At 39.8% G+C, this 121,896-nt stretch overlaps 6 protein-coding genes and 1 long non-coding RNA gene across 10 annotated transcripts; 2 read left to right on the top strand and 5 right to left on the bottom strand.

Annotated features, from left to right (window-relative positions):
• Nucleotides 1-2,975: 2,975 nt before the first annotated feature.
• On the bottom strand, nt 2,976-32,558 carry ppp2r5cb (protein phosphatase 2, regulatory subunit B', gamma b). 3 transcript variants are annotated; one of them, XM_040017442.1, is made up of 16 exons: nt 32,432-32,458; nt 31,858-31,917; nt 27,862-28,027; nt 15,484-15,683; nt 12,421-12,531; nt 12,237-12,329; nt 11,524-11,654; nt 11,347-11,406; nt 9,833-9,941; nt 9,298-9,351; nt 8,724-8,894; nt 8,488-8,615; nt 8,272-8,373; nt 7,915-7,987; nt 7,434-7,550; nt 2,976-5,986 (listed from the first exon to the last, which is right to left on the bottom strand). In XM_040017442.1, exons 1-16 carry the CDS (start codon nt 32,456-32,458, stop codon nt 5,852-5,854), a joined length of 1,737 nt encoding a protein of 578 aa, XP_039873376.1. In that variant the 3' UTR covers nt 2,976-5,851. The 3 variants fall into 3 exon arrangements, with proteins under 3 accessions (XP_039873376.1, XP_039873377.1, XP_039873378.1); XM_040017443.1 differs by having other exon boundaries at nt 5,852-5,986; nt 27,862-28,024; nt 32,432-32,558; XM_040017444.1 differs by lacking the exons at nt 27,862-28,027; nt 31,858-31,917; nt 32,432-32,458 and adding an exon at nt 20,103-20,678 and having other exon boundaries at nt 5,852-5,986.
• Nucleotides 32,559-34,984: 2,426 nt separating this feature from the next.
• Nucleotides 34,985-42,089, bottom strand: hsp90aa1.2 (heat shock protein 90, alpha (cytosolic), class A member 1, tandem duplicate 2). The gene is made up of 11 exons (XM_040017428.1): nt 41,918-42,089; nt 40,732-40,881; nt 40,201-40,567; nt 39,977-40,110; nt 37,307-37,624; nt 37,006-37,171; nt 36,702-36,892; nt 36,331-36,478; nt 35,952-36,220; nt 35,527-35,860; nt 34,985-35,428 (listed from the first exon to the last, which is right to left on the bottom strand). The coding sequence occupies exons 2-11, from the start codon at nt 40,879-40,881 to the stop codon at nt 35,316-35,318; spliced, it is 2,190 nt and encodes a 729-aa protein (XP_039873362.1). The 5' UTR covers nt 41,918-42,089; the 3' UTR covers nt 34,985-35,315.
• A 577-nt stretch (nt 42,090-42,666) lies between these two features.
• On the bottom strand, nt 42,667-47,120 carry hsp90aa1.1 (heat shock protein 90, alpha (cytosolic), class A member 1, tandem duplicate 1). Of its 2 annotated transcripts, XM_040017430.1 has the most exons (12): nt 47,006-47,120; nt 46,810-46,912; nt 45,720-45,869; nt 45,236-45,602; nt 45,014-45,147; nt 44,590-44,895; nt 44,328-44,493; nt 44,012-44,202; nt 43,748-43,895; nt 43,386-43,654; nt 42,937-43,270; nt 42,667-42,837 (listed from the first exon to the last, which is right to left on the bottom strand). In XM_040017430.1, exons 3-12 carry the CDS (start codon nt 45,867-45,869, stop codon nt 42,728-42,730), a joined length of 2,175 nt encoding a protein of 724 aa, XP_039873364.1. In that variant the 5' UTR covers nt 46,810-46,912; nt 47,006-47,120; the 3' UTR covers nt 42,667-42,727. The 2 variants fall into 2 exon arrangements, with proteins under 2 accessions (XP_039873364.1, XP_039873363.1); XM_040017429.1 differs by lacking the exon at nt 47,006-47,120 and having other exon boundaries at nt 46,810-46,999.
• Nucleotides 47,121-49,116: 1,996 nt separating this feature from the next.
• wdr20b (WD repeat domain 20b) lies at nt 49,117-57,942 on the top strand. Its single transcript, XM_040017441.1, has 4 exons — nt 49,117-49,414; nt 52,029-52,211; nt 54,345-55,751; nt 56,097-57,942. The coding sequence occupies exons 1-4, from the start codon at nt 49,166-49,168 to the stop codon at nt 56,151-56,153; spliced, it is 1,896 nt and encodes a 631-aa protein (XP_039873375.1). The 5' UTR covers nt 49,117-49,165; the 3' UTR covers nt 56,154-57,942.
• Nucleotides 57,943-62,032: 4,090 nt separating this feature from the next.
• mgat2 (alpha-1,6-mannosyl-glycoprotein 2-beta-N-acetylglucosaminyltransferase) lies at nt 62,033-66,701 on the bottom strand. Its single transcript, XM_040017460.1, has 2 exons — nt 66,517-66,701; nt 62,033-64,126 (listed from the first exon to the last, which is right to left on the bottom strand). Exon 2 carries the CDS (start codon nt 63,872-63,874, stop codon nt 62,462-62,464), a length of 1,413 nt encoding a protein of 470 aa, XP_039873394.1. The 5' UTR covers nt 63,875-64,126; nt 66,517-66,701; the 3' UTR covers nt 62,033-62,461.
• A 2,327-nt stretch (nt 66,702-69,028) lies between these two features.
• rps29 (ribosomal protein S29) lies at nt 69,029-70,077 on the top strand. The gene is made up of 3 exons (XM_040017490.1): nt 69,029-69,161; nt 69,627-69,726; nt 69,971-70,077. The coding sequence occupies exons 1-3, from the start codon at nt 69,100-69,102 to the stop codon at nt 69,977-69,979; spliced, it is 171 nt and encodes a 56-aa protein (XP_039873424.1). The 5' UTR covers nt 69,029-69,099; the 3' UTR covers nt 69,980-70,077.
• A 26,270-nt stretch (nt 70,078-96,347) lies between these two features.
• LOC120724952 lies at nt 96,348-114,085 on the bottom strand. The gene is made up of 3 exons (XR_005694023.1): nt 113,562-114,085; nt 109,655-109,659; nt 96,348-96,360 (listed from the first exon to the last, which is right to left on the bottom strand). It is a non-coding gene; the product is annotated as an uncharacterized LOC120724952 (long non-coding RNA).
• Nucleotides 114,086-121,896: the final 7,811 nt, after the last annotated feature.

Here is a 121,896-nt window from a genome sequence, read left to right as displayed (position 1 = left end):
CAAAACCGCAAAGGATTCTGGGAAAGAGTGGCAAGCGGTACTAGCTCACGCAGGCTTTCACATGAAAACAGTCACATGGCGTTAAAAAGAAACAAAAAATGGCAAGAAGCTGTTGTATTATTAACTGCAATAGCCGGTCGCATGACAGCCACGGGAAGCCGACGGGTAAAGAGATCGGTTGTTATCGGATTACGTCGTGGAAGAGAAATTGTTTAAGCCACGTTTCCGAAGTAACAGAGCCGACGGATGGCCTGGATTGCTGCAATTTGAAGACCAAATATATCGTTTCAGAACACTGCAGCTCACATGTTAGTCTGCTCCAAGCATTTCCACAAAGGCAAGTCTTCTGTTGTAGTTATTACCTAATTTATCGTAACATAATTGTTGATGTAGGTTACAAATATTGATTTGAATTCGTTGCGTTATGCTGCTTTGTTCACTGTGGCTTTTCGGGCTAATGTTTGCCAATTTTTTTGATGTGTTTTATAGAAAAACCAGCCTACAAAATGCTGGAATGCGATCCAGACTGGGGCCCCTCTACCAACCTGGGTCAGACCGAGTGTAAAGCTGCTACCACAGCGAGATTTGATCGGTTGAGAGAGAGAGAGCGAGATCAAAACAGCCACGAAAAGTCTGCATATATGTGTCCAAGTGTTGTATTGAAGCAAGCAAGTGATGAATAACTGTTTTCCAGTATGTTGTGTTTTTTTTTTCATTGTTGATTTGTTTTTCACCGAAGCAGCTAATAAAGCACAATGGAATACAATTTTGCCTCTTTCTTGTAAGATTCTATAATAGAATGAAACAATATTGCCATTTATAAATAAAGAAAAATTGAATGAATTACAAAACACTCTTTTTTTTTTTTTTCCTATTAGATCTGAAAATGTTGTGTAATACTACAACCTGAAACAACAAATAGATTGCGTTGGCCTGTACAGGAGAAAAAGAAAAAATGTAACAACAGCCGTGAAATGGAATAGTCCAAATCACCAAAGTAAACTGGACCTGGGCTTGTTGCAGGGATCTAAAGTTACTAAACATTTTGTGAGTGTTGCACTCACACTTCACTCAGGATCATATAATAATAAATATGTGCGTGATGAAAGTTGGGCAGCACGCTAACGTCCTTACTCCACTCTGTATGCTCCTTTGATTATTTTTTTTTCCCTCGTACTTTTTTTTTTTTTTTTTTGGGCTTTTCGTCAAGTCTGTCTTTGTACGGACCTGCCGTGTTCTCCGTCGTTTTGTACATAACTGTTTTTGGTACAAATAAAATGAAAGTAGGGATTAAAACCGCAGAATTAATGATTACTGGTGCTGGAAATGCTAGTGTTTGATGCAGTGTCTTGATGTTGTTGCCACATGTACCCACAATGCAATGCGCGATCTCATAGGTGAAACTTGAGTGACCTCAGACAAGCCAATTTAGAGAGCGTTCGGGCAATTGTGAATGGCTGATGGAAGCACCTAGCAACTCTCGAAGACAAGAGGAGAAAAAGAAAGCAGTGTCCTTCAGATGATACCTGAATGAATATCACTGCTTCTGATTTGAAAAGAGGATATGATCACATTTTAGGCTGGAACTGGTTGGTAAAAGTACCATAAAAAAAGGATGAAAACGCAAGACAGATTACTCTTATTGTAATCCAGCGTAAAATTATGAAACCAAACTGACTGGATTATATACTTTTTCAGAATGATAAATAATTAACGGGACGCCAACAACAAATGAGATTCTATTTTGAAAATGAGCTTTTAATGTTAAAAATAAAGGGCTGAAAACATCAAAGGTGGCAAGCTGATGTGCATTTCATTTCTGTAATACTTTGCGCACCCCTCTTATTTCTTAGTTCTGAAATGCCAAATCATCTTTTAATTTGGAGGTAGAAAAGGTCTGCAGAGATGCATGAAGTCTGCATCTTAAAAGTGTGAGAAATGAGTGCACTGAAAGCAAGTGAAGCACCACATCAATTCACGATTAAGCTTCTTGACAAGACAATCTGCGTGTTGAGGTTCAAATATTGAATACTTTTTTTCTCCAGCAGGTGGCAGCAAAACACTATTTCTTTAGTAACTTGTGGATGCATCAGGGTATTTTTTTCAGGATTGGGGATCTGGGGTTCCTCTTTTAGTGTTTTTCATTATTTTTAATCACTCATTAATAAAGAAGATGAGTTACATTAAGACGTGTTAAAAATGTGTGTGTTACAACCTGTCATTGCTAATGTGTAAATATACTGGATGGGCAGTGTTTGGAGACTTTTTAGGCCATGTAATCTAAGCTCCCACAGTTTGGCTTATTTGGTTTTCTGACTTCAAATTCAAAGCTAATTTGTTCTTGTCCAACTTAAAAAAATTACTAAACTTTACTAAACTGAAATACATCAATTTGAACACACTCGAGCTGGTTGTCTTAGTTTTACTATAAACACTAAACACACTGCATCAAATTAAGTTCCACAATTAACCCCGACGCAAACCAAAGATTGGCTGTACATTTAAAAGAAATTACTGGCAGCTAGAGTTTGGAAGATTGATCTAAATATCAATAGTATTGGTACCACTGCTGATAGATCCAAAGAATCAACACTATCTTTTAAGTTCAGTATGTAGCCCACTGAATTGTGTTAAATAAACTTCAGGCTAAATGATCTTCTAAATCACAGAGATGCCATTTGCTCTCCAGCTTACGAGTTTTCTGCTATAGGGTGATGCTTCTGGGTTCCCCCGTAAGGTTTCCTAATGATCTATGAAGCCCACGTCATTTTTTGGACACCACTCAGACAGAATCTTTGTTATTTTAGCTTGTGGAGTGTTAGATATTTACAGAGCAATCAAAAGATGAAGCAGATGAACAGAGCAGATGATCATCTGGATCAAAAAGTTACAAAATGTCAACACTATTTAGTCCAAGCATGAACTTGTGACCATCAGGAGCACTGCAAGGAAAAAAGATGACACACACACACTACTGTTTTTTCTTAGGATGAAAATATAAAACTCACATGTTCTCTTTATTTGCTGTATATAGATAGATGTACACCACTGGAGATTTGGATAAAAGCACACACGAAAAGCTCATGTATGTAGGGTCAACACATCTGGAGGTGAAAAAAAAAAAATGGAAAAGATGTCAAAATTACAAAGATAAAAAACTATCCAAATTCTATATGGTTTCTAACTGTAAATAGTTACATGTGTTGAACTCTGTCCCACATACCAACTGTCTGCAGTTGCTAATAACCTCTGTAATCTGTACACGGGATATTTTGTACAAAATATGAAATCTACCATTTAATAATAGTTATAACACAAAAGTACATTGTATGTACAATATTAGACAAAGCCATTTAGTATCAGACGCATACTAAAGGACACTTGCAAATATAACTCTTTTCAAAGAAACAAAAACAAAGCTTATGTCAAATGAAGAGAGCTCCAAAGAAGCCAATATTAAAGCCATCTGAAGAAGAACAGCAGTCACCAATGGGAGCCAGCACTGCGCTTCAGCCGGGATGGAATCGCTTTCCTTTTTGTCGGGTTTCGGTGAAAGCCTTGAATGACTGTTGTTCTTCAAGACAAACATGGAGAGAACTGAACAGTGTGGTTGCAGTACTATTTACAAATTTGCACATTCAGTTGAAAACACTGACAGAGAGGTTCTGCGAGCAAAGGAAGAATAAAACCACAACAAAACAAAACAAATTTTAAAAAAAAGAACTTGCAAGCATCCAGAAGCAAACACGTGCTCAAATAACGAGCCCTACAGGTTTTGTTTCGTGTTGTGTTTTTAAACTGAAGAGGGCGTGCACCGTGTGGGCACGTAGGTGGAGGGCGGGACAAGAGAGGATCAGACTATGGGACAAATCAGAAAAAGTGAAACGGAAATAGAGGGGCCACAGGATGGAAGAAGAAAAGTTGGGATGGGAGGTGATTTTCCTCTCCTGTATAGGCTAGCTCTTAACAACAGGCACTATGGGGAGGGGACTCAAACACTCAAACAAGCGCACACACACAGACACACACACACACACACACACACACACACACACCAAGACAGACAGCATCACGGATTTCAAATGTTTACTAGTTTGTTTTAGTTTCAGTTGTGTTGTGAGTGTCTTTCAAGTGTTATCAGGAAGTGCTTCTTTGCTGAAGTGGTTTGGGGCAACCACGCCATCTCTGCTCTTTAGCCTTGAACTCAAAAAAAACAAAACGGATCCAACTACGTAGCTTCAACAAGGCAGAAGTCCAACAATGGACCTGAATACGTTTTTTATGGAAACTACTGTTATAACCTTTGAAATCATCTGACATTTTATGTCATGCTGCTACTCTGTTCTCAGTTGAGTAAATACCCTCTCCGACTACAAAAGGCACTGTGAAAAGAAAGGCTTATGTTTGACCTCTTCAAACCAAACATACCTCCTCTACGGAGCAATCTATTCTCTACCAATTGTTGTACAAATAAAAGGATCTTGCTTGAAAAGATTTGAAAAACAAAAAAGACAAAGTTCATTATCGGCACGGTTTCTGCCCCTGTTTAACTTCTCTCAACACACAGTAACATCGTGTTAATCCCAAACAACCTAGTACATCTCTTTAACCTCTCATAAGCCTTAAATGAATGATAGTGACTTGTACTGAATGCTAATAACCATGTTAAACACACAATGGCTGGACGTAAATAGGAAACTAAAAATAAATCGACACAATCCGCTCTCATGTAACCGGGCAGCCAAACATGCTTGGGCCGCGGACTCATCGCTGTGACTGATAAAAAAAATGCTCTGAACATGTGGTAAACTTTAAGCCATAGACGCTTGGGAAGCCGTGCTAACTGACTGCCTTCAAAATTAAAAGATCTTTTTTTCTTAAAAACAGGAACTAAATGAGAAAGTTGGCACCGAACTAGGTTTCTACACGGGAATAATGATGTGCAGAAGAAAAACCTGGAACCTCAGTCAGGTTGGCCGTGTTTGATGAACAGCACTGAGTTAAAAGGGTTTTTTTTTTCCCCCCAATCCTTGACACACACCCCTGCTGAATTCAGGAGTGGCCCGGTCCTGATGAATGGAGTGAATGAATGAATCCTAAAATAATAGCAAGCAACAGAACAGTTCTTCAGATAGGACGTGATTTTTTAAAAATCTTAGAAGAGCTCCTAATATAGCATGAAGGGAAAATATAATATAAACAGCCATCTAGTTTAAATTTTATGAGAAAAAACAGCCAATATTAAATATACAGAAAGAACTGACACAGTCTCACCCCACTGTAGATGGCCTCCATTGAGGTTACAGTTTGGGGGCTCTTATTATTTGTACAAGCACCTGACATCGATAAAGAAGAGACGAGAAGAAGACTGCTCATACACACACACACACACACACACACCAGAACAGAACACCTGAGAAAAATGACCAGAAGGGGGCAGCACAGCACCCCAAAACACAAGTTGAGCGGACAGGGGGAGGGGAAAAAAAAAAAAAAAAAAAAAGAACAGAAGAAAAGGAGATTATGACAATTTCTTATTTGAAGTTCAGTATACGAGGGGTTGCTGTGGTCATGCAGGACATCCCAGCACCGCAAGCAAGAACCAGGTGAAGGGGTGGGGATCAGTAAGGACCGAGCACCGCTTGTCTCGCAAAGCCGGACCTGGCTTAGATGTGTGGCTTTAGACATTTTCTGTGTCAGGTGGAGCTGGGATCGTTCATTTCTGTGTTGCACTGGGCTGGACTGAGATACCACAGTTCTGTTTTGTTTTGGGGGTTTTTGTGCTGGCCCTCCGTGGGTTTGTGATTCCACTGTGGATGCTGCTGGTTTATGGTAGGTCTGGGATGGTCTCTTAATGGCCATCGTGTGGCGTCAACATTTCCTCTGCTCTTCGGTGCAACTCCAAAGCTGTGACTGTGGAGATGTCTTTGGGGAGCTCAGATTTCCTCCGCATCAACGGGCGTTCTCTGCGCTGGTCTTTTTGGATCTAGACACAGACACAAAGAGGGATCAGTAAAATCAGAACTAATGCATTTACAGCCCCACTTCATGAACCTAAGCTTCTGCACAGAGGCCCGTTTTACAGGCCGAACAAGATTTTAATTCCTGAAATTTGCTTTCCTTTCAAACCTTTTTCTCACTTACATGACAAAACTGATAAGCTATACAATTCAAAACTGTATAATAAAGAAAAATGTGATAGTGCAGCATGGACAAGTCTCTGGCAATATTGTCCTTTAACACTCTTTGTTCATCCCATCTCTGTTGTTTGGGTTTGGAAGGCAGACAGGATGCTCAAGTGATTTATGTAATCTGTCTCCGTTTCAGCAGCTGGAATAACCATCTTTGCTCAGGAATTACTTGTGGGGCCAAACAGCTGAGTCATAAACCAAGTTCATTTGTGATTCTGAAGAAATGTTTTTTTAACCAACAACCTGCAAATTCACTGTATGTGTGCATTTTATGACCACTGTTTCAAAACAATACAAATGTGAAGATGCTGTCTGCAACAGTCCTACACCCACATACTTTACACAAACAGGAGTGTGCAGACAGCTTAGAGGTTCTGTGCTGCTCGGTCGACAGCATTCTTCATTTTAGCATTTGACAGATATTAACAAAAAAAACAAAGTGATGACAGGACGCATTAGGAGCTGCATCGATCGCGCAGAATTGGAACATCCGCATTCGTCTTTGTGCTTCTGAAAAGCTGCTGGTGGCAGCGGCAGTTGCACAGTAACCACTACAAAGTCCCCTGATAGTGCTGCTGTTTTCACACGCGCCACACAGATATTTATGGGCCTGAACGTGGTTTTTATTTACAGCACAGCTATCGCTAAAACAGTACAGACACACCAAACTGGACGATTTAGGCAAAGTGACTGGCACACGGCATGAGAAAAATGTCGCTAAGCCTGAGCTGCACCGTTCACAATTTTAAATGTCCTAAAATTGCTTTTGTATTTATGTCAACTAATGAGAGAGGCTCCCCAGCATCCTGCAAAATGAGCTGTGATTAGTGGAATTCATTTGCAGTATTATTATTAGCTTTTTTCACTTCACACATTTTCTTCATTATTAACATTTCTTGTAGTTTTCTGCTGCTTTGAAGCAAAATGAAAGAAAAAAAACAACGGACTGCTGGACTGTGGCTGTGTGGTTCCACTTAACATAACCACATTTATTTGTTTTCAAACAAAAATAAACCTCCATTCCTGGCGCCAAAGTCAGTATCAATAAATAAAAGTGTCCAGATTTCTGCTTTTTATGACCACGTATCTGATTTCATTAAGACTTACTTGACTGCTCTAACATCTGAAATGTAAACAGGTCTCATATTAACGCGATATTCATCAAAGCTTGTGCACATCTCAGTGAGAATGTGTGGTACCCCTCAGATATAGGCATGCATATTAAATGTTACACACACTGACCTGTGTGGCTTCCTCAACTACTGCTTTCTTTAGCATGTTGACATCGTCTAGCAGTGGCCCATCTGTCTCCATGTCCATCGGACTCCCTGATCCTATTGAGTCCACATACACGACAAACTGCAGCACAGGAAGAGAAAGAAAAGTTAACCACAAAGAATCGCATCATCCAATATACAGGTTTGTGAGAGGTGCTAGCTTTAAGCAGAACTTTTCTCAATGACTTTAATCCTCAGCTTTTGGACATACATTTCCCCACAATCCATCCTGTAACTTTCCATCTGTTGCTTCCACACATACACAAAAGAAAAGAAAAACTAGAAACTCTTTTTCCTTTTTTCTCAGTTGGAGTGTTTGTCAAAACACCAACTGATGTTCATCACCAAAACATCAAACCCTGCTTGATTCGCACTGAGATACCCTGCAAACCACTGAGAGGGTTGCAGCACTGTGAGAATTGCTAGGTTACTATTTATTTGCTCACCTGTGGGTTTGCCTTTGCTAGATTCTCAATCTTCACCCATGCTTCTTCTCTCTCTTTCCATTTGGCTTTCTCTCTGACACACACAAACACACACAGAGTCCTAAGAGACTTCTTCAAAACAGAGAAGATTTGCTGAAAGATAAACTCATGTTAAAAAAAAAAAAAAAAAAAAGTTATATACCCAAACTCTTTCAAGTTAAGAGATTGTGGTTTTAGTTTGTATCTACTTAGTCATCTTTTCCACTTCCAATGATGTTTAAACAATGTTTTCCATGACGTTTCTAACACTGTAATGAGAACAAGGAAACTGTAGCTTGCGCTGTATAAATGGGTGTGATGTCTCCCTGCATTACTTACTTGCTTTTTTCTGCCCTGAACTGCTGGGTGCAGTCATCAAACAGTTTCTGGTTCATCTCCATAAAGAGCTTCAGAGCATTGTAAATCAACCCATGAATCGTCCTGCAGACACAAAAAGGTTACCACAGGTCACTTGCTTTGCTTACGTACTATCCTCATACACTTCATCATAAAGATAAACAGATAAATGGAGGGGGTGGGTGGGGGGAGCCTCACTTGTTCCAGTGGGTTTTGGAATTGCGGTAAAGGGCCGGGAACATGATGGGGAGGATCTTGGCAGCGTTGTCGCTGATCAGGCTCATGATATACTCATTATTCCAGTAGTACAGCGCTCGCTCTGCTACCTGACAACACAGTTTTTCACAGGGTCACGTGCGTACACGGACAAACAGAATGCACACTGTACGATTAACTAAAACACGCATCAAAATAAACAGGGATGTGGTTCAGACCTGAAAGTGCGGGCTTGACACACATTTGGCCAGCTGTCTGAAGAGGGGTTCCATGACTTTGACGAACTCCGAAGGCTCAATGACATCCAGTATCTCCTCCAGTTCGTTGAGGAACATAACTTCTTTTGGACTGTGGGTCTTTGGCCAATACTTTAACAATGCCATTACCGTCTACGCACACAGACACACAGGCAGGATACCAGGCTTATTAAAGAGGAAGCAGGAATGTTTGGACAGCTGATTTTGGTCAGCTATTAATCTGCTGATGGTGGATTACATGAGCTTACATTACAAAAACTATCAGTAGAAGCAGAAACAGTAGTCAACATATTCATAAAGTAGTTTTGTTGATCTCAGGGCCTTAATGCAAGCACACAAAATCCAAAACACCTTCCAGCAGGTTTGTGAGGACTTGTGAGCGTGTTTATGTTTGCTCCGACCTTACCCACCATAAAACAAAGAGAGAATACTGTCTTGAGGAGTTTGAATGACGTATGTCTGAAAAGAGCTTGAAGGTCAATCGATAATAAAAAAAAAATGCCAAAAAATCAATATCAAAATAAATAAATCTTACCGGTTCTGTAAGGGTGCTATCCTTCTCTAAGAACTGTACCACACAGTAGGCCAGCTGGGAAATAAAAGGGAAAAACAGGAAACGGCATTTGTTTTCATTTTGACAAAATCAGAAGTATCATAAATATTATTGGGAGAGAGATTGCACTCAAACTAAAGAATCTACATAATAAAGTAACATCAAAGATGGCGGCTGTCCTAAATGTTCTAATCAGGCAAAAAAATGTTGCTGCATTGGCACATGAGCACAGATGTCAGTTTTTGCATGGGTACGCTATTTTTAAACATTAGTTAGGGGTAAAAGGACCAGATTGTTAAGTTGAAATGTGCATTTTTATCCGGTGAACATTGAGAGTTAAAGTTGTGACTAACTCCACATTTTTTATCATTGGATACATGCTTCACTGACAAAATAACTGCTTTGAGGCATTACCTGCATGTCTGCCAAGTGAAAAGACTTTGCTCAAGACATACTTTTGTTACAGCGTTTTGCTTATAGCAGAGGAAGGCAGAACAAGGCATAAGAAAATTCCTACCTGTGGGTGATACACACTAAGGGACTTGACTTTGTGCAAAGGCAGGAGGACTTTCAGCAGGAATATCTTGTGCTCTTCTTTCAAAGGTAATGCAAATCCATTGATTATGCTGTGAGAAAGATCGTTATTAGAGAAGAAATTACTCCAGTTTACAATAATTCTGCATCTAAATATTAATAAAAGTCTTGAGCCACCACTAATGCTCTTATACATTTCTTCCAAGGAGTCAGCCTGTCATTTTTGAAATGGTCTTGAACAATAGTTCTGCAGGATTTCTGAAGCTCTTTCAAAGACTTTCTTTGGACACTGTTCTTTCACTCATTTTCAGTCCTTGTACTTGAACATTATCAGAGAAATTTTTTTTCAGCACAGACCTACGAACACAAAATAATCTCTCAACTCATGGGATGAACCAGTAATATGTCCATACATAGCAACTTTGCAAATACCATGTGGCCTTTCAGGTGACCCATTATCTGTTTACTGAAGCCTCATTAGAAATGTTCTAATGAAAATGACAAATCACACAAGGACTGGACTGAAATCAGTGGCAACAAGTCTTATGGAGTGATGGCACCGAAATCTGTATCCTCCACAATACAACTCCATCTGGAAAGCATCTGATTGCCAACAGCTTCATTTTTCAATTGCATCCAGAGAAGTGCTTTGAATGTCCTTCAAGAAGCCCGGAGAACTATTTCTGAAGACTACTCGAAGAAATCACAAGAAAGCGCAGGCTGTGTTGAAGGATAAAGGTGGCGTTACTAAATATTGACTCTCAAACTTACTAAAACTGTGCAAACTCACTTTTTGCCTCATATACTCCATTTCCATTTAAATTTGCAAATGGTATAAATCACTGCACCCTTTAGCCATTATCCTAGCAAACTACAAAGAAAAAAGAGGTAGCTCAACACTTTTGCACATACTGTTTGTGTGTGTACGTACACACATATATACACACATATACATATACACACACAGGGGTGTACATAAGTGGTCCGCAGGTGCACTCTCGCTATCAAAATAAAAGACGCGCACCAGATCAGAAGTTGCAATGCACGTTTGCGTGCATAAGATTTTCTGGAGGAAGACAGACATTTGTTTAGAACTCTTAAAGATGTCGAAGAAGCAAGCTCCTTTAAGCAATTACTTTGGTGTTCCTTCACCTCCAAAGAAATGTCAGAGGGAGTCCGCAAAAGAAGCGCATATTCTCGGAGAAGTGGTTGGAGGAGGTGAGTTGGCTTCAAACAAATGATGAACGCACAGAGATGTGGTGCAGAATATGCCATGAAAATCCCACTCTAGTGGACCAAAACAGTGCCTTTAATATGTATGCAAACGCATGTTGAAACTTCTTATCTGGTGCGCATCTTTTATTTTGATAGCAAATGCGCACCTGCGGACCACTTGTGTACGTGTATACACACACACACACACACAAAAAACAAACCTATATTTTGAGCCCTATACTGTGAACAGCAGCTGCTTTAACAAATCTAAAAGTATCTTACCTGCCTAGTATTTCCAGTAGTTCTGCAATTCCATTATGATGCTCAGTCTCATAAATGAACCTGAAAAAGGGCAAACACACACAAGTTAGCAATAATGTTCCTTTAAAAAAAAAACAAAAAAACAAACCATAAACAAAACAAGCACCATTAATGTAGCTATGGAAGACACACACTCACCTATAAAATATGTTATTAATCTGTTTTCTAATGTATGCTCGAAGGCCCAGGAACTTCCCATAGATGCGATGGAGAGTGGTCTTTAAAAAATCTCTTTCTCTGGGGTCTTCACTGTCAAAAAGTTCTAAGAGCTGAAGAAACACACACACACACAAAAAGAAGGTTACTGGGACAATAAAATTAAACGTAACCGAGTACTACATACAATACTCTTAAGTGGGCATGTTACGGTTTTTATTCTTTTGTCACATTGATACTATTACAGAAATGCAGAAATGCATGCTCATACTAAACATGGCTAAAGCTTCAAACAATGATTTCAGTGTATGCGCAACTACCGGTAATCTGAAAAAGCCAAAACTTCAGGCCTTAGGCTGCTTTAGTCACTGAACTTCAGACAAACATTGGCCTCAAATGATGTGTAGGAGAGCAGATATCCTCAATATGTTCTTTCCAGGCATCTGTGCGCACAGTCAAAGCTGTACACGCAGATGCCTCACCCACATGCATAAAGGCAGAGGAGCTAAAACAGCTTGTTTTAGACAGTGCACGAACAGAGGCTGGACCAAGCACTGGTATACGATAAACAAGGATTATTTTGAACTATCAATCATGCAAAGCTTGTCTAGTTAAGAATAAAAATATCAAGGTGGAAATGAGCATCATAGCTCCTCTTTACAGAGAAAGAAGCTGTGCTCTAGCAACATGCTCACCTGCAATACAAACCTCTGGTCAATATACTTTTTGGCTATGTTTGGTTGAAAGTCCGGTGACTCTAAGAACCGCAGGAAGAACTCGTAGACGAGCTGTGGAAGAGGGGCAAAGACTTTAAAACAACAGAAATAGGTGAACAGGCTCTTTCTGACTAAACCATGTATGTGGGTGTGATGCATGTACCTGTAGATGCGGCCATGCAGCTTCTAGAGTGGGTTCATCTTCCTCTGGGTCAAACTCTGCACCCGTGGGGTTGGATGACGGCGGCAATGCCCTAAACATATTCACAGCAAACTGGGAAACAAAAACAGAGGACAGACAGTCGGACATGCCAGATAAATATAAACTTGAAAAAGACGTTTCCCCAACAGAAATCCAAACCGCTCAAGGAAGCGGTGGCCTCTGCCCTTTTTATTTGCATAAAAACACAATACTTAAAACATCACCATTTCTTTGTTTACGTAGGCTGCCAGTAACCTGTAGTAACAAATAGATCAAATCCATTGGACCATGTACTGTCCAAACTGCCTTTAAAAGACAAGTAAAATATTTCTATCAGCATAAACGTGTTTAAATGTCGCAAAATCCACTTTTTGCCATTTTTTAAAAATTGTCTGGATCCACAAATTATGAGTCGACTACATCCTCTCCTTCCTTTTCCTTCTTGAGCACTTCGAGGTTAAAACCAACTGAGACGTCAAAACCTGATAAGCACCGCCCCCGGCTGTGAAGGAGACCCGCCTTATTAAATTCAGTACGAGCAGCTGCTGTGGCTAATGTTACCTTTAGGTTTGAGTGTACTCCTACGAGCCACAGTTATGTCAAAATTGGAATGCTGTAATGTAATGAAAATCAGATATTATGAAAAGCAATAAACAAGAACAGAGTGTAGGTTACTGTGTTTCATGTTGCTTTTTAATCAGCCTTTAGATTTGTTTGCTTCTCTCTGTTCTCTGAGCTCGTATCTTCCTCTTTTTAATATTTCATACATTTAACTACGATGAATCTGTGTATCTGTGGACTGACTGTGCTGTGAAATGTATCCATTTTTCATGCTACATCCACAGCACATATTAGGTATACTAGGCAAAACAAGGCAGTGAGCGTTGATTTGGGGATTGGTGTATATTAGTTTCTTCAGATTAAGAGCAGTGCTGTGAAACTGATTCATCACCAAAAATGTGCAATATGGATAAGTTAATATCTGCAAAATACAGCAGACTCTGTAAGGGGCAAAGACGTTAAAATGTTGTGGAAAGAAAGACCAGTGAAGTATTTTGAGATTACATTTTAAATACACATTGTGCAAACATATCAGACTTAAACTGTTTTTTAACAAGTTCAGTGTAATATATCAACTTTGAGGTATTGTTTGTATTAAAGAATTAATAAAAAGGTGGTAGGTGACTGGATATCAACAGTCTCTTGCGCTAATTGTCCATACTGGCCTATTTCTGTGACTGTACAGACCCCAGACTGTGAAGAATCTATTTTGCCTCTGAGACGGCGCATTCAGAACTCCTTTGGGATTCCAGTCGATCAGAGGTCAAAACACTCTCATTCACCATCAGGTAATTATTCCAAGCAGAAATCACTCCTTACTTTCAACAAATAGATCAGGACAACGAAACAACTGTTACAGTGCCATGTAGTGCAAATAATGCCCGTTTAAATAATGATGCTTGAACACTGAGATGTCAAAAATGCTCTGAAATACAGAAACCTTACGGAAGTAAATAATGTGCAAAGTTTTAGCATCAGAATACACTTTATTACCATAAAGGAAAATGTCGTGTCACTCTTTACTTACTTTGATCATAAAAGCCATCAGTGGACTTCAAAGAGCCCTTGTCTTTAAGGGGGTACGGGGACAGGCGCTGCCAGGAGTAAGAGTATATTTTTATGCTGATTTGACAGCTCAGTTGCATTTTCTGCCGCATTGATCAAATAAAGCCCAGGCAAAGGAGGACGGGGGGAAATTTGCACCTTGATCATCTGCAGTTTACCATGTGGCATTGAGGCCGGCCTTTGATTAACATCAAAGGCTTTTTAATTTGGCTTGGGAAAGCAAATCTGGCACCAGGAACACATTGAGACCACGACCTAAGAGGAACACCTCTCCAATCTACAGCAGGAGCTCCAACACAGCTGCACTGGCAACACCCTGATTAAACGAGCAGTTTTCAGACCTACACCATTGAGGGGTACAAACAATTTAGGGTGTGCAATACACGAACAATCTTTAGACAAATTCAAACAAGAGACATGCTGAAGAAAACAAACAGATCACCTGGTTGCATACGAATTATTTAAATGATCTTAAAAGATTTGTGGCAAAAAAAAAAAAAAAAAAAACTACCAAAATAAAAACTAAAATGGGTCAAGTGAAAACCACAAAATGTTCGTTCCATGCTGCGAAAACGAAACTGAAGAAAACAAATCAGCTTCATCACAAACATGAAAAAAAGAAAGAAAAGGGAATCTACCGGGTGAGATGGCTCTCCGAGGCCATGTGGCTTCCACTGAGCCTTTTTTCACAATTACAACTTACACAATTTTACAGTAAGAGAAGTGACACGTGACATCTCGCTAACACGAAATAAAGCAATTATAAAGGAACAATGCAGAGTTTGTGTAAGTGAATATTTTAAGACCTAAACTACTAAAACATTCCCCAAACCATATCACACATTGCATATTCTATGGGATAAAAAGCTTTATGAGAAATATCATCAGCTATAGAACCACAGCACTAGTACATCACAGGACATTACAGATTTTAATGTTCTATTCTAAATCATTTAAAGCTTTCATTCATGGAAACACTGGTGGCAGAGTTTCCTCACACTTAAACCTGACTTGGGTGGGAGTCCCATGTATCTTGGCAACATATTTTGCATTTTATTTTAATTTTTTCCTCCGTCTCAGACAATGATGTGACCTATTTACAACTGGAAAATTCCCTTACTCTTATTTTGAAAGTTAAGTTGACACAAGATGTAGCCTTTCGAGACAGAAAGTCCACACATACTTTTGCAATATGAGTAACCAAATCGCTTTTTATGCAAGGCTTTACTTTTTTCCAGGAGTTGAGTGATACAAAGTACAAAGATGGCTAACTAAGTTTAGTTAATTATGTTCACTTATACTCTCTACTTATTAAACATTTGCCAGGTCAAAATAAAATAATAAAATAAAAACAACTGGTCCAAGCTTCTCATTTCCACTGTTTACTGTAATACTGACCATGTGAACCACTTCTGGGTAGATCGGTTCGGTGATGACGTTCCTGTTGTGGGTGATGTACTCCACCATCTCGCTCAGCGCGGCTCGTTTCACCTCCTTCCATTTCAGGTCACTCAGTGGGTCTGAGACAAAATCGAAGAGAACGCAGCACTGACGCAACTTCTGGATAAACAGCTTCTCCTGCTCTGCAGGGGGAACATCTGTGAAACACAGAGAGAAGAAAGGCTGGAATTAAATTCAAATTCTCTTCACAAAGCAAAATGTCAATGATTTTTAACATTAGACAGAGCAGCAATGATACTGACAGGCTGACTTACTTTTAGATGTTTTGCTAAGCAATCTCTTCATTTTACAACCATATTTTATTTTGCTGTGATCCATCACAAAGGACTTATAATGTTATAGACTGCACGGCATGTCTCTGAATAACTTTAGGTTTACTGAGCTGTGCTTGTTTGAGACAGAACGATTGCAGCTTTTGTGTGTGCGTTTTCATTTCTTTGATAGTTCAGGAAATGCTGGATTTCCTACTGAAAACTCTTTAATAAAAACACCAGATACACATATTTTGTGCTTCTCCAGAGGAAAGAACATTTCGACTTGCTGGCTTTATTCTGGGCACGACTGCATTGTTTCTACAGGCTTCACTGGAACTGTGAATTTGTGCACAGCAGCTCAGCTGTTTGCTTGGAGATAAGCATTTTGGTTGATAAAGCAGAATATATCCGGGTGGCACGTCACATGATAGATAATGAAGTTACCAGTGCCCCATGCATCAACTGTGCACAGCAGCTCTCTCTGTGCTGCCAGTGTACCCGGTGATGAAAGCCTGCTGACAGCCAAATAACAAATCACAGCTGCTTAAAGCAATAACCAATCACAGAGTAGAGCAGCCCTGCAGCTGACGTATCCGTGCGCCAACTGTTGTGAAATCCTTTTGGTAAAAAATGAAAACTGTTCATCCAAATGATTTCAAACTCAACTTTGCACAGACATACACACGTTCCTCTAGTTATTAAAGCAAAAAGCAACCCAATTCAACTTAGTGAGGTAATGACTGCTATGTTATCACCACATCAATGATGCAAAAGATCTAAATCACCCTCTGGGAATGTGGGGCCACACCTACCTGTGTATCATTATTAGCTTGCAATTAAAAAAAATTACATGCTTTTGCAGCCAATGAATTTTGCACAATGAGCTAACCTCCAATCAGTGTCAGTTTAAATGATTTATAACCACTTGACAGCTTCCTCAAAGATATGAACGATTAGAGAAAAGTATGAAGACATTTTTTGTCTGCAATTAAGTAATTAAGTGACAATAACAAAGCTTCGAAACAGAATTATTATATATTAAAATAGATCAGAATTTCAATCAACTTTCTGGACTGCTCAGAGGGAACCTGAACAGAGCTTGAAGGGTTTGCACACTCCATACATCATAAGGTGTGCAACAGTGCAAGGTATGAAAGTACGGACGTTTTTATAAACAAGACCTACTCTAAATCTACAGGTAACCATTTTAGCAATTTTAGAAATAGCTATAATGTGTGCTCTCTCCCTTTATCAGCACTCAGGAAGAAGAGCTCTGAATAAAGTGCAACTTACTTTCACCTTTTTTTGACAAAAGTAGAAAGGACGCCATTACTACAAGCAGCCTATATAGCACCAAATAACCCCAGCATTATGCACTCTACTGTGATGGGGCCTTCACTAGGACACAGCTATTTCCCTTTTCTTTACAATGATCAAAACTGTCAGTAGCAGCCTGTAATAAATGACACGAGTCACAGAAAGGAAGCTTCTCCTCTGAATTAGCCTGAGCTGATCCGATTCCCAAGCTCCAGAAAATACCATGAAACCAAGAGAAGTGGATTTGTGCTCATTCATTTTCATCCAACACGGGGATTAGTGTCTTAAAACAGAATGTCACCTTATAAAACCTACCTATGGGGCAGCATTAATCTCTTCATCACAGTCTGTGATTCTTGAGTCTTTCTCTTCACCCCATTAACAATCTGCATGTGTACCCTACATCACCATGGTGACTGCAGGCAGAGACAGGACTTTGGACCAGGGGGTGACCACTGCTAATCAGAGACGCATGTCTGCTGCTTCTACACTGGAATCAAGAGACCGCTGAATTGCTGATCACATCAGCTATGGCTGAAGAAAGTGTCAGCCAAAGGCATCATGCAAAACATGAATCATGGAGTAAAGTAAGTCAGTCAGCACTCCCTGCTACACTCAGTAATCTTACAGATACAAACGTCCAGTGGCTTTCTTGAACACTTTGGAATAAAGAGTTAAAACAGCACGGTAATCTGTAATTCTATATCTACAGTATTTTCTGTGCAGACCCTGCTTTGCATAAGTTGATACCAGACAAAATGTTAACAGCTGGCACCAATAAAATAGGTCAATTCTAAAAGATTCAGTAATGGAGGCAATGCTCACAGACTAGAACCTCAAATTGCGACTGACAGCACACCTCCACATTAGTCACAGAGGAAACGTTAGCATTTAAAACAGCATGAAACAAAGCTGTCTGAGGGCTACCTGTAAATCCTATAAGTTCTTTTAGGTAGACTACCCTTTTGAATCAATAATGTATTTGCTTTATAATTCCCCAATACTGTTACAGTGTCAAAGCTTTGTGGTGAAGCTTCCTTACTTTACTGTTGCTTCCTTTCTTATCTAATAGCTCTTTGTTGGCTCTTGTTTTACGTTTGTCTGTTTTTATACAAATAGTTATACATGCCATAAGATATTTTGAAAAAACTGGAAGATTTTTGAATTTATATTTAGAAGACTAACTGCCATATTCAAACTACTATCCGCAAACAGGATCCAATTGAGCACAGTAAAAGGTCAAACATCAGCCAAGCTCTTGAGCTTTTGCCACAACATCCGTGAAGAACGCTAAAGGTGATCCATTTTGTATTTCTGGAGCAAGTTTACATAAGAGTGTCTTCCTTTCCAGTGAGGTGCACTAACTGTGAAAGTAAGACTCACGACCACTTTTTGTGTTCATGACTAATATTCAGCTTGCTTCTGCTTAAGTGCGTACAGTGTGTTTAAAAATATATATGTATATTAAGCCTTGTTTGGACAGTGAGCACAAATACTTGTCAAAATGATGAACAATCCCCTCTAAATGCATGCAAGTTAATAAAAATATTTATAAGTGTTAAGTTAATATAGTAGCATCTGTTTTACTAGGAAGTCTCAAAACTTTTACCCTTAACTCTTTAACGCTTGAAATCCTACAAGGAGTAACCCTTTAAGGTCTTTTCTGAATTGAGCTGCTTATAGAACAAAATGACTGGGTGTGCAGATTCGTGAGGGTGGTCTCTGCTTATTCAGCTACCCTTTGAAAAACCCAGAAACTATCATAATGGTCATCAAACAACATCTTTACTGATAAACACCGAGGTGTCAAAACTTGTCATTAAGGGTAGAGGGGAGGTGGTCAAATGTGGTGTTTATAGCGAAAAGAGTAAGATGAATACAGAAAAACGGTTGCTGAGTTATTTGAGGCCTAGTACACCTGCATCAAGTTTTGTTCCTATTACTGTTACAGGCCAACTCATGAGCACCTCGACTCATCAGCCTCTGAGTGCTGAGAGGTCTACCAGCTCCTGTTACACAACAGCACTAGGGTTTCTGAACAGACCTAAAATATTAAGAGACCTGCTGTGCAACTGCAGACTTCACACACGAGCGTCTCTGCATGGATCAGTGAATAACCTTTACTCATCTAAAAGCTCCAGCATGCATACAGGAAACCAGCCACGAACACAAATTGCTTCTAAGCACAACTCTTGACTCAGACATTTTGTACTACAGCAATATGAAAATAACTGATTAATAAAGTGTCCCTAATGGCAAATGTGGTGCGCTTACCATCTGTCCCTTCAGACACAGGATATCCGAAGGAGGGACCGGTGGCTTTCTGCCATAACTTGCTGTAATTATCACTATGCATATAAATGTCACGAGACCATGTTAACAGCCACATAAGCAACACCATGATACTGACATCACTGTGACAGCAGCAAGCATATGAAATAATTGGCTGCATGTTAAACACACACTGCCACTTCATCTAGAGACAGCTTCCAGCTTCCTTAAGTTTGTCTGAATCCACGTCAACTCAAAAAGAACACTGGAGCTACAACAACATCAAACAACCTTTCCACTTATGTTAGTCACATTGCAACAATACAATACAGACATATACAAACTAACAACAAGCTTTGACCTCACTTCCTATGACATCAATAGTGTTGATGGGGGAGGGGAGACTCAAAACTACCAATCTTACACCCCCCCACCCCCTCTCTAAACTAAAGCTAAGCTTTGCAATGTCTTGGCAGAACCCTTCCTTGCTGACATACAAACACAATCACCTCCTTTCTCTTTCAAAAACCCTCGTGCAAACAACACTAAAAAAAACTCTTAAACTCGCCTCCACAAAAGTAATGATGCATATAATATCAAGTTTTTTTTTCTTTTTTTTTTTTTTTTTTAAATCACCAGCTGTGGCTGCTTAACACTCAAGCCCACCTCCTCTTTAAACAGACCAGTACACAGCAGCAGATTTCCTATTCTCACCTCTAAAATGCATGAGGGCCACAGGCTGGAAAGGCCCATTGGCGCTCGGTCCATCCAGAACCATCCCGCCGGCAGCTCTAGTACATGCCAACATCAGTGAGCTGAGGCAGGAAACAGGAGAGAAGAGGGTAGCCCAGGCTAAGGCGAGGAGCCAGCCTCCATTTTAGCACGAACACTGAGCAGAAAATGAAGCTCCCCTGCTGCTGGAGGGAACCAGCTAGTTAGTGATGTCATCCCACACAGAAGCAACCTGGTTGGTTAGCTGCAATCACATGGGCGGGCTGTCAGAATAAATAAACATGAGGAAAGAGACTGGCTGCTGGAGTGGGGAGAAAAGGGGTGGGCCAGTTACTGTGATTGGGCCAAAAGAACCTACATCTGTCAAGGAGTTTTTAAAGCACAAACAACTCGCCTGAATTCCATTTAACCGGTTCTGAAATAACCACAAATGGAATAATAATACCATGGAATACAAATAACTGTACAACATGTAGGTTGCTTGTAAGAAGCAGAGGACAAAGGAAACAATTTATTTCTCTTTTAGTCTTTAACTCCCAACAACACCCACACGGAAAAGAAATAAGAAAAACTTATAAAAGACTTGCATCAGCTTTAGCTTGCTTCATATAGTGAATCATATAACGCTTATATGATATACTGATGAAAGTGACCACTTTCTCATTACTTTCATATATTGTTTTAGGAAGTATCCAAAACATGCAAGTTTCATTTATATAATTTTTCAAGGGATCTTATATCCGTTTTCACTCTTATATGCTTTTCATACAAGTTTCACACAAGACAGATACAAACTTTAGAAGATTTATATATATCTTTTCCATATTGGCAAACCTAAATAAAACAAAATACAACAAGGTGTTCAATGCTTAATGTCACCTTACACTGGTCATCAACTAGTGGACCTTTTTTTAATGTCTGCTGCCATTTCCAGCATGCGTGCCAACTTTGTGCGTGTGTGTCTGTGTTTGCATGACAGATGGCTCTTCGGCAGCACAGCCTGAGCCCAGGTGTATGTGACAAGAGAAACAGGAAGGCAGGAAGTCTCAATGTGAGCAACACAGGATGTGCATATGCAGAAAGCCACATTTTGAATCAGCAGCACTGGGGAACAAAAGCCTGCACTGTAAACCTTTGCGGGCACATTGGTGACACAGACAATTAAAAGCAACAAATCCATACTCCCAGTCACTGGCGTAGCACTCCCAAATATAGTAACCACTGCACCCTTAGAATACAATAGGGCTCTGTAAAACTCTGCACACAGACAAACACAATCTGAACATACACCGACATATTTTTTTTTTGTGCATGCCGTATGTGTCATCATACTGAAAGTACAGTAAGCACCTACAGACAAGGTGTCGAAACAGTGATTCAGCTAAAGTCATAAGCATTCCTATGCACGAAGAATAACCACGCAAATACAGTGCAGATGGGTGTGAATTAAACAGATTTGGACTACAGTGACATATAATCTAATAATTTTTGCTGCATAAGAAAGCCACCGAGGAGAAAAGACTGTACAAAAAGACTTTGCTTACCCCATTAGAATGAACATTTCATAACCGTAGCTGTGTGACAACCCACAAACATTTCTATTAAAATGTGTGTATGGCATACTAGCCTTCGCAATCACTTCTCTTCTGTGAAGGACAAAAAACGACATCATTTTTTGCACTATGATTGCTGTCATTTCAGTGATTGGCAGCGTTAGCTAAGATTACATAGCAACTTACCGAGCAACTACATCAAGGCAACAGGGTTGTTTTTTCTATGCAGTTTCTGCATAATATGCAAAGAAGGAAGACATTGATATACTCTTGACTGCTTAAAAGTAATTAGGGGAATCATTATTTGTGGATAATATTGTCCAGCAGATGTAACTCTATACAGAGGTTTGGTTAAGCTCGGGGCGATCGTGGCTCAAGAGTTGGGAGTTCGCCTTGTAATCGGAAGGTTGGACAGTCTTGGTCGTTGTGTCCTTGGGCGAGACACTTCACCCGTTGCCTACTGGTGGTGGTCAGAGGGCCCGGTGGTGCCAGTGTCGGGAGCCTCGCCTCTGTCAGTGCGCCCCAGGGTGGCTGTGGCTACATGTAGCTTGCCATCACCAGTGTGTGAATGTGTGTGTGAATGGGTGGATGACTGGATATGTAAAGCGCTTTGGGGTCCTTAGGGACTAGTAAAGCGCTATACAAATAGAGGCCATTTACCATTTAAGCTCAAAAAAGAAAAATAGAATACGCAAAACTGTTTTGGAAGTTTCACACTTTCAAAAAAAAACAAAAAACAAACACTGTTTTAGGCTAATGTAATGTTTGTGCAAAATGCATTTTGTGTGGTATTTCATAAAGCACATAATGGTGTCACGGTTCCTCCCTGTGGGTTTGCACTTCTCCGCTGGAGGTGCAGGAGGTGTGGTGTGGTTCGAGTCCGGCTGCTGTTTGTTCTTGCACGCTTCTTGTATTGCCACTGTTGCTCCTGCTACACAACCTTGAGCTTGTATACGTGTTTGTCTGCAGGTTAGAGGATGTAAAAAGTCTTACACTAAAGTCAACTGTACAAAATGGGAACAACTACACCCCTAATGGATGTAATACTTAACATCTAGTTTAGTTGGTCCTAATATATACGATAATGGAGCACTTCATCAGCAGGAACTAATCTGGGCATATAAAGGGCTCTTTCTTGCCATTTTGTACCTTAGGCATAGTGCATCCATGACCATGAGAAGAAAATACTGGATTACTCATTACAAATGCTACTTTGGCACGTGCATTCACCAAACTCGAGCTTTCTGCTGTGTCTGTGCTATTTTTTAAATGCGAAGAAACTTGTGAGATTGCTATAACACAAGCATGGTTTCAGAGCTTTTTCTAAACGTATCATTGATATCAGGAGCACTGCCTAAAATACACAACGAAGTGGTTCATTCACAGGTCTGCTGATCTTCAATGTCATGGTCCTCTGTAAACGCTTAAGGCTCAGATCTATTTGGAGAAACAGACTGATCGACGCAGCTGAGGACACAGGCTCTTTCAACAGCGGCTGAACTTAGGCAGCTTCCAATGATAGAGACATCTTTATCAAGATCCAACCTATTTTTTCTTCTTCTCGTAACGCAAAGATGAATCACAAAGCGATGATACATGCTGATCTGTATTAGTCACATTAGAAGCAGATATATTAAGAAACAAAGCCCAGATTTGTTCATTGTGCCACTAAAAATGTTGCACAAGTGGAAAACACCTGTGGCTGATGACTGCAAGATAAACACGCTTGGAGATCGCATTTAATGTTGCAGCTTAAACCTGGTAACTTGAGGAATGTGTTATTATAATATGTACAACAGTTTAAAAGCTTAAAACGTTTTTCAAAGTTCAAAAACAAGTTTTAGACCTGCAGATATAGTAAACATGTGTGTGAATTAATCAAATACCATTTTCAATATTTACTATTCTTCCAAACAAAAGACCACCAATTCAGATACAGTGTCATGTTTTTTAGTAGGATCCTGTCTTTTCTGAATGTTGCTGATGCATAAATGAAATATTCACTGCTTAAATACAGCAATGTGTCTGATTCTCTGACATCTACAAAACCCTTCTAGAAGCAATGCTGAAAAGTCCAATCATGCAAAACCAGTTGCACAGCTTGAGCAGTTTTAACACCATGATCACTGCCAGTGACGTTTTTTTGTATTTTTATTCATATGAAATGTCTGACCCGGGAAGTTTCTGTCATGAGGTGTAGGAGCCTTTTTCTGCTTCCACAATTATTCAAAGTTAAAGACGTTTCTCTGACATGACGTGACAAGTAGTGATTTAACGTTAAGATTACTTCCTGGAAGCTTTAGAATGTAATTAAAAGACAACCACAGTAAAAGCAACATTTCGATTCATAAAAATGACTGACGTACACTTTAGTAGTTTGACTTAGACCTGTGTTTTCTGCTAACAGTCAGTGACACCTACTAAACAACTAGAATAGAATAGAATAGAATAGAATTCAACTTTATTGTCATTGCACATGCACAGGTACAGGGCAATGAAATGCAGTTTGCATCCATCCAGAAGTGCTTTAGTGATATAGATATATTACAATATATATTAGCAATAATATAGATATGTTAGTATATTACAGAAATGGGTCTATTATGGTATGTTATAATGTACACGGTATGAAGTATGTTGTGAATATTCTATAACTATAAGTATGTACAGGCTGTAGTGAGTACAAGCTATGTACAGGCTATGAACAGGATATAAATATGAAAAACTATACAGAATATGAAATAAATAACTTTACAGAATCTGAGATATACAGCTATACTGTATTACAGGTAGCAATAGCAGAACTAAACACACAACTTATTTAGTTTTAACATCTTCACGTTTGCTGTCATTATCCTGTCTCCCTAGTGCTAGGCTGAAAAAAATGCCTAACAAAAAAAAAAAAAAAAAAAAAAAAAACGTAACTGCTGACCATATAACTTCTGTCATCTTTACTGTTTATCCCTCAAAATGAAGATGACTGTACACTGAAGAAGTCAAACATAACTAGCTGTTGGCACACAGTGTGACACCAAAAAAAAAAAAAAATAGGCTCCAACCCTCTGAAGCATGAACCTCTGAAAGTCCCCTGTGATATGTCGCACCAACATGTCAGCAGCAGATTTCTTATATTCTGTGAACTGTCAGAAGCACTGCAGCTTATTAGACTTGGGACAGCCCACTGTCTCCAGCTGTCCCTGCTCCGTGCTTCGTCATTTGCGTCCATTGTGTCTTTGACTAGTGCTGAAGCCCGTGTACCATTCTCACCGATAAGATTCATTTCAGACAATTAATAATTTACAATGAACTACGCTCATTCAACAGGAGAAACACAACAACGGGAGAAACATATAACAATTTGTGAAGCATAAACTAAATCCAAACTACTTTGAATACTAGTAGCTACATGTTTATAAAAGAGCAGAAATGTCCCAACTTAACCTGTGACAATAAAAATAATATTTTATATCCTGTACCACCAGAATCTGCCGTGACATAGGCATTTAGCCTCGTCACTATCTGTAACATTTTACTCTACACAATTTCTCTCTCATCCAACTGTTTACTCAGTAAAACATCTCAGAGTTAGCACGAACTACTGTTCACAGACTAATAAACATTCTCGGTCATTATGATTTCATTATGTTGTTTTTGTAAGGCTTTTCCTGGTGTCCTTCTGTTGAAGTGTTTTATTTTCCTTATGTTTTCTTTTTTACATTGTGTACAATGTTTGCATATCTGCGGTCTGCCGACTGTTAGTTATATCCATTAAAGTGCCCCTTAAAACAGTTTCACATTATAAAGGAACATGGGAAAGTTTTGCATTGCCATTAAGCATAGTCTCATTAAAAAGGTAAGGACTGTAAATTTCATACACTATGTTAACTGTACCCTCAATTTAAAAAAAAAAAAAAAAAAATCAGATTAAAAAGTATTATCTGTTTTTAAACTTTGGTTACAAGTAGATATACTTATGTCCTTCAACATCGCCTCTCATATTTGACACTCTAGCCACAAGGTGGCACCAAACCCTGTGAGACCAAGGCTCCATGAAGGAGAGCTCCTGCTTTAAAAGAGAACCCATACAGAGGGAGCAACTGTTGTTGTTCTGTGCTTTTTGGCACATGTATATAACACTTGCAATGAGACAAAGAAAGAGGAATTAATCTCCTGTTTACTTGCCTCAGTCAGACAGATCTCCAGCTAAACATAATGCCAAACACAAAAAAACAAGTTTGGATTTGTGTATTTTGTCTTATAAAATCTACACACACAAAAAAACGGCAGCTCACCACATCGGGTTTCAACAGAAACCAAACTATCGTCCAAACAAATGCAAAAATTTGAACCATACAGTCAAAGAAAGCACACACGAATCTGGAAGTTCATGGGAAAGGCCTGCTTCTGGTCAGGGTTTTTAAGTCTCGCCTCAACTTTGCAGCTCTGCGGGACAGGCTCACGGACATGTGTTTCCATCAGGAGGTGGTGAACATGCCTGGAATGAAAACAGGCCAAGCGAGGAGCCTGTTTGGACAGGACTAAGTGATAACATCTACTTGGCCACTGTGGGATAATGTTTTGCAGAATGTTATCAAAGCTCTCATTGGGGTGTGGGAAGTGAGCAGGCTGTATCAGAAATGAAGTTAAGCCTATTGGTTTCCTCACACGTTACAAAGGTAACAGCTAGCTAAGATAAAGACACAATCATTTTTTTTATGGCAGAGCATAAAGACACAATGAACAATAAATGGCCTGTTATCATGTTGCCACCTTAGGAAATCCAACTTTGCTCTACATGCCAAGGTTTCCATAGACAGAAATAACATTCGTAAATTCTCCCTGAAGAACGCTGCCTTTGCTCTACTGTGAGCTTACAAGCCTCCCACCGATGACGAAAAACAAAAACAAAAGCGCTCTTTTCTGCACACACGGCATCAGTGCCAGAACGTCCACAACATTGAGTGTTCAATGTTTGCTAGACAGACACGGCACAGAAAAATATCTTTCACTAAATACAGAAACTTTTGAGCAAGTAACCCAACGAGACTGCATTCACCACCATTCGGGGTTACATCAGTTCCATAAACTTTACACTGCTGTTGCATCAACTGTAAATAATCTAACAATCCAGGAAATATCTGTCCTTGAAAGGAGATGGATAATTCTCCCTACCCACTCTGAAAGTGTCGGGCACATTTCCAATGTCCCAACTTTGTTTCACTTACTAAACAGAATAGTCATCTGGGGACCACTAAAATACACTTTTCCTACGAGATTCTTATTTTTCCTGAGTCTGAACATTTAGAAAGAAACAGAAACAGTATAACCAATTCCTGTTGTGCCATTGCCACTATCAGTTATAAAATTGTTTTTGAAGTTTAATTACATGATTATTTAACAGCCAACAATGTCAATATAACTGTCTGTAAAGCATACCACTATGTTAGGTAACTATAATTAAAGTACTGAGAAATTATGCGTGCAGTCATCCATGTATACACAGGACAATGCTGACAATATGCATTTATTGTGTCGCAGCAGTGTTTGCTCATTGCTCTTGGATCTGGCACTGAACTTGGACACTAAATATCCATATACATCTGTAAAGTTCACGAGGAAAGACAGGAGGAGGAATAGTAGTAGCTGGCAGACATGTCTTATCTGCTCACTGGCAACATTCGGAAACACAAGGGCCGTGGAATTAAAGCTTTATCTCTGGATTATCACTAAATATAGATGCTTGGGTTAAATCCAGAGCAAAATCCATGCCATGCATGTCCTCTGTTTGTTTCCACATATTGCATAATGTCATGTTCAGCCTGGTATTAAAATGGGGGTGATGCAGCAAGGGATGCTCATGGGAACTTCTGTGGGGAAGGAGTGACTAAATAATTGAGTACGTGCTTGTTAGTACATATTTCTGTGAGGTGTGCACTTATCTAGATCTGCATTTGAGACATTTCTTACATATTAAACATACACAGGCAGACCAGGTGGTTTTCTCCACCTGCCAAATTTGGTTGATTTGATTTTTGAATTCTGTGCAAAACCCTGAAGCGTGAAAACATTACCTCAACTCCGTTCTCTATGAATATATAACAAATGCAAATTCTCACAAATCGAGCGCACTCTGTAGTTCATTATGTGATTACATAAAATGGATTTCAGACTGTCGCACAGGTGAATACCTTTAAAAGCAGGAAGTTTCTGCAGTTCCCTGTTGTTGCTCAAGCTGAAGCGAGAGGAGCTCTGCCTCTTGTCCTTTTTGACAGGTGTCTGGGAACCTGGCTGCTTCCCCTTTAGTAGCTGAGTTGTTGGAGGAACACTATTGCTAGCCTTCCTGTTAGAGCTCTGCTGAAACAAGAGAAAACACACATTAGTTACATGGACATAAGAGCAAAGACACACTAAAAAAAAAAAAAGATGCAGGTATAAAATATGGGCGAATGAACCTCTGTAGAAATCTAATAAAAATGTGTGCATGCAGCCACCAGCCAAGGAGCACAACTGGTACTTTTAATTATATACACTGAGTTGCCATCCACTTGACAAAATGCTCATTAAAAAAACAAAACCGTTTACCAAATGTACAATTACACTTACTCTAATGTACAATTACTCTTTACAATAGTGCATCATCCTGATGTGGGATCACCTGAAAGCAGCAAGTTCAACTGATCCAGCCTTCCTACTAGGATCCATTTATCAGTGTGGACCTGATGACACTGAGCTTAATTCACCTGATGCAGCTGTGGAGTCTGAGTCACAAGAGATTTATCAAATTCGCTTAAGACCCAGACAAAGTTGGCCACAGTCTGAGCCACACTACAAGACAGACAATCAGTCTGTGCCACTAGAAAGCTGTTGTGTGAAGTGGAAAATGCCACTGTGCTGACCTCTGCTATGAACTCGATTACATATTAATGTACTGGAAAGATCTGAATTAACTCATGTAAGTATATTAGGCCAAAGTAGAAACATCTGTCATCTATGGTTCTTCTCATTTAATGCTTCAAATTTTCATTTGTCAGTTATGGTTGCTGACAACAAGCCAAATGAAAGCTACATATATATTACATAACAGCCTTTACAGTTATGCATTTCTGGTTGACAGAGCATATGGGAAAAAAGGAAGGGTGGGGGCGGTGACAACAGCTTGCAGCCCAGCGATTTTAATTTGACACAGGTTGGTGCACTAGCTGATCTAATACATGGCTGCTGACACACAAGTCTAATGCTGGCAGAGCCTGAAACTCTCAGCTTGGAAAAAAAAAAAAAAAAATTTTATATATATATATAAAAAAAAAAAATTTCGGTAGGTCTGCAAGGATGACTAATATATTTAATTGTTAGCCAGCTGTTATTAAAGGACAGGTTTTAAAATAGAACAGATAAGGCCTTTATTGTAATTGTAAATGTACAACGCAAATGTGGAAAATAATAGGGACTATATTAAACTGGTAACTACATAAAGCTCTGAAATAGATATAAAGCTTAATGAAATTATCTGCTAACTGACAAGTGTGGATTTTATAACTCAATAAACTGGACTGTGTATATAACACAAGGCAATAAAATAATGTGTTTCCCACAGATTTAGCTCGTACAGTCATGGCCTAAAGTTTTCATTTCATGTTTTTATAATATGGTAAAAACATAATCATAGGCATTTGATAAGCTTCAAAACCTTTTGTTGTCAGTGTGACATGCTGGATGGGGCCAAGTCCAGGAGCTCATAAAAATGAATCTGATCTCTTGGCACAATAACTCTGAACCAGTGTGAATGACTACTGTAAAAACTCAAGTTGCATATTGTATACAATACAAAATTTGTGTAACTGACCATGACCATAATCTGTGTGTATGTGTGCCTTTGTGGTTTATATGCAAATCAGACAGGGGGGGGGGGGGGGGGGGGGTCTCTTGAAAGGATGAAAAGAAAAATATGTAAATGTTAAAATGAGTCAAGTGTACTTGGGCAGACTTCAAAAGACCTTGCCACCTAAGCTCAGTCCATCTGTGGTGACACCGGAATACAGCCTGGTTGAGAACATTGTAATCTGTGCAAGAGCAGGACTACCTTTTGCTTTCTAGGCAGCACAAACAGCTGCCAGCTCTCATTCCACACGCGACATAACTGCATTCAAATGCTTGCCTTCCTTTAAAAAAATTTTAAAAGCCTCTAGTTGTTTGAGGAATGAAGGAAGTCAGATCTTCCTTATCTTCCTTTTCTCTGCTCAGTGTGGGTAGCTCCTCCCCACAAACACACAATAAAACAGCAGAAAAGAAAATGTAGTCAGATCATAAATGACAACTGAACAAAGTAATGACTCTCACACTGAGCTTGAAGTGAACTTTTGCACATATAGGGAAACATTAAACATTGTTTAAACTATACTATCTTCCTGGTGCCACAGAATTTCCTCATATTTTATTTTATTTTTTACAAGCAGCGTATGACTGTGCAGCACAACAAAGCAATGATTCACATGAGATGCCAGTAATGCAGATGGACAAACTCAATGTTGAACAATTTTGTTATGAGAGCCAAAGATAAATTTTCTCAGATGCGTCCTAATCCAGATGTAAGCAAAAAGGTTTTATAGCAAGTCACAACACATCACTCCTCAAAGGAATTTTATTACTGAACATCATAGATCAATGCATTAGCAGCAAGTGGTTTATGAATAGCAATAGCTATCCTACTTAAGAACAATCACGAGGCAGCAGTTTCATGAATGTTGAATAAAATTTGTGTTTTGAAGTAAAGCTCTCTGCTTAAAGCCGCTGTATGACAGGTCAACCATGTAATTATGGGTGAAATATTGATGAACTCAGACATGCCCTAAACTGGTGTTAACGACACATTTAGCAACAGGGTATCAACATCAAAAAGAGAGCAGCTTGAGTCACATGAAGTCACTCACCGGTCCACTAAAGATCCAAGGCTATGCGGCTATGAGATTATGATTTTAAAGTTCAGTCATTATCATCTTCCCATTTTACTAGTTTTATTAGTACAGGGAGGTCAAATGTAAGGCCCAGGGACCAGAATGAGCACGGCAAAGACTCCAATCCTGCACGCCAGACAGCTTTAGAAAATATGAAGGAGTTCATAGATTCCTATTGATTAATCACTCCCTACTCCCATTCATACTCCTACAAAGCCATTAAGTAAGAGATAAACAATTAAATGACAGAAAGTTCATGTTTTTCCAATATTACAGTAAGTCCACAGTTGTGATGGACTGAGATTTTCAAATTGAGATGGCCAACACAAGTAGTCCATACTCCCATATTTCACTATGGTGTTCATGTGACTCACATCCATCATTAGTTAGCTCGCTACAGCAAATTTGGTCACAAAGAAGAATTTTCCCCTGATGAGTTCAAAGAATCATGAGACCTAAAACAGAATAAGCTTTTCTTGTTCCACTCCACAGGAGGCTTCCTGTCCTTTTGCATGAGTACTTGCTGTCAAGTGAAAAATATACAATTTCTGCACAAGTACATAACATAGGCATCATGGTTTGTGGAGGCCTTTGTGATACATTTAAGTATTCTGAATCGGCACTTCAGGAGCAAAATTATAAATTGTAATCTGCAAAACACTGAATTGATAACAAGACAATAAACTAGATATACACAATAAAACTTGAGCTTTATCGTGTCCCTCTTCATTTTTTTTTAAATTGAAAAAATAAGTTCAGCATGTACGTTCATTTGTATTGCAACCACAATCACTAATACTGGAGACAACTAATCATGCAGTAATAATCCAATTATAATGTAATACTCCTCTTGCAAAGCTGGCGTCACTAAATTCCATTTAATTTTAAATGACTTGGAGGTAATTACATCAAGTTGAAAAGGTTATCCCAACCCTTGCGGTCTCTGTTTGATCTGTGATGAGTCTAGGGTGTGTTGGTTTTTTTAACTGCTTGTTTATCTTTTAATATATCATTTACAAGTTTCTATTTCCTCTATCTAATCTAATGTTATATATCGCTCTGTGTTTAGGGTCTTTGGTAATGTATATGCTCATTCTATTTGAGTTGTTCTCTTGGGCAGGGGACTATCACAAACGAGATCTGACATCTCAAAAGTCCCAATTTGAGGGTTAAATACATTTTAAATAAAAATAAAGTTATGTGTTCTTAGAGTGGTTTTCCTTGTTAGAATACCTCATGTTCTGAATTCTCCTGTCCTCCACTCTTCCCCACTTTGCCAGACTTGGGAGACTCCTGCAAAAACATTTTCAATCAAAAGATTAAAAACTTGATTTAATTAAATGAAGTTTATATTGGTTGACAACATCAGGTGAATGCAATTGGTGAATGCCGCCTTGCACAAATCCAAGCTAAATATAGCACGCCTGCCCACCCAGTCTCGCACTCCTGTTTAACCACACTGTAAAGTCTGCTGTTAGCTAGCTCACGTTACACGACCCGAGGTTTCAGCTTCTAAAAGTCCTTAAATTTACACCAAAATAACACACACGTGCAATGTAAGTATCACTTTAAGATAAGGGTGCTCTATTTACATAACACTGCACAACGTGCCAAGTGCTAACATGACGGCAGGATAGGGTTAGCAGGTAATGATTTCAGGCTGGCTAACGTTTGTGTGATGGGACACTGCGCTGGTAGCGAAATGTCGTATTATACACCCGGCACATTATCAATAAATTCAATGAAATGTAACTCGTGCAAAGTTTGTTCACTATGGACACGGCCTGCTAGCTTTTGTCTAACTCACCTTATCTTTTTTCGTTTTATTCGGCATTGTACAAGCGTAACCGCCCTTGCTCCCCTCACGGATACTCCACAACCAAAACCTTGACAACTCTCAGGACAGCACACTGCAAGGCGGTTCAGTCTGCCCTTACGCTGTGATTGGCTGTTTTCAGTCAGCTGACTCTGGCGCGTCACGCTAACGATGGCCAGTGTAAAGGCACCGAGAGCGCACCCTGTCGGTGACAGGACAGCAACACATGGGATTACAGGCTCCCGATACTTTGGATTACAGCCATCGACAGCATACTTCCTATGGTCATTCCATGGAAAATCAATCAGTGCCTCCCACATGACCCCCTCATAATGAGTTGGCAGTGTATATATATTTTTTTCATTACAGATACATGTTCAGGTACAGTTTTTATTTTACTTATTCCTTTTCATTCAATTTTTCGTCTAAAATCTTTGAGCATCCCAATCCTGGCACATACCATAGTTTCAGGAGCGAATCTGCTAAAAACTCGTCTCCATAGTTGTGTTTCCTTAATGTTTCTCCCAGTGTTTTTGGCTCTTGTTCTTCTAATGTGTTTGAATATGTAGAATTATCTTTAATAAGTGATTTTATCCAAACTGTGAAGCAATTTGTTACTAGGTTTAAAAAATCCTATATAAATAAAGTTGTTGTTATTATTATAGTAGTAGTAGCAGTAGAAGTAGTAGTATTATATACTGCAGAATTTTGGGTAGACTCGGATGGTGAAAACAAATTATAACATTTTATACCAGGCTGAACCATCTTCGTTATGTGTCAAAATAATTTTCCTTTATAGTTATATTTTTGGCTAAATATATTCACGCACCTGTAAAACTAGTGGTAAATGGCCTGTATTTGTATAGCGCTTTACTTAGTCCCTACGGACCTCAAAGCGCTTTACACTACATTCAGTTGTTCATACACTGGTGTGTGGCAAGCTACACAGCTGCCCTGGGGCGCACTGACATAGGTGAGGCTCCGCCACCGGGCCCTCTGACCACGGGTGAAGTGTCTTGCCCAAGGACACAACGACCGAGACTGTCGGAGCCGGGGCTCGAACCGGCAACCTTCCGGTTACAAGACAAACTGCCAACTCTTGAGCCACGATCGCCCTAGTGGCCATAGTTTTCCGTTTTTACCTACCTTCTTCTTTCAGCTGGTTGAGACCCCTAGTCCGGAGCTTTCTAGAATATTTGAACAGCTTGGTAGAACCTTCTTTGAATGCACAACGACTGCCATCTACTGGTGGTTAACAGGAACCCACACGTGTAAAATGACTTGGACATATAGGATAAAAGCAGTGCGGAATGCATGAAAATATCTAAATCGATGTTTAAGCTTATGAGTTTAAGTCTAAGGAGCTTGGAAAGAAAAGCGTCTGGACTTCTTTAGGTTGCTTGAAGACGTTTCACTACTCATCCGAGAAGCTTCTTCAGTTATAGGGTAAAATGGTGGAGAGTCCAGACTCTTTTCTTCCCAAGCTCCTTAGACTATGATGACCTGGATGACTGAGAACCTTTACAGACTTATGAGTTAAACATGTGCCTTTCCACAAATAACAAAATGGGTAAGCCTTAATTTGATCATTTGTATCTTAGAAGAAGCTTAAAGATAGATAAGCAGAAAAGTAGAAGAGGAGACAAAAAAAGGAAGTTATTTTTGGATGAATCTGACTACAGCAATGATGTATTATATAAACCTTTCCTTCCTCTTTAGGAGTTTCTCTGTCCACTTTTACTTTTTCAACACAAACATCTATATCCTTGTAGCTTCAATCTGGCAAGAAATATCAGTACTGTGGAAAAGACTTCAGTGAGGTTACGTAAAAATGAACAAATTCCCAAATTATAGCCAAAAAAAAAAAAAAAAAGAAGCCTCGAGTTCTTTTGGCTTTTCCCCGTTTGTCTTTCTTTCAATTTGTTCCCAATAAAGGCATAATTATCAGACTTATCTGCTATTTCTTAACTTCCCCTCAAGCATTTTATTACACAAGATTTTTTGCTTTTTCCATGGAGAAACTAAAAAGGCTTTAATGCTTCATTCATATGAAGCAAAGAAAAAAGGGGTGGTTCTTCCCTTTCTTTCACTCTATGTTTAAGCAAGCATTGGTTTGGTAGCTTATGATTCATAAACAGTGTTGACTTCACTGGTTTTAAATGAAAACAGTATACTTCAAACATGGAAATTACAACGTCACATCATCACTTTATATTTATCAAGATACAAATTTCTGTCAAATGATGGATAAAGAATGTCTTTAAAAAATCCTGGTGAGAAAAAAAAAAAAAAAAAAAAAAAAGGTTCTAAAATAATGTTTGTACTTCATTTGAGCTGAATTAAGAAACCCTTTTGACATAGCTTTCTACTTGTTGAGAACAAAGTCTAAAGCAGTTCTTCGACTACAAGTGAACACTAAGTTTCATTGATTTTCTCGATAGATAGAGTGGACAGGTTAACCCACCTGTCCAATCTAAAAATGCAGCATACTATACATAAAACACGAGACTTGTGTTCACTCATCAGTAACAATGACCAAATAGCTTAACATGGTAAACCTTTATTAATGGTTTTTGCACCGTTTCAAATAACAGTATCGTGTTTTGTTATATTTACAATAAAGAACAAACTTTGGAATGTCAAATACAAAAAGAACAAATGCATCAATACAAAAACAAAAATGACAATCTAAAAACTCTAAAGATCTAAAGGAATGACTGAACTGCATGTGGTCAACGCAAGTGGAAATAAAGTTACGTTGGTCATCAAAAGTGTTTAGGAACAGACATTCCAGGCTCATTTACAACATTTAACATTAATTTTTTTTATAACATTAGTTTTGTTTTTTTAAATCTAAACAGGAAATGGAAGCTGATTAGTCCACCTCTTCCATCCTAGATGTGTCATCATCTTCCCCTTCAAGAGGGGGCATGTCCTCAGTGGGTGCAGAGGTGTTATCGTCAGATGTCACATCATCTTCATCAATACCTGGAAGGAAAATAGGAGCAGATCAGTCAGCAAAGCAGGGTTAACTCGTTTACTGGCAAACATACCACCAAAAGACACAAGATTTAACAGATACTCACCAAGACCTAGTTTGATCATTCTGTAGATGCGGTTGGAGTGGGTCTGTGGGTCATCCAGTGTGAATCCTGAGGAGAGCAGGGCGGTCTCGAAAAGAAGGATGACCAGATCTTTCACAGACTTGTCATTCTTATCGGCCTCTGCCTTCTGCCTCAAGGTCTCCATGATTGGGTGGTCAGGATTGATCTCAAGGTGCTTCTTTGCTGCCATGTATCCCATGGTGGAGTTATCCCTCAGCGCCTGAGCCTTCATGATCCTCTCCATGTTGGCCGTCCATCCATATGTGCTGGTGACAATGCAGCAAGGGGAAGAAACTAGGCGGTTGGAGACTGTGACCTGCAGAGGAAAACAAAAGCCACCGGTATCAATCAGTTGAACAATAAAACAAATTCCGTTGTTATATTGTCATTTGGTTTCATCAGCTTACCTTTTCAACCTTCTTCTCCAAGATATCCTTCATGATTTTGCATAGGTTCTCAAACTGAGATTTCTTCTCCTCCTGCTTCTTCTTCTCCTCCTCATCCTCAGGCAGCTCCAGGCCTTCCTTGGTTACTGAAACCAAGTTCTTGCCCTCAAACTCCTTCAGCTGCTGGACACAGTACTCGTCGATGGGCTCAATCATGTAGATGACCTCCAGGCCAGCTTTGCGAAGACGCTCCACAAAGGCAGAGTTGGCAACCTGGTCTTTGGTCTCACCTGAAATGCAGACATGATAATGTTGTTCATTCATGCCATATTGCCCACATGAGACAAGTTTTGTTTGCCGAACGCATGCTTTTGATTGGCAGTTTTAAAAGTGTCCTCACCAGTGATGTAGTAGATGTGTTTCTGGTTGTCCTTCATACGTGTGACATAGTCCTTCAGAGACACCATCTCATCTCCAGAGGCTGATGTGTAGTACCGCAGAAGCTCAGAAAGCTTCTTCCTGTTCTGGGAGTCCTCATGGATGCCAAGCTGTAATAAGGAAAACAGTCAACTGTTATCAACAGTGCAGATTTATTCAGCTGAATGTGCAAAAAAAAATTGCAGGCACTACCAGCTACCACTGGCTGCATTCAATTGTTGTTAAGCTACTTTATAATATCCATACTGCTAGAGCTAAATTATTCAAGCAAAAGAATTAAAGACAAGATCTGGTAACCTTGCACCTCACTCAGTCAAGGCTGTGGATACTGACCTTGATGTTCTTGGAGAACTGCTCGTAGTACTTCTTGTAGTTGTCCTTGTCCTCAGCCAGTTCTGTGAAAAGCTCCAGGCACTTCTTGACCAGGTTCTTGCGGATGACCTTCAGGATCTTGCTCTGCTGCAGCATCTCTCTGGAGATGTTCAGTGGCAGGTCCTCAGAGTCCACCACACCCTTGATGAAATCTGATAGGAAGCAGAAAGGAAACTGTTAAAACTCTAAAGATTCCATTGTGTCATTTTCATTATGATAATTCTATTATTGTTAGGGAAATTGTAATCCACAGTTTAATACTCACTGAGATACTCTGGGATGAGCTCCTCGCAGTTGTCCATGATGAAGACTCTGCGCACGTACAGCTTGATGTTGTTCTTCTTCTTCTTGTTCTCAAAGAGGTCGAAAGGAGCACGCCGAGGCACGAAGAGCAGGGCACGGAATTCAAGCTGACCCTCTACTGAGAAGTGCTGTTAGGCAAAAAAATAAAAATAAAAAATTAAAGTGATTATATATTGGACTACATTATATCAGACATAATTTTCCTCCTATAAAGTACTGCTACATTTTTAGGTATTTTTAAAATAACATCTCAAAAGCCCAACCTTAACAGCCAAGTGGTCCTCCCAGTCATTGGTGAGACTCTTGTAGAACTCTCCATATTCCTCATTCGTGATGTCATCTGGGTTTCGGGTCCACAGGGGTTTGGTCTTGTTCAATTCTTCCTGGTCAATGTACTTTTCCTTGATCTTCTTCTTCTTCTTCTTTTTGTCTGACTTGTCATGGTCATGTTCTTCATCTGATCCAACATCCTCAATCTCAGGTTTGTCCTCATCCTTCTCCTCATCTTTCTCCTTCTCCTCCTTCTCTTTCTCCTCCTCTGCCTCGTCGTCACTCACCTCCTTGTCCCTCTCTTTCTCCACCTGAAGGAAAATACATTTGGTCACACACTAAAGAATTTCCCTACACCTTAGCCTTAGGCATAGCTGGACAGGCCATCAGGCATACCGGGCATTTGCTTGGTGGGCCGATGGTGATTTTTCGTTTTTATGGGCTGATGATTTTATTTTTTTTTTTTTTTTAATAACAGTATAAACAATGAAAGGTGATGGATTGGCCAGATGCTGGCAGATGTGTAAAAATAACTCAGTTGTTTGGTGGTGGCTATGGCGGAGCTGCCACAAGAGGCCAGGTGGATGAGGGAAAGGGGAGGCAGGAGGAGCAGAGACCCGAGGCGGCCGCCCGTCCGAGTGTCAGGTGAACTGAACTTCAGGTAAGAAGTTATGACCTGCAGTCTATCTGGGTCAGATATAATCCAAGTTTAGGTGTAGTTTATTTTCGGTGTGCTGACTTTTTACCGTCAGTTACAATAACTTGTACTGCGTACTAGCTAGCATGACGGAGTTTCTACAGCTGGGTGGGTGCTGTGATGTTACTGATAGTGAACTTTATTTTATTCATAAGGTTAGTTAGTAGAGTTGCCAACCGTCCCCTGAAAAATGGAATTGTCCCGTATTCAGAGAAAATATCACGCGTTTCGTATTGAGCTGAAAAGGAACACAGTTTGTCCCGTACTTCAGCTAGAATGGAAAAAGACACAAAGCTGGAGTTTTTCTGTCTTTACGCTGTCAGCTGTCTCTTCAGCTACCTTCACACTGCAGGTCCGATTTTTTGATCAAATCCGATTTTTTTGTCTGCTCGTTCACACTACAAATAAAATGCAACAGCGAACACGCTCTAGTGTGAACGCTCAAAGCGGCCCGCATGCGCAAAAGAAGATGTCACACACAACGCGCTCTGTTTAGACACAGAGCAAACAATATTGTTTGACTGATGGCCCTTAATATAAAGACTTCGGACTTCATGTTTCCCAATTTTTGCTTTAAGTTATTTTGTTATTTCCATAATAATGTAAATAACTTAATCATTATCCTTATTGCTGTTTTAGAGGAGCGGTGCTTCAAGGGATAGTTGCAGATTTCTGTCAGAATCTGCAGATTATGCAGTACAAATAAAATGTTCACGTTTCTCCAACGTTGTCTTCCCAGCAGTTTCACCGGATGGCCAGGAAGCGTTCGCGATGTCTTATCGGGCGCTTCTCCGGCGCTGATAATTGGCGTCCGTCTTGTGTCAGTGACGTAAAAGACGGATTTAATGTGACTTGACAATTCCCACAGCAGTCGCTTTCTGAAACATCTGATATGTATCGGATTCAGTACCACATACGAAAGTGACCCAGATCGGATTTGAAAATATCGGATTTGTGCCGTTCACACTGTCATACCATGATCGGATATGGGTCGCATAGGGTCAAAAAACAAAAAACAAAAAAAAAAAAAAAAAGCGGATTTGATGCGCTTTCGCCTGCAGTGTGAACGTAGCCTTCTTCTCTCATTCAATCGTGAAAGTGATCAATGATCAGTTGATCGGCTTTTCTCTCTTGCTTCTTTATCGCCCACTTTGCGCCAGAAAGAGGAAACCAGCAGATGTCGCACTAAACAACAGCAGCATGTTTAAGCTTGATCAGCTGTTGTTAGAATTTATTTAATATTAATTTCTAGTATCAGCTGATGTTTGCTGGAGCCACAGCTGTAAAAGCTGCTGGTCATGATATTGGTTTGGTTATCTGGGGAGAGGGAAGCATGAAGTTGAAACCAGGAGATGTCCTTACTAAATCATAAGAGCTGAACAGGTGATGGAGAAACAGGTTTACCTTTTAGGTGACATGAATGAGTTGAAGTTATGAACTGTTTCTGAGAGACAAATAACACCAGGTTCCTTTTCTAAGTAGCTGACAGCTGGTAACTGTGCAGGGGCGGGTCTAGCAAAGCTTTGCCAGGGGCCCAGGTGGGGCATTAACAGGGAGAGGGGGGCACAAAGAAATACTTTTCTTTCTTATTCTCATTTAAAATATCTAGCTTTTATTAAATAATTATCTGAATCTTACAACCAAAGTTTTTATCTGATGTACAACGTATTGAAATCATACATATACCAACAAGACGGTGTACATCACTGTCACAACAGCGTTTGTTTTCATTCAAAGGCTTTATGGTTTTTCCTATAATACCTGGTGGGCCGGTCTGTAGTCAAAATGCCCAGGCCAATTTTTTGTCCCAATCCAGCCCTGGCCTTAGGGAGTCACTATTTTATAATATCAGTGTTTCAGAGATTTATTGAGCAACTTTCTCAGAAGTCTAAAGTGCAGAAGCTATCTGCAATAGTTACAAATTTAATTCTTCTATGGGATCATTAAATATGACTTAAGTACTTACAAATAGCGTAATAGGGTAGCCAATGAACTGTGAGTGCTTCTTAACAATCTCTTTGACCCTTCGCTCTTCAAGGTATTCTGTCTGGTCTTCTTTGAGGTGCAGGATCACTTTAGTTCCACGTCCCAGTGGTTCAGCTGTAGAGGAAGACTATAGGTCAGTATACTTTATAACCACTGGGTTAAATGATTAATAATTCACTTCAAATTCGGGGTTATATCACTTACAGTTGTCTACTTTAACTGTGAATGAGCCACCAGCAGATGATTCCCAGGCGTACTGCTCGTCATCGTTGTGCTTGGTAATGACTGTCACCTTCTCGGCTACCAGGTAGGCAGAGTAAAAACCCACACCGAACTGACCGATCATGGAAATGTCAGCTCCAGCCTGCAGAGCCTCCATGAACGCTTTGGTGCCGGACTTTGCAATTGTGCCCAAGTTGTTGATCAGGTCGGCTTTGGTCATGCCAATACCTGTGTCAATTAGGGTTAGAGTACGCTCCTCTTTGTTGGGAATGATCTCAATTTTGAGGTCTTTGCCAGTTTCCAGCTTGGAAGGATCAGTGAGACTCTCATAGCGGATTTTGTCCAGTGCCTGACGGAGCAAAACACAATGTTAATTGTTTAAACAAATTCCAGAATTTATTCTGTATTGATAATAATATAATTCAATTTCTTAAGGGGAAAAAAAGCATGTAATTTAATTTTTTTTTTTTTAAATAATAAACACAGCAACACAGACTAATGTTGAAAACCTACATCTGAAGAGTTGGAAATAAGTTCCCTAAGGAAGATCTCTTTGTTGGAATAGAAAGTGTTGATGATCAGGGACATAAGCTGAGCAATCTCAGCCTGGAATGCGAAGGTCTCTGCCTCCTCCTCCATTGGTTGGTCATGCATTTCAGGCATCTGAGTGAAGACGGAGAAATAATATTGTTTTTTAGAAAACACATTGACTAAAGTGACTGGAACACAATATAAAATACTCTTTTTATGACACTAAATGTTTGCATCCCAGCAACGTACACTTGAAAAACACTGCCAATCCTTCTTATGTAAGATGTTGCAGTTACAGCTTATCCTTATTAAGTAGCCTCGATGTTACATTAAGGAATTAACAGCAGTTCAAACGAAAGCAAATTCCCTGTAGATGTGTAGTATATAGTGACTTTCCTGGGTTTCTTTCTTGCTTACTTTCATAATTTTGTATTAAAAAAGGTACAAGGACCTTTTTTTCCCTTCTTGGACTGTGAATTTAATCTCTGCTTGGTTATTGGCTAATCAGAGATTAACACGTGGCTTGAATTGCATATCCGTGTCGGCAGAAATGACTCCACCTGCTGGTTTCCCAGGTGAAGTGCAGGTTTCTAGAAGGTACGAGGAAGCAAGAAGAACTCTCTAGCAGTTTCCATAGGAATCAAAAGCTCCGCCTCTCATACAGCTGACGAGATTATAAGAATGCACACTCTGTACCTACTGATTTTGCACTGAATTAAAACCTGGTACAAGGATAAGGTGGCCCAAAAAATCTTGCAGAAATTTTAGCACAGGAAATTTGATTAAGGTTCAAACAGTTAAACCCCTGCTTAACATAACACCTTCCTCCCAAATGCATCACTAAAGCATCCTGCCATGTGGCTACTGTCCCGCAGGTTTGAAGTCTGAAATGAGGCACAATAGGAATCAAATTCTTATTACCGTTTATGAAGCTGACATTAATATTCTCAGAGCAGATATTAATACTTTTTAAAGACCAAGTGCTGTAACTAGACTTCACCCTTTCTTCACTTTAGCTTCACTTTTTATCCAGACATGACAAAAATGTCAGCTTTGTTTATAAATTAATGTCAAATAAACTAACATTTAGTACTATTAAATCTGAATTTCAGGAAGTGTAATATTTTCGTATCCCAAATGTCTGTGGTAAGGCTGTTAATGTATTTACCTTGGTTTGCAGTGTGCCCAAAACTCCTGAGGAAGATGTGCAGAGATCCTTCCTTATTCGCAGGTTCGTTGACTGCTAATGCTCCTATGGAAACTCGTGTAACGGTGCTGTTTTTATACCCTCTATGACCATTCGAGAAATCCTCCTGACACAAGCTTCCAGAACCGTCTGGAATCCTCCTGCTCGGTGGTGGCCACTCACTGGCCCGGTGGCCTGTCAATCATGGTGCGTGTACATGCCTCTCTGCCTTTCTTGGCAGAAGGAGGCGGGATTAAGGGAGGGGTCGCTGAGCCTAATGAGTAAGGCATGTGAGAGCAGAAGCTAAAATGAACCATGCTGTATTCACTGAAAACCCCAGAATACATGATAAATTAAACGATGTAATTGATAAATGTAAGCCAGCTGTATAATGCGCTTCTCTAATACAACTTTTCACCTTTCAGTATTATTGTTTGTAGGAAGCAAGAACAAGTGATAAAATAAAGTGCAGTAGATCAATAAAAAGTGGCAGGTGTCATTTTTAAAATATATTTTATTACAAATTTGATTGCTTTTCATAAAAAATGTTACAAAAGAGATATAAGTCAAACCCCCAGTGACTTAATAATACTCTTAGTGATTGTCAGAAGTTTTATAAGTGGCTGATACAATATAAACTAAAGCCACTGTGGTCTGTATTAATTCCGTCAACTTTTTCTGACTAGCACATTGTTTACTAACAGAAATTCTGCTAAAAAATAATGTACATTTAAATTAGGAACATAAATTACAAAAATAAAAATGAAAGCCAGAAAAAGTCTAGTAAATAATTTAGTCAACTTCCTCCATTCTTGACGTGTCATCGTCGCCTTCCAAGACTGGCATATCTTCATCAGTGGGCTGAATTATGTCTTCAACTGCAGAATCATCATCATCAATTCCTGTGTATAGAAATACAGCCATTAAAAAAAACAAATTCCTCAATTAATGTATAATAACCTAACTACTACCTGAATGTTTAAAGGAAAAGATATACATACCAAGACCAAGTTTGATCATTCTGTAGATGCGGTTAGCATGTGTCTGTGGGTCTTCCAGTGTGAATCCTGAGGAGAGCAGAGCAGTCTCGAACAGGAGAATGACCAGGTCCTTCACAGCTTTGTCGTTCTTGTCAGCCTCTGCCTTCTCCCTCAAGGTCTCAATGATTGGATGCGAGGGATTAATCTCAAGGTGCTTCTTTGCAGTCATGTAGCCCAAGGTGGAGTTGTCTCTCAGTGCCTGAGACTTCATGATCCTCTCCATGTTTGCCGTCCATCCATAGGTGCTGGTGACAATGCAGCAAGGGGAAGCAACCAAACGGTTCGAAACTACAACCTGTCAGGATAGAAATTCAGTATTTTTAGTATGTTTGAACACAGTCAAGCCAACTTCTCATCCCTAACAATGTTAACTATAATAACTGTATCATTTTCTGAAGGAGAAAAATTACCTTTTCAATCTTCTTGTCAAGGATGTCCTTCATGATCTTGCAGAGGTCCTCAAACTTAGTCTTGAGCTCTTCCTGCTTCTTCTTCTCCTCCTCATCCTCAGGCAGCTCCAGGCCTTCCTTGGTTACTGAAACCAAGTTCTTGCCATCGTACTCCTTCAGCTGCTGGACACAGTACTCATCGATGGGCTCAATCATGTAGATGACCTCCAGGCCAGCTTTGCGAAGGCGCTCCACAAAGGCAGAGTTGGCAACCTGGTCTTTGGTCTCACCTGTTAAAGTTATTTCAATATGGTGTTTAATGAACTTAAACTACTGGGGAATACTTGAAAACAAAGGAAAATAAACCACACTGAATAACTTACCAGTGATGTAGTAGATGTGCTTCTGGTTATCCTTCATACGAGAGACATAGTCCTTGAGGGAAACCATTTCATCTCCAGAGGCTGAGGTGTAGTAGCGGAGCAGCTCAGACAGTTTCTTCCTGTTCTGGGAGTCTTCATGGATTCCAAGCTAAACATAAAAAAACAGCGTGTCATTTTGTGGTATTAAAATCCATGCTAGATGATTGGTATCAGACATTTTTTCTGAAGTTTTAGAGTTGAAGAAATTCAGATGGATGAACCTACCTTGATGTTCTTGGAGAACTGCTCATAGAACTTCTTGTAGTTGTCCTTGTCCTCAGCCAGTTCTGAGAAAAGCTCCATGCACTTCTTGACCAGGTTCTTGCGGATGACCTTCAGGATCTTGCTCTGCTGCAGCATCTCTCTGGAGATGTTCAGTGGCAGGTCCTCAGAGTCCACCACACCTTTGATGAAATCTGAGTAGGGAAAATAAACTGGTCAGCTTCCCAAAACCAGGAGTTGAGTTCCAAAAACAATTACTAATAACTATGAATTTTGAGAGAATGCGTCAAGATTTATGTGTTACTTCATTGTTACTTACTGAGGTATTCTGGGATCAGTTCTTCACAGTTGTCCATGATGAAGACCCTGCGCACATAAAGCTTGATGTTGTTTCTCTTTCTCTTGTTTTCAAAGAGGTCAAATGCAGCTCTTCTGGGTACAAAGAGCAAGGCGCGGAACTCCAGCTGGCCTTCCACTGAGAAATGCTGCGGGGGTAGATATGTATTAATTAGCATAACATTATTGCAACTGGTGTTGCTAAATATGTTTTAGAATGATCATCACAAGAAGATTTAGCTTACCTTCACAGCCAGGTGGTCCTCCCAGTCATTGGTAAGACTCTTGTAGAACTCGCCATACTCTTCATTGGTGATGTCATCAGGGTTTCGGGTCCAGATAGGCTTGGTCTTGTTGAGCTCCTGGGCATCAATGTACTTCTCCTTGACCTTCTTCTTCCTCTTGTTCTTGCCATCCTTTGTATCTTCATCCTCATCAGAGCCAACGTCCTCAATCTTAGGTTTGTCCTTGTCCTCAGCAGCCTCCTTCTCAACCTCCTCTTCCTTTTCTCCCTCCTCCAGGTCTACTTCCTTCTCTCTTGTCTTCTCCACCTTAAATATGCAAAGGCATATTATAATTTTGCGTTGCCATGCCATTATCACAGTCAATGTGTGGTTATTATCAAGTATTGATTGAATAACTGTTCTTACTGTGTAATTAAAAACTTACAAAAAGTGTGATGGGATAGCCAATGAACTGTGAGTGCTTCTTCACAACTTCTTTGACGCGCTTCTCCTCGCAGTACTCTGTCTGGTCTTCCTTGAGGTGAAGGATCACTTTTGTGCCTCTGCCAATTGGCTCTCCTAAAATCAACAACAAAATTAGAACCGTGGCAGACAGGGTGAAAATGACTGATTCAATTGATCTGTAAATGAGGGGACTAAGACATACCTGTATCAGGCCTGACTGTGAATGAGCCTCCAGCTGCAGACTCCCACACATACTGCTCGTCATCGTTGTGCTTGGTAATGACTGTCACCTTCTCGGCTACCAGGTAGGCAGAGTAAAAACCCACACCAAACTGACCGATCATGGAGATATCAGCCCCAGCTTGCAGAGCCTCCATGAAAGCCTTGGTGCCGGACTTTGCGATTGTGCCCAGGTTGTTGATCAGGTCAGCTTTGGTCATGCCGATACCTGTGTCAAGGAGGGTCAGGGTGCGAGCATGCAGATCAGGCCTGATTTCAATCTTCAGGTCCTTGCAGGACTCAAGTTTGGTGGGATCCGTCAAGCTTTCATATCTGATTTTATCCAAGGCCTGCCGAGAATAGATAACTCAATTAAAATACTTTTTTTTTTGGCAAAAAATATAAGGGCTTGTTTTACATTAAAAAAAAAAAGGAAAACATGATGCTGAAGTGTTTATTTCCCTTACATCTGAGGAGTTGGAGATGAGCTCCCTAAGGAAGATCTCTTTATTTGAGTAGAAAGTGTTGATAATAAGGGACATCAGCTGAGCAATTTCAGCCTGGAAGGCAAAGGTCTCCACCTCCTCCTCCATAATGTGTGCAGAGCTCTCAGGCATCTAAAGGGGGAGAACATATTGGGTAACATTTTTCAGAAAAAAAAAAAAAGAAATTGTACCTCTATATTTTTTGTGTTTTCGAATAATTATATTTTCACCTGTAGTTTAAATTTATTTACTCTGAACTTCTTCGGTTAAGTTTTTCTCAGGCAGCCACATGGCCTGCTGATGTGCACATGTTCCTTCTGTCAATCAGAGAACTGGCATTTTTTTGGGGGGGGGGGGTGTTCAGATGCTTTGGAAACCCCTAATAGCTTTAATGTGTGCAGTGTTTTTGTTAAAAAAAATAGCAACTTGAAATTCAAAGATGAAAGACAAACTAACTTTTTTTTTCAGCATAGGAAGGGGTAGTCTGTTGTCACGGCTACTGCGTATATTTTTAGGCCTTCTAAGAACATTTCATAGATTAAACAAAAGTTTTAATCCAGAATCAATAATTCCTTTACAGTTTACTAAGCTAAGATGCAAATGTGCTGCATCAGCTGTTAGAATAGGTCCTGAGAAGCCATTGGTCCCATACTTGGGTCACCTTGCTTGCCATGTGCTTCATGCCTGTAACAGTCCTACTTAGACACTGATAGAAAAGCACATACACTATACCATTCTGATTCTAACCGATAGTAAAGGTTAAAGTTAATTACATTATATCACAAAAGCACCCAATATACTGTAAAAAGCAAAAGTTGTTTTAAATTTTCTAATTCTTACCTTGAATTCTAATTCATACCTTGAATATAATCTTCATTTTTTGTTACTTTGTATAGTTAAATCAATCACTGAGCTTGATTTCTCTTCTTCAAGAGCTTCAAGTGTGTGCTTGGCTGCTGCTCCTATGAGCAGTAAGTGTCTTGTGAATTAAATCACTCACTTTACATAAAACCGTGCAAGCACCCAGTATACTCTAAAATCGAAATGATTGTTGCATTGATTCCATTCTTACCTTGGATTTAATCTTTGTCTTCTGTCACCTCTAGTAGACAAATGTATCACTGAGCTTGACTTCTCTTCTTGGAGAACTTCAAGTGTGTGCTTCTCTGCTGCTCCTGTGGGCAGTAAGTCTCTCTTGGTTGTGTTCTAGTGAGCGTCTTCTGACTCTATGCAGACCACACGATATGACGACGTCTTTTTATACTTACGGGATGGTTTCTCGAAGCTCCCATTCAGAAGCTTCCAGATTGTATGTTCACTACAGTCAGGGGGGTGCTGAGGAATGGTCTGGAAGGGGGTTGCGATTGGGACATTGGAGCTCTAAAGTTGGTGTGCCCTTATAGGGTTGCAGAGTCACAAGGAGTGCCTGTCAGTCACAATGAGAGCTTCACTGATAGCTTGTATAGCTGTTAGACAGCATAACCCAGCACCACAGCTGTGCATTGCCTTTGCCATCAGCAGCTGCCATGGTGCCCCACTGCACCCACATATGCTCATATTTAAAGCCATTTGGGATGCTGTTTGCAACTTGCTGTCCATTCACAGTTTAGATTAGCCATGTTAAATTAATTTCATTGTGGGACACATACAGCCCACTTTGGTCCAGCCCACTGTGGGCTGGACCAGAGAAAGACATTTACCTAGACATTTAATCCCTGAGATGTCTTTAATGCGATTTTAACAGTGTGTCTCAATTTTTCCACATCACAAACACATTTAAAATGGACTTCTTGTAAAAAAAAGAAAAGAAAAGAAAAGAAAACTAAAAAAAGAAAAAACTAAAAAAACAAACAAAAACAAAAACAAATTTATATAGTATATCACAGAAACAGGAACTTTTCTGCAATTTAATTGTTTATCTATTACTTAACTACTTTGGTATAGTATGAATGGCTATGGGGGAGATTTTTATCAATAGGAAAAGTTGTAAAAACTAATGAAAATACAGTCAAAAGTTCAAAATCTGTGCACTCATTCACATTTCACAATCAGAGTGGTGTCTTTGCTGGGCTGGGCCTGGTTTAGCTCATACCTTCATACACTTCTGAATTTGTTCTGGGCTATTAACAAATTTATTGATTAATAAATTGACCAAACAGAAATTCTGGAGGTAAACCCATATGCTGCCTTATTTACACATCTATATATGCATATTGTCAGAGTTTAGATTATCTTTTCTTTATTTGCATAATGCATATTGCAGACCAACTTACTAGGAATGTCTAGAACTTTCCATTTAATTTCCTGATTTTCATTTGTGGATTGCAAACAGAATATGCCATCCAAAGTATTTGGTGATAGAGAGAGACTTATGGTGAAGCAAACTGAATTTTGACTCTGCTCTGTGGCCATTGGCCAAACTTAAATTCTCGCAGAAATCATAAGCTTCCCTATAACACATTAATATGTGTATGCCAAAGACACAGTGTGTTGATGAGAGCTTGTGATGGTTTAGCAAGAGGTTGTAAAAACCCATTCATCCCATAACACTTGGAATAGGCTGCACTTACATGTAAAAATAATTAAAGTCAGACTTGTGTAAGACAGACGACTAGAATACTCTGGTCCGATCTGAGCTGTAATGGCTTTACTTACCAGAGGAGGGCAGTGTATCGCACTTTCTAGGGATCAGTTACATAATCGAAACGTTTCCAGCTGGTAGCAGACGTTACTAGAAGCTGAATACTCATGTACCTCAGTGTAAACTGATGAAAGAGAGAAGCCAAGTTTCTCGGTGTTCCACTATTCTGTTTGAGTAAGACAGTGAGTCAGTCCTTTTTTTAATGAAATGGAAGAATGATAATAATAGCAATGTTTCTGGAACTTAGTGCCAGAAGGTAGTTTTTACATCCCGGGATGGTTCTTACTTTGGTGCTTTGATTACAGAAGTGACCATGAGTTTCAGTCTTGGTTTTCTATTTCAGAACTTTCTGTCTTTGCCTTGACTATGGAAGATTTTATTGCACAGAGAGATTTTCCCCCTTTGTTTTTATTTACTAATAATATTTATTTTTGTTTACTCTGTTTATACTCAATTGAAAGCTTTTTCACCATAGGTTTTCTTATTATTACATAGAATTTTTATTTGTATTCATTCAAAATAAATATAATTTACTTATTGCTTTGGTGGTCCATAAAAGTTGTAAAAAAAACATTGATTTTACCAATAAAAAATATTAAATAACAGCGAGTTATTTTAAGTCGATGCGTTTATTGTTTAAATTAATCGCGTTTTACACGCGCATACACTTCTGTTTTTCTGCTGGACTCTATAATTCATTGTACGCATGGCTGCGACCGCAACGGTTCAACGCATGCGCTCTCGCTGACATCCGGGGCCAGGACAAGGATGAACGGCGATTTCCAAGATGGCGGCGGAGGGAGGAGGGAAGGAGATGAACGAAATTAAAACTCAGTTCACCACACGAGAAGGTGTCTACAAACTCCTCACTCACTCTGAATACAGCCGCCCGAACAGGGTGCCTTTCAACTCGCAGGGCTCCAATCCCGTCAAGGTCTCCTTCGTCAATGTAAACGACCAGTCCGGCAACGGCGACAGGATCTGTTTCAATGTGGGCCGGGAACTCTACTTTTATATCTACAAAGGCGTGAGAAAGGTAAACAGTACTGAGCGAGGAGGCAAAGTAACCGCTGTTCGGGAGCAGTCCGTTAATTTGACATATTTAAATGCGTTGCAAACCGGCTGTCAGCTCTCTCGGCTTCTGTTATTTAAGTGCGCAGATTATCAAGAGAAGGCCATGTAGCAAACCTAGCTAAGTTAGAGACTGATTAGCATTCTTAGCTAACATCGCCACAGTTGTTTTTGTTGTTGTTGTTGCTTCGATTAGATTTGTGCGCCCTCCAAGGTTCACTAGTTAATTCGGCGAAAAGCTGTGACATGAAATTACCCAGTGAACTGTGCTATACGAGAAAAGGCTTCTCCTGTTCTGTCATGTCATGTGGTGTTTGTTTATCCGCGTTTCTTTACGTGGAAAGTGCACCTCTACACTGTCGGTGGCAATACAGACAGGAAACAACTTTGTTGTTCCTTTTAAAGAAGCCACTGACTGCATGTAAGCTTTAGACTTTGTAAGCTGTGGGCATGGAAGTGAACAGTGTTGTTTTTCATGGTGTAATGATGTGTGCACGCTACTGTCAGGACTGGGTTGTGATGCAATGTGATCCACTGTTTAGGTTGCGTGCAGTGGTGATGTCATTGCAGCAAGACACGTTTAAGCAGAGATGGTGACTGTGACAGCGGTGATCATGCTGGTGATGTGCTTGACCCGTAAGCTGGGTGTAGCGGCCAAGCATCCTAATAAGGACTCACACTTTTGTTCGTGTTTTGGTTTTCCACGAAAACTCTAACATTGCATATTGACGTTAATGTTAGAGCTGTTCTTCTGTCGTCTTTAACAAAAGTAAAGTGCAAAGAGGAACACTTATTTTGGATAATTCTAAGTTAATATGGTGTACTACTTGGCAAAGGGCAACCTTTAGGTTTGAAAAGTTATGAAGTCTGTTATTTGACAGCAAGTTAAGCTACAGAATTGTGTGTTTCGATTTTACAGTTTTTGAACCCTGAGGCTAGTGTTTGACGTTTCCTTATGATTAAAAAAATCCTCAGATTGACTGAGCAACCGAAAAACTGCAATGTCAAAACATTTAACAACACTGCTGTCTATGGAAAATAGATCCTAGAGAAAATTTTAGAATAGTGATAAAAATGCTGACACTTTTACTACTTAATCAAAACTGCAGGGAGTAAATATTAGCCATTATAACTGTTTGCCAGTAAACAGCAATGTTAACCTGTTGATACAACAAAATTGAACCAGAGTAAATGCTGCATTAGCTCTAGGGACAGCATTTGTATTCAGGTTCATTTTCCTGATGTAGGGACGTCTCGGGTGGTTTTTAACATCAGCAATTCTCAAAACTTCTGCATCAACTTTTGGAATCCCAGAGCACGGACTGAACTAGTGCAGCCACACACACACACACACACACACACACACACACACACACACACACACACACACACACACACACACACACACACACACACACAAAAAAAAAACAAAACCCCATTCAGCTATCTTAGTGAGGACCTTCATTGACATAATGGTTTCCCTAGCCCTTTACCCTAACCCCAACCATTAAAAATGATGCCTAACTCTAACCCTTACCCTAAACCTAACCATAGCCTAATTGTAACCCTGACACTAAAACCACATTTTGAGCCTCAAAAAGGCCTTCAAACTTGTGAGGACCGGTGTGTGTGTCCTCACAAGTGACTGTTGGTTCTCACAAGTATAGTAGAATGCAGATTTCGGTCCTCACAAAGATAGCTAACATAGATGGATAACACACACACACACACACACACACATTACAAGGTGAAGGCCTGACTATCTGGATTATTTTGGGGTTAAATGTCTTGTTCAAAGACCCAGTGATGTGCATAAAGAAGGAGCTAATGGTCAAACCACTAATCTTACAATCAATGGGATTGCCACTTAACATCTCAAAGTTTTTCAGCCATATACAGGACAGTGGGTAAAAGAAATTGAAACACAGCAACACATTTTGCACAGTTTCAGATTAGTGACAGATAGATCAAAATCACCATTTTGTCTGTTGACAAAAGTGAGTAAAACATTTGTCACCTGAAACCCTAACCAGGGTATGTCAGGATGACAAGTCACAGTGAGTTGTTGTACATAAAGTTTATTGTTCAAGGATTAGACAGATCCACTGCAAACAGTTGGGATCAAGCAAGTTTTGTTTGAGGTATTTATTTCTGTTTAAACTTTATCTTAGCAGCTGAACATCCCTGGAAATATGTCTTCTGTCTCTAACCCAGGTGGAATATGAAGCATCCTTGTATAAATGATTTATGACAGTCTAGCCACAGCATCATCGTAGCACTTGTATTGTCGGGCAGCCATAGATGCTTATTTTATCTCATTTTATTTTGAGCTGCCTCTTTGACAACACTGATACCTTTAGAAGCGTTGCAACTCCTAACCTTTCTCTCTGACTTGTTTTATGCCCCAAAATAGACCTGAAGAAAGTGATAGTCATGAAGCTGTCACAAATGTTAGATTTGCATTAGTCAGGCTTTGTTGCTCTTTCTTTCTATTTCGGAATAATGACTTTCTGCATGTAACAACATATCACAGTTTCTTTAATTTATTTTTAGTCATGTCAATGTGTTTGTAATTGCAGGCTGCTGATCTTAGTAAGCCCATAGACAAGAGGATATACAAAGGAACGCAGCCTACGTGCCATGACTTCAACCCCCTCACAGCTACAGCAGAGAGTGTCTCTCTGCTGGTGGGCTTCTCAGCTGGCCAGGTGCAGCTCATAGACCCAATAAAGAAGGAAACCAGCAAACTCTTCAATGAGGAGGTGGGTAGCAGTTATCATTGTTTTGAAGACAACTTGCCTCTCTTGAGCCTTGTACTATGAAGAAGGATTTGAGGCTTAGTAATGTAACTTCGGGTTTAACCCTGGATTTTCAGTGTTCCAAATGTGGTCCACTACTTACCAGGGTACATCACCAACATAATTTGTACCGTAGACCTAATCTGCTCTACAGGTTATGTTTGACGTAAGAGATAAACAGGTATGTTCAGTTTTCTGGAATGAAGCATCACCATTCCTGGATGATCCTTGTGATCCAAGTGTGTAGATAGTTAAAGGTTGTAAAAAAACAAATAAAAAAAATAAAAGAAAATCTAAAGTCTTTGTTTTTCTCTGGTGAGCATTAGTAAGAAATATAAATTCTTCCTTTTGTCCAAGCTGTCTGTAAGTCATTTTAAAAATTTTATTGTACTTTGAATAGACTAAACTTTATTAATATTGCTTTTTCAGTCTAGCTGGCCAAAGAAGATGAAGCTCACACATAATCAAGCAGCATCATGAATGCTTTAAAACAAAGGAACTTTATTTTTGGTTATGAAGAGTTTCCCCTCTCATCGAAGAGGTTTCGTAAAATTCTAAAACAACTCATGGAGAATCTCAATGACTTAATCCCTAGTGGGGGTTGTCCTGAGGTCTTGTGAGCCACTGTTAATTATGTGAGTCGTCACATGAGCCAAGGTGTGAAACAAGGCTTTGGTCATTATTGTAATCAGGGCCAAGGTGGGAATCCTCTATGAGTCTTTGCCTCACTTTATCATAATATGAGGTATTTGGTGTTGTCCTGTCCTTTTCCTGTTGAGGTGGCTCTGTTATGTTGTGTAATGCATTTGTGGAGCGAGTGTTTGGTTCCTCCCATGTAAAAATTTGAACACTGCTTACTGAATTACACTGTGTTGTTTAGCTTATGTTAGAGTATTTTAGCCTTGGGATGAGCCAGTTTTTGTCTTGAGAGTTTTCCATGGTGAAACGTGTACTAGGGTGTTAATGGTTGGAGAACATTTTTTGGAACTTATCTAAAAAAACTTGCCACATACTGGACAACAGTATATTTCCCTTTGTTGTTCTCTATCCCTGGTGGATGTCTGAGGTTTGTTCCGGTGCATTTATTCTCATATTAATAAGGTGTCTCCAAAAGTTGATTCTGTTCATCTGGACGTAGCGTTTTCAGTGGGAGAAACGCTTCATCACTCATTAAAGTAGCTTCTTCAGTCTCAGCTGACTGCAGGTTTCCCCGATCTTATACAGTACATTTGCATAATGACTGAAACGACCTCCCAGCCCATTGTTCCTTCAGTGGGCTGGTTTCAGTCATTATGCAGGCTTCTGCTTTATAGGTTTTCTATTTTGACACAGGTGTCATCTGCCCATCTGATCTCTGAAGGCGATCAGACAGTGTTACTTTCCACTTCCTCTATGCAAAAATTGGTTACACTGGGGAAGCCATGGCGCATATTTAGTCTGTAGCAACCTTCATATTTGAATTATATGGTGGCTCATTTTCACAAACCACAAAAGATACCAGTTGCCTTCTTCTCAAGCAGTCCAGACTCCCATGACCTGGACATTTTCTGACTGAGATAACTACATAGACATATTTAGATGACTCTTTTTTTTTTTTATTGTACTTTTGTCTCAAACACGCAAACTCTCTGGTGTAATAGCTTTAGCCCTGATGCGCATGTGTGTGCGAGTGTGTGTTCATGCACGTGTTAGTTTAATTTTTAAGCCTCTATTATGTCTTTAAAATCTATTTTTATAATACCATAGTGTATATCACTTTTCTTCCCTTAGTCTTACCCCATTTCTGATTGGTCATATTCTTTCATATGAACATCCTCATAGCTAGATCGAGAAACCTGACTTGGCATGTTGTTAATCACCTTTGTGTGACCCCTTAGCTTGACTGCTGATTTTGGGGTAAGTGGTGACAAATAGAAAAAAGGTGTCATGGATATGATGAACTTTCCTTGTACAGGCTCCCAATAATATGTTTATCAGAATCAGAATACTTTATTAATCCTTAAAGAAATTGTGTTTATGTTTGATCTAGTCCACTAGCTGACCTGTCTCCTTGTTTTTTGCTTTGTTTTTCCTTTTTTTCTATTCTTCTCTTTCCAGAGACTTATCGACAAGTCGAGAGTAACGTGTGTGCGATGGGTTCCTGGTTCAGAGAGCCTGTTTCTTGTGGCTCACTCCAGTGGCAGCATGTACTTGTACAATGTGGAAAACACCTGTGGCACCACAGCACCTCACTACCAGCTCCTTAAGCAGGGTGAAAATTATGCTGTGCATACCTGCAAGAGCAAATCGGCTCGTAACCCGTTACTGCGGTGGACAGTGGGCGAAGGGGCGCTCAACGAGTTCGCTTTCTCCCCAGATGGAAAGTTTCTAGCTTGTGCGAGCCAGGATGGCTTCCTGCGGGTTTTTGGCTTTGATGCCGCAGAGCTACACGGAACTATGAAGAGCTACTTCGGTGGCTTACTGTGCGTGTGCTGGAGCCCCGATGGACGGTATATTGTGGCAGGAGGGGAGGACGACCTGGTGACGGTTTGGTCATTTTTGGACTGTAGAGTCATTGCACGAGGGCATGGCCACAAGTCATGGGTGAGCGTGGTGGCGTTTGACCACTGTACCACCAGTGTTGAGGATGGCGACTTGCCTGCGGAGTTTAGTGGCAGCGACGAGGACTTTCACGAGCAGAATCACTTCAGTGCAGGCAGAGACAGAGCAAACAGTTCTCATTCTCGGCTTTCTAAGAGAAACTCTACGGACAGTAGACCGGTTAGTGTGACCTACAGATTTGGCTCAGTGGGACAGGACACCCAGCTGTGCCTGTGGGACCTCACAGAGGACATTCTCTTCCCTCACCTCCCTTTGTCCCGCACTCGAACACACACTAATGTTATGAGTGCCACAAGCCCTCCAGCAACAGGACAACCTCCTTCTACTCTGTCCACGACCACCAGTTCCGGTGGCACCAACAGTAAAGACAATTTGAGCAATAGTAGCACTAGCGGCAACCCAACTAACTCCCTCCCCGGCACCTTGCCTCGGTCCAATAGCTTGCCTCACTCCTCAAATCCAGCGGGGGGCAGCACCCCCAACAGTAACACAGGCAGCAGCAACAGCAGCAGCAGCACCACCGCCACAACCAAGGCCAACAGCATCATTGACAGCGCTTTCATCGCCACCAGCGTCAGCAAGTTTGCAACACTGTCGTTACACGACTCGCGGAAGGAGCGCCACGAGAAGGACCACAAGAGAAACCACAGCATGGGTCACATCAGCAGCAAGAGCAGCGACAAGCTAAACCAGCTCAGTTCGTCAAAGATGGCGAAAGCTGACGCTGCTAAGACTTTAGGCACTACTCTGTGCCCACGCATGGAGGAGGTGCCGCTCCTGGAACCGCTGGTGTGCAAAAAGATAGCTCACGAAAGACTCACTGTGTTAATCTTCCTGGAGGACTGTCTGGTAACAGCCTGTCAGGAGGGTTTCGTTTGCACCTGGGCTAGGCCTGGGAAAGTGGTGAGTGACGGGCCTCATGAGAATACTCTCTTGTGACACTTTAAAGTTATGTTTTGTTGTTGTTTTGTTTTTGAGTAATTCTTGCATTCAGAAGCAGTTGGGTTTGGGTTTGAGTTCACACCTCATATATATCTATATCTATCTATCGCTATATATATATATATATCTATATATTTATATATTATAAATCTGCATCATTTTTGATTATAAATAGGACGGTTTGTTTAAAAAAAAAAAAAAAAAAAAGAAAAAAAGAGCAAACCTCACGGCCTCACCGTTCTACCTCTCGTGTTAGATTTGAGTAAAAACCTTTATTATCAATGTGTGTTATCTGTCTCTCCACAGGGATTGCTATCATCTCAAAACAACCCAGCCAATTCCCCCAGTGGAACAGTAGTATAGTCGATGCTGGTGCTGCTAATAACAGCTCCACGCAACAGAGACGTGGGGACGACCACGACCGAGGCCCTGCAGCGCTTCTTCACACACAGTCACACATCACATGACCTCGAGTGTTTCCTTTCATTCTCATCACTACAAGCACCCAGATGCTCTCTTTGTGTTACTGTTCATGTTAAGAATTTTGGCCAAGGCCAGAGTTAGAAACTTGACCCCCTTTGTTTTGTGTGTGTGTGTGTGTGTGTGTGTGCGCGCACGCCTGTGTGGGGGAGGTGGAGTGGGTTTAAAGGGTGCTATTGGAAGTTAGATGGCAAGTTTTAAATCATCCAGGAGGCTTATGGGAAGGTTTGACTGGCTTCATTATTGCATCTATGCTCATATCAGAACGTGTCTAGTCTAACAATAACAAACTAATCCCCCAATCTCTTGTGCCTGTAAATCTTCAAAGACTAGATACGGTGTAAGCATTTGTGATGATGCCTCAACCTGACCTTTTTGTGTGGGTTTAATTAAATCCCTTTTTAAAAAAAAAAAAAAAAAAAAAAGAAAGAGAAAAAATAAATGTAATATATTCACAGATAAAGGGAATAAGATGAGGAACTGTTTTGGAGCGACAGCAGCATATCCCCAAAGCGAAGTCTCTTATTTTTCACCTCCTGGGTGATTCCTTGTGCAGTCACGGTTGTCAAACACCTGCCCAAGAGAGACTGCCTTTTACTTCCTTTTGAAACGTTTTTAAGTCCGAGTTGTCAAACTCAGGAGTTTATTTGCACAGTTTTGTTTTTCTTTCATTCTTTTTCTTCCCTTGTATATTTTGAACTCATGAGGGTGGAACAAGTTTTTCAAAACGCTTTGAAAGCACTTGGGGAAACGGCTTGTTATCGTTCTGTCTCAACGCTGGATGCTGCAATCATAGTTTTTTTATATGAAAAAAAAAATTGTTTGCACTTAATAGTTAGAGGAGTATGGCTTTACATTTTGGAGTGTGTAAGGACTCCTTGACAAGGTTGTTATATAAATAGAATTTAAAAAAAACAAACTTTGTATCTATTGAGCATTTATTTTAATATTGTTTCGGATGAAATGGGCTCTGTAATATATGTAAATATTGTACATCAGTGATTTATGAGTGAAATAATCATATTACATTAATTGAAAATCCTCATTTCAGAAAATAGTGATATTTCTAATACAGAAAATCTATACCTAATATTAAAACAAATCTTGAATATGCAGGTGAAAATGTTTCTTTTCTGTTGTACATAGAGAAATTTCAGGTGTATTTTTATTAATGAAACGTTTGGTATAGGAAATGTCTATCCTTTTGTCTAACAGGTAGTGCTGAATGCTAGCTAGCCTGTCGCTGCAGATTCCTTTTACTACGTAGACAGGTAGGCGCAGAGGCAGTGGTCTATAATTCAGCCATCACTTTGAGCTCAGGTAAACCACAGGAAGACCAACGCTGGCATAGTTCTCCTCACCCATAGGCAGCAGTCCCATCCGTCATAATACTTGTGAAACTCACTTTAACAAATAAGACTGACAACCTTGTTCTGCACACAGGACTGAAATCTGTGACTTCTGTTATATTGCCAGTAACTGATGCTGAACTTGTGAACAAACTTGACACTGTGTTGAATTACCAGCTGACATGCGTCAGCACTGGTGGTGTTGGGGGGTTAGGTGCTTGAGGTGAGGGGTGCTTTTTCAGGCACCCACACAGAACTAAGGATTTTAACAGTGGGAGCCTTTTCCTCCATGTGACGCCTATTAAAACAGCTTTGACAGACTACCTGTTCTGTTTGTGTTCACTGTTTATTTACACATGAAACTACGCATTCATGCAACATTTACTAGTTGGACATGCACCTCCATGCTTTCTTCTGCCTGGATAAGCGGTCAGGCTCAATACAATGTGAATTTCTTACATTGTTAACCTTTACTTTTATCGCATAGCGAAAGAAGTATTACATTTTTTCACTTCATAATGAAGGACAAGCACAACTAATAATTTCCCATGATGGCTTGGTTCCAGGGCAGGGTTCTAGGGCAAACTCATTTGACATTGTGAGCCACTTTGATCTAAAGCAACCTGGATGAGTAAAATTCCCTTTTCTTTCGATTTAATTGCAGAGATATCTTATAAGCTTTGCAATTGTAACAACATCTCAGTTTTTCAACACGACAAAGAAATCCTGCTGCGGTAAATGAATGAAATCTGGCTTAAATAGTGAGAAATAAATGTGTAAGATAGCAGGAAAACTTCTGGTTGCTCATCACACAGACTGTCCTGTCATTGCAAAACAAAGCTTTTGTTTATTCACTGCAAATGTCCCTTTTTGTGGACCAATTCTAAAAAACAAAACCAAATAAAGAGACATTTCTGAAATAATTTGTGAGAAAATAGGAAGATTTCTGTTATTTAAATGTTAATGAATTACTCTGGTGTAGCATGAACGAATGAACAGCCATGGGGGAGGTTTTTATTAGCAGAAGAAGCTGTGAAACTTATGAAAACACAGTTAAAAGTCAAAAATTGATGCCCTCCTTCACATTTTCCAAAACCATCCAGTGGACCGAATTTACCTTGCCAATTCTGGCCCCCGGGCCTTAAGTTTGACACACCTTATCTAGGAGATTTCTAAAATTTCCTTTTACTTCATTTTGAGAATTACCTCCCTGACCACTGAAGTATTAGTATTGCAGCTAACCAGCAGGTGGCAGTCTTGTTCAGGCAAATGAGAGCTTTTGGAATGTTATTTCCATAACAATCACTTGATCAAACGGGGAAATTGCTGTCTATGTGATATGTAGCCTATATCCTGTTGTCTCCCCCTTGGTCTCCCATCACAAATGTATTGCTTCCACTTCATATATATTTTATATTCAAAGAGCAGAATAAAACTGCTTCTCCATAATTTATGAGCTACTTTTAGGAGAAACACAAGCACTCATAGCCATTAAACCGGCAGCCTGTGGCATCGGTTATGTGAGGGGAAAAAAAGGTGTGATCAGCAAGATAGACTGGCACAATCATCCCGTCAGGCTGTCACTAAAACAGCTCTGACTGCATTACTGATCTCTTCTGGGCTGGCAACATCAATCTTGAGCAAGTGTCAATCAGAATTAGTGAGATATTTACATTTAAAAAACAAAAACCCCACTGATTGTAATATATGTGCTATTATTGTGCTTTCTGTGCTGTTTACAAACCCTATCACCTTTGAATGGCAATCAAACTACAGTAGCGTCGAGCACAGGCTTGAAAAGAGCTGCATCTATCTTACACCTTCAGGGAAATGGGCCCTCTTTGATAGGTATTCAATAGCTTGAAAACGAATCCCACTGCACAATCCCTCTTTGACCATCTTTTCACACTGATGCAATTCCCTCGTCTGCATGTCTCCATATATTGACCCAGAGTTTTGTTTACCTGCAATGTGTGCAACGTCTATGAATGATTAATATTGCCTCTCGGGGGCTAGAAGCCCAGACTGAGCAACATTTCATGTGATGCAGAAACTTGACATCTTAAGATACTGTGAGAAGGGAGGGAGGGGAAAAAAATTTATTCATGCCTTTATGTCAGTGATAGATTTGAACGTACACGTCTAGTCAAGTTGGGGAAAGGATCACATTAATCTAGTTTCATTTTCAAGCTCTGCAGGGATGTTTATTTAACCCGCTGCTAAGACCTGTGGTTAGTTTAGACATTAAAGAATGAGTTATATTACAAAGTCGGGATAAGAGGGTGACAAATTAAATGCAACATGGAATACAAAGTTGCTTCATTAGGATGGCTGTATTGACAATTGGCCTGGATTCTAGAGTGGATAGGCAGTTTTTTCCTCTGTGCCTTTTCAACTGCAATTTAGATAACTGTGTATCAGGAATTTTTAGGAGGGGGAGAGGTATGGATAATGGTCTTGGGCTGTACAGACCTTAAATCCAACACATAACAGTTTCTAACGCTCCGATGTCAGCTAACCATTAGTCACCACGTATCAAGAACAATGTGCCACTTCTTCTATTCTCAGTTCTATTCTAAGCCATGCTTCCCTTGTGGTACAGGCCCAATTTTTGAGTATGCACCATGGGAACAGCTGCACAATTTGCCAGTTGCATGACCTCAGAGAAGCAGCAGCAGTATGACTGCATGTCTTCACACTGCATTATGAATTGAAGTTTACTAATAATAAATTAACATGAACTGCTTACCCTGCAGAGATTGCATTGCTTTGTTTTTGTACCGAAGAGGAACATTTGAGAGGCTTTGTGTCAATCTAAATAGAAAAAAAAATCACACTAAGGAAACAACTTCCTCTACATACATTAAAGTATTTCATCTTTAATTCATGTGGTGCTTTATGCTGAGACTTGTGTCACTGAAAGGCCACCGGCAGAGTCTACCAGAGGAGGCCTTAAATGTGAACTGTTTGAAGAGTTCAGTCACTGATAACATATTCCAGATTTTGAAAAGTATGCAGAACTGATTGTTGAACACTGCCAGGAGGATGGTTGAGGGATGGAGTGATGGAAAGGGAGTAGGGGATCAATGCAGCCAGAGAAGCCAGTGAGCTCGGGCCTCAGCGAAAACTATCAATACTGAGCTGTGGCCTAAGCACTTAAAATGTAAATGCATCTTCAATAGGAACAACAGAAAACAGAAAGTAGTGTCAGAGCCTTGGGAGCTCTCCAGGTGCATCGCGTTTATTTCTCTGTGAGAATCTCTGCAGATACAGTAGCACAACGTTATACTACATTGGGTAGGGGCAGTGATGCATTGCAACAAAACAATGGCCTGCGGTTTTATTTAGCTGCAGTGCATCACCATCACTTCTGTCAAATATAACACGATGAAAACTGTAGCTCTGCGCGCCCCCGTTACTGAAAGCACTGATGGAATTGAATTCCGAACTGCTGCAGTCACTTTAATATGGAGTCTTCTGGTGTTCTCTAATAACCTGTTGAAGCTAAATGGAAATTATTTAAATAGAATGAGGTGTCTCAACGGATCTACTTTGATCTCAGCAAATTTGTGAGATATAAATACCTTCAAACTAATTATGTGAGCACAGCGGGACCTCCGAGTCCATAGTTTCGCCAAACTCGTGACTGCACCAGTGAGCACTTGTCTGCTCTTCCCAATTTACCACCTGCTGAGATACAGATGGGTGACAAATTACGGGAACACCTGAATGCATAAGTGCTATAGTGAGGGGATGCTGTAGCTCAGTTATGCTGCAAGGGTCACTGGTCAACTTAAGAGGAAGAGATCCCTACTCATCAATAAAACGTTGTTCTGAGCAGTCACCTTTATTCCACAAACATTTCCACCCTGATGAGCAGAAATTGAGTGGTCAAAAGCACAGGATGTGAGAAGTTAGGGTTTCTTCAGAGTATTTAGGGCTTGACAAAAAATTTTTGACTGGAGATATAACGGTGGGCAGTCACCAGGCTTCAACTCAAATTCCTAAGCCAGATTTCAGACATTTTTAAGCTACTTGTACACTACTGTTAATTTGGACCCAGTTCTGCCTTGGCGCCTTTTGTAGGCCAGATTTTCATAGGTTTGAACTTATCATTTCTTAGTGTGTACGATAAGATGTTGGGATCATTTCCTTGGATGGAAAATTAGGGCGGATAGAGGGCTGCCTTTCAGTCCAATCACTGGTATATTTCTTGTGATAGCTCCTTCCATACCCACTGACACCAGTTTTTGGCACTAGCAACAGACGTTTATGAGTTAGAAACTGGCCATTGAGCCGTGGAAAAGGAGCACAGGGTAGTGCTGGTCCTAGTTTCGCTTTGGTGCATTTTGTAAACGGACCTATAAGCTGCGTAGGAAAAATTTGTGGTTCTTTCTGTCATAAGAAACTCACGGCAACCTTTAGGCAATGTTCTGACCTTTTTTCCAGTGTATGTGTGCAGACTGAGCAATGGCAACAGGTCAGTGGAAACCAGTGGCTTAAGTCATGTTGACATTACCTTTAATTTGTTTCCCATCAGTATATTTTTAGACTTTGAATATCAAATGATGCATATAATAATCTTAAAATCTTCTTATAGAAAACACAGCAATATATATTGTTTAGTATATCAATGATACAAAACATTGTAGACTTGTTAGGAATTACTTAAATAATTCAATGTAAAGACATATTTGTGTTAAAGAAGCCAAAAATCCAACATTCGTCTTTATTTGGAACAAGCCAATAAAACAGGCAATATTAAGAATAGTCCATAAAGATTTACTTTTTCTTTATATAGGATGCAAAAGAGACAATAATATATAATAGTAGCAATTAAGGTCACTGTAATCGAACATAGCTCTTGCAGAGTTCATGATCCCTGATGTCTCCCCAGCCCCCATTTTTCACATGTGGGGCCACTCCTCCTGCCCCGTTGGCTGGCAATCTCTTTGTGATCAGGAGGTTTTTTGGGAACAGCTGGTTCCCACTGCTCTGTAGGATGTTTTCTATCTTGGTTTTCTGGTTAATGGGCATGCAAGAAGCCTTCTTGTGGTGCATGCCGCAGTCTCCGGCATGGAAAATCCGTGGTGCCTCGCTCACCATGACCTTCCAGTAGGAGGGCAGGCATGACACAGTCAAGTGTTGTAAAGACCAATCCCAGTTGTAGTCATCATAAGTGCAAAAGGTGTCGGTGCATTGGATGAGTTTCTGGTACGTCTCTCTACTCAGAGCCATCCCCATGTTGTGCTCGGTGGACTTCCAGGCTTTCACCTCCACTTTATTTGCTTTGCTGGAGTAGCCGATGTGGCTGTAGCTCCCCAGTGAGAGGATATCGCAGTCTGTGCACTGCTCCCTTTTCAGAGCAGTCATTTGCTTTAAGAGATGGATAAAGTCCGGAGACAAGTAGTGGTCCTCTTCGATCAGGAGAACGAGACCCTTGTGGTCTTTGAGAACTCGAACTCTGTCCCATACAAAGTGAAGCTTCCACCACCAGTGGTGCTTGGTCTGGGAAAACTTGGCCTCCCGGTAGTGTCCAAACGAGTCAGGGTACTCTGCGTTAATGCAACCCAGTTTTAAGGCGTCTTTTTTGGGGATGTCTCTGGGGCAGTCCCTGGGGTCATTTCCAGGGAACTCCTGTGGGTACAGCTGGATGCTGAAGGGGAAGAAAATCTGGAGGACTTGGCAGAAGTCAACAGAGGCAACCACTTTGTTAATCTCAGGGGACCAGTAGTCATGGCTGAATATCAGCAGTATGCTATCCACACCTCTGGCCTTTCGTAAACTGTCTACCAATAGCTTTAGATAGTCTGGTCGGTTATGGACCTGAACTACTACAACCAAATCGTCCTTCTTTCGAGTCGTCTTAAATTTCTCTTCATTTCTTATCGTCTGATCAAAGTTTAGCTGGAAGACAATGCCACGGTAGACTAAAGTTGTATTATCCACATCTGGCTTGGATATTTTGGGTTTGTCCTTTTCTTTTTCTTGGTGTGTGTCATTTGCTTGTATAACAGGTGCTGGGACAGGTGCCCGACTGACCGCTGGCGTTGCTTGTTCCTGGTTATGACTGTTGACGCTATTACTGCTGCTGCTGCTGCTGATAATGTTGCTCCTCCGCACCGCCTCCACTTCCCTGGGTAACGATCCACTGTCGTTCTTCTTCTGCCTTCCACTGCTCCAGAAAGCCAGGCCACATATGACAACCACCAGAGTCAGTAACACCACCTTCCTCTTGTAGATTCGGAATCTCATGATAGAGGGTTATCCTCTTGTAAAGGGAGAGAAGTTGATAATTGGGACTCAAGATGCAGCTGTATGGGGGGCTTACGCTTTGCACTGAGAACAGGAGCGATTTAAAAAGAAAGTGCTATGAGGCTAAGTGTTGGCAAAATTAACTGTTGTTGTAAACATGGATCCCACTGGAATGTCACTGGTGCTGAATGAATATTCCATAAGGCATGGCGGTTTTTGAGAGGCAGCAGAGTGGCAGTGTGCGTGCACCACCTGAATGAAAAATAAACCAGAAAATAAAATTAAGTGCATTGTGACAGGTGGGGGTAAGGCAATGTTGCGAAAATCTTGACAGAAATTTGTTTCCACAGTATATAAAGCACATTGCCATGCTGGAACATGGAAAAAGAGATCAACTGATGTTTAAGCATACACTGTTGCAAATTACGCAAGACCAAACTCGGTGCAGTAATCAACACTCATTAGCTTTTGCCATCCCACACACATAAGGTAGGTCACTTGGTAACAACTGAACCACCTACACGACAAATGCGCAAAACTAATATGGTGATAACTGTAGGAAACGGCATCAATCTCCGTAAATGGCTAATAATCAGACCTGCAGTTAAAGTTAGTATGTCAATCGGTTTGAACTTCTTCTATTCAAACATACAGTGCAGTACTATGAATGCTTTAGGTACTTCATGCAGAACACTGACCAGTCTATCTGTTAAAGTGCTGCAGCTGAGTTTTGACGTGCACATAAAAGAAAAGCATTGTGCTGTATTGTTAGTGATACTTGAATGGCTTTACCTAGCTGTGAACCAAAAATCTCTTGTTTTTTTTCTTGTTTTTCCAACTTTACTGCCAGAACCCACTAACTATGGAGTGATTTCACTCTCAGCTCTGACATCTGACTTCCAAACCAAATGTAAAGCAATACTCACAAAATAATGTTATCAGGGTAGGAGATGCCAGGAAAAAAATTCCTGTTTAGGAACTATTCCCTAAGAGCGTCTCATTCTATAATCACAATGGACAAATTTAACATACACATCGCATAACAACCAAGCTGACTTTTTTTTCCTTATAATTACAAGTAAAATGATCACTCAGGAGAAAGTTAAATGAAACAGAGCCTATCCTTCTTGAAAATGTTGTACTTGGTACAGAGACAGTTGTTTATCATATAGCTTTGAGATCAGTTTAGTTAGAATTAATCAGATTAGATTATTAGACAGGGGCTACAATCAAGGAAGACAAAATTCAAATGAAAAAGAAGCAGATTTTACAAAGTGCTTAAAACAAGCTACCTGCCAAGTGCCACCAAAAACTGTCAACATAACTGCTGCTGTTTTACAGGCAGAACATTGACCATATCAAATACAGATTTCTGTATATTTACTGTACTTTGCATTGAGCTAATACCTGAAAGCACCTCCAGTTTACTTATCTTCCCTTATCTGCAGAGTACAGTTAACATATCCAATAAAATGCATTTAGTCTGATGACAATGTAAAAGTATATATTATGGTTTCACAGACATTCAATAAATGATAATCACCGAGCTTTATTAGAAATATACATGCAACTGGCTGCCAGCCAGCCCCTACAAAGAGTATCACAAACGCCACAATTGTGATTTCATCCAATCCTCACCCTTACCCCATACTTCATCTTCGCTTATATCGTTAATGTTGGTTAAAGCTCAATGCTTCTAATTTGCCCTCCATTTATTTTCCTCCTTAACTGCATTATCAATATTGATCGCTCATTTCTGCTGAGCAAACCTCCATACTTTATTCGTTATTAAATTAGTAGTCTCTCAGGCTGACTACCTGACCATTTATTCTGTTTTCTGGTTGCCTGAAAACTCTACTTAATGGTAGCATCCAGTCCAGACTGCAGTGTGTCACCGACACTGCCTGAGAAAGGTATCTGATACCTACTAGAGTCTGTGATAACAGAAGTAAACACATTCCCTGTAGCTGCCCCACACAGACATATACATTAAAGTAAGCCCCAAACGCTATTAGTAAATGTGCACAGAAATGTATTAATATGTGATGTGTACTTTAAGGAAAGCAGCTAAATGCAGGAGTAAAACGATACAGCTCTCTAACCCACATTCTTCAAATTATTGCAATTTGCATGCCCACATTCGGCTTTTCCGTGCTAAATGCTTTCCACACGCCTCCTGCCAAATCAACTCAAATATTTGGTCTACAGCTTAAAGTATTTCCCATTTTAATCCACTTAATTTCTTTTATCGTGACCTAAACCGGTTTATACTAGCAGTACAAGCGCCTATCATGTAAATGTGCAGTTTCGTCTTGGAGCCTACAGCACAAACCCCATCAGTTTTTTTTCTGTCCTAAATTGGCCGCCGTTGGACAACACCGAGCCAGCGGCGGCTTCAATCGATTTTTTTAAAACCACGAGATACAGTTTTTAGCATTTCGCCGACTGACACAAAACCCACAGAAAGCAGCCGAAAACAACGGCGGGCGCCTCGGGTTCGCTCTTTTATGACAGCCAGCATCACGGAAATGCTAATAGCAAGTTAGCAACGGCGTCAGCTAGCAACTTGCAAGTAACCCGCCCGGACCGAACCACCGTCAACACCGTGTCGAACCACAACAACCACGCTCACAGTAGTTTACCTAAAACCGCAGAATCCGTGCGGAGCTTTCACTGTGAAGAGTCAGTACGGTGGCTTCCCATTCTCCTCCATACCGTTCTGCAAAATGCACGGCAGACGCAACTGTCGACTAGCTGTGTGAAAACACTGCCTGTCGCTGTCCCACAATGCAACGGGCCAGCGGGGGGCACCAGAGATACCCGAAATATCTTGAATCCCCGCTGCTGCTCCTGCTGCTGCAGATACTCTGCTCTCTAAACTGACCTTATGATGAGGTTTGAGTGGCTAGGAATAGTTATTGGGCCTGTTTGAATTACCGGTGTCATCCCAAAATGTGATTGACCCCCCAAAAGTAATTTCCTATGTTTTTATGTGTGATTTGCTTTTTTTGATGTCTAAAATCTGTGCTTGTTGGGGGGGTAAATAGTCTGTGGTAAACAAGATTTACGAAGGGGTTATATATAAAATAAAGAAATTACTTGTTTTTTGTTTCTTTGTTTATTACCTTGCATTATTATACCTACATTATATTCAAACCAGTCATTTTTGGCTTTATAGACTATAAAAGTTTTTAATGTCAGTGTCATTTTTTACCTGGATGAATAAAGGCTATATCAAAGTTGTTGTTTTTTTTTTTAAGTCACAGACTAGAATGATCTTTCTAGCTTTAAATGACTTGATATAATTTACAATTAAGTTCAGTTGAATTAAATTCAGTGTATTTAGTACCAAATCTTAACAACAGTGTCCTCAGGGCACTCTATATTGTAAAGTCCCTACAATAATAGAGAGAGAATTCCAGCAGTCAGATGATGAGCAAGCACTTGGCAACAGTGGAAAGGAAAAACTCCCTTTTAGCAGGAGGAAACCTCTGGTAGGACCAGGGAGAGGCTGCCATCTGACACAACCTCCTGGGGTTGAGGGGAGGGAGACCAAAAGGCGCACTGTGAAAGAGGGTCCGAGTTTAATAATCACTACTAATAATAGCTATGTTTGACGGATTGCAGGCCAACAACTCATCGACATTTTAAATGCTGGCAATTATTTGTTGGCAAATACCAGAAATCACTTTTTGGCACAACACTGGGATTTCTTGATTATTTATACAATGTGTTGCAAATCTACACAGACTGCCTTAATTGCTACTTTTTTGTCTTTGTTTTTTTCTTCTTCGCTGATCACTCGCAGTGCAGACCCAAAAAAGGGGAGTGTTGAATTTTGTTAACTCGTGGAACCTATTTCAGCAATACCAACCTCCATCAGATGCTACATGTAGCTCCATGTAAGATGTGTACAACACAGAAGAGGAATTTTGGATCAATCCTCCCTACAAACTGTTCCCACAATAGATCTTGATTGAACACCCCTCTTCGAGTCATCCCACAGCATCTCAATTGGTTTAAGGTGAACATATCCTGACTTTGCCATTCAAAAAACAGTTTCTTTTTTCCCAGCTATTCTGCTGAAGAATATGCACTTTGGGCCTTTGTGTAGCTATTGTCCCATCACCTAACCTCTCCCAAGATAGGTCATGGACAGCTGCCATAATAATCTCTTGTTAAATTTTCCTGACAGACTTATGCATTGTTCCCTCAGTGAGGACATGGGGTTTTGGTACTAAGATGCAGTGCATTTTCCTTATAAACCTGCTTGTTTCCTTCTTCTTCAGTAGTTCAGTGTTTGTCTCCTTTATTGAGAATAAAAGATGATGCCAAAGATGTTATGTAACAGCAGGGGATCTTCTGCAAATTTGAAACATACTATTAAAAAAAAAAGAAAAAAAAAGATTCTTTGCCCTGATAAAAATGACACAATAATTCTGAGTAAAATGCAACTGGAATATATAAAATCAAAGGCTGGATTATTCAAAGAATGAATCATGCAAGCTCAATGTACCAATCAATGTTTTAATTTAAAGTTGACGTTGTACCTATGTCACGAAATTACTTGGAAAATTTATATATAATTGAATTATTTAAAGTTTGTATTTGCAGTATATTTCTTTTTTTCTTTCTTTCTTTTCGTTTTTAGAATATACAATAACTATGTATCTGGTTGTGAGCAGCTTTTTGAGAAACTGGAGTTAAACACATTATTTATTTAGTCTGACTGCGTTTGGTTATAATCTTAAATGAAGATTTTGTGGGTAATCAATGAACAATTTCAGGCATTTGTGGTTTGCATGATTTTTTATTGCAGTACATTTGTGCATGTCACGAGTTAATTTGAAGGATTATGTGTGCAACCAGATGCTCACGCTAAACAGAAAGAGCCAGCACTTTGCTGTTTTAAGTGCTTATGGTCAACAGACAATTGTTTCCGAGATGAAGACTGAATAGTTTAATATAACATGGTTTTATTTAAATGCAGGGCTTAGAGCTGTAAGAGGGTTAAATGATGTCACGGTTACCCATTGGGCTGTGGTATTTATTAATTCAAATTGATTAGTTTTGGCGATGTACAAAAAAAATAGTATTTTAAATTTAGTTAGGCGCTAGGAGGCGGTACACAACAACCCGAAGCCGGAAATAGAGCATCAGAAAGCCTATTTGCGCACGCGCGCCCGTTCTTCTTCCTTTCCGACACTCGAGCGAAAAGAGACAAGATGGGCCATCAGCAGCTCTATTGGAGTCACCCCAGAAAATTCGGACAGGGATCCCGCTCCTGGTCAGTGTCTACTTTGTTGCGTTGTTTATCGGTTAACGTGATCAAGTTGAGGCGATATAAGGTGTTTCTGGCCTCCCCATCTTTAAAAAAAATGCTACCAAACGTGCACCGCATGTGCCCTGAACCTGAGCTAATATGGCGGAGGCAAATACTCCCTCCTTCCCTATTAGCATCAGCCTTGTGTGTCTTTTGACCGGATTTGGTTTTATAACGGCTAGAGTCACCGAAAGCCTTTAATGCATATGAGTTAGGCGTGTAATTTCTTCCGTCGCTTGATCGGAAGAAATTTAACAAATGTTTAACGTTATTGAGAATAGCATTATTACAGGACTGTTAAAAGTTAGCCCCGGTGTTCAGAAGAGCACACCGGCTCATAGTTTACGACAATCGGCGCCAGGGTTTTGTATAACTGGTACATAAAAGCGTATATATGCGTTGACTGATCCTACTCTGATGTTGTTGCAGCCGAGTGTGCTCTAACAGACATGGCTTGATCCGTAAATACGGGATCAACATGTGTCGCCAGTGCTTCAGGCAGTACGCTAAAGACATCGGCTTCGTTAAGGTAAGTTGTATTTTTTCTGTTGCCTCTCAAATTGATCATAACTTTACATCACAGAACATCAACTGAATTTCCCACTGTATAAAGTTTCATTAGGACTGGCTTTACTGATTTGAGGATGAAGCCCATGAATTAAATGTTGTTTTAATCTTGCATGAGTTTCATGCTGTTTTGCTTTTTGCTCCTTACAAGCATGCTATATGCCCATCTCTTTACAATAACTAACACCTGTTTTGTGTTCTTACAGCTGGACTAAGATGTCTTGTGCTGACGTCCTCGGATGGGTCAAGTTGTCAGAAGTCTGGCCATGATGGGATAATTAATCATTGCAAATAAATTTTTTGTCCAATTTGATTGATTTTTGCGTGGTTATTAATTGGCATGAATTTGATTTTTTTTTTTTTTGGTGTTGTTGGTCAGGCAGTTAAAGAGGTTTCCATTTTAAATAAAATAACTTGGTTGGTCACCTACTTTGAGTTGCCGTTCATTAAGAGTTAAGCAAACAGGTTTTATATAGCAAGAGGTTTTAAATATGAGTAAAACTGAAACTTGATCGATATTAACTGGGGTTATGGCTACTTGGCAGTATTTAGTGACTTTATGTCATTAGATTATAATTGTGTAGTAAACCATGAACATTGGTTTACTACCAACCAATGTTGCAAGCCTTATAGCTTTTTTTTTTCTTCATTTAGGTGAAACGTAGACATCCTTGTAATAGGTAGATAACTGCAGAGAAATGGTTTGTATCCATGGAAACTGGTGCGTGGGGAAAGACTGATGGGAAGAAAACACAATAGGAATGGAATAGCCTTGATAATTTGATAATGGGGTGGGGAAGCTTTTAGACAGGTCGGCTGTGCCTGTCGTTTGAAAACAAACCAGGAGCATGGAAGTAAAATATTTCAGGTGGAAACTCAATTTTAAGGTTGCATTGTGGTTGAGTGGTCACATTTCTTTGTTAATAACCTTTAATGGGACATCCGCTGAGCTATTTTGCAAGAAGTCAAGTAGTGCAATTAATCCTCACAGTTGTGCATCATGGCAGCGGCGTAAAGTGCAGCTGATTAATTTTTAATTCAGCGTGCCTTCACGTAAAACAACATACCCCCAGCTCTCATCCAAGGACTGCTAACATGCTGAGATAATAGTCTTGCTCAAAGTTAATGAAATTTGATAAGTCCCCTGTAGTGTGCCTAATTGCTTAGCGCCTCGTGACTGAAGCTACCAAAGTGAAGCTATTTGTTTAAGGCTGTTCCCAGGTAGATGGGATTCTGTGCAATCTGATATTGAGTTGTTTTTCTGTTTCTTGTTTTTTTTTTTTTTTTTTTTTTTTGCCAGGATTTACTATAAAATATTTGTCATTATTGTTCTCACCTTTAAAAAAAATAGTGTGAAGTGTTAGGCACTAGATGGCAGCAGCACATCATGCTCAGTGCCGTTGATGATGCCACTGACTGCTGGTAATGCTATTTATGCTGCTGCCCCCCCCCCCCCAAAAAAAATCTTTCATTCATCATAATTATATACCTTTTGCCATCAGGTACTAGAGAAGCTTCATGGGGTCTAAAGTGGGCAGTTAAAAGTGATGTTTGTGGCAGATTGAAAAGGGTAAAAAACTAAAAATACATTGTAGTTGTGCAGCTACTTAGATTTTTTAAAAAGCATAGGAAATCTACTCCTTTATGCTCGAGGTTCAGATTTTAATCTGTTTAATGCAAGGCAATAACTAAAATATGGTTGGGAAGTGCTAGCGTATCACAAATAATAAATCTGTTTTTGTTCAGCAGGCATAAGATGAAACTTTAATGCTCCCATTGGGGAAATTGTAAAAAAGAAACAAAATGACATAAAAATGAAATTGACACAAACACTCAAACCTATAATTCTAGCAACACAACAAACTGCTTAGAAATAAAAGGATGAATGAATAGTGATAGAGATGTTTAAAATTAGAGCAGCAGCCCTCATTATAAAGAGTCTTCGGAAGTCCAGTACATACACAAAATGAACAAGTGAAACTTTTTAAATGAAGGAAATAAATAAAAGGTACTTCCTGCCAAATGCAGTAAATATATGCGATATAGCTACTTTAAACAAATGTGGCCATAACTGTCTGACTGAACTTTAGAAATGGAAGCACAGCGTGTGCAAAACATTCTGCAAGGCTAAGGCGTATTTTATGGGGTGTATTGATGTCTACCTCAGATCTGTAGGTATTTTAAAAGTAGGCCAATAAGTTATGCATAAAAGGAGCCTGTGTGCAGGAACGGGCAGGCCAGTTTGGAGCTGAACACACAAGCGCTCCTTGTTGCATCACTGCACCATGTTGGCGGGTGGAAGGTGTTGTCTTTGATGTTCAGTTCAACTGCCTTTTTTCTTCTTTGCACCGCATCAATGTTCTCGCTGTGCTGTCTCCTCAGTACACAACTTCCACGACAACTGACTCAGTGAAAAATCAGTTTCATCCAACCTGAATCTTTTTCAAAAAGTCTCCCATCGTTGTTACCGTTCACTGGCTTTGTGTGGTCACACAGTTTGCTCCAGCTCCACTTTCTGCCTTACACTGTGCTATTTTTATATATGTAGCCTACATATAGTTAGGTTCACATGTGTTTGGAAAATAGCTGTTTAAGTCCTTTGTCCTCAGTACACAGTGGCTTGTGAATCAGACAATCATTTTCTGAGGTACAAAAGAATTTGGGCAGTTGACTTAAGTGAAAATAGAGTTGTTAAGAAATTGCCTCCATGTCCTTAAATAATTATAGTTTTTTACTTATTTTTCACATTTTTATTTTAGTTATAAAAGTTAATGATTCAGGAAGTAAACCTTAAATCTTATCAAATCTGAAATATTGTTACCAGAAATGCTGTTTTGGCATGACGATCCACATTTTAACTTTGACTATCAGTCCTTTGTTGTTAAAATTTGTAACAAACCAACTGAGTGGAAACCTATTGTTGGTCGACTCTTTGTCCAAATGTGTGAAGAGCTGGAGTTTCCCCAGAGACATATGCAGTTTTGGTGACACAGTGAGTAGCAGTAACTAGATATCTAAATCTACGCATTTATTATCAGACAGTAATGGTTTAGCACATACAGCAGTTCACTTTTCCTTTTGGGCTACTGCTTCAACTTTAGTCTTGCATTTTGTAAAGGGAGGAGAACCACAGAGGCATATTTAACATAGACAGTGTTTAAGAAATGGACCTGGTTCCCTGGTCTGAAAAGGGAAGCCCATGCAGATGTGCCTTAAAGCTGCATTTATTTCCTGTAGCTGGCAGGGAGAGAATCCTGAATAAGCACAATGGTTATGCTCTGCAAATTATGCTCCCGTTTTGGACAAAATAAATGGTAAAGCAGGGTACATACCTACCTTGGGACTTGCACCTTGCTACTGTATGAGGATGCAGCGTCCCTCTGTTTCACACATTTGGCCAGAGGGGCCGATGGCGCGATATGGCAGCCTCGTTTCTGTCAGTCTGCCCCAGGGCAGCTGTGGCTACAACCGTAGCTTGCCTCTACCAGTGTGTGAATGCGAGAGTGAATGAATAATGGAATTGTAAAGCGCTTTGGGTGCCTTGAAAAGCGCTATATAAATCCAATCCATTTATTGTCAATGCTCAAACTTAGACTTCTCAAATCAGTGGTGTTGGCAACATCACAAAAGCTATGATCATCTTTCACATAGATTTAAATAAAATGGAAAAACTGAATCCACTGAAACTGAATGGATGGATGGATAACATATTTAACTGGATCTTTAGTAGCTCATAATCACTGACTTCTTTTCTTCTTTCTAGGGGTTCCCCTTTAGAAATTATTTAAAAAATCTACTCAGCAAAGTTATCAACTATAAAACCAATATAACTAAAATATGACAATAAGGTCAGTTAACTGTTTACTTAGGGGGTAATGATACGTTTTCTTTTGATATATTGTTAATACAACTAAACTGAATGAAGTTATGAGTTACGGGTTTTATTAGAAGCAATGTTGCAAATAAATTTGTGAAGTCTCTTTTATTTTAGTGACCTGATGAGATAATTGCATCTGTACATGGAGGGGATGGTCGACAGTTTACTGGGAGTAGCAGTTAATTTTATTATCCCTAAGTGATGTACGTGCTGGTAAAATCGACTGTTTGTGGCTATAAAAGACTCTGTGATCGCTCATGTGTGCCGTGCTTGTACACACACATAAATATGTTATTGTGTGCACTTTGTGGTCACAGCCAGATCTTAACGCCGAAAGCAAACCTGAACGGAACACTAGTTTGAACAAACCAGAAGGGAGCTGTTGGTATGATGGCTTGGGACCCAAAGTCTCTGAGCTACTGTGACTGACTGCCAGATACATTGCAGAGGTCTGCCATCCATCTCCTAGATTATAGCGAAAAATAGGTGAATTGAAAACGTTACAGCACACTGTTGGCATGGAAACATTCCTCTGGGTTTACCTGCTTTTGATTGTTAGACCAAGAGGCACTTCCCTCTGCAAGGTTCCTCCAAACGGCTGTGGGAAAACATGCAACTCATTCATGCTCCCCCTCTCCCAGTTTCCACAGAGTGGGATAGATGTTGACTTAGGGATGGCAAATGAAAAATATGAAGAAAAGAGCAGCAGCCAGAGACATAAAGAAATAAATAGATTAATTGAAGAAAGAAGCAATAGTAAAAGCAGAACCTGTGAAATTATGCAATGATTAACAGGCTATTGTGTAAGACGCCCTAAGAATAATAGCTGATAATTACAGGATGTTTTGTTCCTGATATTCTCCTTTTCTTTATGTTATAGTAAGCTGGAGGACTGAAGATAAAACATATTTGTTATTATTTTCCACAGTTGCTATAAAACAGCAACACCACAAACATCACCTGACTACATTATTATCTCAGATATTTTTCTGTTTCAGTGTTCTCCCTTGAGACGTGAGCTGCGCACTTCACTGAGCTTTATTACAGTCCAGTACGGAGCACCTGGCTGACTCAATCGCTCCAGTCAAACAGAAGCTAATTCTCCAGCCTCCATGGAATAAGCGTGCTGCAAATCCCCAATTTAGGCTTAGATGACTTCAGCAAACATTAATTTCTCCATAAATTTCAAGGGAATTGCCTCAGCAATGCAGACTTTGTTTACCTAAAGTCAGCTGTGTGGCCAATATTAGACTTACAGAGATATGTGCAGCCTATAACGTCGGGCAGATATTAAATAAAACCAAAAAGTAACATCAGCTGGCTGTGAAAGTCTCCAAGGCTAAATGGAAATCGCATGCTAAGCCCATGGCTGACAAGTCACCACAGGAAATGCGCAGGTGTAATTATTAATGGCCGTCATCCATTTAGATGCTGTATTGCCAGAATCCTGCTGCAGTCTGGCTCAGAGCTGTTGCTTAGTGGGACATTTAAATGAACAAAGCCGTCGTGAGCGCCGCTGTGAAAGAGATCAATTATGGTGTTTTTGCTAGGCCAGAGGAGGCTGATAGACATTCGCTTTGTTTTCATTGCGACTCCGGAGGTGGGCAAGATCCACACGACACCTCATGAAAGAAGATGGTGCTTAAAATAATATATATATATATTTTCACTTTCGGCTTTCAGTATTTCTATGAACTGGACAACACAAATTCCTAATTAGAAGTCAGTGAACACTGCAGCCATGCCCGTGCACAGCACAGCTCACTGTTATAGAAAGGAACGATCGTTAATGTTATTTGTAACACCTGCGCTTTCTCAATGACAACTCAAACGTGCTGTTGAGAGGAGAGAAGAAGAGCAAGTTGGCCTGTAATGAAATACGTTGAGAAAATAAGACAATTCGTATTTGAAACGACTGATTTGTTAAAGTTTTGTGACTATCCTCTGAGCTCACTGCTCACTTCAAACATGATATAGCGGAGGGGTTCAAACAGCAGGCAGAGATGCACTGACATGTCAGAGAGTGGGAGCACCGAATGCTGCGTTTGCCGATGGAGCGCAGCTCAAACTAGCCAAACTTAATCCAATTACATGAGCGTTTCTATAAAGACAATGAAAATCCAAAATCTTCAGGAAACTGATATTTCCAAGCTGAATGATGCACACTTCTGATCAGAAGTTCATATACACTCATGGGTATGAATCCTAATCTTGAGCTTTTAAATTTTTTTTTAGAACTATTTCTTTTTCGAGGTGAAATGATTATACAGCATACATCTTTAATGACTTTATTAAAAAGGAATTCAAGACTCAAAGATTCAAGATTCAAAGTGTTTATTGTCATGTGTACAGAAGAAATAGCATTTCTCTGTGCAATGAAATTCTTCCTTTGCTGTCCATACACAAATGCCAAGTTAGGTAGGGTTGAAGGAACAAAGATAAATAAGGATAAAAATAAGACAAGATATTAAGATAAATATGGTAAAAATAAGGATAAAAATAATGAAAGATAAATAAATAAGCACAAAAATAAGTAAATGAAGACAAATGAGGTATGCAGTTGTCAATGTAAAAGGATGTACAAAGGAGCTTAATGTGCGAAATGAACTTAGTGTGCAAATTGCAGTTGAGGTAGGTCAGCTGTTCAGGAGTCTGATAACAGTGGGGAAGAAGGAGTTGGAGAGTTGGAGAAGGAGGAATTGGGTGCACCCGATTTGCTCTAACCAAACAGGCTCAGATATATATACATACACCCTATGAACATTTGGTTAAATGTCCCCTAGCAAGTTGCATGTCAACACTTTTGGTAGCTGTCAACAAGCTTCTGGCATAATTCCAGCTGGACCACTCTACTTGGCAGAATCGGTAGAGTTCATTTAAATTGGTTAGTTTCTTGGCAGAGACTTTGCTTTTAAACACAGTCCACAAATTTTCAATAGTCTAAGGCTGGAGGTTTGATGGTTCCTGGGTTGTTCCTGAACATCCTAACCAATTTCCTCTAAGTGACAGTTTGGGTCTTCTCCAGATATTGGCAAAGTGGTGACACATCTGAATAACTTGTACTTACCTACAGTTATTTGAAGTAATGATCCTGAAATATGCAGTTATTTAAAAATGTCTCCAATATAAAAAATGAGACTCATATAAATCTATGATTCTCATTTTTTATATATTCACTGAGTTCCTTGGCCTTTTGCTTTGTTCTAAGTATCGGTCAGTCCAATGAGTGCAATCAAACAAATCCTTTAAGACTAGCAAAGAGAAACTACCAGTTGTAATCAATTATAATCACTAATGAAAACATGAAGGGGGTTGTCCAGTTAAAAGACACTGTAGAATCTCGAGCATAATAAACAAGACCAAAATTCAGTCATGGGACAACAGCCTGTTGTTGTAATGCCAGTTACAGAAAATGTGAAACAACATAAAAATAGGTTGGCTGAATATTAATAACCAGGGTCAAGAAATATGTCTCCTCTCTGCAAAGGTAGGTGTATGATCAGCACTAACTTTTTTACTCACTCTGTAATTTCAGAGCTGAAATACAGAGCCAGACATGAAAAATGTGTTGCTTACCAAATATGACAAATACAAAAGACGGTCTGGAAAAGGTTTATTGGTATTCAGTCTGTACTGTATTGGCTGGCACAATGCTGCATTTAATGAATTACACTATACATGCATCCCATGGGATTCATCAAACATCTGTGGAGAGTCGGTCCACAGTGAAGGTCATAAGAGGATCTGTCTTTTTGAAGATATGGATGTGGAACCTTTTCCTTTTTTTCCTTTTAATTCTTTAAAATTTACTGTTAGGTTTCCACCAATAAATATAAAAAAACATAATGTGATTTTATCTGAATGGTCATCCTCTCGTGCAGCTCTCAAGCGCTTTCAGGATGACTGCTAAATTTAGATTTCAGTGTGGAAGTCCCATTCTGTCCACTTGCACTGGTGTTTTGGCAGTGTGTCACAGTGCTGACCATTCAACTAGAATTTCACTTGAAGCTATGCATGAATATCATCCCTCAGACACGTCAGCATGTTTCAGTGAAAACAGGGTCAATTCCGATTTCTTTCCATGCAAGTTTAACATCTGTGACCTAAAGAGGGATGTAAAAAATTAGCATCTATGAAATCTATACAGTACTGCATGAAAAAAGATGACTCTGATTGGCCAAATTTCAAACAGATGTGGTTGTTAGAGCCCTACTGATTTATCGGTAGGTCGATATTAGCTATTGGTATCAGTATTTATAATGACTGATAAACACACGGACACCATAACCAGCTGATCCTAGCAGAATCAGACAGAGTGTAAATGACTCAATAAATAAATAAACATAACAAATGTTAGGTGTTGGGTCTGCACTTCCACAGGCCCCGCTGGTTCAGAAACTTATTCCCGTTAACAAAGCAAGACGAACAGCTCAACTGGTTTTCACATGCTAGCAAAGGAAGGCTCTCAGAGCAGTCCTTCTGCCCTCGGTGTCAGACTGAGGTTTACACAAACACCCATTGTAAAACCCCCTTATGGTTATAAAAGATAAGGCACTAGGTGTGTGTGTGTGTATGTGCATGTGTGTGTATGTGTATGCATGTGCACGTGAATGTGTGTGAGAATGGGGGTGCGTTTGTGTGACTTCCTGCTCCTAAAAGGGTCATCTCCCCCACCCTGTATATGGCTTAACCCCTCTAATATAAGGACAGAGTTATTAGCTCCTGATCTGAAAATGTGAAGTGTGAAAGCAGTCCGTGCCTGTGCAGAGTTATAGTTATTGTCTTCTTTGAGACTATAATTTCCAACTTGGCTAACTCACTTGGCTTAGCAGTTGTTCTAGAATCTTTACACATATGTGTCACTAATTTCTTTATTGTGAGACTGAATGAAAAGGTCAGTTTTTCAGGGCAAAAATAACATTGACCCTGTTAATATTGGCTGTTTTACTGAAATTATTATGTTATTGTTTGCAAAAAAAAATTATTTGTGCTTTCTAAAGAAAACTAGTATGTTTAGAAATGTTACACTGAAAATCCCTTGCTCTATCAAAAAAGCACTTAGGAACATTTTGATAAAAACTTGAAATGTCAAGTTTTCTATCCAGTAGGTCTGTTCTTCAGTTTTGGTAAGTGAGATTCACTTATTTTATTTCTATGTCACTTTGCACAGAAACATAAACCTGCTAACTGGTGCAATGTGTTTCTAAGGTCTTTTGGTGGTACCTCGTTAACCAGGCTTGCTACTGTTAGCTGATGACTTGAGCACTCCACACCCATCCAAGTATGGTCACTTCTGGCTCCTAATATAACAAATCCACAACAGCTATAATTGAAGCCAGTAAGTGATGTTTGTTGTAATGTCCCAAATTCTGTTAGCTAAACCATTACATTCTAGAGTAAATCTTCTAAAACTGTGCTAAAAACCAATAAGATATAACATAATGTGCAAAACACTGTCTGCTTCCCACAGTTCAGGGAAAAGATGCTGCACATCTTAAATATGCCTGTGGGGGCAGTGCTGCCCCGCAGCTGAGACTGGAAGTGCCAGTCAGAGCAGGCACAGAGCAGTGAAAGGTGAGGTGACAGGAGGTGCTGTGCATCTCTCTTGGGAAGATCTCTCCAGTCACAGCAGAGGAAAAAAACACAAACTAACAAAACCAGAGAGAGAGCGATGCAGAATGTTTAGAAGCAACCTTGATCAGGCTGTCAGCTTGGGTTATACCTAATTGAATACAGCATGCCATTTGAAGTGGAGAGTACGGCTTGAGCAGAAAAGAGAAGCCAGAGTAGGGCAGGCACAGCGGGAGAGTAGCACTCACCAAACAAACAAAAAAAGACAAATCAAAGAGTAAACACATGAAATGTTCAAGCAGACAGCCCAGATCTTTTCTCTTTGTCCAACATCATGCACTGTCTTTACGTATGTGCTGTTAGTACCTGCAGTGGCAGAGAGGCTGTAAATCTCAACAAATGTAATTTGGGGAATAAGTAAAAGGTGAAGGAGACTGCGCCACTTTGTCACTAAGCTCATCATTTCAGGCCTGATTTGAAAATGCATGGAAAATAGCGATGGAAGTATTAGTCACAGCTCTGTGTTAAAGCAGGTTAAACGATATCAAACTCTGCTCTCAGGAAATATAATACGGCGATGGAGGTCAGCGGCTGTTTCGGTGTTTGACTGGCCTGCCATTGGTAGCTCAATAGACCGGAGTGCTCAGGGGCAGTGGAAAAAAAATATTACTCATAAATGGAAAAGATCACATATTGGCATTTGAAAGTCTGCAGAGAAATGGTGTCACAGAGGAGACTCATCTGTCATATCTCCTCAGGCTAGAAGGACGTGATGTTCTGTCAGAATTGAAATATTTCTCACGCAGGTCAGTGGCTCCAAATACTTTATTTTACTGCTATAATCCCCCTATTACAGCCATGCACATGCACCATATATATTCACCCACATAGTGGTGTGAATATATTCACAGCTTTTGCCTGTAAATGAGGAGATATGACCACAAGCCTTTATGCAGTATGGAAATACCCACTCATAACCGTGTCTGTCAATCTCTTTTTTACACCGGTTTGGATGTTAACCTTTGAATTGTCAGTGCCCGGCATGAACATGTCCAATGCTAACATTTTTCATTCCTCACATTTATAAATCGCCGGCAGAGACTGCGTGGAATTGAATAGTTTAGAAGATTTGCATATAAAATTACACTGCAGTGCATATTAAAGGAGCAGTCCGTGCAGGTAGAGACGAATAAAAACAAAGAAAAACGAGGGGGCAAGTTCATATGCGACGTCCATTTTTGCAATAGTTCTGTGTGATACTTATATAACCTGTATTGCTGATACCAACACAGATACTGATACTTTTAACCTAATATAAACCACATATAATATTAGGTTTTTAGGTATATACATAATATAAAATATAATATAACCTAATACTAATTATTTAACAGTGGGCTACATACTAAACTTAGATGATAGAAACAAACTATTGCGCTAGTATGGATCCAATATCAGTACTCACATTGATATTGATCACTCTGCTCTTTTCCAGTAGCAGCAAGTAAGCACTGGTCACGGGTCGCTGCTGAATTGTTCCTACAGAGTTACTGTGAATTCCCCAACTTGTTTGATATGATAAGCAGATGTTCAAGATGACGAACAGCTGCCAGCCACTGATCTTATTAGTAGCTGCTAATTCTTTCTGCCGCGCCTCTAGTTGGGAAGTGTCTGTTTCTTTGCCACCCAATTGTCACACTGTGCTACGGCTCAGGCTCGCTGTCTCCCTGCTCACACGTCAACGCTAGCACTTCTAATCCAGGAGAGAAAATGAACTGTCACACATGTTTGATTGTTAAAAGTGGCTGCTGGTTTCCGTGACAACACCTCCACCGGCTGGGTTTGGAGTAATGGGCAGGCAAGACTTTTTTTTTCAATATTTGAAAGTGGTAATTTAAATGGAGGCCGAATTCACAGAGCGACAATGTGACAGATGCAACTCCATTTTTCAAGATGAATGTAGAAATGATGCAGCCCAGGGAGAATCAGAGAAAGCGCCATAAATCCCAGCAGTTCAGACGGAGGCACAGAGAGCAGACTTTCCCCACTCACTCCACTTCCAGCCATTCGTACTTATTTTTTTATTAACCCCACTCCTACCATAACCATTATCCCTCTGGCTATTACGCACAAGATCCCCCCAGACCGACCAACATGCCAGAAAATGACTGGCATTAAATATGACACACGGTCCTTATGCCATCATTGCAGAGAGGGCCATTTTCCTCTTGAGTGAAATGGAGGATGGTGCAGAGCGGATTTTTTTCTTTTTCTTTTTTCACGACAAACAGGCCTAATGCGGTGTTTGAGTCATATAACTTCCACAGGCTCCCACCTGCATTTGCATTCGAGAACCACAACAAACTGCTGCTTTTCCTCATGCATACATGCAGCAGGATGAAGCCTTTCATCAGGCTGATCACTGTTGTTTTGTGTGGTTAAGCATTCTTTTAATGACTCAGTAGCCACTCAAAGCTACATTTGAAATGCACATCAACAAGCATTTGTTTTGGTGATGTTGCCCAACCTGTACCGTCTCTGCCATCAGTTTCAAAATCCATGAAAAACTGAAAGGTTTGTTGCAAAAGCTAATGGTTTTGGAAAGTCAAAATGATGTAGTGGTCAAAATGTGTTTAGAATTTGCAAATTGGTGATGATTCATTTCATAAGTCATGACACACTGCTCTCCAGTACATAAGGTGCCTTGGTGGGGTAAAAATATTGGTATCGATATTGGTATTGGCAATACTGGCCCTGTATTTACTTGGCATCCGATCGATACCAAATTTGCAATATCACACTATCATTTTGACCTGTCAGAACTTGCTACTAATTATGTTCCTTAAAGTTAGGGATACTTGCACTGAAAGGACGCCTCTGCAACAGTCTGTCCAACAGAGCGGATTCAGTAGAAATGACATGTTCTTGTAAAGGAAAATGCTTTAGATAATAAACCAGGTAAATTCGAATTATCATTCCACGCCATAACACTCTGTGGTACACATATTCTCTGTAACTTCAGCAGTCTCAAGAGGTTAACTGGCTTGGTTACAGCAAAATATTTTCTTGCCCATAGCAATGACAAGTGTAGGATTAAGGAGTCACACAGAAAAGGATAGCATAGTGCATTGTTGTTTGGCGCTAAGATATGTCCCTCCCTGTGGATTCGCTGTCTGTTTGCCTGCAGCAGCATGACCTGCCCACTCTTGGCTCTCTGCTACTGCTGTGCAGGGATCTCTCAGGATTTATTGATTCCAGCCTGTCCACCCACCAGAGGATCCGATGCTAGTTAACATGATGCAGAGTCCACATATTCAGAGGCCAGAGAGTACTGCAGGCCTGAACTGCGGTTTGAGTAATTGAAAATGATGGTGATCAGTCAGATGCAGGTTGCAGCTGATTAGGTGTGTTTACAAACAGGTAGAGAAATCAATGAAGACAGGTCAGTAGAAATCATAAGTATCTGAATGAACATCGGTGAGCGGTACCAGGAGTCAAGAGGTGCACTGGATTAATGCAGTGGCCTTACTTAAGCATTATGTAAGTAGCAGTTAAAAACAGCTAGTGTCACCAATGTTTCAGTTAATAATGCAAATAATAATTACACATTTGCATTTGCCTTTTCAGTGCCATCCATCCATCCATTCATTTTCTGCTGCTTATCCAGGTCTCAGTCATGCGGTCTGCAGTCTGATACCCCCCTCCCCTCTAATTCTTCTGGGAGCTCTTCCCAAGCGAGCAGAGGAACACGATCATCTGTCTGTCCTGTACCAGCCTCAGGGACTCCTCCCACTGAGAGACGCCAGAAATATCTCACCTCGGAGGTGCCCAGGAGGCATCCTAATCAGGTGCCCGAATCACCTCAACTTAGCTGTTATTCTCAACTCGTTTGGATGAGCAGTGACTCACCTCCGAGTCCTTCATGAATCTAAAGTTGGATAGAAACTTACAGTTCTGACTGTAAAATTCTATAAAAAATATTCTGTGGACGAGACAACAGGTAATATTTCTGGAAGGTTTGAGTCTTGTTACATCTGGCATAAAACTAAGAGCATTTGATAAAAAGATCATCATACCAACAGTCAAACATGGTGGTGGTAGAGTGATGGTCTTGGACTGCTTTGCTGCTTCATGACATGGACGACTTGCTATAAATGATGGGACCATGAATTCTGCTCTCTAACAGAAAATCCTGAAGGAGAATGTCTGGTCAGTCACTTTGTGCCCTGAAGCTAAAGCACATTTGGGGTATGCTGCAGAACAATGATTCAAAACACACCAATGAATGTTTAAAACAAAGAAAAAAGAAAAGAAAATGAAGGTTTTAGAGAGGCCGAGTCAAAGCCTGAACATGAATTATATTGAGCTTCTTTTGCATGACCTTAAACCCCCCAGTGTGGCTGAACGAAAACAATTCTGAAAAGAACAGTGGGCTATAATTCCTTCAGAGAGATGTGAAAGACTCTTTGCCAGTTATTACAAACACTTGAGTGCAGATCTTCCTACCAAGGACAGCACAATCTATTAGCTATAGGAGGCAGTTACCTTTTTGCTTTGGGCCAGGTAGTTTGGATAGCTTTTTTCCTTTAATAAGTGAAATAATCAATTAAAAAATTATGTATTTACACAGGTTATCTCTGTCAAATATTATTAATAATGTCAATTTGGATAGCAGACATGAGGTAAATCATTTTGTGTAGACACGGCCAAAAGATTCCAGCCTTTTAAGTATGCTTTAAGGTGGTGAACAACGACATCTGCCAGAGTTTAGGATACTTTTTGTAGATTTTCTCTCTGAGCATGCACAGGATATTAAGTTTCACAGCACTGACGGTGTCGACATAGCATAGAGGATAAATTCAGGGCATACAGACCCATGGAGATGCAAAAAAAGAAGAAGCACACTCCTGACTGTGTATGTCCGTCTTCCATGCTTGGCCACTGAAGACTGTGTTTTTTTCTCTGGTCATACCCAAAGACCCAGCTCTCATCATCAGTGATTATTCACAAATAACTGTGGCTTTTGCTACTTAAGTGAAAACAGAATCTGGTTTCATTATTTTATCATAGCCTACACAATGCCTTAAGGCCACTGCTGCTGTGATTTGGCGCTGTATGAACAAAATTGAATTGAGATGAATTGAACAACAGCTTTATCCCATCTTAAGGGATGCACCCATATACCAGTCATTTCAATGATATATCAACAGCTAATATAAGTAGTGATAGATAATATAAGTAGTGATAGATAATATAAGTAGTGGGTGTATGTTGTTGTGTCACATGTTCCTCTGGCACAAAAAGAGGAAATAAAAAAATCTGACGCAGATACAATGTTGAAATAATTATTTAGACTGCTGATGTTATTTTGGTTGTTAAACATTTTTTAGTTATTTTTTTGGTGCATCCCTTTGAAAATTTGCATGTTACCAGTGTAACGTTGGCATCTCATCATTCATCTTCCCTTTCTTTGATAGCTTGCTCTACATCATTACACTTAGATTTAACGTGGTACTCAATCAAGCCTTGGGATGTTCATAAATTACACCGGCTGCCAAGATGAAATGAATAATTGCAGGAGTCGAGTATTATTTCGAGCCCCGCCAGGTTGAGCTTCGTGCAACCTCTGTCATACACAGGGAGGGATCGTGCAGTGACGCCTGCCTATCGAGGGTGGCCGCACGCAGACTTACGATGGTGGCGATGAGGAGGGGAAAGGCTTGGCGTGGCGCAATACACGATAAGGTTTCTGCACCACTGTGGACAGCACTGGGGGATTGTGGGAGAGAGCTTATCAGTCTGCGTCAGGGTCTATCAGCATCTGTCATGTTTACTCCTCAGGTGTGCTGGCTGCTGGCTGACTGTTCTGCCAAGGCTCCTTCATATCAGCCAGCTGAGAGCTAACCGGGAGCACAAACACAAACCCACCCACTGCTGCTGCAAACCAAAACCCTCTCTATTACCTCATCCTATATATAAATCTCTTTTTCTCAGAGTTTAGCTACTTTTCCTGCCTCATCCTTTCCCAGCTTGCCTTTTAGTCTGTAACCACTCCGCCACTCTCTGTTCACCTGTCTTGGAATGGATATGAAGTGAATCATCCTTTAACAGGATATCAACAGACTTGACCAAATAGCTCTACACCAGCCTGTGTGTTTATATGTGTGTACCGTGTTTATCTATCTTTGTGGGGACCAGAAATTGGAATTTCACTATACTTGTGGGGACCAACTGCCTTTATGGGGACAAAATGCCAGTGTCCATGAGTTTGAAGGCATTTTTGAGGCTCAAAATGTGGTTTTTGGGTCAGCGTTACAATTAGGTTATGGCTAGGTTAAGGCTAAGGGTTAGTGCCTTATTTTTTATGGTTAGAGTAAGCGCTTAGGGAAAACAGTATGTCAATAAGATGTCCCCACTAAGATATGAAAACACAAGTGTGTGTGTGTGTGTGTGTGTGTCTTAAAGTGAAGTGACAGAGCAGAGAAGTCATTTTGCACTCTGCAACCTCTTCTCTGCTCTTACAGAAGCTAAAAATGAGGAGGGAGGAAGTGATTGTGTAAGACACAGACAAAGGGTGGCATACACTAAATATGGGAATTGAAATTCTGAAATTTAGTTTGTGCCTGTGTGCCACAGAAAGAAAGAGAAAAGGGGAATGAGAGAAAAGTGAGAGGACAAAGTTAAAATGAAAGAGAGGGAGAGAGATTTGAGAGAGATTGTCAAAATGTCGCGGGTAGAAAAGTCAGCAGTGAGGTGAAGAGGAGTCAAACAGAGCGAGAGCAGGAGGTTGAAACCATAATTAGTGTCAGTGAGTCACTACGAGTGGCCCTGTGTGATGTCACTGGCTCCCCCGTTCTCTGTATCCCGCACTGAGGACAAGCTTGGCGACTAGCACATCCTGACCTCTCGCCTTGCTAAGGAACACACTGTACTCTCTTCTGTTTTACTGCTGCACAGCCTCCAGGCTCCGGTCTCCAGCCCTAGCTGTGTCGCCTGTAATGACCTCATCACTGTTTGCGGGGTCACACTCATGCCTGCTGTGGCTGCTGATGTGTCAGCGTGTGTGTGTATGTGTGTGTGTGTGTGTGTGTGAATGTGAGAGAGCGAGAGAGAGAGAGTCCTATTTTCCAAGCGTGCATCTTTCTTATCACTGGTAGAGCATGAAGAGCTGCTGCATGACTGACAGCAGAATCAAACCAGTGTAGCAAATACCGTCTGCCTGACCATCTCGCTGGCAAATCAATGTAACATTGGTGCAAATCAGAGCAACATATGAGAAGTGGCCTCTGTACATTCCTCCTCTGTGAGGCAGACGACCGTGGCCTGTGTCATGCTGTTTTCTCCTCACTGTGGTATCACAGAGAGGCAGGCGGCCAACCACTGTGAAGGAGTGTGCTCTGGAATGACAAACACCCACTTGATCTCATGAACCTGCATAACAAATGGATCTCAGTGCCACGGACATGGCCAGTGCCGTGAGAGATGGAAAGGTTGAGGAATTCACATGACACACACACACACACACACACACACACACACACACACACACACACACACACACGCACACACACACACACGCACGCATGCCAAACCCCCCCCACTAAACACAAAATAATTTGCATCAGTCACAAAACATTTAAAAAGACAACAGCTTGGGAATAATAAAGTGAAATTTAAAAAAATCAAACAGAAACAGAAAAAATATTGAGTGAGAGTAATAAAAGTCTTTTTTCTTTTTCAGCAGAGTATCTATTAACCATAAATAGAAATACATATGACACATAGCCTGCAGGTTTATCTGAGTGGAAGTGGAAATTACTTGAGAAAGGGCTGGTCTAGGCAGGGGTGAGCAATTAATATTACCAGTTCTGCTCAATATTAATTTGATCTCTTTACAAGCTCATTGGTGCCGCCCTCCATAACAGTCCTTGATTCTCATAGGGCCTCATGGAAGCTTAACTACCCACCCCATTCTAGAGTGTAGAATCGCTTTCTTTTTTTATTTTGCCACATGCATGCACGTCTTCCCACACCTACCTAAGCACTACTCTACCGACTTAATGATTTTGCTTCTTGTTGTTTAAATAAAGTAGCCAAATTGTGACAAACTTGCATAGACTGCTTCTTGTCATAGTCCTGCACTGGTGTGCTCCTCTATCTATGGTCTCTAGAGTTCTCGATTGGGTTGGGCAGGTTCTGTCTCCGCCCTTGGGTGGTAGATTTAGTCTTCCTGTCTTTCAGCCTGATTCCCACTTCCTCAGCAGGACCAGTTTATATCCTGAGCTGCTTGAGCTTCCAGTCCTTAATAGATTGCCAAACCTCCTGAGAGTGGTAATCAGGCTCAGAGAGAGCTTCTCTGCATTCTAGTGCTGTTTACGTTTGTGTTCTTCTATGGGTGATGGACAATCTTCCAACCAGATTTGCTCACCTGTTCCAGTTGAGTTCGTCCTTTTTGGTGGAAAATAGCCCCCAATGTCCCCCAGTGGCTTCAGGAAACAAACTCATGTCCCTTGATCCTTAGTATAGCCCGCCCCACCTCTCTAAGTAAGCCAAACTCTTCCAAGCCAAAATCTCCTCAGGATCAATTCTGTACCATCGCTCCACAGTAGCCTTACTAAACTAATGCACATTTCCTCTCTCCCAGGGTTCTCAAGCCCCCCTGGCTGAAACTATTTCCTGAATCATGAATATGTTGCAGTCAGTCTCTGATCAAAACCTCTTTGTGTCAATAAACCATTTTCAGTAAAACACAGTGTTCATTGGATCTCTCCTTAGACACCACTTGCATTAACACTTTCTGCTTTAAGTTTAAGCTTTTTTCAATAACATGTAAACATCATTTTAAAAAAGTGGCCTTTATCGGTGTACTACTGTTTAAACCATTTCTGCCCCATAAAACACATCCTTGGATGCAACTGTAAACATTATTATTGGAGTATTCCGGGGTGGTCACGTGTTTCAGGTCTTTGAAATCCTCTCACCGGTGACTCAGCTGTGGCTGACTGGGCCACAGCTTGACTTCAGGTTGGGTCTCCTCTCTGAATCCCAGATGCCTCGCTGATATTCTTGATAGTTCAGCTCCTTGACAGTTCCGTGAAACTGAGTTAGCTCAGGGCCTTGAAGAGAATGCCCCAGAAATCCTCCTCTGCATCCAACTTTAATGGGCATGCATCCTGACACTTTACCCTGCTACTGGCAGACGATGACCAGTTATTCATCCGAGGACCTTTTTCTTTTTACTTTTTTTTTTTTTTTTTGCACTTCCTCCATGCGATCCTCCCACAGCACTGTCAGTTTCACTAGTGTGATATTTTTGGTGGCCTCTGTGACCAGGAGAATGTCTGGCCTCAGGGCAGCTGTAACTGTGCAGTGGGAACTTCAAATGGCTCTCTAGAGAATACTGCACATTGTTATGCCCACTAAAACGGTTATTTTTGGAAATTATGCTACAGCATGTAATGTTACGTTGACCTTTTGTTGATTCAGATTGCTTCAGACCGGATGGCTCTATAGATTTTCTCTTGCAATTGATTTACACCAGAGCAGGCTGGTTCATAGAGGTGTAAGAGGAAGGCATCTAGATAGACTGATATCTCCCTCTTGCGTCTGAAAAACAACAACAAAACAATAATAACAAAGGGAAAGGGTAGTTTATGTAAAGTGGTGTTTGGGGCAGAGAAGGTTTTATATCTCTGGTATAAATTTAATGTGCTTAAATCTGTTCGAGATTTAAAATGAGAATATAATGGAGCATGTCTGTAACCAATCAATAACCACAATAAAATTCTGACATTATGTTTGTATGATGCCAATTCACTAATTTTAGCTTGATTAAGTTAAAAATACTGGGCTTGTGTGTGGAGTATTCGCCTTCTAGCTGTGCTGGTTTCTTCAGCGTCCTCCAAAAGTCCACAGACATGCATGTCATGTTAATTGATCTCAAAATGAGAGAAAGTGTATTGGACAAAGTGTTGTATCAATATATGGGTTAATGGGGCTAAGTGCTTTGAGTAGTCAATAAGCGTAGTAAAGCCAGTGCTTTTCAATTAGTGAGTATAGCCTTTGTTTTTCAAGATTTGCATTTTCTTTTTAATTATTGAGAAGTTGCTAGCTACATGCATAAGACAACACAGCCAACAGTTAGCGTGTTGTAGCTGTGTTACAAGTTTTTTTTGCTAAGAAGAATACATTTTGATTTGGGGTGCAACAAGATGAGAGCAGACATAGCGCTCCACTCTGCTGCTTCAGCTGCCTCAGCTGGACTTAGGCATGCTCGGCTCATGACATTAGATAGTTCTGAATTATTAAAAATCCTAGATTCACGATCTGCATTTGTTACCTGTGACCTAATCGCACAAAGGCTTCTGATAACAGACGTTATTATTCATTTTGTTGTGAGACACAACTTGAACTTCAGCAGCTCATCATCACCAGACCCACTGTCTGATTTAACAAGTGTTAGAACCTTTAATGATCTTCCAGAATGGTCTGTTTCTCATTTTGTTCTCTCTTTCTTAATTTTTCTCCATCTCCATTTTTTTCTGCAGGAAGTTACGACACATTAGGCTTTTATTCCCCCCCTTGGAAAATCTGTACCCTGTACCTGTACATGTATTTCAACATGGGAAGGTGCATGGGAGCCTATGTGTTGCCTTCCATCCATTTTTGATGACCACATAGAGTTATCCACACAGCTTCCACCTGCTTCCTCCAGGCAGCCTCCAAGCTGCCAGATTTACTGAGGCACGGTGCCAGAACAAACTGTGTTTTAAAAAATAAAAAAAATAACACTGTCAATATTTTAGAAAGACAGCACAGTGAGTAAATTGCATGTAATGGGTGGGAACTCAGAGAGTCTTGACCCTTGTATATGCATTTGTGGGAGTTGCATGTTCAAGCTGAAAAATATGGGGCGAGGAATATTTAAATCAAGCATGCAAACTGATTTAGTAATGCTTAATGTTTGCCACATGCAGTTTACTGCTAATTGTCCCAATATTCAACACTTAAAAAAACACATGTCTCAATTTTTGCAATCCCTATACTGTAATAAACTTTAAAAACACATTTTTATCTCAATTACATTCAAGCTGAAGACAAGCTGAAATCTTCACCCTAATACAGAAAGCGATGCATTCTCTTGAAAAAGTGTATTCAAAAAACATAAACAAAGCAGGCTGTTTGCTATCAATTGCTAACACTACCCAGTCATATGCAAAGTGTTAAGGTCAACGTGTAGACCCGCCTGCCATTGGGACACAAACTTCAATACAAAAGCAGTGATTTAGGGTCAGAGTAATGAGTAATATAACTAACTAAACACTTCCTATTATGAGTTTAAATTCACTTTCAACCAAATTTATATGAATATGTAACTCTACATACTTACAAGTAATTTCAAACTGAATTTCTGTTATTATCGCAGCCTGCATGCAGTATCCTCATGTCCCACTAGGGGGCCCCAGCCCAGACTTTGGAAATCACTGTGCTAGTTGAACGTGTCAGCACCATGGACAGCGCGCAGATGATCGGTTTTAGAGGTGAACCTGCATTGATTCAGCTGCATGCAGTTTGACAGTACGTGAGATAAAGATATTGTATAAATGCACACATACGACATCTTTTTTTTTTTTTTTTTAATCCAGCACAAAAAGTTGTAGTTGTACTTTTAACACTAACAGGCAATCAGACACTTCTGGTTTGTTTTATCCTTTGAGGTGATGCACGTTGTCTTAATACAAGACAAGACTGCTACAGAACTCGATGTGAAAATATTGTTGCACGGCTTACAGTCCTACACTGGCTACCATAGGGCTACATTTAACATACATGTGTATGACCTTTATTTATGTGCTTTTCTGATTACAATTAGCAAGCTGCGCTTGCCCTGTTAGTAAATTGCGTGCAGCTGAATATCATCTCTTGGTTTGCAGCCTTGCTCTAAATTGCGGGTCTCTTGGCAGAATGGGCATGCTATTTTGACACCTGTCAGCACTCTTTGCACACACGCTTAACAAATCTGGCCCCAAAAGGCAGAGATCTGATACACACCTCCAGTCTCTATTTAAGAAGGGCTTACTTTATAACTTAGCCTGGATGTATAAATAGCTTGAGAAATTCAGAACCTTAACCTGAGAGGTGTATTTGTAACATAAAAACACACCAGAAATGAGTTTGCAGGTTACTTTTTGACACAGCAGTGAAATGAAAGAAAATGTGCGATTTCTTTTTTCTTTTTTTGTCTATGGTAGTTGTTCTACTACCATGGCACACTGGCACAGACTGTACTAGGATCTGCTGATTGTGTTAGTAATGCTCCATGTTAAACAGATGGGACAAAATGGAGGGAACAGCACGGTGCTTGTGTGTCTGACCTAGCAATGCATTTTAACAGAAAAAGCAGTCAGGGAGCCTGAGCAAAAATACCACCCAACTGGTGCTGAAAATAAGCAGCTTCTCTTGCCTGTCTGGTGTAATTCTCACAGTGTTCAGCCTGTCATGAAATTATTAAGTCCAAAAAAAAAAAAAAAATCCTGTAGGGATTTCTCTGCCTTGCCATCAGTCTTTCTCCTGATCAGTCTAGCACAACATGATGTATGTAGATGGTCTTGCAGCTCATCTGTCATTTGAAGAAGAGACTGTCTGATTCCACCTGGCTGGGAAATGCACACACTGTTCTGCATTCATCTACCCCAAGCCCTGCCCAGTACACACCCACTCTGACACACACAAACCAGAGGAAACAAATGGACAAAGCTTACTTTGTGCTTTAAGTGAATGTTGCACTGGGGCACGGCTGTCATAGCAAATCACGGTAACACTCAGCATGCCTCTATGCTTCTGTTAAAAGAACACCATGAGCTCCCCCCATTAATCCATACACTGTCTCAAGCTCCACAGTACAGGAAAATAGGACACTTTTATTGAATCCACAGTTGCATGTTTTTTTATTATGCATCTAGTACACAGCATTTAGTGGCCTCATTTAGAGCAGCTGATGTTATATCATGGTGCATGTGACTGTCTATACTTTATACCAATGGAAAACAGCAAATCAAGGGTGCATATGTGAGCGTTTGTCTCTTTGAATGTGCTCACATTATGGAACTTTTATGCGTTATGAGCTTGGTCTCATTCCCAACTCGTCACACATGGGACGCTTGTTCAGAACCACTTAGTGTTAATTTTGAATGCTGTGGGTACAATTTAGCATAATTTCCAACATGCAGGGTTGATTTTTAACACAAACCTTGATATTTTCCTCATCCTCACCAAACACTATTTCTGGTGCTTTAAATTGAGCCAAACAGAGAACAAAATAAAACAGCGAGGGAAGATATGAACTGCAGTCCTGGGTAATTTACTCATTCCCATGACAGTTGCATTAAACCCAATACTGTCAGAAGGCCGGGGTTTGTGTCCCCTGTGGGAGCTTTGTTCTTTGCACTTATTTTCAATATGTAATTAATCACTTGTTAGTTCTTTTCCCCTTCCTATTTTATTTCATGTTTACTCATTTTTGGGCTAAACACCACAACTATTTGGTCTTGAAATAGATTATGGTTTTGTTTATATATTACTGTTCATGAAACTGTAATGCCAACAGCTCCTGTATGTGATCATTTAGAGGAAATCTTAAAACCCTTCCAACAGGCTTATATTCTGCTGTCTTTATCTTGATTCGTGTGTGTCAGAATAGACGTAAAAATTACAAAAAATATATTTTTATCATCCATCCATCTGTCCAAAAGCCGTTTAAAGCCCATTTAAAACAAGAGCACTCAGAGAGCACAACTTCTCAGAAGGCAATGGTTTTACTAAAACTTTGATCTTTTATGATATGACGTTAGCCTGTGTTTTTTTTTCAAGGTCAACTTTGACCTTGGACGCTAATAACAAAGGTCAAGGTCTAATGCTAAGCCAACCTAGGTACTCATGTCCCCAAGGCCTAGCATATTGTTGTGAAGTTTGAAGATCATCTATAAAAAGTTGTAGGTATTAGAACATTCTTACTGATTTTCACAGTTTGTGTGTATTTGACCCTAACCTGAAATCTTGAAAATCTAACAAAGAGACAGAACTGATGTCATACTCATACTATTAACCTTTTTTTTTTTTTTTTTTTTTTTTTTTTTTTTAACACTGTGCAGTTCTGGAAGGTAATTCACTTTTACAGCACCGTCATATATTCAAACCCTACCTACCTTCCTCTGTCTTCCTCATCCTTAAGGATTTCAAATTTTTTCTCACAAGTCTCAATCAACCCAAGATACAAATGGCCATTTTTGCAATTTTTGAGCACAGTGGCAACATTGTCCCTGTTACAAGTCAGTGTACCATTAAAACGCGTGTGAATCTGTTATTTATGAGCTGAAATAGTTGTTATGAAGGGAAACATCCCACGCAGGGCCCATTTCCCCTCTCCATTCCATGTCTCTTTGATCATCTGAGTTTGTCCTCACCTCTCTCTCCCTGCTTTAGCCTTACCATATCAATCGTTATTTTATATACACTTCATCAAAGCAGCTTCAGGGCAAAAAAAAAAAAAAGAAGAAAAAAAGCACAAAACCTCAGCAGAGGCTAGGGTTTGATTTCTTACATAGATCCAAACCTAACGGGGGAGTCTTGTTTTCCTGCTTGAAACAATCTACATTAATCCTACTCCCATGGAGAGCTCTAGTTGAGGTGAGGAGTTTTGTTCCACTCCCTGACCAAATGCCATCATATGAAGTGGAGACCTGCCAGCCTCAAGCTTTGATGTATAAGCAAATTAGTTAGAGCTGCCTTATACTTTTCTAATTCCAGCCAAATAGCAACGTATGTCAGGTACACACACGTAACAGATGTGCCACACATATCTTCACACCTGTCTTTGGACTGGTGTGAATGGTTGTACCAAACCCGGTTTATAAAGTGCCCAACTCTAAACAGCACAGCCATTAGAACTAGGACGATACCTCACAGCACAACTAGTGCTGTCAGTGTTAATCCCGTTAAAATGACGTTAACACCATAACTGCATTATGGTATTAACGCTAACTCGCTAACGGAGATTTGCCGCCACAATACACATTGGCCAGCACAGGACCACTAGTGTGTCTGCAACTGTCCTTGTGCTGGCCCATGTGTGGGCCACCTCTGGCAAACCTGATCTGGGCCACCAAAGGGCCGTCATTCTTTGCGGTATGTGGGCCATGTGTAAGCACATTGTGTGGGCCAGATCGGGGCCATACCAATTTTGCTATGTGGGACGGCAAGGCCGGGATGGTCCATTTGGCAAAGTAAATCCCTTGGGCATCTTTCTTGGCCTTTAGACAATAATTCTGATGGCAAAGGAACCAAACGGGACAGGTAAAAAAAAAAAAAGCTAAAAAAAAGCTAAAAACAGGAATCTATGGCTACAGTTTGCATAAGTTCAACATAATTAGACAACAGAAGATCGCAAAAATGTTGCCTGGTCTGATAGGTCATGATTTCTGCTGGGACACTAAGCTGGTAGGCCCAGAATTGGACATAAACAACATGAAAGTAGGGATGGGTATCGTTTAGGTTTTATCCGATACCGGTGCCAAACCGGTACTTTTGAAACGGTGCCGGTGCTTAAACGGTGCTCGAACCGGTACTTAAAGAATGGAGAACTTTGTCCAAAAACCTTTTATGTTTAGCTGTTTTTTTGTGAAAAGATAACAATGTTAGCCTTTTCTGCAGCTATAGGGCATATATGGTATCACTCTTAGCTGGAAGCAGTGCTTAAACAATGTAAAAAACACAAACTTTGTCCCAAAACCTCTCATATTTAACTGTTTTCCAATTTTTTCTTTGGTCATTTTAGCCTTTTTGGCCAGGGTGAAGGGAGTATCTGCCATCAAACAAGAAGACAGCCGCATGTAACTACAACGGTGGTTGCTAGTTTACCTTACATGCATTAATGTAATAACGTGGTTAGCGTACTCAACGTAAATTACACACGGACAACATTAAGCTACTCACGCAGAGAAGAACGGCTGCTGTTGCCATCATCATCTGTCATCATTTCTGCTACACTGGCAGGGCTAGGGGCCAGGACTCTCCTCTTCGGGTTTTGGGGGATGTTGCTAACTCCGGGTCCGATAACAGGCACCACACCCGTAGTAGGTATGGTGCATTTCTCGGCTTTAAAAAAAACGCTATGTGTCGCCAGGTGTTTCATCAGATACGAGGCGTTACCTCCTTTGAACAGTATCACCTTAAAGCACTTGTTGCAGGCTGCTGAGTTTGCATCTCTTGCTGTGAAGTACAGCCAGACTTTTGACCGCTTCACCGTGGGCATTTTTAATCTGTAGCTCTGCTCTAAAAGAACATATGTACCTGGGCCCGCCTACTATCCTTGGAAAGGTAAAATGATTGGCTAGAATCTGAAGTATATGATGGTATAATGATGTGGAGAATTTCTTTCACACATTTTGGACCCCTAGAACCAATTGAGCACCATTTAAACACCAAAGCCCATCTGAGTATTGTTGCTGACCTGTTCCATTTCTTTTATGACCACGCTGTACCCATCTTCTGATGGCTGCTTCCAACAAACCATGTTACATGCCTCAAACCATCTCAAACTGGTTTCTTGAATATGGCCAACACAGTCGTCAGATCTCAGTCCAATAGAGCACCTTTGGGATGTGGTGGAGCAGGAGATATCATGAATGTGTAACAGACAAATCTGCAGCAAATGTGTGAAGCTATCATGTCAATATGGATGCAAATCTCTCAGGAGGTGTTTCTTGCACCTTGTTGAATCTATGGCATGAAGAAATAAGGCAGTTCTGAAAGTTAAAGGAGGTCCAGTACTAGCAAGGTCAGCCTGATGAAGCAACCAGCGAGTACATGCTGCGAAGACATGTAGCTTTAGCAGGTGGTAATAAACATATATACACAGACTTTAAAAAAAAAAACAACCTTAAACACTGAGCACCATGCTCTTTTCCCCTGACAACAGACCTCGCTGTTCTCTGCTCTTTTAAAACAGAAGCACTTTGTTAGCTTTCACTAATGCCTGTCTGCGTACGTCCCAAGAGATATTCATGCCGGGTAAATGCTCACATTTTAGATATAAGACAACACAGAATATCTTTAAATGCCTCTATTAGCAAAATATGAATAATTCAGCACCTGCGGACCTAAGTGTGATATATTTAAAATAGGGTGAAGGCATGGAGTTTATGATTTATGATCACTGGGGTCAGGTGGTGGTGGGTGGGGGGCAGTGTCATTGAATCACCCCTCACTTCGGATGTAACGACTTAACTATGCGTATGACACGTGCTAAACATGATCGGCGGCCTGCTGGCCAGCCTCATTCTAGGGGAGGTCGCAACTTCATTATGCCGTCTGAAACCAGTGTGGGAGCCCGCTCAAACAGGCTAAGACCAATTATTTAGATTAATTCGATACACCCTTCCCAACCCCATTCTGCTCGGAGCATCTGCTTAGGCTCAAGGAAATGATGATGTACGAGGCGTAATTTAGCCTTGAGAGAGGGAGAGAAATCACTGTGGCTGATTGTGGCCAAATGAAATTCAGATGAACTGAGCTTATTAAGAGGTAAAGGGGATGGGAATGTACAGGTAAGAGGTTTATCAGTGTTAATAAATGCTATGGCTACCTCCCCTGAAAGCTCTAGAAGAAGAGAAGAAGAGGTGGGGAGGGGTGAGGGTCTTCAGTCGTCCAAATGGACTCGACATCAGCTGTGGCCGAGAAAGATCGGAGAATTATCACATACAGCTCATTTCTAGAAGTTAGTGCTGCTTTTATGAGCGTTTTTCTCAGCACCAGATGGGCAAAATGTTGCACGGGCATTGTTTTACAGTGCCGATGTCATCCTGAATTAACAGCGGTACTTCTCAATAGGCGTCGGTGAAGCATCTTTCTGGAAATCGCCAGGCAAAACACAGCAGAACATGAGAAGAGGCACAAAGCTGTAGCGATGGCGGTTCAGATGTCATTATTATTTATGAATTACACCAAAGCTCATTTTAGCAGCAATGAAATCTTAAATGGGGTTATGAGAACATCATCGCCACTGTGTATCACTGAGCCTTATAAAATAATGGATTTAAATGGAAACTCACTGCCAGCGTTAATGAAGCATGACAAGCATTCCCAGTTTACACAGAAAGAGGGAGAGCGGCAGAAAGGAGTGAAGTGATAAAAGAGGTTCATGGGTTTGTGAAATGAAAGGCCATGGAAGGCAGTGGGATGGGGGGATAAAGTCTGTTTTCACATTTTACCTGAACATATATAAATTGGGTCATTAGGGTTAGGATTGGCTTTAGGTGGAAAGCACTGTGTAGAGAGCTTGAGGTTGGAAACTTTATGGAGATTATATCAGATTTTTTATTTTTCCTCCTACACCAGGTTTGTAAATTATGAATTATGGTCATGACAAAAAAAAAAAGAAGAAAAAAAGAAAATCTTTTCATATCCCAAGTGTCCTGTGTGACTTTGTTCCTCGCTGTAAGCTTTTCTTTGATGGAGAGTGAAGATGGAGTGGACCCTAGGATAAAAAGTTATTTTTTCTCTTGTAAGGCAAATGCACACCCCGTTGTTTCGCAACATTTCATATACTTGCATACAAGTCAGAAAGAAGCAATTCTCCCAACTCTTTCAAGTTTGAATTGGAAGACTTTAATACATCAAGAGTTATTTTAGATTGAGGTAGGTAAACACACTGCCTCTGATGCAGAAATCAACAGTCGCCCCAGGATCATCCCTGCTTTTAAAGCCGGTATTTGAATACAAGCCCGTGTTTCTGCATGATTATATTTGTTTGCACTGGAGTCCACTCCGAGCTATAGATTCATGTCTTTGTGGGAGTCAGAAAGCGACCATGTGTTTTGCTTGCTAATGAAGCCAAAGGATGAGAAGAAAGAAACCTTGTTTACTCAATGAAGATAACAACAGCTCAATCACCCACCTGACCTGAATCCTTAATTGGGATCATTATTATACTCGGGACAACTAAAAGAAGATAAGTTTCCCATTTGCATAGCAGAGCGGAGATGATAACTGACGCTGCGTGTCACCTGTAGACAAGGAGCTTCAATCACAGGAGAGAGTAGATTTATCGTTTCTTACGTCACAGCCGTGAACGGAAAGCTTTTAATCAGATCAGTTTTCTGTAAATAGAGAAACACATGCATACATAAGCCCCATGCTCCTACATGATAGCCAAACCTGTGAGTCCTGAACGAGCAGTCCAGAAGCCCAGGAATATCCGAAAATCCTTGCTGTGGATCTCTACACCTGGTACACTCTCATACAAGCTGCGGTAGTGGACATTAGCTAATCTTAGCTGATCCCTTTCTGAGAACGCTGTTGAATCTGGAATATTGCTTCCTGTGAAAGTTGTGACAGGCGCCATCTGATATGCATTAGCATTAGCGACAAGCTTAAGTGAAATGTCATTTTTTTCAGTGAGCCTGATCGCATGTATCAACCAAGCTGGAATTCACTGGAGGTTTCTTGTGGTATGGATATTAATTTCACTCTGATGTGCCCACAGTGAGCCTGAGTGCATGAGTGGATGAATGCAGTCACACATACAGCATACGGCAAGGCGCCTCAGTTTGAGACCGGGCTTGAGATTTCAATATCGCCATGACTTTATTGTCATTATTGCCCTGTTGGCAGCTAATATGCGAGTGAAATGCCAGTTTCCCTGCTTGTTCCTTTGTTATCCTCAACACATACACACACATATGCGCACACAAGTTGCATGCTCAGGCCTGACTGCTCTTTTTCCAGGGGACTTGATGGATAAACTCGGGCTGTTTTGTGAGAAAAATGTGTGAAATGTTATAGGCAGACAATTTTACACCCCTCTCTATGTTTAGACATATCCATTTTTTCTTTGTTTTTTTGTTTTTTTTGGCCGGCAGATCTTTGCACAGTTGGACATTTTCCTGGCCATAACTGTAAATACAAAACAGGAAACAACTTGCTGTTGTTGTGGAAGTTTTCCATTTAAATAAAGCCTGCAGACGAGCGGTGAGCAGTAGCTAACATTCTTTAATCAAAAAACAAAGAACAGAAAACCAAGTTGGTGGAGAGCCTGCATGACCGCGGGGCAGACGGTCAGCAGTCTCCCAGAGCCTAACATGGCTCTCAGTTAAATACCGTCTCCAGGAACAAAAGGCAGCACACAGCTGTTTCACACCTTAAGGTTCACACTCCCTCGAAGAGACAAAAGATTCTTCCTGTGGAGTTGTCTGCTTCCCCCAACTTCCTTACTAGACCCCCACCATTTGTCTGAGTATGAGTGTGAAACATGTTAAAATCCAGTGGCACCAAGGCATTATACAATAAAATAATGTGATTAATACACAAGTAAAAGAAATTCCTATACACTGTCAACACTGTGTAATGTCCCTCAGAGTTTAGCAACAATCAGTCAGGAAAAAACAAGACTTGTCTCCCAACTTGACATTTCAGAAGTGTTATAAATATTTTAAATTAAGGGTAAAGAATTAAAGTGTTATCTTTCATTTATTTTCTTTATTATGTCTCAGTTGATGAGCTGCTTTTGGACAAAGGCAAAATTTTTATTCATCCATTCTCATCTATCCTCTGTGCCAGCTGCTGGTTGCTGCTTTATATTAACCTACAGACATGCTAGACAAATAGCTCTCAGCATTACAAGAAATATTACTCAAGTGTCGCTTTGAACAGTGTTGTTTTTGAATATTCTCATCCAATACAACAATTAACTAATCAGAATTTGTAAGAGGACATTTAAATCTACATATCTATAATTATCTACATAATTTATAATTTATGATTTCCACTGGACAGGAAGCCTATTTTCAGCAACCATTGCTTCTGTGTTCAAGTGGCACATTGTATTACCTTATGCAAGCTGGTTATTAATTACTAGGAGTCAACTGATCAGGGTTTGTAGGGTTTCATTATAGACTCAAAAAGTCCTTAAAAAAACAACAAGTTTGATCTGAAATCAGTCGGTAGGATTTTATCCATGAAATGAAGGATATTCGATGCAAGTATTCATACAACTGTGCATACTACTTGCTTCACAAACCAGAAGAACCTGTTTCTGTTTCTTGCAGATACCATTTAATGAAGCCAGCTGAGGACCTGTGAGGCACCTAGAGGCTCTGATGTACCTGCTCTTTTGATCATTTGTGCACAGGGGCCTCTAACTATTTTGGTTAGAGCCATTTTGTACCAGCTTGTTAAGGAAGTACACTGTACTCTTCAATTTTTAAATTTTTTTTTCCAATTCCTGCATGAAATAGCCTTCATTTTGTTATACAAGAAGTGTCTGGCAGGTCTAAAAAATAATAAATGCATTTTAGAATACATTTGTCATTGATTTGGTTACTTCCTGTTCATTTTAAAGGTTTTTTCTCCTCACATAGCTTTCCCTCTGTTGTTTTTTTTTTTTTTTTTGTCTCTCTTGGTATTGTTATTCACCTATGTCTTATCATTCCTCACCATGCTTTTTTTTTGTTGGTAATATCGTTTGTGTTTGTCAGGTTCATCTGGTCTTTCTCCAGGTTCTGTCTTTGTTTTCCCACTTGGCATCCCAGCCTTTGGTTTGGGCTTTGTATTCTCCTTCTTTAGTAGCTGTTGGATTTTTACCCACTGCCAACGGGCAGCTCTTTTTGTTCAGCCTTTCCAAGTTATTAAAGAACATATTTTTGTCTGCATTTGGGTCCATTTTATGAGTGTTAGTGGCAACATGAGATGATCAACAAAATCAATTTGTCACAGTAATTCTAGTTTAATTTAGATTCTGTATTTGTTGTTCTTCATGGTTTTGGTTCTTTGTATTGTTTTCTGCTTGTGTTATATTCTTAGTTCCAAGGCTTTAAGTTTCTGTTACTTTGCCTTCCCTGTGTTCCACGTTTCATGTCTGGTCATCCTTGTCCCCAGTCAGTCATGTCGCCATGTCTCAGTGTCAAGTCTGTGTCTTTGTGAATGTGTCTTGGTTCCTGTTTTACTTTGACAGTCTAGCATCCTATGCTCAGTGTTTTCAGTTTTGGGTCCTCCACATCTCGTTATGTGTGATTACTTCCAGCTGTGCTCTCCTCCTGTGTCTCATTCCCTCGTTATCCTTCTGTGTATTTAAGCTCTGCATTTTCCTCTGTCGGTTGTTGTGTCATACCTCATATTGCTGTGTTTCTGCCATGTGTCATGTAAATTCCTTAATTTTAAGTTTCCTAGTTCTACTTCCATGTTTCTAGTTCTCTGAGTTTTGGTTAGCACTTTAATGTTTGGATGATTTACTACAGCAATAAAGCTGCGTCCCTAAGTTCATCCCTCTGTGTCTCATCAGTCCTGTGTTTGGGTCCTTCATCCTGCCTGCCACACATGACACAATTAGCCTTTTTAATGAGCCTTTTGCCGAAAATGTCTCTCTGCATGCCCACGCCGATATTCCACTGAAAATCATCAATTATTTGTGATGAATGATTCTAATAATAAGAAAATAGTGCTTACCATTCTTTGGATTAATTTGATGTTATACTCTTCTAGATCAAAACAAATACAATTTAAAGTGACCCTACTCTTTTCAGTATTTTTCATGAAATGTTAAACTATTACTCCAACGATCTCACAAAGTTAAAGCTCCTTGTTCCCATTAAGAGGCCTTTAGTTTCTGCTGCAATCACAAATTCTACAGATACAGTGAAGTAACTGTTTTCAAACTCTTGGATAAAAACAGCGCAAATAGCATTTTTATTTCTTGGTTCACATTCAGGTATTTAAAGCACCAACTCAGCATTTTCTGTTGGAACCACAGAAAGTCATATAATTGCATGACTTGGTCCAGGTGTGAGTATTTTAGTAGAATGAAGGTTCCTTAAGGGAGACAGGACAGGAAGGCTAAGGGAGCCTTCATCGATGTCCTATTACTGTCAGATCTACCAACCATAGATCGGTTCCAGCCCAACAAGCTCACTCTGGCAACTCTAAATTGGCATGTATGAAAAAGAAAACAGATTTTATCCATCGCTATCCATCCATTACATTTTGCATCTTGCTCCTATACATCAGGCATTAGAGCCCATTACAGCAGGGAGTGGGTGGATAACTATACTCTTAAATTCTATCTTTTCAAAGTAATTTGTAGCAAAGGTGTTTTCTGTCCTGACTGTGGCCTAGAATATTGAAGAGTTTGTGTCATTCTTAAGTGCCACATATAGTGAACGTGTTTACTACCTGAGTACAGATCTATTATGGATGTATATAAAGCACTGAATGACAGCACTTGCTATTCTCACGGTTCAGTGGCTTTGAGAGGAACATTTATTGCTATACTGACTGAAAAAAAGATGTCTAGATGTGAACAAAGAGGCTTTTCCAGGTAGTATCCGGTGTATTATTAGTTTAGCAAGCTGGATTGCAGAGCTTAGCAAGGACAAGACTGATTGATCATTTCACCCAGAGCTTCTCTGCTTCAAGTCCATGCATGATGACTAATTGGATGGCAAACAATCTGAATGCAAACTGTGGCACTTTCTATTGAGTCTGTTCAGCGGAGTGCATAATTATTTAACAGCATTAACTTAAATGCACTGCTGGTGTCTTCTTCAAAAAGGGAACACTTCAGTCATGCCACAATTGCTCTAGTAATGAGTCTGATTTGTTTGCCTTGGTAAACAAACTGTGCTCTTTACTGAATTCAGCAGATGTATAGGCCATGTCATACTTCAAAGTTCATTTAATGCCAATGAAGAACCAGTGTCCTCCTAACTGGTAATCTGTTTTATAGCAGACTGTGAGAAATTTAAAACATTAATAACTTAAAAGGTAAGGGACCTATTACGTCTACCTAAAATTCAATCTAATCTTATTCTATCAGTTATCAGAAAAAAACAACCATTAAACAAAAACCAACATGCTGATTCCTATTTAACACAGCGCAATCTAGATCATTATTAAGAAAACAATTTTGCAGTGAAAATATAATAAATAGAATACATGTATTTAGTGAGGGCATTCCTGGCAACTTTCTCTCAAGAATAGAAAGAAATCAGACTGGTCAGCTTTCTAAAAGACAATAAACATTCAGTAGGGAATAAACTTCTGCAATGGATATACTGCATCTGTATTTAATGTTTTTTTTATAGTAATGTGGTGTTTTGAATAGTGCTGAAATGTATGTCATTTTGCTCCCTGTATAAAGCTTTACATGCATAATATTAAATTATTTTGCTGAGTGTCAGTAGTTATGTGCCACTCTACTGTAACACACCTGACATATAACCATTTATTATTTTTAGGAGAAGACAGTGATGATTGTAAAAAAGGTGTTTATATATACAGTCACTTGTGAGGACACACAAACCCTTTGAAGGGATTTAAAGGCGTTTTTTCAGGCTCAAAATGTGGTTTTAGTGTCAGGGTTACAATTAGGTTATGGTTAGGTTTAAGGTAAGGGTTAGATTTATATTTAGTACTGATACTGCTGAAATTAGGAGTATGCAATTTGTGTTTGTTTTGAAGACTAGTGTCTAAATTGTGACCTTTTAAAAGAGTATTAAAACTATCCCCATGGTGTCAACTAAATACACTACTTAAAGAAATAAAGGAACAGGTTATTTAGAATGTAGCATGAAGTCAGTTAACCTTTTGAGGTATTGATTTAGTCAGTTAAGCAGCAGAGAGGGTTGTTAATCAGTTTCAGCTGCTTTAGTGTTAATGAAATTAACAACAAGTGCACTAGAGGTGCATCATTGGGACAACCCCCAAAACATGAAGTGACATTTCCCCCAAGCCTTTCGGTCTTTTTATTTTTTCACTTTTTTATTTGGCTAGGGTCAGTATCACAACTGGTAGCATGAGGTGATACTTGGACCCTACAAAGTTGCAGAGGCAGTCCAACTCCTCCAGGTGACACGTCAATGGCACCAGAAGGTTTGGTGTGTCTGCCAGCACAGTCTCAAAAGCATGGAGGAGATAACAGGAGACGGGCAGTTACTCTAGGAGAGCTGGACAGGGCTGTAAAAGTTTTTAAACCATCAGCAGGACCAGTATCTGCCCCTCTGTGATAGGAACAAGTTCACCCTGAGTACACGTGACAGACGTGAAAGGGTCTGGAGAAGCTGTGGAGAAAGTTATGCTGCTTATAGCCGCTCAGCCTGACCAGTTGGCTTGTGGGTCAGGGATGGTCTGGAGGCCTCATCCAGGGACGCACAGATCACTAGAGGCTGGGCAATGGCACCCACATCGCCCTCATGTGGTGAAAAGCCTGTAGGCAGTCTCTGGAGGATGAAGGAATTGGTACCATTGACTGCACTCCATTGTCATCCGACCTAAATCCAATAGAGCACTCTGGCACATTATCTTTCAGTACATCCAGCGGCACCAGAGTATCCAGTAACTCAGTGATGCTCTGGTCCACATCTGGGAGGAGTTCCCCTAGGACCCCAGGACTTTGAATTGAGCCCTTCTTAGGTTAATAATTTTCATTTTCATCATGCAGCATGATATCCATTTATTCTTAAACACATTATCAGTACATGTCAGTATAGATATCCAGCACATTTTATTCCCACTGCAAAATAAACAAAATGACACTCTTCTTCTTTTAGCCTAGTCTATATTTTGTGGCAACAATTGATTTCAGTGTCAGAGTTGAGTGCTTTTTGTCTTAAATGAAGCCCAAGAAAAGTTAAAAGCATTGTTCAATGCTAATAAAATAGTGCAAACTTTGTAATACTGAGGAGGCCTCAGGGCAGACCTTAGGACACTCTGGAGAGATTATATCTCTCGGCTGGCCTGGGAACGCCTGGACAAGCTGGAGGAGGTGGCTGGGAAGAGGGAGGTCTGGGATTCTCTGCTTGGGCCGCTGTCCCTGCAACCCGGCCCTGGAAAAGCGGAAGAAAATGGATAGATGGATGGATGGTCTTAATTTATAATTTGTCATTCCTGTTGTTACAACTTAGCCCAGGCTGTGTTACTTAACTACAGTAGTGGGGCAGATTGTAACAACTGAACTCATTGTGTTTGACAATCAGTTAATTAATGCTGGGATATACTTGAAGAAGTAAAAAATATTGCTAATTGAAGGGGACAACAAAGGTATTTTGTGTCAAAATTTAGGAATCCTCACAAAAATATTCAATGAGTTGTAAGTGCGGAACAAAAAAGTGTTACCGTCATCCCCGGTTTGCCGTATTTAATCGTTCATTAACCATGCTGGTCAGCATGCCTGACATTTTCTTACTTTCCACCTCACTTGTTTAAAACTCTGCTGCTGTTGAAGCTGTAGACCCACATGTGGCAGGTAGCTTCATAACATCTTAAAAACAGGTAACTGGCGTGCATTAATACAGTAAGGATACATTTATTTATTTAACTAGAATTCTGGTGCCAACAAGCAAGAGCAGCAACATTTAAATATCTAGCTCACACGGTCTCAATATTTACATTTACATGAAAAAGTCTTTGTGTAAATTGAATCAAATCTTCTCATCCTATAAAAAGGCCTTAGGTGAAAAAATAATTATCAACAATAATCTTTTAGAATTTCATTATACTTTCATGTTGCATTTTCTTCAGCAAATTTTTGCTTAAAAATGAACAAGCACCTTCAGTCCATACATAAGATTTTACTCTATCATAGTTTTGATTTTGATTGTCAACGCAGTTTGTCAACTTCTCATGATCCCTAATCTGTTATTTTCTCTCCGGCCTCATCTGTGCTGATTCGTATCCATGTAGAGAACTCCACATTTAAAGGTTTATAGATTTATAGATTAGTTATTAAAAATTACAAAAAATCATTCATTGCACATCAGATAGGTTTTTGACATTAAAAAAACTGGTTAGTTTACTGAACAGATTTAGAAAAAGATGACGCATTGAATTAAAATGAAAAGGTTGCAACAACTTTTAAGGATCTGGTTGCCATAGTGATGCATGTTCCACTTTGTGATGAAAAGATATTCACCACATATAATATACTTCACAGTTAAATATACTAGCTATAAAATTGTGCTGACTGTTGTCTTCATGGCACTGGTCATGTCCATAAACACAAACAAACAGATTGCTTTTTGTGACCCACGCAGCCAGGTTTTTAATATGAAGTTTATATGAAAATTAAATCTTGAACTAGACAGCACTTAGATTGGTGATATAACTAAAGTGAGAATGGATGTTTGATTGCAACAGGATTTGCTGGAAGAAATGAGCAACTGGGGAGGAAAACGGTCTGCTGCTTGCAGATTTTTTGCTTGATTCAGCAAGCTTAAAGGCATCCTGCAACTAAAGAACATGACAGAGTAAATAAAGAACGAAGAGGCTGAATGCAAAACCCTTTTCGTGATATATAACACAACTTGTGTAAACCAAAACACATTAAAATAGAAGGGATAACAGAAGGAATGGCACACATGCACTCTGGTTTTATATAAACATATATGTATGTATATGAGTACAACTAGAAGTATAAATTTCTCAAATTTTCTATAAAATTGTAATTAGACAATTTAAATAGAATTATAACAGAAAATGGCTAATATACAGTTAGTGGCAAATATACTCAGTTCAATGCCTGATATTGCAAAAACAATACCATTTTCCTTTGTTTTGTTGTTTTTGTTTTTTTTACAGGGTAATTAGCATTCATTGCTAGCATTCTGCTAATGTATCATGATTGGCTGGTTAAGAATCCACAAGCACACATGCTCCATGCTCTTTTGATGCTTGATTCAGTTACCGGACAATAACTACAGATGTTGGCTGTAGTGGTTGAATGTTGCTAACTGCTACCAAATTCTCTGTTTTTGCTCATTTGACGTGCGATATTAGGGAGCTAAATTAGACCAGCTGTCCCCAACCTTTTTTTGCGGAATGGACCTGTTTATGTCCGACAACATTTTCACAGACTGGCCTTTAAGGTGTTGCAGATAAATGCAACAAAATAAAACCAGTACTAGTACCAAAAAAAAAGAAGATTTATTCATAACATCCAGGAAAAGACCTATGGAAACCAAGTTAATGATAAAAAAGATTTAAAAAAATAACGCTATAAACCGATAAAAACCTAGAAAACCATCAATTTCACACCTGAGCCTCAGCTCTTGTGGTCCGGTACCGGTCTGTGGCCTGGGGGTTGGGGACCGCTGAATTAGACCATATTTTTTGAGGTGACTGATAAATATTGTAGAGCTGAGACAAAATGCTACATTCTTGCACAGACATATGGTTGTAAAGAGAAATAAAGAAGTACTCAGTTATTTTAAAAATCAAAGTTAAGCATGAATACAAATACAGGAAAACTCTTGTGGACCTTTGATTTTTTTTGATGTATGTTTGGCTTTGCTGTCAAAATGTAATCCAATTAGTTTTGATGCATTATGATAGATCTGAGCACACTCTTCAGTTACTCTGCCTTTATTCCATTGCTTTATCGGCAGTGACTGGACTGAATGAAATAAATAATGGTAATGAATAAATGGTACACTCATAATAAATATTATAATAAATACACATTAAGGCAAAACAGAATCAACACGACGTTTCACAGATGGGGCAGCGTACTTTGATTCGAAAGCTCTCCCTTTTCTCCTCCATGCTTTCTCCTTTTCTGTCATTTTGATAAAGGCTCGTTTTCTCTTTCTTCTGTCCTTTAGAACTTTGTTCCACAACTCTACTCTTGTCTTTTTCTGTTTTTTTCCTTACTACAAACTGACCTTTCTTTTTTTGAGACTCACCAGGGGTTTGCTTCCCATGGTGAATCCTCTGAGGTTATACGCATGAAGGTTTCTCTTGATTGGTGAAGATAAATCGGTACCTGCATCTTTGTGACTTTCCTGTGCAAACCACCCAGCAGAGCTCAACTCTTGAATGCAATAAAAATGTTATTGTCTCAAATTATTAGACTTATTTTTCCTTTGAGTAAAGGAGAAATACTGTGTATCTCGTGGTCTAGTTTAATACACACAACTGCAATCATGGGGAAGACTGCTTACTTGACAGCTGTCGAGATACAAGATGGTTATCATCGACACCCTACAAAAGGAGGGTAAGCCACTGAAGGACATTGCTTAAAAGGATGGCTGTTTGCAAAGAGCTGACTTGAAACATATTAAAAGAAAGTTGACTGCGAGGGAAAAGTGTGGTAGAACAAGCTGGCCGGGCAATGGGGATGACTGCAGCTTTGAGAGAATTCGAAAAGTCGATTTTAAGAACTTGGGAGAGCTTCACAGGAAGTGGACTGAGGTTTCAGTGCACAAAGAGCCACCACACACAGACGTCTTGGTGCTACAGCTATTGCATTCCTAATATTAAGCCACTCCTGAACCAGAGACAATGTCAGACCAGTGTCTTATCTGGGCTAAGAAAAAAAAGATCTGGGCTGCTGCTCAGTCTTCTTTTGAGATAAAAGTAAATTCTGAATTTCATTTGCAAATCAAGGTCCTTGAAGGAAGAATGGGAAGATACAGAATCCAAGATGTTTGAAGTCCAGTACAAAGTCTCTGCAGTCTGTGATGATTTGTGATGGCATGTCATCTGCTGGTGTTGGTTACTGTGTTTCATCAAGTCCAAAGTCAACGCAGACGTCCACCAGGAGATTTTTACAGCACTTCATGCTGACCCAGCACCTGCCCACAATCAACTGGTTTGTTGACCATGTTATCACTGTGTTTAGTTGACCAGCGACCTCACTTAACCAATGCCCTTCAGATCATCTGTGGAGCATTGTCACAAACAGAGGAAAAACATCCAAACCCAAAATACAGATGATGAAGGGCATTATCACAGTCACTTGGGCTTCAGTAACACCTCAGCAGTGCCACAAGATAAACAGCAGTTTGTGGTAAAGGAGCCCCAATTAGGCACTGGTGTATAAACGAGCATACTTCCCAAAAGCTGGACATTTCAGTAATGTAAATCATTGTTTATCCTTGTTTGAGCTCTTTGTATCATAATCTAATCTAACAGGCATTTTCTTAAAAAATGTATACAGTATACATTACAGTACATTTAATAGTCAGGCCAGTTATTTTTGTACCCTTTTAGTTCAGATGCTATGTTCACCATGTTCACACTTATTATTAGTACTTACTTTCCAGGTTATGTGAGGTTACTTGTGGGAGGAGCAAGGCTTTCCTGGGACTTTGTTAGTATCAAGAATTGTTGAGCCCGCTCAGCCTCAGCCTTCCAATTGCTCAGGAGTCATCAGTCCACAAGAGTTGAATCTTGGACCCACATAGTTAATCTCCACACCATTGTAGTCTGTTAGGATAAGGAACAATACTAAGTCTTCATTTACGTCCCTCCCTCATAAATAACCTAATCAACTCGATACGTGCAGGAGAAGCAAGCTGCCAAACACGCACATACAAACAGGCATGTACACAACTAGAATGCACATGTAGTCGAAGACATATATCCTAACCAGAGATACGCACACATATTCTTGGCCCACTCACTCTTCCTTTCCTTCCACACTGTCACATTGTTTGGAGGTCCAGATGAATACAAATCAGCCTTCGCCTGTCTGTCTGGGTTTAAGGGATTGCAGCTCAGTAAATAACCAGAAACAATGTGTGAGCAAATAGAAGAAGAGATATCACAAAGGACCAACAGATACGAGGATGAACAGTTGGGCAGCTCTCTCATCACGCCATTAGTCATCAGTGGGAAGATGATGCGCAAGAAATCCCACTTCAGCCACAGGGAAAGCAGCTATTTTCTGTGGCGTTGATGCTTATTAAACATTTGCTGTTATTACTGTGTGTCTTCTTATGAATCCCTAAACTGCCCATCCACTAGGATATTGAGAGCGTAGAGTAATCCTCTAAATAAGAAAAATGTATCCAATGCAGGCTTTAGGAATTGGTATATTTTTGTGGCGTTACTCAGTCTGTTTAGTCCATGATTAAATATTTTAGTAGCATGCAAATACATGAAGTTTACGCAGACATTCATTCATTCAATTCAATTCACTGAATTAAAAAATTCAGTTGTGATCTTGTGACTTATCTCTAGCATCTCAAAATGACCATTGTTTTAACAAAATCAGATATTTGTGTGGGGTTACAGAAACAATAGATAGACAACCTTTATTATGAAAACTTGGACGCTCGTGTTGGCGCAGGTTTTATGTTTGAGTGTGTACTTTTTTTTTTCCAGCAGTGGGACCGTGTTCATGTAGCGTGATCCATTGGAGGTCATTCTGTGCAGAGAAGGCGCCTGCCTGCATCAGAGCTCTGTGTTTTCCTTGAACACGATGAGAATACAGAGTGTGCAGTGTCCAATTTCGACACGTTTGTATTCTGCTCATCCAATAAAAAATTTGAAATGGTGCTGATATTTGCTGTAAAAATTTCCATTGGCTGAAAAATATTCTTCTTAACTTTTGAGCCCAGCCCATCAATTAATACCCCAAAGACCTCTCAACCTTACCCATAAAGAGCCGGGGGACATGTGAATCAAAAACAACGAAACATGTTTATTTAATTATTCATTAATACATCAATTGTTTATTTTCCAACGGGTCAGCTGGAACAGAAAAAAAACCAAGCAGTATGTGTGTCTCTTGAGAAGAGGAATAGCAGCCAGTGGGACTTTTCATTGTTTTTTGTTGACATTCTTTCTTTCTCATATTCTATAAAACTTCAGTGTTTAAGAATTATCACTTACCCAAGTCATTAGTGTCATTGTAGTGGCCCCTTTAAAAGATAAACTCATTAGAAAGGTGTGTGCAGCATTTCTTACATTTCAAAATCCTTGTTTTTTGTGTGACTGTGAGCCATGCAATCTACCTGACAATTATTTCTTCCTTATTTACTGTGCATCTCATGTCAGACTACTGCAGCAGTAACTCAGTCACTGATTGAGAGTGATATTGGTTGGCGATAATGACTACACTGCTGTATATTCCCTTATGATACTGTTTTTTTTACCTCCTCAGCAAATTGCTTCCTCCAAATCTACCAGAGGCTCCAAAACAACCTCTCCCATTTCTTCAGAAACAGATATTATACAAAAAGCCAATCTATTGCAAAAAGCCACGACAGAAATCTCATACATTATTTTTGGGGAGTGCAGAGGAAGAGTGAGAATGGTGGAAAACGTAATCCATTTTAATGGAGCTGTCTCTGTATTATTGGCAACTTTCGCCGCGCGCACATCTTTCAGTTTCATATAAGACGTTACATGCAGTCGGAATGTGTGTGTGTCAGCACAATACTGTAAATAATAAAAGAGCCACAGTAGTGATAGGAAAGTGCAAGTCTTGAAATAGCTTTGAGGGGAGAGAATATTTATTCACTTTAATGATCAAGCCCTTTATTGACTTTTTGGAAAATCCAATATTCAGCCTGCAAGGCAGTGAGAATCGCTCTCATCGTGCTGCAATTTCACGATGGTCTCTGGGACAATAACCATTTATAAACTTCAAACAGACATCACACACTAGCGCATATAGACATCACAGACATGTATGTGCTGACAATAACGTACTGTGAACGTCCACACACAGCTCACACTGGATGTGCACTCAGTAAATGCCTGTCCTCAGTAATTTGTACCTAAATACCTTGCGTCATCAACTTTTCAGAGGGAAACCATATTGTTATGCACAAATGTACATGTTTCACATGATTGCATAAGTATATATAAAATAATACATGTATATAGTTATATAATGTATGGATACATTTTAAAAAAAATATGTGAACCTCCTTTTGCGTTTGTTTCTGGTCACAACTACCTTTCCTTCTCTTGTTCCCAATGTCATATGCTGTTGGCCCTCATCACATCGCAGTAGCCAAGGATGAGACAAAACATGATTTTGTCTGGCAGCCAGTTTCTGGCACTGCATTGATACATGGTAATCCAGCTGTCAGTGGGGAGCTGGAGGGAAAGAGCTGCAAAAGAGATGAGAGGAGGAGCAGAAAGGCAGGAACAAAGGCAGGAAGATGGAGAAAGTGGAAAGAAAGAAGTAGAATAAGAGACAGTACACATAGCGCAATATAGGTGGCTTACAGTTTTGTGAGTATTACAGCAGCCGTGTTATGAACCATCAAGGAATCCAGAGGAGAACAAGGTCTAAATGCTCAGTATAACAACCTGCTTGTAAAAGAGAAGCACTTTAAAATAGTGCTGTAAAGATGGTAGATACTGATAATCCAGCAAAGTGGTAAAATTGCTGATATTTCCTTGTAAATAAAGATGATTATGTTCTCATGTGCTTATGTCTAAGTATCTGATTGATGGCTGTCAGTATTTTTGAGCAGAAGCATGCACATTTGGTTTAAATGAACTGTAAATGTGCCTGTTTTTCTTTGATCCCAGTTGTTTTTCCATTTAACTACTTCTCCTTTATTACATTTTAAAATTGAGCATGATTTTTTTTCTTAAGATACAGAATTTACTATTGTGAGTTATTTTGCTGTGCTTACGGTATTTTTTGAACCATAAGCCGCACCGGATTATAAGGCGCACTGTCGATGAACGGGTCTGTTTTCATACATAAGGCGCATTAAGCAAAACAAAACAGTCATATAAGTCAAACTTTATTCAACTCAATCTTCTTGCTTCCTCCACTTCCGTGCCATTGATTCATTAATGTTGAATTCTCTCACAGCTGCTCTATTCCCATGTTGTTGCAGTATATTAATGACTACCCTCGTATTGTGGATGGATTATCTCAGTTGTTCTCCTGACTGAAGTTTCGTCCATTTACAGCATCCTGCCATGTGGCTGCATTTGTCCGTGGATTTGTATCATTGGGAACCTTCGCATTAACTTTTATCGAGTGGAAAAAAGTTACCATTCATCCTCCAGCTTCACTGTGTTTGTGTTATGCTAACATAGCCCTGTCGTTAGCAATCATTATATACCAGCTAGTCCAACTTCAGTAACCCTACAAAAGTCATTGCTGTTTCGTTTTCTGTCTTCATTTATGTTGGAAGTGATAGCAAAGCTGTACGTTTTAATTTTTCAGAAATCTCTCAGTCAGAATTTGCTATATCATGTTTGGCTGGAAACTAGCGAGCTAACTTCATGCTAACTTCTAACTCCGTTAAATTGAATAAATTCTGTTTTCATGGATGCCTGGATGTTAAACACAATCGTTACACCTGGTAAAGCAGCAACGCTGATCCTTTTATTAAAAATGAAAGAATTTAGACAGTTTTTAACTCTCAGCGATGATGCAGTTTTTGTTTGACTTTTCGGACCTGAGGAGGACAGAGTTTTGGACCCAGATTACTCCGCGAGGCTCCTGACTACAGTAGCCGAAATGCTCCGACAAGTGGTGCAGCTTCGTGGCTCACCAAAGTCATGCTGAAACATTTTTTAACAGTTTTTTGAGGGCCATGTACCACATAAAATCGTTTTTCGAGGTCAGTGAGCACAAGCCGAATTCATACATAAGGCGCACCAGATTATAAGGTGCACTGTCGATTTTTGAGAATATTAAAGTTAAGCACGCCTTCTAGTGTGGAAAATACGCTAAATTAGTGCAAATAAAGACTTCTGCACAGTCTGTACAACACCCTGTATGGACCCATATAGTCAAACAGTTATACCTTTAGCTAACTTATCACAATCCAGTACCATATAAAGAAAGTCAAGGACGTTGCTTCTTTTTTTCCAACTGTTTCTTTTCTTTAAATTTATTTAACAAGTGTTATCTCTGGGACATACATAAACATAATGGAAGCATGCCAGATTTGAATACAACTATTAATGGGAAGGTCAAACATACAAAAGACGCAGAAATACATTTGCCGTTGCTCACTGGTGTTTACTGAAAAATCCTACTTCCTGCCTCGCAGACAGGTTGGCAGAATGCTGAACCCAAGACTTGATTATCGGCTGAGCTGGCAAGACAAATTCATGAGCTTCCACTGACCGTTCAGAGCACCGAACGATTGCTAGTAATGCATCTGTGGGGAGATAAATATGATATTTCATTAATGTCAGTTGGAATATGTTCAATTCCTCTGTTCACCAGCATTGGTTATACACTATCAATCACTCAGCAGCACATAAATGCATTAACTGACCCTGTTATGATAGTGAGAGACGCTGTCAGGAGACAAGATGTCTGCACTGATGAAATATCGCCAGTCTCAATACTGACTTTGTATTGATTTTGCGGTTAGATGCTGGGCTTGTTTTGATAGAGAATGTTCAATTAAAAGTTTTCATTAAAAAAAAAATTGGTTATTTTTATTTATTTATTTTTTGTTCTTTGAGATGCTTAATTTTAAACTCAGCCATAGAAGGCCTTTATTTGGGTCAAGATAACATTTCAGCAAGGTGTTTTCAGATGTTTGTCTTTTGTTTTACACGATTATTACGTCTGCGCACTTTTATGTTCTTCCTTCAGACCTCACCGTGACAGTGTAAAACGGCTAAAGCACAAGCGTGACTTTACTCGGTATGAATTAATGACCCCTAGAAACTCAATTTGAACACAAATTTTAGATAATTAAAGCCAATATGTCATTGTTAGGGTTGATAAACTTTACTCACTGATGATCCCTCCTTACAGGATAAAATAGTCTTAGTTTGTGACTTTACATCTGTGTGTTTTCTATTTGTACAATTTTAGCATCTGCCTATTTTCAGTTTTGCCATAATGCTTTATTTTTATTTCATTTCATTCTGTCATGTCAGTCCCCTTTAGATGATGATCTTCCAATAGACTGGGTATTATGTGATTTCGCTGCAAATTATTTGAACTGGATTTCTTGAAATTGTTTGCTAGGTCTGATTACAGGTTAGGTATACAAGTTCCATGTGCTGTGGAATAATTTTACCACACATGATTCGGATTATCATAACATGAAAAGCAAGTTATTTTTCATTCATTCTAATTGCTGGATTAAAATAACAAGGACAAATGGCATTCCTGTATGGAACGCTAGGGAAATGAGTGGTTTAGTTTGTTTTTCATGTTACAGTATCTCTTTATAGAGGCACAAGTGAGGCTCTGAAGTGAAATCCTGTCAATGTACTGCAGATTGTAAGATGCTTTTTTTTCATGCTGCATTTGCCATGTTTACTCTAAGGATGAGTCTGCAGTCAGACATGTCTATACAGATTTAAAAGTTGCTATGTTTACTCTGTGTTTCTCGCTGTAGTGGAGAAGCATAGTTGGCATACACAAATATTCTTAGCCGTGCTGAAATCCCCATGGATACATTTTGAACAGAACCGAAACATGTGGTAGTGCTGGTGAAATTCTGAGGCAGACAAACAAGAACAGCTGCATTTGCAGCATGTTGAACAGTCTGCCTCTTCGTGTACACTGCTTTAATTAATACTAGTCAGTTCAAAGCAATAATGACAACTAATATTTTCAGAACTATAAAGAATCATCTGACGGGAAACATAATAAGCTGGGCTCTACTAACAGTAGTGTAGTGGAGCCCTGAGGATGGCACTGTGGAGACGTGGAGAGAAACAGCCGGTCATAGGTTTAAAGAAAGATACAGTTGAGCAGCACGGTTGATCAGAATGAAACTCAGTTCCAATATGAAGAAAGGGATGGGCTTGTTATGCATATTGATAACTTCCTTTAGATTAAGGGAAAGTATTTATCGCTTTTGGGCAATAAATATACCCAAAGGCCGCATATTATTATTACAGAGACAATGTTTGGGAAAATTATATGGATCACCCACATATGAATTTTTACTCGCTCTCCCCTTAATTATTTTTTAATTAGGTGAGGTTATAGCGCATAAGGAAATTGCCACCTCAATTCAGTTTCTAAAAACCTAATTTAGTTTTTTCTTTCATGCAAGTTTGGATGGGGGAATTGTCATGAGATAAAGTATGTGTCAGGATGGGATATTTTGGGATGGGATGTCTGTATGAGGACTTGGGTTGGGTTTTAGGTGAGCGAGTGACTTTGTGAATGTGAGAAGATTGGGGCTGTTGTTAAGGTTTGAATGAGGTTTTAGTGATGATGTCATAGATTAGGATAGTGTTAGGATGTCTTGAAAAGATGTGGAAGTACAACTAAACCAACAGCAAGTTCTTCAGCTTAACTGTCATGTCAATTGTTGCTACTATCTAAATGAAATAAGAACATTTGACTGAAACTACACAAAATGACCCAGATGGGACTTCCACATCTTCCTTTTCCCCGTCCCTCTCCTTCCTTCTTTTCTGGTTGTTTTCAAGTTGAGCACAGAAAAACCTCTCCATTTACAGACCACTATTACCGAATGGCAATTTATTATATATACAGTACTGTGCAAAAGTTTTAGGCAGGTGAGAAAACATTCCGTAAACAAAGAATGCTTTCAAAAATGGAAGTGTTAATCATTTATTTTCATCAATTAACAAAATGCAGTGAATGAAAATTGAGTCAATATTTGGTGTAACCACCCTTTGCCTTCAAAACAGCATCAATTCTTCTAGGTACACTTGCACGCAGTATTTGAAGGAACTCGGCTGGTAGGTTGTTCCAAACATCCTGGAGAACTAACCACAGATCCTCTGTGGATGTAGGCTTCCTCACATCCTTCTGTCTCTTCATGTAATCCCAGACACACTCAGTGATGCTGAGGTCAGGGCTTTTTGGGGGCCATACCATCACTTCCAGTACTTCTTGTTCTTCTTTACACTGAAGACAGTTCTTAATGACTTTGGCTGTATGTATGGGATCGTTGTCCTGCTGCAGAGTACATTTGGGGCAAATAAACAATCATTTATATTTCTGAAAGCATTCTTTCTTTGCAGTATTTTTCCACACCTGCCTAAAACATTTGCACAGTACTGTATATATGTAAAATTATGCGTATGTGTATCTTTGTGTATATTTTGGTCAAACTGTGTGCTCTTTTGTATGGGTCTCAATGCCTAACAATAGCCTAACTACTCTTAGAAGCTTCTGTAAGGGCATACGCATTGTGTACTGAATTTAACTTGTTTTGCTGTGTTCTGAGTGATACAAGAATCATATGCAAAAATTCTGGTTAAAAAAAGATTTGTAAGGCTGAGGGACATCAAGCAAACATGAAGTAACCCCGCTGTTAGGTTTAGTCCCAAAGATTACTTGGTCAAGGTTGGGATAAAGGCCATAGTTTGGGTTTAAACACCCTGTTACATTCCTAAACACATTAGCAATACTCTTTGACTTAGCAGGGCGTATTAAATTTCAGTTTTTTATAATCTTGAACGGCCAAGAAAGACACGGCTCAAAGTGGTCAAACTCCAAAAATGATCTTTAATTTTACATATTCTGGAATATGGAGACCTGAACACACGAACACACAAGTTCAGGTCTGAAGCACAAACAGGAAGCCTAGTCATTTATACAGACGTCACACACACTTTAAGTTTCGATCAAAGACTCTGCTTAGTTTCACTTTCTGGCTGCAGGTCCTGTTTTCTCTGCAAAAGCATGCAGTTTCCTGTCAGTACTTTTTGGCACAGACTGTACACAGACTGAGTTGGGCCTCTCTTATATAAAACAATATAATCAGCAAATATGCATTCAGATTATATATTTAAATCTCAACAGGCGTTCGTTATAATCTCAGGGTTTTGTGGCGTTAGAGTGTTGAATTCTTAGTTAATATATTTTAGTTTGGGTTCTTAAATGGCTTTAATTTTTATTGTAGTGTTCAAAATTTCGATTTTTCAGTTTGTTGAGTTTTTGGATTGCTTTTATGATTTCTTCATTGTGCTTATTGTGCTTATCCTTCTAGACCTCAATGCAGCATTCAACAAACTGTTGGCCACAATTATTTATTTGATTTTTATTTATTTAATTACATGATTATATAATTGATTATTATTTTACTACAGAGATTAAAACACACCGTCGGTATTAAAGGAACTGCACTGCAGGGATTTGAATCATATCTGTCTGATAGATGCATGTAAACAATGTGTCTACTTTTCACATGAATATTGTTTTGTGTCCCCTTTCCTTTAACAACAGTCTGTAAATGTCTGGGAACTCAGAAGGCCAGCAGCTGAACTTCTTGGATGGGATTTTTGTCCCATTCTTGTCTGATATACGATTCTAGCTGGCTTGGTCCTGCTTAGAATTGCCATCTGAAGGGGCAGTTCATCTGGACGTGGCGTTTTCAGTGGAGAAAACGCTTGGCCCAGATGAACAGATTCAACCTTTTGGGATTTACTTACCTGGGTGATTGAGCATGTATCAAGACATTATTCAGAATGTCTTTCCAGAACTTCCATAGGTACTAATGCACCCCTCTGCCCCCAGACATTTGAATTGAGTGCTGATAACGAGCCAGGTGATCCCTTTCTTCTTTAGTCTGGAGTATGCATTATCCATGTTTTCCAAAAACAATTTAGAACTTTAGATTTGTCTGACCACACAACAGTTTGGTCACTTTATCTCAGCCAAATTTTACATGAGCCTTGGCCCAGAGAAGATGATTTCTGGATTGTGTTCTCATATGGCTTCTTATTTGCATGATAAAGCTGTAACCTGCATTTGTGGATGGCACAATGAACTGTGTTTACAGACAAAGACTTCTGGAAGTGTTACTGAGTCGTTGCAGTAGTTTCCATGACAGAAACATGCCTTTTGTGCCAGTTGCCTGCCCAAAGATCAGAGGCTTCCAATATTGATGTTTGGCCTTGTCTCATGCACGCAGAGATTTCTTCAAAGTCTCTGAATCTTTTGAGGATATCATTCACTGTCAATGATGAGATATTCAAAACATTCACAATTTGATATTTAGAAGCCTTATTCTGAATTTCCACAACTGGTAGATGCAGTTTTTTGCAGATTGGTGAATCTCTGTCCAGCTTTCCTTCTGAGACATGCTGCGTCTTTTTGTTACTGACCTGTTGCCACCAAACCCAGTTGGTTGCAAAATGTTCCTCTAGCTGTTTCATGTTAGTACCACTTACCTTTCCAGGCTTTTCTTGCGCCCAAGTTTTTTGAGATATGTTGACAGATCAACTTAAAAAGACCTTATATTTTTCTCAAAATATAATTTTTTTTCACTTTATTCATAATGGAACATATTAAATGTTTAAAATGTGGATTTATGAGGTTTTAAAATCATTGCATTCTGGGTTTTTTTTTGTTTTTTTTACATTTTACACAGTGTTTCAACTATTTAGAAATTAGGGTTGTAATGCCGCTGTGTAAATATAATCCTGTCTTCCCATTGTGGTGTTGACACTGATGTGCTTTTTTAGGATTTGTCTTTATTTTAGTTGTTGAAATCTGATTTCAACCAAACAACAAGCTCTTTTTGTTGAAACTATCTTCATCTTGGATTTGGGTCAACACCTCTACACTCTCCTCACCCACTGTGACTTTGTTAACGTCCACCCCATCTAAATGCAACAAATGCCCTTGCTGCAAGAACTTACTTTACCTTAAATTGTAAAAACAGCCTGCACAAATGCCAGTAGATTAACTCAGCAGATACTAATTTCTACAGTTGCTGTATATGTTTTAGTTTTGCTGTTACACTTACATGTCTGAATGCGCAGCATGAAATGGTGACTTAAAGAAACGGCTTTAAGTAAGATCATGTCATGTGACCCTACAAACACTACAAAAATAACTGAGAAAATAATTGCCTTTGGTTTGCGTGACATATCCTGCTAATAATGTGGATATTTCTTATGCTATTCAGAATACCCTCTGTCTTCAGAAAAGGAAGCAGAGAGTATTAACAGCAGGTTGAAAACAATCTGAGCATGATGGCCAATGTGTTTATATTTGTGTGTGTCTGTGTGAAAGAGAGACAGATGCTGAATGCATGGACAACTAATCAATACATGGAGTGCAGAGCAGATGAGGAGAGCAGATACTCATTTCTGAAGTAAATAGCCCCATGCTTATTGTGACCAATTGAGTGTGTCATTGATTAATTATTAGGCATACTCAGAGGAGATTTTCAGCAATAAGCAAGAGCAACACAGAGACAATGCTGTTAGTGTCCTTGGTCCAGAGGCAACATTTGAACAGTGTTACAAAAATGAATATTTTCTTTTGTTTACATCTATTAATATTCTGCAAGCTGGAGATGATGTTTGTTTAGCGGCATTTTATAATGCCTTCCTTTGCCACATGCAGGACAAAGGTGTAGTGCATATTTAACACATAACAGATCCCAAATTTCTTCATATCAAATATTAAACAGTCACATTTATTATTTAAATTATATGACCATCTGTTTAACAAAGTGAGAATACAGCTAGAATGAAGCTGGATTTCAAACTCTTAATGTTTTACTTGCATAACAATGTGACTAGAATGTAGTGGATTAAAAGTTAACAAAAAAAAAAAGATTCGTTCTTTATTACATTGTTTTTTTTTCACTTATTTTGCAAAACAGTTCTGCATGTTTGTAACACAAGCCTGCAGCACAGTCACAGCTAGAAATCCCCAAATGTTCAATCTCATTTATTTAAATTTTTACATTTTTAAAAATCTAGTTTTTAATTTTAAAATAATTTTAGAAATTATACAACAAAAGTGGAATTGCTAATTTGTTCCCTAAAATCATTAAATTCATTCTTTTTTAAAGAAAAAAAAACAACTTTTACAAACATGCCAGAATGAACTGTTTGGAACTCGTGTTGGAAACATCTGTTAAATTGCAGTTCCTCATGAAGTCCTCTTACTATTTAACAAAGTTTCATGGGTTCATTGTGTTTGCACCAACTTTGGTTTACATATTAATTCACATTCACATCTGAAACTTTCTGGTTTACATTTGTATCCACTTTGGGTCCGGGGTTTTTTTTGGGTGGTCCACACATTTGAGTGGACTTTGGCTGCATTCAGTTAAACGGACCCTGTTGAGGGCAAAACAGAGAATTTGCCTGAATTCATGCTATTTTGAAAACACTGGGTATTGTTTGATGACAGATTAGCTTTTTTTCATATTAGCTTTTTTTAATTTATCTGCATTTGTTATCAGTTATCGGTGGATAGCTCATAAAGTCTTAAACTTGTCCACTATCAGAAAATACCGACAAACTGTTGATTGGCCTCGAGTCAGCAGACAAGCTGATTGGTTCCCAGACTCAGCAGTAACTAGAGACCAGTTAGTGAGCCTCTAGTAAACTTTTGCTGCTGATATATTTGGATTCTCTGCCTAGTGGTCCTAGAAATTGCTAGCTACTGCTCGGTGAAAATGGTTATCACAGAAACATTTAAAAGTCAACAGTCTAAATCTTCAGGTTGTGCCATACTCATCACAGTTTCACTGCTGCGTCGCAAGTAATTGGTGAAAATTTGCAGACAAGTCGGTAACTTCCATGCACACTACTATAATCTGGTAGCAATGAAACTGGTTGCAAGAAATCTTTCACTGCAGCACCATATAGCTCTTTGCAGTGAATTTAACCTAGTGACAGAAAGCAACCACTTGCCAACTGATTGGGGAATGCACATTTTTCCCCAGTGACCAGAGGTTACTAGGGGCCAATGACTATCTCTAGAAACAGATTACTTGGGCTTTATCAGTTGATTTTCCGATGACTGCAAATAAACCTCTGGGAACCACTTGTAACCAGTCAAGGAATATATTCACTTTTCTCCAGCAATAGATTGTTGACTAAGAACTGTTAGTGGAACTGGCTTTGAAACGTCATCCACTTTGGTTAGAGGCTAACATTCTGTGTCGTTCTGCACAGGATATCTGGACCCAGAGTCTGGACGCTGACACTCTGTGTCAGGATTACTTACAC

The sequence above is a fragment of the Simochromis diagramma genome, unplaced genomic scaffold, assembly GCF_900408965.1.
Source record: "Simochromis diagramma unplaced genomic scaffold, fSimDia1.1 OVJJ01000802.1, whole genome shotgun sequence".
Taxonomy (NCBI): domain Eukaryota; kingdom Metazoa; phylum Chordata; class Actinopteri; order Cichliformes; family Cichlidae; genus Simochromis; species Simochromis diagramma.
Note: the sequence above shows the minus strand (reverse complement) of the source record. Positions and strands in the feature narration are given on the sequence as shown.

Bases quoted from the DNA above. Each gene is read 5' to 3' on its own strand.
- ppp2r5cb (XM_040017442.1), bottom strand. From the start codon at position 32,458: ATGCCGAATAAAACGAAAAAAGATAAG. The intron at 12,532-15,483 runs GTCAGTATTACA...TTTGTTTCCCAG, and splicing joins ACCCAGAAGTGGTTCACATG to TTTGCTGTGAATATGTTTAG. The intron at 11,655-12,236 runs GTGAGCATGTTG...GTGTTTCTTCAG, and splicing joins ACCAGAGGTTTGTATTGCAG to CTCTTAGAACTTTTTGACAG.
- hsp90aa1.2 (XM_040017428.1), bottom strand. From the start codon at position 40,881: ATGCCTGAAATGCATGACCAACCAATGGAGGAGGAGGCAGAGACCTTC. The intron at 37,625-39,976 runs GTAAGTACTTAA...ATTTTCCTTCAG, and splicing joins GCTACCCTATTACGCTATTT to GTGGAGAAAGAGAGGGACAA. The intron at 36,479-36,701 runs GTCAGTATCCAC...TCCTTATTACAG, and splicing joins AGTTCTCCAAGAACATCAAG to CTTGGCATCCATGAGGACTC.
- hsp90aa1.1 (XM_040017430.1), bottom strand. From the start codon at position 45,869: ATGCCTGAGAGCTCTGCACACATTATGGAGGAGGAGGTGGAGACCTTT. The intron at 45,148-45,235 runs GTATGTCTTAGT...TGTTGATTTTAG, and splicing joins CACAGTCAGGCCTGATACAG to GAGAGCCAATTGGCAGAGGC. The intron at 43,271-43,385 runs GTAATTTTTCTC...CTATCCTGACAG, and splicing joins TTGACAAGAAGATTGAAAAG to GTTGTAGTTTCGAACCGTTT.
- wdr20b (XM_040017441.1), top strand. From the start codon at position 49,166: ATGGCGGCGGAGGGAGGAGGGAAGGAGATGAACGAAATTAAAACTCAG. The intron at 52,212-54,344 runs GTGGGTAGCAGT...TTCTCTTTCCAG, and splicing joins GCAAACTCTTCAATGAGGAG to AGACTTATCGACAAGTCGAG. The intron at 55,752-56,096 runs GTGAGTGACGGG...GTCTCTCCACAG, and splicing joins GGGCTAGGCCTGGGAAAGTG to GGATTGCTATCATCTCAAAA.
- mgat2 (XM_040017460.1), bottom strand. From the start codon at position 63,874: ATGAGATTCCGAATCTACAAGAGGAAGGTGGTGTTACTGACTCTGGTG.
- rps29 (XM_040017490.1), top strand. From the start codon at position 69,100: ATGGGCCATCAGCAGCTCTATTGGAGTCACCCCAGAAAATTCGGACAG. The intron at 69,162-69,626 runs GTCAGTGTCTAC...ATGTTGTTGCAG, and splicing joins GGACAGGGATCCCGCTCCTG to CCGAGTGTGCTCTAACAGAC.